General features: G+C 36.3%; 7 protein-coding genes and 2 pseudogenes across 10 annotated transcripts; 5 read left to right on the top strand and 4 right to left on the bottom strand.

Annotated features, from left to right (window-relative positions):
* Positions 1-3287: 3287 nt before the first annotated feature.
* On the bottom strand, positions 3288-7838 carry LOC143630771 (uncharacterized protein At1g32220, chloroplastic-like). Its single transcript, XM_077099690.1, has 10 exons — positions 7608-7838; positions 6723-6843; positions 6257-6345; positions 5862-5917; positions 5506-5561; positions 5187-5280; positions 4608-4687; positions 4390-4432; positions 4174-4265; positions 3288-3931 (listed from the first exon to the last, which is right to left on the bottom strand). The coding sequence occupies exons 1-10, from the start codon at positions 7649-7651 to the stop codon at positions 3758-3760; spliced, it is 849 nt and encodes a 282-aa protein (XP_076955805.1). The 5' UTR covers positions 7652-7838; the 3' UTR covers positions 3288-3757.
* Positions 7839-9501: 1663 nt separating this feature from the next.
* Positions 9502-9987, top strand: LOC143630801 (uncharacterized). Its single transcript, XM_077099714.1, has one exon. The coding sequence runs from the start codon at positions 9502-9504 to the stop codon at positions 9985-9987; it is 486 nt and encodes a 161-aa protein (XP_076955829.1).
* A 1053-nt stretch (positions 9988-11040) lies between these two features.
* On the bottom strand, positions 11041-14690 carry LOC143630770 (putative plastid-lipid-associated protein 8, chloroplastic; annotated as a pseudogene). Its single transcript, XR_013153234.1, has 4 exons — positions 14465-14690; positions 12653-12776; positions 12380-12559; positions 11041-11240 (listed from the first exon to the last, which is right to left on the bottom strand). The product of XR_013153234.1 is annotated as a putative plastid-lipid-associated protein 8, chloroplastic (transcript).
* A 1418-nt stretch (positions 14691-16108) lies between these two features.
* LOC143630785 (protein KAKU4-like) lies at positions 16109-21834 on the bottom strand. Of its 2 annotated transcripts, none has more exons than XM_077099701.1 (8): positions 21423-21834; positions 18852-18916; positions 18139-18215; positions 17965-18047; positions 17764-17873; positions 17548-17695; positions 17324-17391; positions 16109-16608 (listed from the first exon to the last, which is right to left on the bottom strand). In XM_077099701.1, exons 1-8 carry the CDS (start codon positions 21667-21669, stop codon positions 16366-16368), a joined length of 1041 nt encoding a protein of 346 aa, XP_076955816.1. In that variant the 5' UTR covers positions 21670-21834; the 3' UTR covers positions 16109-16365. The 2 variants fall into 2 exon arrangements, with proteins under 2 accessions (XP_076955816.1, XP_076955815.1); XM_077099700.1 differs by having other exon boundaries at positions 18852-18919; positions 21423-21832.
* A 46373-nt stretch (positions 21835-68207) lies between these two features.
* LOC143630784 (gamma-glutamylcyclotransferase 2-1-like) lies at positions 68208-71988 on the top strand. The gene is made up of 9 exons (XM_077099699.1): positions 68208-68331; positions 70233-70361; positions 70457-70533; positions 70634-70690; positions 70833-70889; positions 70971-71011; positions 71085-71156; positions 71249-71328; positions 71630-71988. Exons 2-9 carry the CDS (start codon positions 70253-70255, stop codon positions 71809-71811), a joined length of 675 nt encoding a protein of 224 aa, XP_076955814.1. The 5' UTR covers positions 68208-68331; positions 70233-70252; the 3' UTR covers positions 71812-71988.
* A 3025-nt stretch (positions 71989-75013) lies between these two features.
* LOC143630782 (putative serine/threonine-protein kinase PBL7) lies at positions 75014-78271 on the top strand. The gene is made up of 2 exons (XM_077099697.1): positions 75014-76154; positions 76337-78271. Exons 1-2 carry the CDS (start codon positions 75045-75047, stop codon positions 76430-76432), a joined length of 1206 nt encoding a protein of 401 aa, XP_076955812.1. The 5' UTR covers positions 75014-75044; the 3' UTR covers positions 76433-78271.
* LOC143630783 (F-box protein VBF-like) lies at positions 76731-78271 on the top strand. Its single transcript, XM_077099698.1, has 4 exons — positions 76731-76952; positions 77104-77295; positions 77406-77500; positions 77617-78271. Exons 1-4 carry the CDS (start codon positions 76731-76733, stop codon positions 78068-78070), a joined length of 963 nt encoding a protein of 320 aa, XP_076955813.1. The 3' UTR covers positions 78071-78271.
* Positions 78272-78797: 526 nt separating this feature from the next.
* Positions 78798-79712, bottom strand: LOC143630800 (uncharacterized). The gene has a single exon (XM_077099713.1). The coding sequence runs from the start codon at positions 79710-79712 to the stop codon at positions 78798-78800; it is 915 nt and encodes a 304-aa protein (XP_076955828.1).
* Positions 79713-81678: 1966 nt separating this feature from the next.
* Positions 81679-121577, top strand: LOC143630799 (cytochrome P450 704C1-like; annotated as a pseudogene). Its single transcript, XR_013153242.1, has 6 exons — positions 81679-81781; positions 82345-82529; positions 118362-118577; positions 118971-119261; positions 120071-120398; positions 121214-121577. The product of XR_013153242.1 is annotated as a cytochrome P450 704C1-like (transcript).
* Positions 121578-144179: the final 22602 nt, after the last annotated feature.

Genomic DNA, 144179 nt, shown 5'->3' with positions numbered 1-144179 from the left:
GAAAGTGTGATACTACGTCGGCTACGTCTTTAATTTGGGAAAATGATTCGACGATTGCATCTTTCAAAGATTGCATCTTTCCAAGATCAAACATTCAAATCAAATGGGCCTCATTATATGGTATATCTTCATTCTTTCATTGCTACTATATTTATTTCTTTATTCCTTTTCAATTTTGAGTGTGTTCAATTGTTTTTTTTTTTCAGTAGCTGCTTCATCTCGCTTGTGTTGGTCACAATTTTGCATATTTGGTATCATAACTTGCAAATCAGGTGGCTTAGTGGCTGATCTTTGGCTGTTGAGTGTCAACACATAATTCTGGCATTATTCTAAGTATCGGTTAGTACTCTAATTCAATCTGATTGCTTTAGTTGATTTGTGGATTGAATTATATTTTAGTCTTTAGGTAATAAGTAATTACTTGTATTGTATTCTTTATTTGGTAATTGATAATTGATTTGGCAAATCGAATTCGAAACGTTTTAGTTTATTATTGTTAGTCCCAAGTCTGGGTAAAGGAGAAGGGTTTATATCAAATCATTTTTTTAAAAAGGCCCAAACAGTTTAGTAAGCTTTAGGTCTTCAAAAACATTGAGCCGGCCTTGTCGTAGCCGCCATCACAAGACTAACACTGGCAAAGTCGAAAGCTTGCCGAAGTAGAAGTTCAACTTCTTGGAGAAGATGACAAGTTTATCGTGAAATGTGCTAGAATTATGTGCTACTTTGTAATGTGTTGACTTATAAAAGAGTAAAATGATTGTGGCTTTCCATTGAGAACATACAAGCAATAGTGCATCATATCCTGTCATAACTTCACAGTCAAGTGTGTTTGGACTAAAGCAGTACTAAGATAGGTGACCTCCAGGAAGCCCTCATTTTTTCTTTATATATATATATATATATGGGATGGATCTTGCGAGAAGTGATATTACAGCGAGAAGTCGAGAAGTAAAGGTATAACTCCATTAATGCCTAATTTCACTCCCTTTCATATGATGTTACATACATATATGTAGGTTGATTGTATTTAATTATGTCTTAATTACACATTCAAACATATCTACAAACATATAAATGTACCGAGCCACATTCAAACATATGTACCTAAACACATACATACACATATACAAATATACGTACACATATACAAACATACGTACCTACACACATACATATGCACCTACACATAAGAAATGGAGTGAAATTAGGGATTAATGGAGTTACATCTTCACTTCTCGCACTTCTTACTGTAAAAAAACTTCTGAAATGATCCAATACCTATATATATATATATATATATATATATACACACACATACTATATTAATATACATATAGAAAGCACAATATAGTAATTTCATCAAAAACTCTTAATTTTAAGAGGTACAAGTGGTTAATGTTAATGTACAACGTGATAAAGCATACATTGAGAAACCCAATGAAATTTTGAAATCCTTCCCATATCTGCTTACTTCTTCTTCTTCTTCTTCTTCTTCTTCTTCTTCTTCTTCTGTAAGCTAAGCATTTTCAAAATTCAGATCCAGACAACAATTACCTCTTTTCTCTCAAATGGCGAGAGATGCAAACGGTTGTGCGTCGTCTCTCTTGATGCAGATTGAAGTGGAAACCTAAAACAATCGAACGATTTGTTTCCTCTGGTGAGTAATAGTTCATAGGTAATTGCTATTGAATATGGTGGAACCTTTGAAGAAATTCAGTAAAGAAATTGAGCTTACTTCTGAATGACATTATAATAAAAAGAGTTAATTACACTAAAACCACTAGCAATGTATTATATACTCCCTGTTATCGAGTTGCATACACTGATTGATATAACTCTTGGACAAATTCCACTCTATGCCAGAGCTAGAAAATTTGTGTAATTATCTTCGAGTTTGTTGAAATTGTAGTGCATAAAGGAAATTGTAAATCAAACGAAAAAGATGTGATGGATCACCACCCCGAGGGATGGTTAGCTCCGGTTATGTCATTGTTGGATGACGGTTAAGACCCGACCCTCCTAAAATCACACCAACTCAAGAGATGTAAGAAACATACCCTTATACCTCTTCCTAAGAACACCCATATGACACATACCGAATGTGTGCAAGAAATTAAGTAAAATGTGTGTGTATAAAGTTGTGAATTAGTATATTGGACACCCCTAAATGACATGGTGTACTTGGTAGCTACCAACCGATCCAGGGTAAAAGGAGCACATAAATAATAGTTCATCAAACGCTACAACCTTGTACATAGTAGACCGAGTGACTTTGTGTTGATGCACTCCGAGTTTTGACACCAAATTTTAGGCACGCAGAATGAAAATCATTTCAACCTTAATGTTTACTCCGTATTTCATTTCTACGTCACCCTCGTAATATCTAACGTTTAAGGAAGTAGGATCCGGGCATTGAATAACTCAGAATTCATTCCCCAAGTTTAGAAGATGATGAATATGGATAAATGATACTTGAAAGGTAAAATTCAACAAATAACACTTACAGGTACATGTTTTCTAAATCTCCACTAACAGATCGTTAACGTATATATACTAAACCACATTGCCTCATCACCCATGATGGTCCGCCTACCTTGGACCACTCACGCTCTCTTTTTTGTTATACACATCTTATCATTCGGTTACAGTTTGTGAGGAAGGATTAGAGGGTCACTACCATTGATAGTGACAGTCGTGATGTTTATTATAGCCGATCCCACTTGAGCGAAGCTCTGCTCCGAACGGAGGCTCTATACCGATACAAAGTTCTATATCGGTCGAGACTCTGCCAATTTCGGGAGCGCTTAACATCCCACGCCTTCATCCAACATAGTTATGCCTAAATCAATCCAACTCTCTTAGAAACTAGGAAAGTCGTTCATCTCAAGCCTAACAACAAAATCTGTCCTATCCCGTATTTTGTTATGCCTACAGAGATGTATACTAAACCATAAGAAACGCATCACCTCGGATGAATTATGTGTTTATGAACTCAACTCCAAAGTTAAATGTGTACAGGGCCTACAGGCTGAGGTAATTCAAGGATGGCTGACCTTTGAGAAGTTTTCATCCGGACAATCAAAAGCGAATCTATGAGCTTTTTCTTATGTACAAAGTAAACAATATTGGTTGATATTCGAGACTAAATATTGCTAACCCGCTGCTGATAAGTAGCATTTGAGCCCTGATTCCAACCACATAATTTGTTAACTGATGTTCACGCACTATTATAGCGCATGCCCATCCTAGTTTCATTGAAAATCTAGCAAGTTCACACCTGTTCAATTAGGTTTAGTCTAGCCAGTATTTATCATGACATATGGAAGTTCACGCCAATAACAAATCTTATGATGCTTTTATTGCCCACAATATTATAAACTCCATGTTCCCTTTACCCTCAAATTTCATCATTGAAACTATAATTCATCCATCAACTCTAAACACCAGAAACAACAATAGACTCCTGCTGTGTTATGTTTGGTTTTATTTATAAAATAACCTAATGATAATGTTCTTGAATGCATCTAAGACATCATTCAAAATCCTGCATATGTGCATTATCGTGTTACTCCAAAATGCAACGTAAAAAACACCCGAGAGACCGAATCAGAATTACATGAGCATGATTTTCATCTCTTTTATTGACCCGAAAACCTCTTTCAAGAAACATAAATTAGTGCCACTCTACCAAAGAACGATGCCTAGTGTTTTGAGCCTCGTCTTAATATAAATATATATTTGTATTTCACGGGCGTGTTTATTTCTGCTGGCTGTAACGTTTTAACGCATAAACATCAACAATGCCAGGAGGGAAAACTGGATCAATTGAGCCTCTAACAGCAACTTTAGCTACAGCTTTAACATCCACAGGCGGAGTCAACACTGGTCCAACTATAGGGACCTGAGTCAACGGCTTTGCGTATTGCATAACCTGCATTGTTCATAACAACAATTATTTTCAAAGGTTTCGGTTAAAGATGCCAACTTTGACCTGTTCACTTACAAACGGGTCAATTTGGACTTCTTGTTATCTAAAATGATCGTATAAAAACGTAACAGGAGACAATTCTCATAACAATATTCAATATTAATTAAAAATGGTGAAAAAACTATATGTGGGTCAAACCTAAGTTGACTGGTCCGTTAGAAGTAGAAGTCATATATTAAACGTACCATCTCTAGTGGAGAACCGATTACACCAAGAGGTACTTTCATGCTGCCAACTCGACGAGTTCCATAAATGAAACCAGGCCTCAAAATCACATCTAAAATTAAAAGATACATGTTATTGTGAATTTAGACGACTAGAGATTAAAATTATCAGTGAAAAAACAAAGTTCTGTTTAGAAAATAAGTGCATATTATAGTAAAAGGCGATACAAAACTCACGTCCATGTGGAAACTTTGTCAGCAACTCTGTTTCAGTAGCTCTCTGCATTATACATATTTCTAGGTGATTATAGGAAATTATTAAAAGGATAGCATTCTGTAAATAAAAGTATAAAACTAGAAATTTGGTTTAAACAGACATTCACATTTGGCTACAAATTAACTACTTTTGATTTCGAGAATGAAAGAATCAATGCTTGCATATGGTCAAAAAGTACCTTTCCATCATAATATCCTTGTATCAAGTAATTAATCACGCCGAAGTCAGCCGCAGATATGTAGACAAATCTTTTAATCCCTATAGACGTAATGAAGAATAGATTACAACTAAATTAAGGTTCAAGAACCTTTAAAGTTTAAACATTAGAAGCACAGATCTTTTTAAGAATTTTATTTTGTGTGCCATCAGGGTTTATCATTTACTACTAAGGGTGTAAACAAGCTAAGCCGAGCTACTCGAGATCAGCTCAAAATAAGCCGAGCTTAAACACACACACACACATATACTGATATACATATACATAAACACATACATAATCATTTTTATTTTGTATAATAAATATATAACATATCATTCTATACATAAGTATGATAAAAGTAATTGTTGTATCTGTGTATAAATAAAATAACCAATATTTAATAAATAGTAACCGAGCTTTAGACATAGAGCTCGAGCTCTCTTAGATAACACGAGACGAGCTCGGGAATTCGGGATCGACTCGTTACTAATTGCTAAATGAGTAATAGCATAGAAAACAATAAAACAAAAGGAAAGCACAATTGAATTCAGCTAAAACCTTTTTCAGCTGCAGCTCTAACAGCATTGATGTTTGCAGTTCCATTGATCTTGTCCATGTGCGCATTGGAACCAAAACCACCGACACATGAGATCTGAAAGATTTAAGCAGAAAATCAAGACTATTTTTGTAAAATCTATATTAAATAAATAAACAAATAGCAGTGCCAGCTATCAATTATCTAATAGAAGTTATGTTTTCTTCTATTTTAGTAAAACCAATTATAAGACTATTGATGCTTACTTATATTTTTTAAGCTATAAAATAAGAACTTATATTAAATTAGAAACATTTAGGAGGAAATAGAGACAACACGTACAACAGAAGTGACTCCATCGAGTGCATCCTTCCATGAGTCACCTGACAGCAAGTCCCCTGTCATCACACAAAGCAAAAGATTAGTCATTTTGCATAAATAAAACAAAATTATTTTATGTCATCATAGACCCGATACTGCTTCTAAATTCAAATTGTTGGGCAAACAATATACTTTGCTTTAATTACGCAATGCGCCCACTAAATACAAAAAAAAAAAATCATATTGAGGACTTGTCTTGTTACATTCAATAAATTCTCTTATCTTGATTGTCATGTAATCAGTTGTTAAACTTATCTGCACCTATTTAGGTCTTTCATCATTTAAGCTCATATAAACTTAAAAGTTGTATATAATACCTTTACGCCAATCCACTTTGTTAGCCCATGATTCTTGGATAGATGACTTGCCGGATCTGCCACATAAAGATTAGAAAATTCAGCAGCATATAAAACCAACACATGAAAGATAGCATATTCAAAGCTAAAGATAACATATTCAAAGCTAGTTAAGTAGATCTTTTATTGTTAAATATCTAGGGTTTGGGCTCATATACTACAGCAACAATAAGATCAATTCAATGTAAAATTTTCTACTATTTTTATTAATGCGAACGTGATCAATCCACATAAGTCACAAGTTACAACAAAAGTATAAGTATCATAATTTAAAGCATATCATAGATCATAAGGGTGATACTTTTAACTCAAAGAAAATCATTTAAAGATGATGTAAAAAAATAAAAGATGATTACCTGCTAACGCTCGCAACTGACAAGCCGCGATCCAATGCTTCTTTGCATATGTGTGAGCCAACAAACCCATTTCCACCAAGAATAAGTAACTGATTACAGAAAAAAAAAATAGATAAATATATGCTTATTCATATATACACATGCAAACATGAAAACATCAATACATATGCAATCCAGTGTTTTAACAAAACGATTCACCCATCCCCTAAAAGATCCAACAATTTCAGCTCTAAATTTTTCATACTATCCCAAGAATGCAATATTTCCAGTTTGCCAAACTAGTAGCCATATTTATATTACACTATGTGCTAATCAACATTGATTCTAGAACAATGGAATTAGCATTTGAATATGTAAAACCTTCTTTTTGATTGGGCATTGTGCACTCAAATATCAGTATATAAACATGATCCTCTCACAAAAGAAAAAAATTCAACATGTACATACACACATAACCTGAAAGTACCTTCTCTACTGCAGGAGGTGGAGTCTGTACTGTTTCAGCTTCCTCTACTTTAAGCGGTTGGTCAATCTTATTAGATTCCGTAGACAAAAACCTTCCTCTTCCAGTTGAACCAAATGCATTCCTTCAATTCCACAACAAATTCAAAACAAAATCATCATATTATTATAAGCACTACTACAAAACCTAAAATCACTCCATTCATTAAACAACCAGTTGCTTTCCTCCAATTAACACATATTACAACCACATTTAATTCAATTAGGTTTTTAGGTCAATTTGAGGCTCGATTTTGACAGACTTTTTAACTGTTGACACGACCCGAACCCAACACTATGAAAACCAGGTTTTGGGTCGACTAACACGACCCATTTAGAAAACGGGTCGAGTTCGAGTTGACCCGTTAACCCGTTTAAGTATTTTCCAATCCAATTTCAAAGATTTCTAATAAGGTTGACATCTTTAACACAAATAGCAATAGCAAATAGCAATAGCAATAGCAATAGCAATAGCAATAGCAATAGCAATAGCAATAGCAATAATAATAATAATAATAATAATAATAATAATAATAATAATAATAATAATAATAATAATATGGGTCGGGTTCAAGTTGCACATTTCAACCACCCGCCTACCAGACACGATGAAAACCAGGACACATTTAAAAAACGGGTCGGGTTCGAGTTGACCCATAATCCAATTTCAAGATTCCTAACAGGGTTGAAAGAAATTATTAGCATGAATAATAATATGGGTCGGGTTCGAGTTGACCCGTTTAAGTATTTCCCAATCCGATTTCCAAGAAATCTAACAGGTTGAAATCTTTGACACGAATAATAATATGGGTCGGGTAAAAAATGAAGGAGTTGAGATGGGAAAACTTACAGTAATCGAGAAGGTGATGATCTGGAGTGAATTAAACGAGACATGATCGACTGATTGATTGATTGCTTGCTTTGCTTGAATTGAATCGAAGGGTTGGTTATTCGAAGAGGTGAAATGAAGGCAAGAAGAAGCGCAGGTTAGCAAAGTGTAGAATGGTGGTGACACGTATCATGTACACGTGGATTAATATTGGCCTGTAGCAGACACCCATCCAGAACACGCGAAAGAAAAGTGTATTTTTACAAATACTCAAATATGGTCCCTCAACTATCGTTAGTTCATTTGTAACTGCGTATAGAGGAGTAAAAAAAACATTGGTTTGGCTTATAAGCTTAACCGGGTTGATCAGCAATCAAAACTGGCTTGGGTTATACATAGGTTTAGACCATCCTCATTGTCGAACTCTCATTGGTTTAGAACACTGTTAAAAATTAAAAAAAAAAATCAATTAAAAGTAGACAAACGGCTCGTGATGGCAAACCATTTTGCAAACAAGATCACTTATCACATGTCATTCATTCTATGGTTCTTTTTTTTTCTTTTTTCTTTTAAACTAATTTATTTTAACATCAATATTGTTTTTTTCTAATATTTTATTAATCAAGTTATTTAAAAATTCTAAATCACTCTTGTTCAAATTGGTTACAAATCTATTAAATGGATTCGGTTCAGGTTTACAAATTGGTTCGGGGGAAATGGTTTATTGTCGAATAAGGTCGAGTAAAAAATTGCTTCACTGAATTCTACTATAAGGTCAAGTACATTTATTCGGTCAGTAAAACCTGAGCGTTAAAACCCATACGTTGGTAAAATATCATAAGTAAGCAACGAGGTTGGTAACATCCGAGTAGGGATGAGATCGGGACGGTACCGGTACCGGTCCCGAAAATCACGGATTTTTGGTACCGGTACCGGTATCGAAATATTCGATTCGGTACCGGTACCGGTACGAGACCTGTATTTAAGGTAAAATTTCGGAAAATTTCGAGAAATACCGGTCCCGGTACCGAAACTCAAAACGTTGGTACCGATGGTACCAAATCGGTACCGATACCGGTACCAGTCCCGAATTTGTCCATCCCTACATCCGAGGGTTGTTGGTCTCAAACTTATAAGCGGTGAGTCGACACAAGTAATCGTTTAATTATAGAATTTAAAACAAAAACAAAAGAAACCCAAAAAAACAAATCATTAAGGTGTCACGACCTGGCCCAACAAGGGCTTAGCGATCCCAAAACTCACAATTAATTTGATGATTATGATGATGATTGAAAACGCTCGTGTTTAACGACCTTTTTGTTTCAGTTTCAGTATCGTAACGAGCGTAACCCAACTTGCCACCGCAACGCTCGTAACAAACTTAACAAATATTAACCGAACCCCACATTGGTGCACCGCCGCAACACGATGAGTATGTTCGGGTAAGACAATAGTTTAATTTTAGTATATTAAATTGATTAGATAAGGACATGTATTTGGCAATTTAAAAAAATGAAAAAGTAAAAATGGTTAAGCGTAAATTAGAATTTGAAAACCCTAATTCCAAGGACATAAAATCCCCAAATTGTTGTGCGATTGGTGAACATGGAGCAAAAGCCCAATGACACTCGTGCTTCCGATCAAACACCACCGGCTAATACTCCTCGACCTTCCTCTAATTCCAGTCCAGGTAAACATTTATTCTTTGAATGAAGGAATTTGTTGTTAATATAGTCTGTTCAGTTCATTGCTTGCTACTTTCACTTTACTTTTTCTACTATTGCTTCTTCAATTGTTTAGTGGTGTTAAAGGTTTAGTGGTGTCATGGGACACACACCCTTTAGAGATAAATCTAGGAAATTATTATAGGGGACGGAAACTGATGTGAATGCTCTAACGCTCAAGTGTAAATATAATGCAATATGCAAAGGCAAACTCATCTGGTTCTGTTTTCTTAATGGCCTTCACAGTTGGCACTGCGGATATGCTCGATGACGTTTTTGGCGAGTCGCTAAACTTAGAAGACGCCCACCTGAACGAAGGCTTTCAAGAAGGCTATGAAACTGGGTTAGCCTCGGGACAAGATGATGGACGGCAAGTTGGCTTAAAAACCGGGTTCACAACCGGTGAGGAGTTAGGGTTTTACAGAGGCTGCATTGATGTCTGGAACTCTGTGATTCGAGTTGAGCCAACTTGCTTCTCCGCTAGAGTTCAAAAGAACATCAAAGAGATGGATGAGTTGGTGTCCAAGTATCCAGTTCTGGAGCCAGAAAACGAGTCTGTAACGGATATTATGGGGTCATTAAGGTTAAAGTTTCGGGCTATATGTGCAACATTGAATGTGAAATTGGAGTACAGCGGCTACCCAAAAGCCTCGGACCCGAATGAGATTCAGTTCTGAGGTCGTAACAAGTTGGCTCAGTTTTTATGTTTTAGTATCGTATTAGTGAGTTAAGCGGTTGATAGTTGTTGTTAGCCGGGTTGTATGAATCTCTATTTTTTAGACATGTTCAATACATAACTAGTTTTAATAGAAAATGATAAAACACTTCTGTAGACTTCTATCCGGCTATGTAACCATTTATTCAAGTTATATGCTTAATCGGACCTCATTCTGTCATTCATTGTTCAAGAGAGTGTGATGGAATATGTTAGATTTTAATGGCGAATTGCATTAACGATCCAAATAGTAAACCGGTAAGATGGCTGTATGACTACCAGTCAGGTTATGAAAGCATTACAAAGTATGATTATTTCAAATAGTTATAATCTTGTTTGTCACTTTATGTTTTTATTTGAGGCAATAGTTAGAATTTACTTGAGTATTTCTTAAAACAATGCGTAGAAGTAAGTTGTTATGTGCATAAGTTATTCACATAAAACGAAGAAACGGAAGACATATTTCAAAATATATATATAAAGAAAATGAACTACAAAGTTTGCATAGAAAATAAAATAAAATTTTAGAGATGAAGATAAATATCGAATGTTAAGTGTATTGTGTCTTGTACAAGTGGCAAGAGTCCCTATAAACAACATTTCCTGAATTGTAGTTTGATTTATTGAAGTGCTTCAAAATAACTACATTACCACTAAACATTTTAATACAAACTAATGATTTAAAATAAAATAGGTTCAAACAACTAAACTGAACACGTAAACTGTCAAACCGTTAAAACCAGCTGGCTTGGTTTGTCGTTTTCCAGAAACATAGTCAGCGGTTCAACTCACTTGCTCTTTCATTTCTTTACAAAATTATTCATTTAATTTCTAGATAAAAGATCATCCAAATTGAAAAACTTCAGTAAACAATATCTCTAAACAGATAGATAAAAGGCTTTCATCAACTTTATGTTTAGAAACAGCAAAATATAATCAAACAAGATGAACATTTCATTCTATTATTGTTATATACAATATACCAAACAGCACGCACAAATTACATCGATTCAGTTTATACCGTCAGTTTTCGCCTTTGGAAAACAAACACTGAGCCTCGAGAACCCTTCCCTAACCTTAAGTTATCATCGATATATGTAATCTCGAGCTGCACTTCACTCTCACCACCAAACTGAAACTCTACTGAGCCTAGCTTAAGTTGTGGTGGCTCAAACACCACCTTAATCCATTTCTCGTCTAGAACTATCAATTTTCCTACAAAACAGAAAAAAGAGGAAAACTGGTCAGTGAATATGTTGAATAATCTAATCGTTAACATTGTGAATATAAGGAACTTAAGATATACTGTTTGGTTGCATAACTTGTGATCATATTCCTGAGTAGTTTAAGGCTGACAAAACCCGATGAGTCGGTTAATGGGTTTTGACCAAAGTGGGCTCCGGTTGAAACAGGTCATTTTATAGAAGTGCAGAACTGAAGTCGTTTTTAATAACAAAAGATTTCGTGCTGTTGTGGTGGATCTGATTAAGGATGATGCTTGCATGTGGTTAAAGTCTAGACCGATACTGTTGTAATCATCCCCCCCCCCCCTTTTTTTGTATGTTTTAGCTTGTTTCTGTTGTTCAGTTTTGGGCTTCATTAGGGGTGGTCCTAGTTTGAGCCTTTCCCTCTCGGGCCTTGTTTATAATATATTGCCGTTTCAAAAAAGAAAAGTAAAACGGGTTTGCCTGTTATATTTCATATTTGTTTTTAGTAACTACAGTTTTCGTGCTCTACTTTTATACCAACTCGCATGTTCCGTCCTTAAACTCAGGAACTTATATAAATAATCCTTCATTTCAAAAGTTGCAAACATTATGTCCTTTCCAGTAACTTGTGTTAAAGATCCTGCTAACTTTTTACAAAACGACTATTTTATAACTAAAAGGAAAAATATGTAATTTTATCATTCTCTTCTTTTACTTTCTTTTATGTTCTTTTGTTTATTCATTTTATTTAATTTTAGTCATTTCACACCCTATTGGCAAAAAAACGTTAACGTCAGTTAAGGACGTAATATGTTACAACTTTTCAAAAAGAAGGAATTATGTAAATTCCTTAGTTAATGAGACAACCTGCAAACAAGTATATACCTAAACAACAAAAAGTATAATGTGCTACCGCTCATTTGTTCTTATTGCGACTACTAGGGAAATCGGCAATGGGTGGTGTTGACCCATTTGGGCCTGTTCTAAGTAAACTAGTTTCACACGAGTCATCCATTTAGACCCATTAGAAGAATCCCTTATGGCCCAAACTAACCCAGCTAGCTATAATAACCGCCCAAAATCAGGTGTTTGGGCAGGTTTTGCATTTTATGATAATTTTTTATTTTAAAGACGGAGTAAACATACCTTTCAAGGAAACTTCTCCATCAAGGAAACCAAGTGCAGAAAAAGACACTTTGTTTCTCACAATATCAGGAGCTTCAACAACTTGAATCATTTCATTTGTTTTGAATATAAGGCGTCCGAATCCACTCCTAAAACCGCCTCCAGGTGATGTAGGATTTGAACAATACACCACATCCCATTCTGTATGCAAAGTCATGAGTTGGCCAAGATTTCAGAATAATCATAAAAACAGCTATAACTGAAATTTAAAAACGGATCACATTAACAGTGTACCTCCAAAAATCAGAGGGCATGTTACAGGTGAATCTATACAATATTTACTCAATTCGCTTGTTAATTCAGCTACTTGCAGGTGCTGTTCCTTTGTCAGTGTAACTCCTCGATCTGTTTGCGTGACCTAATTTAAATATACATACAACTACATTCATCATGTCAAAAATTGGAAGATTAACCACATCAATGATCTAGGGTTCCAAATAAGCTTTTAAACGAACCGAACGTTCGATGAACCGTTCATTTATTTTATAAACAAACGAACATGAACAAAAAACTTTGTTCATTGGGTTTAATTTATGCTCGTTCGTTTACGTTCATTCATGTTCGTTAGTTTATGCTTGTTTAAGTTTGTATGTTTACGTTTGTTGATATATTCATTTAAAAATGGTTTGGCCCGTTACAAGTTAGTTTAGGTATAACTGGTTTTAGCTTAGTTATGTTTGTTGGTCTATGTTAAGCTATGTCTATCCGCTTACGTTCATGAACCGTTCGCACATATATTAACGAACGAAGAACATGTTCATTTTCTTAACAAACGAACACGAATAAGAAAACCTTGTTCGTTTAAGTGTTAGGGTTCGATCGTTTGTTTGGTTAAAGTTAAACGAGCGAACACGAACATGCTCCATGGTGTTCGGTCAGTTTACAAGCCTAGTTCCAAAGGCATGATCGTTTTTAAGGAAGAAAACATTTTTGAACTCGTATCATTGCAGAGATGTGAATGTAAGCATATGAAATCTATTGATCTTGGTTGATTGTTTGATCTATGTGTGTTAGGTTTCATTGATTATATTCATGTTTGTGGACATGGAATCAATCTCGTGGTAACCATATCTTCAATAAGTTAGGTTTTGAGCAAATTGAATAATTTCATCGAGTTTGATCATAAGTTTTGGATTCAATTCAGCTCAGATATCACAAAAACCTAATTTATTTAAGCACAAAACCTAAAATCTGTTAAGTAGGCAAACTTAACTACTTGACTCATAGTCTCATACTCGTCCTAATTTGGCTTTTGTTGTTCGAATACTAAATCAATTTACGCAAATCACACGGCTTTGTTAAACACACAGTTTCTCAAGGGTTATTCTTCAATAATACTCCTACAGTAAACTTAGCAGTCTATTGTGATTCTGATTGAGCTTCATGTCACAACAATTACCGATCTGTTAGTGGCTATGGCAGTCCTAAGTCCTATCTCTTGGAAATCAAAGAATCAACAAACGGTTTCTCTTAATTCTGCGGAGGTTGACTAAGTATTAATTGAGTTACTACTGAACTAGCTTGGCTCACACGTTTGCTGAATCAACTTCAGGAATCCGATCCTATCTCCAATTCCTCTCAAGTCAAGCTGTTATTTACATTGTCAAAATGTTTGTCTTTCATGAACGTACACACCGTTTTAAACTCAATTTGTCAATTTGTACACAAAAATTTACAAAAACACCTCACTAATCTGTATCATACTCGTACTACTGAACACCTAGCCGACCCACATCGAAGTTTACTTTTCATTTTGGCTATTTTTGTACACATTAACAACGTTTTGCTTCCATTGCTATATGTCGGTTAGTTTGCTAATATTTAGTTAGTTCGATAAATAGCACAAAGAACGTATGAAAGATGTATACGTGTAAGGGTTGATTTTGTACATGTAGCACATTTTACAAACTTCATATTATGCTTAACGAACTAACTAATAACGTTAACGAATTTAACCAATATTAGAAAAAAAACTAATTGACTCGTGGCAATGGCAGTAAATGTTAACAAACACACGTATGCCTAAGATAATAAAAGCAAGCAAACCTTTGAGAAAATGGAAGCTGCAAGTTGATCGGGCCGGCGCTGTTAAGGCGATACATCCTGTGCCGGAAACGAAATAATATTTCGAGTGGCTCTGCAGTTGCGAGTTGGAATATTATGAATTCCACGAGGTGGTTGTTGTGGTAGTGAATATAGGCGAGTAACAGAGATTTGTTTAGTAGGTGAAAATGAAAGCACTGAGAAAGCAGCAGGAGAAGAAGCCATTGTTGTGTTGATATTATGGTTATGGTATACAACAACAACAACAACAACAACAATGGCAAATGGGTTTAGTTTAGGGTTTGTGTCTGTAGAAGAAGAGAAACATGTGGTGGGTGATGCCATTTGTGCTCAACTTATCAACCAATTAGAGGCTACAATTCTGCCATGTCATATCTAGTCTAGATGGAAAATTCATTTCTTTTCTACTAACAATTTTTTTTTATTTAACGATCAACTGTTTAACACTCTAACCATCTTATCATCCCATCGAAGTGAGAATGACTCATTTTCAATAACATAATCATAACTAAGTTAGAATCATTTACAATTTATATCGAACGATACAAAATTACGAATTCTTTTATGTTTACTCTTCTAAATCAAAAGCCTTCACTGTATTTTCATGACTTTATACATCAAGAACATTAAATATATCATACATTATTTTAAGTCATTAATGATGGGAAAAGTTTTACTCCGATAAAAGTAGATACGTGACCTTGAGTCACATCTACAGCCACAATCTAGCGACATAAGCGTATAAAGTCATACATTATCCACACATTTATTTAAACTCGCACGCTTAAAGTTAACAAACTCAATGATCGTTTTAATGATTTATTTACCAAAAAAAAGATACATAATTTTAAACAAGCAATCTCAAAAATAGCCAAGAATAATGTAGTGTTTAGTATGAAGTAATGAGAGGTAGAATGAAATGACTCATTCCAAATGAATGAAAGAAAACATGTTTGGTTACTATTCATTAATGGAATGAATCATTCCTAAGGAATGCAAACCCTTCCATATATAACATTTTTCATTCCTTAGCAAAATGTGGTTTTTCTTTCATTCCTTCTAGAATGAAATGGAAAATGATCAATAATAATAATAATAATGATAATGATAATGATGATGATGATAATAATAATTAATAATAAAAATAATTATTATTTTTGTTGTTATTATTACTTCTACTATTATTATTGCTATTTATCATCATCATTATTATTTTATTATAGTATAAATTTTATTATATTATAATTGTTATTATACTTTTATTACTATATCGCATTATCTTATAACCGTTTTATTAATTGATAAAAAATATTATGATTGAATAGTTTACTATTTAATTAAAATAAATAATAAAGTGATGATTCATTTCATTCCTATGTGATAACCAAACAAGACAATGGAATAGTAGTGATTCATTTCATTCATTTGTTCATTCCATTCCCTCGTTCATTCCATTACCCCATACCAAACAGATCCTAAGAAAGAAAAAAAAATTAGTAACCTTGCAAGTTCATTACATAAATAAAAGAGGCAATACTTAAATTTTAAAGAAAAAATAAATTTCAGAAATTAATATCTTTCTTATATCAAAGGATTGATTATTTTTCATCAAAACTATTTATTCCCAATCCAAATTCACTAAAGATGAAAGAAAAGAAACTACAATGTATAAGTTACAACATATTACAAATTACAACTCCACTTCACAACAATTAACTAATCTAACACATAATCAGATGAATTAGTTCAAATACAAATACAAATACAAACACAAACACAGAAACCCTAGCCTAAAACCAGCAACTAGAACTACAAACAACACAACAGTGTAAACCCTAAACCTTACAGTCTCACTGATTCTCAGTAAACCCTAAAAGTCATCTTCACTTGCCCCGGGCCCTCCCTCTTCTAGTGTTGTACTTTCTAGTTCTTGTCACGGGTAGTCGTTTAACAGACGGGCTATTGCCCACCTTAGTAGAAGTCGGGTCACTTGTGTTTGAGCTGCCCTGAGAGAGATTAATGACATCAGTCACTTCTGCACGTTCAGTAATTTTATCGGGATTGGCATCAACAAGAGTGACGTCATCACTCGTTTTATCATTTTTAACATCTGTTTCCTCTGCAATCTGTAAAGCAAAACATAGAAGAAAGATTCATGATCAGTAAATCATCCATTAATTATAATTATATAACTTTATTACTGAATTAGTCGATCAAAGGACTTGAAAACTTTTGAATAATACTTTGAGCGACTTTCAACCCACTCGATCTGTTTCATTTCTAGACAACCTAAAGTTTGACCCATTTAGAGATGAAATATAACCAGGCCTCTAAAGGAACCGAACGAACATGAACGGAACATGTTCGTGTTCGTTCGTTTAACTTTAATCGAACAAACGATTGAACATGAACAATTAAACGAACGTGATTTTCTTGTTTGTGTTCATTTGTTAGGAAAAAAATGAGTACGTGTTTGTTCGTTAACAACATAAACAAACGCTTCACGAACGAACATAACTGAGGAGAGATGAATGAACATAACTGAGTTAAAAAAAACCAACTAAAAGTAAATGTGAAACACAAAGTGTTGGGCCTAAAAACTTATTAAATTGGGGTAATTGTAATTAGCCAATAAAATTTAAATGAACATTTTAACAAACTTAAAACAAAAGAACGAGCATAAACGAATTAAATGAACGAATGTTCACGAACAAGACGTGTGTTCATGTTTGTTTGTTTAACCATATGAACACAAAACTTTATTCATGTTCGTTCACTTATTAAATGTTGTTCAACCGTTTTTCACAATAAAAAAACTATAAACTTCTAAACAATGATTACCGGATTTTGCTCCTCGATTGTTGGAAGAGAAAAGGTTTCAGTTGGTGCATCATCTTGAGTGTTCACATCTGAAAACCAAAACAAAATTAAAAAAACACAAAACTAAGAATACAGAAAGCCAACATATTTTTATATTTGACTAACAATCAAAAACTCAATAAACTATTAAACCATGTGATATGCCAAATATCTATCATCTAAAAAAATGAGACAAAATGACCAACCGTTTGAAACCAAGCTAGCAGTTTCGTTCTTGGTTTTTAGTGCTTCTAAAGATATATGCTCGCCTGGTTTCATAAGCTCTGTGACCTTGGAATGCAACCGTTGCATTTTATTTTGAATCTTCCAAGATGCATTTGAATGATTATCCATCTAAACATGTAATAAATAATTTAGCAGAATGTCAAATCAGATAAAGAGAAGTTGAAAGTTATACTAACATTCCCATGAACGCTATTGTCCAAGTTTGATTTTGAGCTTGTTCCGACCATGTTCTCTGAAATTATTTTTCTTGCTTCTGTGATGGTTTTGTCGATGATATCAGGATTCTCTGTTATAATTAACAAAATACAACATTATTTTATATTATATTAAAGAAAGAAAACGATGTTCAAATTAATGATTCCTGCTAAGAATCTTACTTGGTGCAGCATTGATTCCCTCTTTCATGGTACAATCTACAACTCGCGAATTGATAATCTCGATTAGTTTATCACGCTCTTCCCTGTTTTAACATGTTGAAAAAGTTATCTGTAAGTACAACTGAAACTTAATTTAGTATGAACCACAAAGTGTTGTAAAAAAAAGATTGTTACCTTGAAAAGTGTTCAAGCATAATTAGTTGTTCAATTAGATAAAAAATCTCACTCTTACCAGATGAACTGCCTTTATTCTGGTGAAATAAAATTACATATTAGATGAAATAATTGCATTCAAAGATCAAAAGTTTAAACAAAGAATCAGTGCATTAAATAGCCTCATAAATTCACATTGCCTAGAAAGAGTGCGCAAATGTGCAACGATTGCAAAGCTATAATTATATTACAATTGTAGTAATGTATACTAAGAATATCAAGTGTGCTCATCACTCATAATGTATGCGGGGTCCACACAAGTAATCGAGTTACATATTAAGGCGCCCATATATTTAAACTACTTTATAGGCCATCCAAGCATATATCTTGTTTCAATCATAGTACAGATAATTTCATACCAATTTAGCCAAAAACAAGTCACGATAAATGCCCTTGAAAATCCTAACAAGACATTAAAATCTCGACAAGGTGTCAGCATGTTATAGATTAAAAGTGTTGTATTTGTTTTCAAAAATTTTGGAGCATATTCGTCATTCAGCATGTTTTTTATGTCAAAATTGGTATAAATTAAACAAGATGCATAGTTTAAAATACTTAGTGCTTTAATGAAAAAAGTGCCCGAGAAATACAAAAATGGTAAAGATAGCTAATGATCATAAATCATTTTCATTCATTAACCGAGACAAATCGATTAAAAAAAACTATGAAAATACCTTAGTCAGCTCAGCATCACCATCAGGAAGGTTTGCATCAGGTACACATTCGTCTTCTATACCAACTTCTGTAATCAACAAAACCGAATTAACAAGAAGCAACTTTATACAAATAAACACCAATAACTATAACTAACAAAACCAAATAACAAAATCAACACTTTCATAGTCAAGTAACAAACAAGTAAACAGGAAAAAGGGAACCAACACCAACAGACACTAAACATTTGTCTTTTATGTGTACAGTTTCGGGTCAAATAATCGCTTTGACAAAAAGTCAAACGTTTGACTTAAATATGTACAAAGTCAACCCAATCAATTTCAAATCTTTTTTTCTTAATCCAACAATAATTCAACACCAACACAACAAGTAAACAGGAAAAATAGAACCAACACCAACAGACACTAAACATAAAACATTTGTCTTTTATTAGGCTGAGGGGTGTGGGGGGCTCTAATGGGGGCGCGAGTGGGGGCTCTAGCCAATAATATTGTGACGTGTGGCAGAGAGAGAAACTGGATAAGGGGGGTGTTGGAGCCCCCGCTGGAGCCCCTGGCCCTGGTGTGGAGGGGCTTCAGCAGGGGCTCCAGCGGATTTTTTTTTTATTTTTTTATAAATATATTCAAAAAACGTATTATTAAAAAAACTCATAAATTATTAAAAAAAAAAACACATTAATATCTAAAAATAAAATAAAAATTAAAGTACTAAAAAAACATTATTCTTATTCTTCGGCTTGGTCTTCTTCGATCAACCTCTTTCGGATACGTTCCTTTTGCTTTTCCATCAGCATTTGATCGACCGGATTTAGGTTACTGAAGTCTCTTGTAAGGAAGTCCAAATCTCTCATTCGACTTTTTTCCTTTTTGTCATTAAAGACCACCTCCATGGTTTTGTTGAATTTATTGAGGGATTCAACAAGATCGACGATGTTTACGGCTCCCCCCTCAGCCGGTTTTTTCCCCTTGGCGTCCCTTCCCAATGGCCGCCTCCTCGGCGGTGAAGACGTTTCCTCCCTCGCAATGTTTAGGTCGAATCCAACGCGGCAATCCGACCCGGCGGAAGTGCTATACGCTCCAGACGAACTAGTTTTAGTCCGTTTCGGCCCTACTTCCGCATCATGGTCCGGCGCCACAAGCTCAACCCACTTGGAACACCTTTTCAACCTCTCCCACAACTTTAAATCGTCCCACGTCTTCACCGTCCCATACCTCCGCAAACACTCCTGCCTCCACTATTCGACAGTGAAATTGTAAACCGCCAAATCATCACTGCCACTTGGTCTCATACGACCGGCGTTCCTGTTGAAAAGATTAGTAAACAAGCCGACAAATTTTCTGATTTCGGACCACCGACCCGAAATCATATCGGCGTTTCGCTCTGTACTCCCAACGAGCGTATAGAACGTCTCCCTAACCTTTGTCCAAAAAACCTTGCTTTTTTGGTAGTCGGCTGCAAAATGAATAATTAAATTAAATTTCCAGTTAACTTTTTTATTTAACTTTTTTATTAAAAATCATTTTTAAAAACGTTAAAACAATTACCGCAACGCCGATCCTCAGAAATGACTATCCAAGCCCGACACAAGGCTTCCTTCTCATCCGATGACCACGAAGTGGTTTTCCGTTTCGTCCTCGGAGTCGAAGCCGGTCCCGGCCCGTCCGTTGCAAGTTGTTTTTTCCGGTGGACGCGTCTTCTTGCTCCCGTAGCATCACCGTGTGATTCTTGTGTCTCTGGAATAACAAAGTTAGGAGACGGTTGTATGTTGGATGGTTGAAAGCCGGATGTTTCTTGCGGCCCCGAATAAAACATCGGTTGGTCTGGTGACGACCATAAATCGTCGTCAATATAATCTGAATCTAGGTTTGGGTACCAATTTCCAGACATTTTTGGGTATTATATAGGAGTTTGGGATATTATATAAGAGTTTGTAAGGTGAAATTGTGTTTTGATATGGTTGAAATGGGAGTAATTTGGGGTATTATATAGAGGTATTAAGGTTTTTTTTTAAAAAAATTCGGAGCTCAACGGCTCTTTCTCGCGAGCTCAACGGCTCTTTCTCTCTCTTCTCCCGCGACCACACTCACGCCTGCCTGGGGGCTCGCGCTCGCGCCCCGTTCGCGCCCCGGTTCGCGCCCCGGTGGTGTGGGGTTAGCGCCTGGGGGCGCGAGCGGAGGGGCTCTCGCGCCCAGGTTAGCGCCCCACACCCCTCAGCCTTAAGTACAGTTTTGGGTCAAATAATTGCTTTGACAAATAGTTAACCATCTGACTTAAATGAGTACAAACTACAAAGTCAACCCAATCAATTCCAAATCTTTTTTCAACATAATACCAAGAACCCACAAATCTTCACTTCCTCAATTTCACCCCCACAAAACTTTAAAAACCCATTTCAACTTCCATGACATTAACAAACCCTAATCCCAAATTCTCCCTCAAAACACAATAAAACCCAAAACCCACGTCACAAAACACTCAACCCACATGCAATTGCCCATACCAACCCTCAATTCACACTCAAACACTCTCACAAAAAAAAGCCCTAATTTTGAACAGTTTAGAACAAAAACCTGAATCGGAATCAGTTTCTGAAGACACCCCATTTGAGCCCCAAGTTTTGGGGTTCCAAATAGAGGAAATAAGTTTAGTTGCACCGCCAGCGACGAATTTGGCCGGAAAAAGAAGTCCGTTACGCCAATTGGAGGGTTCCGGTCGGTCGTACGGAGTGGTTCTGTGGGAAATTGTTTTTTGTTTTAATATTTTACCGCCGGATCTGGCTCCGGCGGTGTCTGCGGCGGCGGGAAGACCGGAATCCATGGTGGGAATTGGAAGGGAAGAGATGTGAATCGGCGTTTGGTGGTGGTGGTTATTGTGTGGGAGTTGCTGATAATAATAATAAAATGGTTTTATTTTGTCATAAATAGTTTTAGAAAATGCATGACATGTGTTACATTTAATTACACATGAATTGGATTGGGGGTGATATATCCGTATTTGATAACCAAAAATGGATATATCAAGTACTTGTGAATTCTTCTTTTTATGTATTTTTTTTTAGTTTTTGGACGGTAAGAATAGAATTATATTAAAGATGGCGTAAACGCCTCCGGTGAGAAACTGAAAAAAGGTTATAGTTTCTGAAAATAAGAAACAACAATGAAGAATATCAGGTGCAACCCTAAGCTATAATAAGGAAAAAAAACAATCTATATAGAAAAAATAGTCATGTTGACCATGTGTTTTCCGTTTCTAGTCATGGTTTTCATAAATTGTTCAAAATGAACGCTCAAGAACCGTTGAATTGAAGTTTATTAGATAGTTGCCGACATAATAGATATGCTACCTGACGAAGCTCATGGACTAGTAAAATAAAAGCAAAAGTTGTCATATTTTTGTGTGTCCAAGCAATCAAATTACCAGTGTATATGGAGACAAAAACCTAGCTCTAACAAGCTTAATAAATTATATATTTATATAACATATTTATTACACCCCAGAGTTTGAAGGAAAAGAGGACGAACATTATAACAATAATGAAAATCAGTAAACATATAATGAAAACCCTTGATATGTTGATGTTGTGTCGGGTTATCGGACTTGTAGACGACACTAATATTATCATAGTGGACAATGGATACATAAAGTAAAGGACAATGAAGCTTAACTTTAGATTGTTGATCCAACATCTCTTGCCAACGGCGTTAGCAATTCACGATAATCTACTTTAACACTGGAACAAGATACAACAACTTGGCACTTAGAAAACCAAGACAATGCATTATCTCGCAATTCACAAGAAAACGTAATACCCAGAGGTGGATCGATGGGTATCCGGACAACCTCTCTAATCGATGCCTGAATAGGCTATAAGATGTTAAGTGTCGGATACAAACAATTGAAGCCCACGATATAAAGTTCCTTTGATGTAACGAAGAATGTGCTTGAGGCATTAAAGTTTGTATGGATCGACATGTATGGACAAGCCTTTTAAACTACATATGTTACATCTTATCGAGCAAATGTGAAGTATTGTAATGTAACAAACAAACTTCAATATAACAAGGGGTCCTCAACTAATGGACCCATGGGACCAACTTTAGAGTTGTCAACAGGATTATTGACCAACTTATAGCTAGGCATTTTTGGACGATCTATAACGTCTTAAGTGTACCAAGTTTGAGAGAGAAACATTCATTCTTTGTCGCGAGTAACTACAATTAGAGATGGTAATTAGTTGGGTTTTGGTCCAATACGCAGTTGTAAAATCACATCTCTGACCCGATCTTGTATATTTCGAGTATCATCCATACTCAAGAGTATCGGGTATACCCGTTAGTTTGTTAAAAGAAAAAAAATACCCCTTCAGGATTTTCAAGTATATTTTTTCTTTTCCATTTTTTTGTATTTGGATCAAATACACTTCAAAGTATTATAAATATTGACATAAAACAAGAGAAATTGGATTGAAATGAAGGAATTGACAACATATAGTGTTCACAAACCCAAAACCCTAAGGAAAAATGGATTTAACGTCCACGGTCACTAGATTTGGAGGTTTCCTTGAACAAGGCAGACCCAAGTTCTAGTTTCTCAAACCTATTTTTAATATATATTATTTTTCAAAAACAACTCCATTCTTTTTATTCAAAACCACAAATGCTATATTACATATATATTAATATAATTAGTATTGCTACAAAATTCATATTTAGACCCTAAAACAACTAGTAAACATTTATAAAAGTTAGTTTTCATCGAACTCAATAAATTGTTTATCTTCGTTCGTTTAATTATTATAACCTCACTCATAGTAAATTTTGGCCTAAGTCGGATGCTTTTTTTAGCTTACAATAAATTTATAACTTAATTGTTTTTAGTTAAATTGTTTAAATAAAATAGTTTATACAAAACCGTTAAAAAAAACAAGATGACGTTTTATTGATTTAGTAAGTTATAAACATAATTTTTTAAATGATATTTTCATATTAAAACGAACCAACGTTGAATGTAGTTTATTATTATATTATTATTATTATTTTATTTTTAAAATGTTTACAAACTACTAACAATTATGAATGTTATATTATATTTTTCTTTGTTGTCATTGTTTATATTTCTCAAATCATTTTCGTTTAGCTGCCCAAATCCCTAAATATATGAATCTTAGGTCCCTGTTTAATGTAGACTCTTATTTCGTTATTATTGAATTCTAGCATCTATACCTTGCTAGGATAACTTTTGGGATTTATTTAAAAAAGCACGCCTTAACATACTTTATTCAAGCTTATCTTAACAGTATTTGTTATTAATGTGAGTATTCATACCCCTTTTACACTTTCACATTTTGAGGATGTCATGCATTACCTATTATCAAACTCATTTTATTTCAAATATTGTTTTCAAGTTACATATTACAATTCAGTCTCATGTTTATGTGTAAATTACATAATTTATGTTTATGTCTCATTATATCCTTATTTGTGATTATTTGCTCATTTCAATGCATTGGCTCAAGTATATCTCAAACTCAAATTATATGATCATACCTTATTCATATACGGTTGGCTTTGTGCTAACGACAATGAATACACATCGATTTTTCATTTATCCATTTTAAATAATGGATACACATTTTTACTTAGTTCTTTTACGTATTCATAAATGCTCGTAATTGTGCTCAACATGTGAGTTGTGATTTTTCACTAGATATTTTCATGCATGCTACAAGTAGAGGTGCATAAATCGGGTTTTTTAAATACCCGATTTCGGGTATGGAACCTAGTTCGAGTATGATAGGGTATTGGAAATACTCGAGTCGGGTTCGTGTCCGGGTATCGCCTCTAAAAGTCATACCCTATGTATCAGGTTCGGGGTCGGGTATTCTAAAACCGGGTATTTGAATACCCTATTTCCGAGTATTGAAAAAAAAAAACCCTATTTTTGGGTGTTTTTTCCGGGTATAGATTGGATTTTTTTAAGGCGTTGCACTTTTTATGGGTATTTTTCGGGTATAAATCGGGTATTTGAAAACCCAGTTTCGGGTATTGGAAAAACTGGTTCCAGGTATAAAACCGGTTCCGGTTTTTGGGTATTAGCGAGTACAAATTGGATCTGGTTCGGGTACGGGTTTCGGTACCGAAATGCATACCATATTCTTACCCTACGGGTAGAGTCGGGATTAAAAAACCAGTTAAAAAAACCGGTTCAAGGTTTTTTTCGGTTCTGGTTTCGGGTTTTTTGTGCACCTCTAGCTACAGGTACACTTAGATGATCTTGATTCAAGCGAATATCATGTAGTTTATACCGATAGGTTATTTCAAATAACAAGACTTTATATTGTAGTCTTCATTTCATTACTTTATAACAAGTTTGATATACATGTGGTATGAATGGATAAATATAAATAAATATTTGTCACTATAATATTGTTACGAGCTTATGTGCAATCTGTACGTACCACTTTGGTGTATTCCGCTTAAGGTCATGTTACAATCTTCTTCAATAAATTAGTATATCATCCAAATCATCCACTCTGAATATCAAAGCCCAATATGAGTTTTGCCTCATATAGAGTTTCAATACTATTTAGTTCTTCGTATTTATTATCCCTAAAGACACGATACGACAATCTCCCGCTCTTTCTAATAACAATCTAACTATTGAAAACTATAGAATAATGAGTCAAACATAATGTCTTCTATGATAATTAAAAACTCATTTAAATAAATGCTATCACTAGAGTTATTCTAGATTCAGTTTTTCCTAAAACTAAACAAAATGACTCCTAAGATGCATGCATTCCTTCTAAATTCTAACTATAAGGTTAAATGGTATCCCAGAATACATCATAATGTACAATACCATGACCCATAAAGTTAAGGGCTTGCACATGGAAATAAATACCACTTTTTAGTACGTTACAAACTAAATTTTCAACTAATAGAATTTGATCCCATACGAATCAATTACAACTCTTAGAAGTATCAAAGGAAAATGAGTGTGTTGATCAACAATATATGTACAAAACAAGAAATGTCTGGCACTGAAAATGTAAGGCGGTCCCGGTGCCCTATTTTGGCGTTGGATTTACTCATAAACACAGTTCAAAATATCATAGTGAATTAAATCTTTTCGCGGAATATAACAACACCAAACATTCATTACAAAATATTAGAATCTTGTCTTTGAACCTTCAAATTGTCTTAACATAAAACGTCATAGATTTCCTTCATTAGATGTCAATCAGCTCAATCCATGCCATGTGCCTCCCTCAAGCCCAGCTCTTTCATCCTATTTGCATGCGTGCATACTAAAAGTTAGGGCTGAGCTTGGTTCGGTTCGGTTTTTGGGTGAAACTGAAACCGAAAATTCGGTTTTTTCATATATACAAACCGTTCGGTTTTGGTTTTTCGGTTTTTCGGTTTTCGGTATTTCGGTTTCGGTTCGGTTATATTCGGTTTTTTTTGTTTTGTTTTTTCGTTCTATTAATTGTTTTATGCGACTAGTTCCTACGTACAAAAATACATATTAACATTTACTATTCCTTTCACAAACTCTAATTTCTCTTACAAATCTATTGAAACAACAAACTCTAATTTGTTTCGGTCGTTGTCGCATATGGCTTAGTATAAATATATTAACAATCATTTAAATTATTTATTTTAATATTTTAAGTTAATCGGTTCGATTCGGTTTTTTTCAGTATTTTTGAAATGGGTAACCGAACCGAAACCGAAATTTCGGTTTTTCAGAAAAACCAAAAAAAAACCGTCGGTTAATGCTTCGGTTCGGTTTTTTTGGTTCGGTTTTTTCGGTTAATTCGGTTTCGGTTCGGTATTTTCGGTTTTCTGCTCACCCCTACTAAAAGTCAGCTACGTTGAGTGAGTTCTACTTAATCAGGCAACATACATTTCATACACATGCTTACCTATATGCATCCGAAGATACATATCATATACTTAACATGTTTACCTTCCTTTCATACATACATTCATACATCCCTTATTACATGCATACATCCTTTCATACTTTCATACTACATGCATAACTATTTTTACCATCTCAGATATTAGTAGTGTTTGGTTCCTTCTATCTCAGATATAATTAGGGTCTGGTCCCTTCCCTTTCAATCTCATATATTATTAGGGTCTGGTCCCTTCTATCTCGGATATTATTAGGGTCTGGTCCCTTCTATCTCGAATATTATAAGTGTCTGGTCCCTTCTTCCCATTCCATACAACCATAGATTCTTTTCCATACATGCATTAGTTATATATATACATATATTCATAAACATCTACTTATATACTCCTTACATTCTTTCATCATTTCAATATCATTCATATATCTTTCATAAAACATTCACATATCATACACTTACCACTTAAGGTAAGTGTATTAACTAACAATAGGATTATGCACACAGCCTCGAAAAACATAAACGAGAAAAGGGGCTAGAAACTCACCTGGATCCTGCTTCTTTCGAAATTTATGGTAACACCTCTTTTCAATTGAGCACGGCTAATTGTGTAACAAGGCACATAAGTTTAACTACTACTCCCGTGCTCTTACGTATCTATTCTATCCTCGGTCTTTCTTTCTAGGCTTTTATCATTTTCAAAAATTACCTTTAGTTATTACTTAATTACTTATTCTTAGCGTATACACCGTATAAGCCCATACTCGTCGTTTACGTACGTATTCTCCGTATACCTTTCTTTTATCTGGAAATTCACCTAAGCATGTTTATGTTTTTCGGCGTATAAGTTATCCCCAGCGTATAAATAATTTCCACGTATAAGTTAGCGCATAAGTTATTACGCATAAGTCGTATGTATAACTTATACTTTCATACATATGCGCTTCTACATATACGGTCATGCATACATATGCGTTATACATAAATACACGTCATACATACATATACATTATACATACATATACGTGATACATACATATACGACCATACTTATGCGCCGCCAAACATATGCGCCCATATAACATATACGGTGCATATGTTCATATATGATTATCCTTAACGCGTTTTTTGGGTTTTTCTTCGATTCCGGCGCCATTAGCCACCGATAACCACCATGGTTGGCCAGATTTTGATCGTTTATAACCCAGGTAGCTTCGGGGTGTCCAGATCCAAGCTAAGGTAGCCCTTAAGCTCGTTTTTAATTGATTAAACACCCGATTAACGCTAGATCTAGATTCAAACGGCTCATTCGGAATCATGGGATGTGGTGCCGGGTTCTATAATGTTGCGTCAGCCGGGATAAATGATTTCTATTAAGTTTCATGCAAAACCGACTTCGTTTACCCGTTCTTTTCATGAACCGAACACTACGTGTTTTACCCGAAACTAACCAACTACCCCATTTACTCACAAGTTCATTAATTTATCAATAACTGTGGCCCATTCTATCATCCTACCAGTTTTCATGTAAATTCGTACACGAAAAGCAAACCTTTTTAACAAAAACGTACCCTTGATGTTTATGTTCGAACCACTCGAATAGACCAAAACCATATCAAACGAACTCAGATTTGAGTGATTCAAGAGGCCACGGAACCGTCTAGCCCGATATAAAAATCCATTAGCTCGCTGTCATCGGAAAACGCTGCTATAGTTGCCGGAGAAGCTGAACAGTCGCCGAAATCTTCGTTTTTAAGCTGCTACGATTTTGATGATAAAAACTGGACTTCTCGACCTCTGATTGAAGATCTGGTCGGTGGAAATCTTCATTTATATTCCATGAACACTCAGTAAAAATTTGAGACCGATCCGACGGTTATGTTTCTAGTAATCTTCGTGTCTTTGTGGGTTGTTTTCTCATAAACGGGAATTTGGTAGAGAATGAGTTTGGAGGCTAGGATGAGTATGAATGAGATGGTGACTACATTTATAGGAAGAAGGTAGATTTTCATGTTTAACTTTTTATCTAATGATACTTATTCTCCTTATACAGTCTCGATAAAATAATACACTTGGGACCACCAAAATTTATTAATTAAAAGAGTTATTAATTAATCGATAAATTAATAATAATTAATTAATATTTTATTAATTTATAGTAGAATACTTAGTTTACAAACACCTTTCAAGCTTCCACTTAATTTATAGTAGAATACTTAGTTTACAAACACCTTCGTGATGCCGATGTCAGGCCAACACCATTGTATTCATTGTAGGCTAGGGTTTCGTGTAAACTAACTTTGATCAGATTCTATGTTTTGAACGATTATAAACTTGATTGAATGTTTTTTAATCTTGTTTTACATTGCAAATTGATTGTTTAAACAGTTTATGCTTTTAACTATCAAACTATGCATCACTTTTCTGGTTGCGTTCATCAACATTTAGGGTTATCTCTTATGTCATTGAACCAATAATCGTTAGTAATTGCATATAATTTATTTTAATACATTAAATTGTTAATTTCAGTTGTGTCAACAATTCGGTTAGGGTATCGTTTATCATCACAACCCAACTGTTAGGTTTAGTAATTATTGCGAAATGAATCTGTGATTAGTCGGTCATCACACACTACAAAAAAGTTGGCCTTAGGTAACCTTTATTTCACAAAAAAGTTGCATTAGGTGAAGTTGCATTAGATCTAGTGCAGCCTTTTTGTTAGAAAATGCAACTGTTTCTTTCAAATGCAACCCTTTAAAAGTGTTGTATTTGTAAGAAACAGTTGCGTTATCTAACAAAAAGGTTGCACTAGATCTAATGCAACTTCACCTAATGCAACCTTTTTTGTGAAATAAAGGTTGCCTTAGGCCAATTTTTTTGTAGTGACATTACCTGAACCAGAAGTGAATCATTTTCTCATAATTGTTTACAACTCTTAAGTTATAATCGTGTGTTCTTACAAATCAGTTTTTCTAAACCGCTTGATATCGACTGTTCGCATATTTTAATAATTAATTAGTATGAGTTTTACATGCATTTTCCATTGATTCCCTGTGGAGACAACCTTATTTACCCGTACTAGTTATACGTTTTTAAGTTAATAAAACACTTGTTTTTTTATTAGAGCACGAAATCTACATCAAAATGGCACCGCTTCTAGGGAATCAACGCCCAAAGTGCTAGTTTAGTTTAGTTTTTTATTCTTGTTTTTATTCTTGTTAGTTTTGTATGTCTCATGTGTGCATGCAACTCAAGATGACGTGGAGTTGGGTTTTTGACTCGCATGAAGGATATAAGGTCGTAGAGGACGATGAGTCAAACCATTCACATTCATATCATGAACCACCTTCATACAAACCTTAAAGCTATTACGAGTTTAATAACCAAAGGAACTTCAACCATCAGGGTCGCAACATGCAGTACCAAAATTACTCACCGCCTCCACTTGATGATCATGGTTATTATGAGTCAGCTGATGAGTATGATAGTCATGGGCCTGAGATACCAACATTTGTAAGTTATTAAGAAGAGGAGGATTGTTATCACCATGAATCCTCTCAACCATCATATGAGGATCATGAAGAGTATAACCATGATGACGTGAGCACTAAATTGGATGCTTTGATGATGTTGATGAAAGAGGTGACGAAGGAGAAAAAAACTACAAGGAAAGCCAATAAAGGTCACATACTGCCCAAGATAAGCTAATATGTCAATTATTTGAAGATGTGTCCCAAATTAAACAAGACTAGGAGCAATTGGCTAGTTGTATCGTGGTTACTAATGAAGTGATAAACGAAGCTCTTGATATTTTAGAGAATGAAGTTGAGGAGGAGTTTTTTTTAGAATAATACCACACCAACTCTGTCAATTATTGATGAGCCAAATGATGCGATTGTGGTTGTTGATGAGGATGTTGAGGGAGAGGGTCTAGACCTTTTGGAGTATATAGCTGAATGTGTTGACCGAGTTGAAGACAAAGTACATTTCAAGAAAAGGAACGTTGAGGTGAAGGATAGTGGGCAAAGTATTAAGAAATGGGTTCCTATTGGTTATACTGGCGTGTCCACCACAAAAAAGAAGGTATGGATACAACACCTCAACCATCGAGCATACACGAGAAACTCGGTGGGAAAATGCTTGGTTCGGCCCCAATAAATATTTGATGTTTTGAAGATAAGAAAGGGTGTGTGGGCTTGACGTGTTCGCTACCGAGCATATGTTGGAAATTCTAATGGTAAATGTGCATTCACACTGACTCGTAATTGTTTATCAGACATCTTGAACATGAAGGAAGAAGCAGAACCAAGGCGTGTCAACTGCCAATTTTTTAATAAGAAACTCAGCTGGTAAATGTTCCATTCGACCACCATAACTTCCAAATCAGGTAATGGTCTGACAGAAGACCTTAACAAAAACTTAGGGACCGGGAGGCAACCCGGATTTTTATTTTTCTGTTTGTGTTTTGTTTTATTTTTGTAGTTTGTTTAAGCGTTTTATTTCAAGCATACCATTGTAGAAAGTCAAGTGTGTACATGGAAAAGTCGGAGTTTGCAATGTTTCGGTAAAGAGTCATCTTGACATGAGTTGCAGCTACCCAAAGTGTGCTTATGCTTTGCAATGGTTAATCCAGGTACGTGTATATTTTGTTGTAATTACAACTTTGTGGTTGTAGTTTCCTAGAAACTCTCATGAGACCTCACTCGTCCACCCGGGATACCAGGGGGTTTAAAGGGCTTGTTGCATACGCTAAATGCAATCGTGATTCCTCCGAAAGTGAGTTAGGTCTTTTAACATTTTTACTCGATTAAAAAATTTAATTATTAAATTTATTTAACTCGCTTTGGTAATTAAAATTAACATTTTTGCAAACAGTTTAAAAGACTTATTCTAACGGTTGTGAGAAGCATGTTTCTACACGTTTGAGAGTTTGCAGATATTGTTGAGTGAGTTGAGGAGACATGTGCATCTAGGCCAGCACGAGTGCACACGAGTTACCTATTTTAGGTGATTTCATTTTCATATCTTTATTTGTTTTTCTAGTTAATTTGTAAAAAGTGTAATTATATAGTTTGATATGACCATCACATTAATCCCGATATTTAAAATTAATAAGTGCTAAATATTGGCCTCGTCCTCGATAATGTTATTTTAAATGCTAAATTTTAAGTATTGAGGACAATTTAAACCTTAAGTATGGGGAAGGGGGGAAATTGAAATGTTTGCCTTATAGTACCTTGATTGTGCGCATAAGCCGGAATTGTAACTTGTTAATTAATATTATTAATGCCAAGTAGAGGTCTTTGGTCATGGACATTTTTTAAGCTTCTCGAAAATCTTCCTATCAAATGTTTTTCAAAAAGGAAAATTAAAACAGACCATTTAGATTTGGATAACGTGTAGCATCTCGAAAATTTTGATCCCAAGATGTCAAGTATCCAAAATTAAGAACCAAAAATGAAAATTCTGATTTTCTTGACCCATCACGATACATGATGGATCTAAAAACCACCAATCGCGTATCGCAATGGGTATGTCACAAGATCCCAGGTTGGGCGGTGCCGCGATACGCGATCACCCATAACCAACACCTCATCGCTTACCGTAATGACGTGGTCTGAAAAGTTGTGACGAGTGTCACTCCACGTGGCACCACATGGCAAAGCTAGTTGGTGATGAGGCAGAGCTACTAGGGGGCATCGCGATACATAATGGACGTCCAAAACTCCATCGCGTACCGCGATGGAGTAAAATAATAATATATCTGCCACAGATCCATCGCGATACGCGATGGATCCATTGCAAGTCCCATAGCGTACGGCGATGGGTCAGTTAGATAGCCTCTTTAAATAGGGCAGTAAGCCTTCAATCTCTCCTCACACCTTCATGTATCTCTCTAAAATACTCTCTCACTACCTCGTAATATGTGCCCCAACCCGACAATATTGCCTCGTAAATCGTGCCCCCCCAACCGACGTCTTCTCGAAGTTTGTACCAATCAACATTCCACCTCAAAGTACGTGCACGGCCCGGTAGTCACCATACGTCTCCTCGATTGTGTGCTAAAGAAGTTGATCAAGAATACCTTGATATTCGTGTGTGTGCGGAAGTGCTGCCCAAGAATCTAGGTAATTACTAAGACAATGAAGGTAGGGGTTCTTCCTGAATAAAATATTATTATAAAATTAAATTGGCTTAGACCTGAGTTGAGAGTATACTCGGTACCTCGAAAGTATAAAACAAAGAAAGATACAATTTGATAAAGAATATTGCTAATAAAATGTTATTTAAAGTTTCTTAAATTAATAAAGTATACATTTCTTTGAGAAGAAGAAATGTAGTGTCTAAGATAAAAACTCGAACTAAAGGTTCGAACAAAGTTTAACAATGAAAAGATGATTTGAACTAAATGTTCGAGAAGAAAAGAAACTCGAGGTAAAAGAATATGCGAATAAGACTAAAGGTCTTAAGCTATATCGTTGATCTAGTAATAACAAATGGTTATACTCGTACTATAGGTACGAGATAACAAGAAAGAGGAACTCAATCAGTGAAGTGAAGCTGATAAAACAAAAGGTGAATACGCCTCAAAATTTTATAACTAAGTTTAATCGATTTAATTAAATTGATTACATGAGATTACGTATCTCTAAAACATTATGAACAAAATTAATCGTTGGCCCTGAGGCTTTCGTGTACGTTTGTCTAGATCTTTCATATGTGGTTAGACAGTAGGCACTCTGCGCCACACTTGGTTATGCCTCCGCCATGACGGGCCGGACCTAAGTAATGTCTGAGAAACGGTAATCACGTGTATACTGATGGTAGCTAAGTAATTTCGAACACTGCGGTGTTTGCTGAGCAGTTTCGAGTTGAGCTTAAGTTTATAAATTGTGATTTAGTTTTTAACTTGATTATTCCTAAGCCACGATGGGTCGCGACCCAAGTTATGTCTCGAGGGGTATTTAAGTAAATAAAATATTTTTGCGTCAACTTATTCACCAGCATGTGTTTATTTTCAAACTGTTTTTACTGGTAATGAAGAATATGTACTTGGGAACGAAGTAGCCATTAGGCGATCTGATGGCTCAGATAAATCTTTTTGATAAATATATGTAAATGGTGGTTTAACGAACAAGAAATCTTTTGTAAACTTTAAACGGGTATTTTTATAATCTCGTTTTTGAATATGTTGTTGGAAGTATTTCCAACTTAATAGGTCTGTCACGTGTAGGTGACCGGTTGGACCTATTGGGCCTATGAGATTCATTAATATGTAACGAGTTTATGGGGTTACAGTTAGGGTTTATTATATTTGGTAATGTCTTGACTAGCAAGTTAGGTTAGTCTGTCTAACCGGGTTATGGTTAGGCATTATAGAGAGTGAACATGATGTAGTCGAGTTAGGGTTCATCAAGAGTCAAACCGAGTTAGGGATTGAGAGTTGTAATCAGTTTTTTAAGTTAGATTTTCTAATTAATATAAACGAGAGTTAGTCGTTTAATTCGTGTGTGTTTGATTATCGATCCGGGACTTAAATTGATATAAAAGGGGTTACGCTTTTAGAGTTTACCGATCAAAGTTGTGATTGATAAGGGGGGAGACAGAACTTCAAAGCCGTGATTGACCAACGAGATTACGTTTTTGTTGTTGGATCTTGCTGTTGTTGAATTAATCACTAATTTAGTATCATCACTGCCATGGTTTAATTGTTGATGTTGACTTTTGATATCAACAAAATAATAATCACAAATAAGAAGTAACTTTGCAAAAGTTGGTGGCGGTTGCAACAAAATACTACTAGCTCTTCAAGATTAATTATATTGTTCCTAAGGAATTCGAAGAAAGAGGATAAAAGGTCACAAGTTGGGTTATCTTTATTTCTTTTCTTTTTGATTAAACAAGTTGGTTTAGCCACCCTTGTTAGCTAATTTATTTGGGTTGAACAAGGCGGTTCAATTCAAATTTCGTTTTATATGGGTTAAACAAGTTATGTTTTACCAAGGTATTGATTTAAACGATGTGCTCATGTTTTGATTTGGGAACAAAAGAAGATCAAGGAAGATTGTTGTTCGCTTGATTATATGACCGAGATCGCAGCCAAGGAGTGGATATGCGAGTTCATACGCCCGAGTGAATTGTCGGGGACAAGGTCACAGAGGTAGTCGAGTTCGGGAGAGACAAAAAACACATCTATGGATCAAGAAAAGTTTCGGGGAGATCAAGGCCAAAATGGCTGCGAAAACCGAGATGGTCAAGTTCATGGGCCAAATCAAACATGGAAAAGAGACTTGCTTGGATTTGAAGAGCACCCCCCTATTTCGAGTCAAAAATTAGGGGGTCATTGTTGGAAGTAATTTCCAACTTAATAGGCCTGTCACGCGTAGGTGACCGGTTGGACCTATTGGGCCTATGAGATTCATTAATATGTAACGGGTTTATGGGGTTACAATTAGGGTTTATTATATTTGGTAATGTCTTGACTAGCAAGTTATGTTAGTCTATATAAACCGGGTAATGGTTAGGCATTATAGAGAGTGAACATGATGTAGCCGAGTTAGGGTTCATCAAGAATCAAACCGAGTTAGGGTTTGAGAGTTGTAATCAGTTTTTTTAGTTAGATTTTCTAATTAATATAAATGAGAGTTAGTCGTTTAATTTGTGTGTGTTTGATTATCGATTAGGGACTTGATATATATATATATATATATATAAATACATTAATATTATATCCATGATATATTTCCGCTAATAAACCATAACTCTTATATATTTACAAAAAAGGTACAAACCGTGGGTCACACGCCTAGGTCGTAGGTCGGGGTGTGACATAACGAGTCATGGGGACGGATACACATGTTTCATATCGGCAACCTAATTCCTCTTGTGCGTGTGTGAGATTTGCTTTACATATAATACACATATAATATAAATATATATGCACATGTCATATGAGTGTCATTAAAGAGAGTAAGCGATATGTTCACGATATCTAGAACTTGGTTGTCACATGCATATCGAGATCTTAATACTACAACATGTATGGAGAAATAGGACAGTAGAAAACTCACTTTATATTGGCCTTACATAAAAAGATAATAAAAATAAAATAATACTCCTTACCCTACATTATCCCATAGGATCCAAGTTTGTGCATTTTCCTTTTCATTTAATAAGCCCACATTACAAGTCGTGTTTGCCTTGGCCTTTTATTACTTTTAACCTTGCGGATGAAATTTGGTACGTCAGGAGTTGTAGTTAAGTTGTTTGTCGAGCATAGTACACAATGCACGTATGTCTCAAATAAGTATTTGTATATATGAGTTGAATGTTAAAAAAATAATAAAAACTAAAAAATAAATATAAATGAAAAATCAAAGAAAAGTTCCAAAAGTAGTTAATGTTTAAGTCAGTTCAGTTGTAAATAGCAGTCAGTTGTACTTTTGATTGTTTGTATAGTGGAATAAATCGGGTTTTATCCACCATATGTCACTAAATAAATCTGTTTCTGCACCCTAACCTAAGCCACAACAAAACCTTAGTCCTATTCTTTATGCAATCGTTGGGTAATGGGTGGGATATGATTTGCTTCCAAGCTTATTACATTGTGTTGATACTTAGTATAGAGGGAAAAGAGATACTAACACATTTTTGTTGGTCCAGATATTAAATCGAGATGAAAGATATTATATTATGAGGGGTGTGAACATGTGCTCCTTAACCGGAAACAAAGTATACTCGTTTGGGCGGGTCCATAGTTTTAAAATGTATCATTAAATTATTTGGTGGGCTATCAATCTTGTAATGTCAGTTTTTGAGAATTGGGTATGACCTTATACCTTACTAGTATTAATAATGATAATTGATGAACCATTGATCGAGGTGTATGTGTTGCATGATAGTTTTCTTAAGAGAAATAAAATGGTAAGTGTGGGGATGTGATGGTCGGCTATAAATCATGTGTATATATGTGTTATTTCATGTATATTAATTTTTTATATATAGCGAACACGATTACTTTGAGTTCTTTTATAATTGCAAGTGTTCGGAGCTTAAACGAGCTAATTCATAACCACCTAGATGAAGATTAAGAGAGTATCAAGAAGGCGGAAGCATAGGGAAACATATATGGATGGTTAAGAAAGATTTAGGAATGGTTTGGATTAGAAACCCGAAGCTGAAGCGAAAACTAAACAAGACGTGTTACAAGGAAAGTGTCTTTTTAGTAAAACAGAGATATCTCAGCCTACAAAATTAGTTAAGAAACCCATAATATATGAATTTCGGGTTTCTTGATGAGACAAATCTGAATATGATGTTATGTTAGTTCTTGCGATGTAAACTGGGGGAGTAAAACGCTTCGCACGATGCGAAGCGATATCAAAACGGGAAAAAGAACCCTAACTTGATATAATTAGTTTTGAGCCCCTATTTCGACATATCCTTCATTCCAGAAATCAGAGAGAAGCCTTACAACTATTTTGCACCATCCTAAAGCTTCCGTTTCATCAGTTCATCGCATGATTTCATTCTTTCATCTAGTAAGCGAATTATTCGTGATGCCGATGTTAGACCAACACCATTGTATTCACTTTCGGTTAGGGTTCGTGTAAACTAAATTTGATCATATTCTATGTTTTGAATGATTATAAACTTTATTGAATGTTGTTGGAACCCGGTGTATCAATCCAATAACAATAACAGATCTCAGATCTGTGTTAATCTGATTAATACCTTAATATAGATCTAGCTCATAATTTACGTATGATTAAGTGTTATGTGTGTATATGTATTATTAGCTATATAATATTAAGATGAAGATCGAGAGAGTTTGGACAGGGTTTCGTTAATTAATTCTCCCAAAACTTAAATTAAACGTGAACAGTGTTCACTATATATAGAAGATAGGTCTGGTTCGCTAACATTCCCTAGCGAACCAGACACTACTTCGTTACATACATTAATAACTTAATTAGCTTAACGAATCACCCCCTGATTCGTTAACATCCCCTAACGAATCAGGAGGGAATAAACTTAAGTCTTAGTTCGCCACACAACCTTAGCGAACTAGACATTACATTTAGAGAACTAGAGAATAACTTAATTATTTATTACATTAAACATAAAACAAATACGTTAACGATAATTACAAAGACCCAAGACGCAAAACCGTGCACTAACAGACACCCCCTCGTCTTGAGCTCTTTGTCTTTAAGTCACTTGAAACGCTTGGACTGCCAGTCTCTGCAACTATGAATTCCATTTTCATGACAAACACGTACAACGCGTTGGAATTGCATAGCCAGGTCGTAGTCTTCATTGCACTCGATGAGAATCTGTTTCCTGTGTATCACGTCATTGTCTGTTTTAGATAAATTAACCAACCACATCAGGTCGATTATCTTGATAAGCTCAGTCTTCAATCCTTTACCAAGTACAATGACGGCCTCGCCAGTACGATTGTCATAGTACCAGCGGTTGAACGAGAGATGCATCTATTGGGGCGTCGTCTTCACAGGTACTTGCTTCATCGTCTTCGGCGGCTTTACCTTAAGAACAAGTTTCCTCCACCCAGTCCTTGGATCAATCTCGTCAATACGTTTGCATCTCGGGACCTGGGGCTTGAGGAACTTGAAGCCATGATTGACCTCAAACAGTAAGTGTTGATGAAACAACTCAGCTGTCCGGTAACCACCACGATTGATAAATGGACGACGCGCGAGGGTCGAACAACCCACCGCGGTAATGTTAGAACGTCCATTATCGTTTCGTAGTACTGGATCCCCTTCTCCCATTTAATTATACATACCTTAAGCTCGGAATTATATAGCCATGAGACAATATCACCATGTACCTTGGAAACAGTCTTGTAGGAGGTCACTTGGTTTTCTTTGACCCAAGCTGCAGCTACTTCTTTTCATTCCTGATCAACATATCTATATGCCTTGATAATCTTACCCGCCGCTTTGTAGCTGAACCACTTAGCAATATCATCATCGGATATGACTTCAAGTGATTTGAATACTGCATCACCTTCCTGTTTACCCTTGGATGCTCTTACCAACTCATCCTCAGCAACTTTAACCGTTTGTTCTTCAAATACCGGAGCACCTTGATCAACGTTTGTGTGTTGAAACAGGTCCGGATACTCCTCAGCAGTTACATCTTCCATCTCAACATCCTCGTCTTTATAAATAAAATCCGTATTCATTTGAATTGACGGATCATCTAATATACCTTCCTCATTCACCACCTCGAAGTCTGGCTTAGTCTCTAACACGGTCAACTGTTCGTCATTTAACCCAAGCAGTATGGAAATCTGCTCCCGTGTTAGAGACTTATCAACAAATTCACCAACCTCTATCTCATCCCTGTTCACCACGCTTTTAACCACCCCCAATCCATCCACAAATATCACAATGTTGGCTTCAATCATTTCAATTGGCTTAACAGCCGTTGAATCCTTAGACACAACAATCTGTTTATCCAAATCACCGCCACTTGTACCAGCACCGGAAGATGAGTCGTGCGCTTGTTTAGGCTCACCTCCTGCACCAGACTCGTCAAGATCTTGATCATCATTTTTGAGTTTCTTTAGGGCGTCTTCTTTGCAAGTCAACTGCAAGATTAACTTCTCTTGTTCCTTCATTTTCACCCCCTGAGACTCAACAATCGCACACAATGCTTTAGTCTCTTTTTGGCAAAAAGAAATATAACTCATCATCCGTCTTTGATTCTCCATGAGACGTTCCTGATTCTGACAGTCAACAGACATTTGGTTCTCATAAAGATGAAGAAGATTCAGCAGCATATCAGTCAGACGGTTTGGTGGCAAGTTGTACAGGGATGGATGAACAGGTTGAATCGGTCCTTGAGGCCGAGTGATTCTCATGAAAGATACATCACTGGGAGGAGGAGAAGGAGGAGGAGGAGGCCTCATAGACGGTGTTGGAGGGACGATGGACAATGTAGCAGGAGGCCTTGGTATTTCAGATAACACCATTTGTGGAATTAAACCAAGTCTTTCATGAGACACCAACGTCGTCGTCAATGTAAGCATCGGAGTGCTAGTATAGGCGGCACTACCGAGCGTTGAGGCGTTGATTGACGAGGTGGTGGCACACCAATAATTACCCCAGCCCAGCTGACACACGTCTCTTCTTTGATGGCTCTCCAGTTGCCAAAGCTTTCCCTTTTCTCTTCCGTTCTTGTTGAGCTGCAATGGTGGCAGCTAATGCAGCATTGACTGCATCTTGTTGCTCTTGTAGAGCAGCTTCACTAGCTCCACCATCACCATCATTCCCATCATCATTGTTCCCACCTTCTCCCCCTTTACGCTCAGAATCCGAGTCATCGTGGATCCAGCGTTCATTAGAAGGACATACATAATTAGGGTTAATAATATGACCAATCATTCTTTTATCCCGAGGCCTCTCCTTATGGTACACTTTCATTCGACGTACAGTGTCGGCCTTCATGTGTTCCAAAGGAAGCACATCATCCCTCAAAGCTTGATTAATTACCAAGTTTGGAATCAAATCTTGAATTATCAATTGTAGAAATCGGGGATACATTAAAAATTTCTCCGATTGAGTCGTTTGTTGAACTTGCTCTTTCAGATGATCGAAGACTAGCTCAGAATTAAATGGCTTGTTGAGGATAAGTGCAACAAAAGCCGATTGTATACTGCTTCTGCATTGGTCAAAACCCCCACGGCGACCACTCATACAATGAATCAAAATATGGAGAAGATACTTGTATGGTGGGCATAACCCATTCTTGTTCAACATAGAATCATCAATACCACCACCGTAACGTAGACGAGTAAACAATCCCTTGATCAGCTGCTTGTCAAATTCACTTGGATTGTCATCATTGTCATCAAAACGAAGTACACGACGAACCATTCCCACATCAATTGTAATAGCATTTCGATTAATCGTGGCTCGAATGTGGTTCTCTCCCTCAACATACACAGCAGTATTCCAAAACTGCCTGATAATGCTCAGATAAACTTTAGGTCTAGCAGTGATTGCATAATGTATTACTGAGCGTCTTAAGAATTCTAGCATGTCTCCAAACTCAGCAACATCAGCAACATCTTGATCAACGTAAGCACAGATTTTGTGTTTTGTGTTATATGGTAATAGAATAACATCCTCCTGCCGAACTTGAGATGGTTGCTCTTGCGGTGGTTGTTCTTGTTGCCCTTGATCAGCAACCGGTGGATCTTGATTTACTTGATTAGCCATTTTTACTGTAAGTATAAACGAATATAAGGAATGTGAAGATGTAATATACATTTAGCACATATATATCTATTTATTTATAAATGGTGTATTTAATTTCATTTGTTATGTGTAATTAATATATTTACGCGTTTAGACGGTTGGAATAATTTAGTTAATTCAAAATGTAATTAAATTTAAGTAAATAATTAAAAATAAATGTCATTCGTGTGATTATCACTCTGATTCGTTATTATCCAGTAACGAATTAAGTGATTTGCTATCATGTAAATAGGTTAACGAAGTAGACTTAGCAAATTACTATTTAAAAGGACGAACTAGAATCTAGTTCGTTATAATTTGACGAATCCACTTCTGACTCTTTAAATAACTTAATCGCTAATCTAATTCGTTTGAATTTTTAACGAATTGGACACCACAGAGTTCCAATTCGCTAAAGTTCACGAATGGTTAATAATTTAGACTTGATCTTTGACTCACACAGTCAAAGTCAAAATTAAGATGAACACCAAAGGTCAACAACATGAATCGAGCTTCAATTAATCCATAACAATCGTCGGATAACCGAAACATTATGTGTAGTCATCTCGGAAACCTATTACTGAACACATGGTGTTGAGATTGAGGCTCAAGACCAAGAACTAACTTAGATTAACCAGAGTATACAAAAACCCAAAACCATAAACGCTCAATCGACCCGGCAAACAGTAATCAAACTTCGATTAAAGTCTACCAAGGGTCTCGGAATCGCATTCCGATCACAAATGACTATACATCGACTATACAAACACCGTATAATATCCATTGATCAGGGTTTATCAAGCCGTGAAAACCCTTAGGACAAAATCACATAATTAGTCTAACAAACCAGTAGCATTTTTTACGTAATACACATAGATATGATCGTCTATACCTTAGCAACACAAAGATGTTCGTAAAAGATCGAAATTCGAAAGTCGAAAATCAGAGAAAAAATTTGAAAAATGTGACTTTAGGTGTAAGGAAGAAGATGAATAGTGAAAGGACGGTTCGTGTTTCTGTTTTATATAGCCTTACACGCTACCCAATGTACCCTATGTACGAATCAAGCGATTAGTTTGAATTCTGAGATAACGAATCAGGCAATTCGTTAACCCAATTCGTTATATCAGAATAGCGAACAAGACATGGATTGTATCTTGATTCGTTAAATATGTATAACGAAGTAGAAGTGATTCGTTACAGAGTGCGGAAGCGAATTAGGTGAGCAAACTAGAAATTAGTTCGCTAAAGAATCACCTAGTTAGTTATACATACTTAACGAATTAACTTTTAACGAATTAAAAATTTTATTTAATTTTAACTTAAATAAATAAATAAAATAAATAAAGAATAAATTAAATAACATCCAATAAATAAAAATTTTAACTTAAAATCTAGACAAAATAACCGAGGACCCTTTATCCCGATAATTAAATAATTTAAAGACGTTTCACTTTTACGAAACATAACTTAAATAATTATTAAATAATATATAAAGTAAGAAAGATAAAATATTTTTGGTATTTTGTAAAAAATTAAAGAATGTATTTACAAAGAAGTATCCGAACATTAAAAATAGACAATCTTTTTTTTTGTTTTTCTATGTTTTTCAAAAGTAATACATATTTTTGTATTTTTTGTTGAGTTTGAGCAGAGAATCATATTGACCAAAATGCCCTTCCATCACAGTTTTATATTTCAGCGATATTATGACTGGCGTTAAGTTGTTCATTGATATTGTTGTCCACTTAAATTTTATAACAAGCCTTCGAGCATTTTTGTGATATGATTTATGGTTCAATTAGCGCACAGAATATCAGAAACTATCAGCCCCTAATCTCGGTTCAAGCTTAATTTGATTTTTGCCAAATCACCCCAACTTGACTTAAACCATTATAATGTTGATCAAAATTTTTTAATACTAATTGAGAAATATTTGAGCAATGCATCAAGTTTCCTTTACTGTGAGTGAGTATGCACGAGTCCATCTGTAGGCTTACATACATTGTATCCCCTGGGGTTCGTTTCTTATTGGTATTGAGACGCACGCAAGGGAGGAACAATTGTATGACTAACAGCAGATTTTGATCAAGTCAGTAATTTAGATTGTACGGAGTACAGCAGTGATCAAGTTTAATGACTTTGGGTTTGCTCTAAAAGTGAGTGAAATATTCATGCTTATGAATACCCAGATGGTTAAGCCGCATAAAGACTCACAGTGTCCAGAATCTTAACGCTTGTTATTTGCTTTATTATATTTTGGATGATCAACAACGATAAGGCTTGAGTATGACCGGTTATTACATTTCGGCTATCTTCACCGAGACTTTTGCTAGAGACTAACACCTCTTTCAATTTGGCTTTTCTTTAAGTTTATATTACTTACTTTACTCTAGCAGCTTGTTTAAGACATATCAATGCACCAATGATTAAGCACACGGTCTTTTAAGCTTATTTCTTTCTGGATTTGGGGTCAAATAATCATTGTACTATCATTTTCTCTTTTTGCTTCAAAAACTCAAAATTTTGAGGAGCATAAAACAAAATGATTTTAAGTGCCCCAGTTAATTTAAGTTTATAAATTAATGGCTATCCTATCCATCTACAAGTAGAGAATAGGACCAAAACATGCAAGCACGCTTCACAAACTTAAATAACTGACTAAATTTTCAGCTAAAAATAAAGTAGAAAGCTTAATGAACGCCCAAAGTACTTTCCATTTGTCAGGTAAAAGGCTAACCCGAAGATTTACAAGAAATTATCAGGACCAAACATATACAAGTATATGTCCTTCAAAATAGAAGCAAATGACATAATTTTTAGCGAACATAAGCAAAAAACTTTTTGGTTTTTCTCTTTACAAATAGAAAAACACAATCTTTTTGTCTTTTCGGATTTTTCTGTACAAAAAGAGAAAATTCACATTCTTTTTAGCTTTTTCAAAATTTTTTGTACAAACAGAAATCAAAATCTTTTTGGTATTTTCTAATTTTAAAATGTTTTTGGTTTTTCAAATATTAAAATAAAACAAGAAAGCTCACAATATTTTTGATTTTTCAAAGTTTTCTAATGTTTTTGGGTTTTATCTATACAAACAAAAGGCACAATATTTTTGTATTTTCTAAGATTCACCCCCTAAAATCTAAAAACAAAAATTTAATCTAGAACAAACTAAAATAAAGATAATCATACTAATTTTAGGATCTCAGCAAGGGTCTTCAATCCATTTAAACCAAGCAAAAAGTTAAAACGTGTTTTATCAAAGGCTTTGATAAATAGATCGGCTTTTTGAAAATCAGTATGTACTTTCTCAAGGTCAATTAATTTCTTTTCATAACAATCCCGTATAAAATGATATCGAATTTCGATATGTTTTGTTTTAGAATGTTGTACGGGATTCTTGGTGATACTAATAGCAGCAGAATTATCAATCAAAATGGAAGTAGTAAGAAACTTCAAACCGTAGTCGCGAAGATGTTGTTGTATCCACAAAACCTGGGAACAGCAACTCGAGGCTGCAACATACTCAGCTTCGGCGGTTGAAGTGGAGACCGTTGTCTTCTTCTTACACTGCCAGGAAACAAGCCGGCTTCCTAAGAATTGACATCCCGCTGTAGTAGACTTGAAATTGATCTTGCATCCTCCATAGTCTGAGTCTGAATAAGCGGTAAGATCGAAAGTATCATCTTTGGGGTACCATAACCCGATGTCAGGATTTCCCCTTAGATATTGCAGAATACGCTTGACCGCTGCCAGGTGAGTCACTCGGGGACTAGCTTGATACCTAGCACATAAACAAACAGCAAACATTATGTCGGGTCGAGAAGCAGTTAAATACATTAAAGAACCAATCATAGCTCGATAGAGGGTCGGATTAACGGTATCCTCCAATTCATCCGGTGATAAATTGTGACCCACGGGAAGAGGAGTAGAAGGGATTTTTCCGGCAGTAATCTTAAATCGGCTCAAGACGTCGTTCACATATGTTGTCTGATGAATGAAGACTCCCTTCACAGACTGATGAACCTGCAACCCTAAAAAGAAATTCATCTCTCCCATAGAACTCATCTCGAACTTGGTTTGCACTGATTTCTCGAACTCCTTACACAACGTGTCGTTTGTAGACCCAAAGAATATGTCATCAACATAAATCTGAACGAGCAGAAGATCATCACCAATATTTTTATAAAACAAAGTGCAGTCGACAGTTCCACGTTTGAAACCATTATCCGTCAGATGGTCGGCGAGCGTGCCATACCAAGCTCTCGGGGTTTGATGTAGAGCATATAATGCCTTGTTTAATCGGTAAACAGGGTCAGGATAATCAGGATCTTCAAAACCTGGAGGCTGTAAGACAAACACTTCTTCATGAAGTTCACCATTGAGAAAAACACTCTTAACATCCATTTGATACACCTTAATATTCTTATAAGCAGCATATGCCAGAAAGATTCGAATCGACTCTAATTTTGCAACTGAAGCATATACTTCAGTTTAATCAATACCCTCTTGCTGATGAAAACCTTGCACAACTAATCGTGCCTTGTTTCTCACAATTACCCCACGGTCGTCTTTCTTACACTTATATACCCACTTAGTCGGAATTGCTTTCTTGACTCTAGCAGGTTTGTCAATAAGATCCCAAACACCTAAACGTGCAAATTGTTGTAATTCTTCTTGCATGGCTTCTACCCAAGAAGGATCTTGAAGTACCACACGAGGGGTCGTTGGCTCAACTTGAGATAGAAAACAAGTGAATTTAGCAACAGTTGCAATCTCAGATGAGTGTAAGTCAGCATAAGCACATAGAGCATTATTTTCACTTGAAGAAGCAACTTGATGTCGTGTTTGAACTCCCACATCAAGATCTCCAATAATGTTTTCTTGTGGATGGTAATTATGAATCCTGAGAGTAGGATTTTCAGAAACAGCAACATTTTCAAATAAATTAGTGTAATGTTCACCCAATACAGGAGGTGAAACATCACTGTCAAGTTCAATAACTTGATCCACAACAGCATTATCATCAGATGAAGTAGAAGCATTATCATAATGAACAGGAGGCTCAGTATCAGGTTCTTCAGTTGGAGCAACAGTTGGAGCTTCAACATCATTTGAACTTGAGAACCTTGGAGTTTCCAAATGTTCTTCAAAATATGCACGAACTAAATCTTCATCTGGATGATCGTTTGTTGGAGTAATTGAATTGAATAAGCCATCGTAGTCAAACATCCAGTCGGGACCTTTTCCTTGGGAAGGAGTAGTGTACTTTTGACAGTCCACATGGTACCATTCTTCAACACAACCGGACGTAAAGTTAAACACTCTTTTCTTAGGTGACGCATACCCCAAGAAATAACCTTCAATGGCTTTTTCATCAAACTTTCCCACATCCTTTTTCAACATATTACAAGGACACCCAAATGGTTCCAAGTACTTTAAATTAGGTTTACGACTATTCAACAATTCATAACTGGTCTTCTTGAGTCTTTTAACAGTTAGAACTCGATTGAGTGTATAACAAGCAGTATTCACCGCCTCATTCCAAAACTGGACAGGAAGCTTTGAATCAACAAGTATCGTTCTAGCAGCTTCAATCAAAGTTCTATTCTTTCTTTCAGCTACACCATTCTGTTGTGGTACATATGGGGCACTGTATTCTCGATGAATTCCTTTTTGTACACAAAAGAAGTCCAATATAGTATTTTTAAATTCAGTACCATTGTCACTTCGAATTCTCCTCACTTTCAGTTTGTAAAGTAATTCGATCTTAGTGATTAGATTTTGAACAAGACCCGGTGTTTGATCTTTTTAACTCATAAACAAGACCCATGAATATCGTGAATAATCATCTGTAACAACTAGGCAATACCAGTCTCCAGAAATACTCGCACAATTCACTGGACCGAATAAATCCATATGAAGTTGTTCAAGTGGAGTATCAATAGAATTTAATAACTTAGATGGGTGTGATTTCTTCTTCTGTTTGCCCTTCTTGCAAGCAACACAGTGATCGGATAACTAAAAATTCTTTAACGACACACACTCTACCAGATCGTTTGCCATTAAGTAGTTCATCTTTCGAACATGTGTGTGACCCATTCTTCGATGCCAAAGCACTGAGTCTTTCTCGGTCGCTTTCGAGACAAAACACGTTTCGATCGATGTAGATACTTTAGTATTCATATTCAAGACATAAATATCATTTGATCGAGGTGATCGCATGACAACCATGTCCTCGGGAATCACGTAACCCGGTTTCAAAATCAGACACTCTTTATCTGTAAATATTGTCGTGTATTGCTTATCACAGATTTGCGACACACTCAATAAGTTATGATCCACTTTATCACAATAGTTAACTTTCTCAAAAGTAATCTTCCCATTTGACACATCACCTTCTTGTGTAATCATACCCCCAAAATTCCCAGCAAACGCCACATAATCCCCTTGAGATTCCCAGTAATATGACGAGAACATCCGCTATCCATGATCCAGTTTTCACCAGAAATGGTCTTGGATGTACCCTACACACAAAACAAAATGATTAGTTCAAAAAGGCAGCACAGGCCTAGGTATTGGGCACCTTTTGGTTTTCTTGAGAAAAATTAACTTTAGTTGCATTCAACTGTTGTTCAGCAACTTGAGAATAAGTTACAGGTTTCTTAGACTTTCGTCTTAGATACGCAGCTTGAACCACATTTGAATTAACATTTTTGCATAATGGTTCAGTAGGAATAAACTTAGGTTTAACAGAACCATGAGTTTCATTCACATGAACAAATTTTCGAGGATGTACATTTGAAAACATAATATGAGTATCATCAGCATACGACACAGGTCGTTTCAGAATCTCCTTTACTAAAGGAACCGGCTTAGGATGGTCCTTGATAAAAGGATGAAAATTCTGATAGCTCTTCTGACTACATTTCCTCACTACATGACCATGTTGACCGCAAAGAAAACAACTACGCATGTCTACACGATAATGTTGAGTATTATTTGGAACAAAAGACTCAGAAGTTTGATGATGACCCACATTTTTGGTCATGCTCTTAGCAAACTCATCAGATAATTCATATTTCTTTTTCAAGTAGAAATATAAATTAGAACAGTTCGAAAAACTTTCAACGTATCTGTCCCAGTTGACTTCACAAAGTTAATTTTCTTAGCTTGTTTTAAAACCTGCTTTGCTTTAGTCAATGAGTCAGATGAAACTGATGTTTTCGCTTTAGCATATTGACGTTCAAGTTCATGAATCTTGGAAGTTTCATTGTGAAACACACTCTCAATCAGTTCAGGTTTAATGATACTTATTGGAATGTCTTTCTCGGTGAACATCGTGTCCATCCCCTTTAACTTAAAAACACGAACAGATGACGGCTTAGATGCATTAGGATTTATGAAACGCAACAAATCCTCATCAGAAATTCTGGGTTTTTCTGGTTTCTTAGCCTTCACTGATTTAGCTTGAACATCTTGTTTCATCTTAGTTGTGTGCGAACCATACACAGCCTCCTCAAATTCATGAGGTTCACACAGTATGTGATTAGCACTTGGAATATTCTTGTTCTTGTGTATAATTTCATGTTCAAACACATCCTCAATGATAACTTTGTCAACATTTTCAACAAAGACTTTGTTGCTTTGAACATGAGGTTTCTGAGTTGAAGATTGGGTTTTAAGACCTTTAGTAGTAACAAGTTTTGATTTTTCTGAAATCACAGGTTCTTTAAGAATAACTCTTCCTTAGTTGGAGCAAAAGGATTAATTTTATAATCATTGTGAAATGGTGGTGGAATTTCAACAAAACCTATACCTTTCTTTGAATCCTTTTGTTTTCCAGAAACTTCGATAATTTCATTCAACAAAAAAAGAAGAATTTCGAAATTTACCCAATTTGTTCTTTAACTCAAGAACCTCATTCTCAAGCTCGGTTATCTTTGAACGATGTTTCAAAATTTCTTGAAACTTTTGGTCATTAATTGTCATTTTCACAAATAACTCAGCTTTGAGATCATGGTTACTTGTCGACAATGCTTCAATATTTTCACGAGATCTCATTTGAGATTTGAGAGATTGTCGATAAGTATCCTTTAGAGAAGCAATTTCTCTTACTAAATTGTCATTGTGATTCTTTAAAGATTCTAACTTAGGTTTGTTAGATTCACAATCAGCACAATTTACTTTAACAGATGATGTAGCAGAAATAGAATGACTAACCTCATTGATCTTAGCCAGGCACGCAAAGACTGTAGTAGGCTTGTCACAGGAGTCATCAGATTCCAATCCAGAATCATTATCAGAAGATACCTCACTTCCATGGAAATCTTGAGTCAATCCAAACAAAGCAAATTAGCTTGAGTATCGTTACACAGTAATCGTTGTGACCAATCATCTCCATTAGCTAACATTGCTTGTGATCCAGAACTTGATGGTTTCTTCTCAGCATCATTACCTCGTGGTGTTGAAGAGTTTGAACTTTGACCACGAGGACCATTATACTCCTTTTTCGGTTTGTCACATTCTTTTGCAAAATGACCGAATTCTTGACAATTATAACATTTCACCTTCAATTTGTCAAATCCCAATTTCTTGTTCAGGGCAGGAAGATCTTTTCTGGTTCTTTGCATGAATCTTTTCACCTTACGAACAATCATTGCCATGTTCCACTTTAAATACATGATTTCTAAGTCATCTGGATCAATCTGATCATAGTCTTCATCAGTTAGATCACTAGTGGCAATTTTGCTACTAACCAGATTTTCATAAGACGTCATGAAAGCTGATAGAAAGGCAAAGTTTTGTTCAGCTTCTTTCATGTTGACGTTTGGAGGTGATGAGTATTGATTTGTTGAAGACGAACTTTCTGAACCAGCAGAAACATTTGGTGATCCAGAGTTACCAACAATATAAAAACATGCTCTAGGATCACTATAGATAGTTGTTTCATTCTCTCTTGCATTCTGTGTCAGAACAGCAGTGATCGGTGAAATTGTTGAACTTAGAGGCATGCTACCACCATAGAAAGCGGGATCTTGACTTTCCTTGGATGACTTTTGACACTTGAGATTATACTCACGAGCTTCAATCTTTTGTAAAAACTCACTTGCAGTCAAGTCTTCATTGAAATAACTGTTTTCCTTTAATACCATTAGAAAAGTAGAGTACGAACTTGGTAATGCACTCTTAATAGTATCAATCTTGTCAATCTTAGAAATTTCCAACTTCATTTTATCCATTTCAGCAATCAAGTGATTGAATCTCGTTGTCATCTCTTCAACCGTTTCTCCTTTATGTAAATTAAAGTTTCTGAATTGAAACTTAAGCATCACCTTTTTGCTTTCAGCCGTGTTTCCCATACTTCTCATTCGGATATGTTGAAACAAAGAAGCACATATTTTAATACTACCCACTTGGTGAAATATATTTTCAGGTAAAGCCATGGTTAGAGTAGAATATTCTTTAGTCTCTATCTCTAATGCCTTCTTCACTTCTTGTGAGTATTGAGATATAGCTTTAGGTCTGAATCCAATAGTCTCATCTCCAATCATAGGAACAGTATAAACTTCATCTAAACAATATGAGCAGTCAGGATGAACTGTTCCTAGATGAGCACGAAACCTAGGTTCCCATTTGGCAAAGTCACTGAACTTCATCAACCTTGGACATTTCGAATGTGAACCTATCTCGGTATCAAGTTGCAGCATTTGTTGCATCAACATGTTTTGAGACGCTAATGCATACATACCGACCATTTTTGACAAGTGTCAAAAATTCAAGGAGATAACTATTCAAATAGTGAATAAGATTAACGAATGGTGAATGTAACGAACTGTAAACAGTTGTAGCGAACTGTGAACAGTATATTAACGAATCAAATCTTAACGAAGCTAAGATTGATCAGATAGCGAATCAAGATTGAGTTTAACGAATCAAACTAACGAATCAGAAAGTCAACGAATCAGATTTAACAATAAGTAAAACTAACGAATTGACTAATGAACTTTAGCGAATTGATTAAGAAATCTTGACGAATTAGAAAGTATTCAGTAACGAATCACTAAGAAAGACTTAGCGAAATAGATAACGAACCAGCTACAGTTGATTAGCGAATCAACTATAACGAATCAGGTTGTTACAACGGTTTGTAACAAACTCTGATACCTTATGCCACGTGGCAAAGGTTGTTATGACACAAATCCCAAAGTAGACGCGTGTCACACGAATCTGTTAACCCAAATAACGAATTAGATAACACAAATCAACTATTGATGCGAATTGACTAGCGAATCACTTGAAGTTTATAACGAATTAACTAACTGAGATGACGAATCAAAGTGAATAATATAACGAATCATCATAAAAATGATAGCGAATCATGTTCATCTTCAAATCTTCAAATCTTCAAAGAAGATTTCCAGAAATCTGGAAATTATGAACACCAACCCAGAACTTTAGATCTGTAATACCATCTCGATTCTAAACCAAATCACACAAATAACCGATCAAATCACTCGGAAACACCACGCGAATCCAATTCAACAATACTCGTAACCAATCAACTCCGATTACCAGTTCAATTATACCAAAACACAACCCTGTTTCGGCCACAAACTAAAACAAATACCGAATCAACTCAAAACCAATCCAAATCTCAATTCCAACTCACAATACAGTACCAATACCTTCATCAACTCAAATCCAATCCAATTCGTCCATAATTCATTCAATTAACCTTAAATTGATCCAAATTCAACCAAAACATAACACTATCGATATCTAAAACTAATTAAACATTCAATACTCTAAATAAACACCAAATCAAGTGTAATTGAGCACCGAAAGCTCTGATACCACTTGTTGAAACTCGGTGTATCAATCCAATAACAATAACAGATCTCAGATCTGTGTTAATCTGATTAATACCTTAATATAGATCTAGCTCATAATTTACGTATGATTAAGTGTTATGTGTGTATATGTATTATTAGCTATATAATATTAAGATGAAGATCGAGAGAGTTTGGACAGGGTTTCGTTAATTAATTCTCCCAAAACTTAAATTAAACGTGAACAGTTTTCACTATATATAGAAGATAGGTCTGGTTCGCTAACATTCCTTAGCGAACCAGACACTACTTCGTTACATACATTAATAACTTAATTAGCTTAACGAATCACCCCCTGATTCGTTAACATCCCCTAACGAATCAGGAGGGAATAAACTTAAGTCTTAGTTCGCCACACAACCTTAGCGAACTAGACATTACATTTAGAGAACTAGAGAATAACTTAATTATTTATTACATTAAACATAAAACAAATACGTTAACGATAATTACAAAGACCCACGACGCAAAACCGTGCACTAACAAATGTTCTTTAATCTTGTTTTACATTACAAATTGATTGTTTAAACAGTTTATGCTTTTGACTATCAAACTCTGCATTAATATTCTGGTTGCGTTCATCAACATTTGGGGTTAGCTTTTATGTAATTGAACCAATAATCGTTAGTCATTGCTTATAATTTATTTTCATACACTAACTTGGTAATTGGGTAAACCGGGTTCAGTTGTATCAACAATTCGGTTAGGGTATCGTTTGTCATCACCACCCAACTATTAGGTTTAGTAATTACAGCGCAATTAATTTATATGAATCTGTGATTAGTCGGTCATCACATTACCTGAACCTGAACTGAATTATTTTTTCATAATTGTTTAAAACTCTTACGTTTTAATCGTGTGTTCTTACAAATTAGTTTTTCTTAACCGCTTGACATCGACTGTCCGCATATTTTAATAATTAATTAATATGAGTTTTACATGCTGATGTACATAGAAATATACATCTTTTCGGCATCAAATAATCTCTAAAAACTGCAATTCCTATCAAATAACATAGCATAAAAGACTACTTATCATAATAAAACATAATTTCAGGTAAAACCAAGCCCCAAACGAAGAAACAAACAAAAAGACGAAGAAAAACAGAAGAAAACACAAGAAAACAAAGAAACACGCCCCCATGTCTCAAGAAACATGCCCCCATGCTTCCAACACAAGAAAATACAAATCTGGAAGCAAAAGCACGGGGCCGTGCTCATCAAGCACGGGGCCGTGGACAAGAACACATAAAAGACAAAGAAGAATTGAGCACATGTCACTAAAAACCACGGGGCCGTGCCTACCAACCACGGGACCGTTGCCACCTCACAGAAAAGACAAAACAAATCTGGCACATGTCATAAAAATGCACGGGGGCGTGCTCATCAAGCACGGGGCCGTGCCTCACTATCCAGATTGCCTATAAATACTGGCTCATGTTGCGCTCATTTGGTTTGCCTTGAAAAGATTTCTATCCGATTCTCTCTTATAAAAACACACACTAACACTCACATTGAAGATTTAGTGAAGAGTTTGAAGGCTTGGAGATCATTACCATCAACCATCATCATCAACCATTATTAAGAAGGAAGATTCATCTACAATTGGTTAGATTGTTCCAAGTTTAATCATGTATTTGTTATCATCATTCATCTTAATGTTTATCATCATGCTCATTATGAGCTAAACTCCTTTTACCATCTAAAATCTATGATGAAGCTTTGTTTTACTTGATAATTAATCAAGACATGTGATGTAGTCCAGTAAAGTACATGGTTATATTACAATTATCTTTTGATGAGAATGTTTCACCATCTTAAATCACTAATTCAAAGTTGGTGGTTGTCAATTCCATTGGCAATCGTTCATGATCGATTCATGTTCTTGAAAGATAGAAACACTTTGATACAATATAGAAACATGGATCCTTATATTGTACTTAGAAATGATGAGATATAAGTTATGATATATTTTTCTAAACCTTGGTAATCCGAAAATGGCTTTGCTTAGGATATCAAATTAGTTAAAGAAATCATATGTTAACGGAATGTGTAATGATAAACTACATAAATCAACCAAGGGGAGGTTGTGTGATGAACTACAACCACCCGAAGTTGTTAGAATTGGTATTTGAGAAATCGAAGCCAATCCTAATCTTTCTACTTTACGAAACTACCTGCCAACTTAAATTGACATCATTGAGATGGTATGACATTAGGAAAGGGTGGACTTTAAAATGCGCATGCTATCTCCTTAGTGACAACAAAATATAGACGAGCGTTTCAAAAAGCACAGCACTGCGTGACCCGCTCCTGAGGTACATCCACCGTTTGATCAATCACACCGTCACAGCTCGAGGACAAAGTGAAGGGGTTGTCAACCTAAGGGATCTTTGGGCATTATACTGCATGAAAAACGACCTACCATGAAATATCACAATGTTATTATGCAAACTCTTTGTGGCAAATGCAAGTGCCCGAGGAAATACCCCGATCTTTGGTGGTCCTTGGATCTACAACCTTTACAGGGCCTACAATGCAGACACAGAAGGAACTCGAAGCCCAGACCCGATAGCTCTCAACCTTGATTACTGTGAAAGCATGCAGATGATCCAGCAAATCAGTCCGAATGTGTGGAGGTTTTGTGATAAGAACAACCAAGTTTGGGACCTAGAAGACCTGGCAGAGATGATGATACAGGATGTGCATGAGAGACGACAATCACCACCCAGACAGAGCCGCCACCGAACTTACCATTAGAGAGAAGGCCCATCTTCATCAGGGGCCGGCCCCAGTTCGTCACACGACAACCGATACTCTTTTGAGGGTATATATGGACTTATTGATCAATTCTCAGCTAACACTACCGCCTCATTTAACAGGATTCCAGAGCAGATGGCTGCCTCAGATGCACAGCGAGCAGCCGAATATGCAGAGACGAGCCGAGAGATTGATCGTTTGGGCTATCGCATGGACAGTCAGTGGGGACCATTTAACCCGGACACGGGTAACTGATGACTGGCGGCACTGGTAGGTCTGGCACGGGCATGGGTTGGTAGTATTTTATGAACTTATTATGTGTGTTTTAAACAATTTACTTTCTGTCGTACTTGTTTGTTTGTTTTTATGTTGGTTTGGATATTTTTATGGCCGCGGGTGCCAAAGACATTATGTTAGGTACTAATTTAGCCCGATAAGGCAAGGGATGGATGGTTCCATACCCAATTTTCAGCAGTTTATGCTTGGTTGTTTGTGGATATTTGCAGTTTTATATTATACAGGTACAAAAACAGGAAAACTGACGAAAAACAGGGGACGCTCTGTCGAAATTTCGTTAAGCCGTAGGGAAATAACTCTCCATTTTTACCCATAATACTCAATTAGAATTTTTATATTTGCATGAATCTTGTCACATTGAGGACAATGTGAGATTCAAGTGTGGGAGGGGAATTACTTGACCAATTGTTTGTCCAACTAATTATAAAAATTCTTTAAAACAAATATTTTTGAAACAAACAAAGATTATTCAAAACCTAAAAAGAAAACCAAGAAAATTTTTTGCAAATAACCAATCATTAAGTGAAAAAAGTAAAAAGAAGTTTTGTAATATTGAAAATAAATTTATGCAAAATATGGCGTTAATACTCAATTCCTCCGTTACTGTGAGATAAACCTCATGCCATATAAATATTTTTTCGGAAGCTTTGAGTGAGTCATATGTTTCGTGTGATTTAGAACTTGTCGCAATTATTCATTTCAAGACCGCACGAAGCGTTGTATAAGGAAGAAGGTAATATTTACATAATTCCATCAAACTCATTACCAAGTTACAAAACCCAAAAACCTTAAAACCCGATCACTTTAACCATTTTCACCGGTAAAATACAGCACTGGTCTTTTACCGGCAGACCCTAAAAAACTGGAAATACATTCTTTCGATTTCAATTTTCTTTGCTGCATACACTTCACAAAACCTAGGTTGCCTCCAGAACTTAGGGAGAGAATCTTTCTTTTTAGCAATGAGGTGAGGAAAAAGTGGCGCCAAGACGAACAAAGGCCACCATTCTGTGGAATTTCCAAAAACGCAATGAAGAGAAGAGCAAAAAGATATGAACGATGCTTAGGTTGCGGAAACTGGTCCCACGAAGAAAGATGTAGAAAAAGTCAAACTCAGTCTCAGCATGAATATACCGAACTAATGAGGGTGGGGGCTATTAGGCTCAAAGCCGAACGATCCATTAGAGTTGGAAGCTATATTCAGACTCCCGACAATTAGTGGAAGTTGTATTTTCCATTGAAGACATCTTAAGACTCCCGACAATTAGTGGAAGTTGTATTTACCATCCTCATTAACCCTTAAAACACCACAAAATACCAATGCCTACTCACACTAAACCAAAACCCTTTTACCTTCTGATCTATGCAACCCTTCAAAAGGTGGAGATTTGAACTTGTTACAAGCTTATTTATCACAGGTTACATTTTGACTAAGAGTGTTCACATACATACATCACAGGTATGATCAGATATAAAACCGAGTGTGAGTGAACATTGCAAGAACGTGACGTTTTGCATAAACGGAAGCTCATAAAAACAAAAGTTCCCTCTTATTTATCACTAACATAAAGATTGGTTATTTTGTTTCGTCTTCTTGGAGCTCACTTAAGGGATAGCTATAATCTAAGTTTGCTGTTTTTAGAGGATATTTATAAGAAGATTGCTTGAGGACAAGCAATGTTCAAGTGTGGGGATGTTTGATGTACATAGAAATATACATCTTTTCGGCATCAAATAATCTCTAAAAACTGCAATTTCTATCAAATAACATAGCATAAAAGACTACTTATCATAATAAAACATAATTTCAGGTAAAACCAAGCCCCAAACGAAGAAACAAACAAAAAGACGAAGAAAAACAGAAGAAAACACAAGAAAACAAAGAAACACGCCCCCATGTCTCAAGAAACATGCCCCCATGCTTCCAACACAAGAAAAGACAAATCTGGAAGCAAAAGCACGGGGCCGTGCTCATCAAGCACGGGGCCATGGACAAGAACACATAAAAGACAAAGAAGAATTGAGCACATGTCACTAAAAACCACGGGGCCGTGCCTACCAACCACGGGGCCGTTGCCACCTCACAGAAAAGACAAAACAAATCTGGCACATGTCATAAAAATTCACGGGGGCGTGCTCATCAAGCACGGGGCTGTGCCTCACTATCCAGATTGCCTATAAATACTGGCTCATGTTGCACTCATTTGGTGTGCCTTGAAAAGATTTCTATCCGATTCTCTCTTATAAAAACACACACTAAGACTCACATTGAAGATTTAGTGAAGATTTTGAAGGCTTGGAGATCATTACCATCAACCATCATCATCAACCATTATTAAGAAGGAAGATTCATCTACAATTGGTTAGATTGTTCCAAGTTTAATCATGTATTTGTTATCATCATTCATCTTAATGTTTATCATCATGCTCATTATGAGCTAAACTCTTTTTACCATCTAAAATCTATGATGAAGCTTTGTTTTACTTGATAATTAATCAAGATATGTGATGTAGTCTAGTAAAGTGCATGGTTATATTATAATTATCTTTTGATGAGAATGTTTCACCATCTTAAATCACTAATTCAAAGTTGGTGGTTGTCAATTCCATTGGCAATCGTTCATGATCGATTCATGTTTTTGAAAGATAGAAACACTTTGATACAATATCGAAACATGGATCCTTATATTGTACTTAGAAATGATGAGATATAAGTTATGATATATTTTTCTAAACCTTGGTAATCCGAAAATGGCTTTGCTTAGGATATCAAATTAGTTAAAGAAATCATATGTTAACGGAATGTGTAATGATAAACTACATAAATCAACCAAGGGGAGGTTGTGTGATGAACTACAACCACCCGAAGTTGTTAGAATTGGTATTTGAGAAATCGAAGCCAATCCTAATCTTTCTACTTTACGAAACTACCTGCCAACTTAAATTGTCATCATTGAGATGGTATGACATTAGGAAAGGGTGGACTTTAAAATGCGCATGCTATCTCCTTAGTGCCAAAGATGCTCACTTAAGGTTTAAGGAGCTATCTATCATATATTATTATGACAAGTTTATCACATGTCCAAACAATGATTATCAATGTTAAAATGGAGTGGATTCTTGATCTTAGATGGTAACCTTCGCATAATTGAACAACTCGTTTAGAATTTCTTGTCTTGGTCACCTATATATTATATATAAGTATTTACATTTTATTAAAAGTTCAAAATTAACCCCAAAATGATAAAACCTCCGATTAAAGTAAAACAACAATTTATTATTAGAAACCTTTGTGTCCACGGATCGATACTTGGTTCTTACCAATACTATTCTACATATACGATAGGTACACTTGCCTATTTTGTGTGTGTTTAGTTTTTGTTGAAATCACTTTTATAAATTTTGTTGGTGCATTTTGTGACCGTCGCTATGCAATTTAGACCAGCGGAACGCCACAGGCGAAGTTAGCACAACTTCGCCTTAGGCGAAGTTAGAACAACTTTGCCAACGGCGAAGTTGTAACAACTTCTGCCTTAGGCGAAGTTATCACAACTTCGCCTACTGGCCCAAGCCCAAGCCCGAGAAGATGTTTTGTCTATATATATGTGTGTCTTGTTTAGGTTTTGTATCTAGAAAATAAGAGTAATTGTGTTATAGTTCATTTGTCTAGAGAGTAAAAGAGAGGAAGTGTCGTGAGGGACGACCCGAGGTAGAGCTCACCTCGGGTCGGACGTGTTTCTGTTTATGTTACGGTATGTAACGTGTTTGATTATTATATTATAAAGATCTGCAGATGTGTTTTATCCCGTTCGTGTGTTTGTTCTTGTGTTTGTGTACGTGTTTGTGTTCTTCATCTTTACACCAATAAACGAGTCTAGAAGGATTCCGCACTCCTAGACCTCGTGCGGATCTCGTATCGATCGGCGACGCCCCGGGGGGACCTACATGTGGTATCAGAGCCTTAGGCTCTTATGCTATGGTTCGAGATCTGCGTTTTGGTGTTTCTGGCACGTTTCTGTGCGTTTCTGGCCGAACAGCGCAGCAGGCGAAGTTATTGTTCATCAGGCGAAGTTGCCGTCACTGTTCGTAGGGTTTCAGCGAAGATATAAGGTCTGGCGAAGTTATGAACAGGCGAAGTTGACTTTAGGCGAAGTTGACTTCTCGGCGAAGTTATAGCCAGGCGAAGTTATAGCCAGGCGAAGTTATGAACAGGCGAAGTTATAGCCAGGCGAAGTTATAGCCAGGCGAAGTTATGAACAGGCGAAGTTATAGACAGGCGAAGTTAGCAACCAGGCGAAGTTAGCAGCCAGGTGAAGTTATGGCCAGGCAAAGTTAGCAGCCAGGTGAAGTTAGCAGCCAGGTGAAGTTATGGCCAGGTGAAGTTAGCAGCCAGGTGAAGTTAAAAAAAAAAAAAAAAAATTGTTTGGAGTTTTCGTCTGTATGGCCAGGTGTACACGATTATTATGAGACCGAAGATGTTGTTCCGTCAACGAGTGAAACTTGTTATCTCTTGGTCTTACGTGTGAACAAATACGTGTCAACTCTGGATTTGGAGTTGAGGTTGTGAATGGGATATTGATTTAAACTGGATATTGACACATATTTGGGTGTTTGTGGGCAATGAAATTGTTGTTGTTCGAGGTTGACCAACTGAAGAAAGTCAAATTGAACTGAAGGCTTTCGTCATTACTGGATTGCGGTCAGAGCATATTATTTATGTTATTTTCAAGGCGTTCGAGAATTGGATCCTGAAACGTGATGCTTATTTATTAGAGTGAAAATTCTGGAACAAGTTGGATTTAATCGGGAACTAAAGTGTTTATGTTCTTGATCGTTATCCCTGGTGATTGAAGATGCTTCGGATTAATTAATGGTCATGTGTTAGATTCTGTCAAGGTGGTTTTTTGATGAAATTGATCACTTGATGTTGAGTAGTTGAAGATTAAACCTTATCGTATGCCGACGAGTTGGTGAAGTTGTGGAGGACGCCCAACTTCACGTGTTGGTGAAGTCAGATGGACTCACGTGATTGGTTGAGATGATCTATTGGCACGAGGATGCATGCATTTCAAAGGCCTCAATCGTTATAGTCGGAGAAGCTTACACTGAAGGGGAGATCTGATATGGAAGACGCTGGGTGATTGGTAGATTTGTGAAGCTACAGGACAGTTTCAGACACGGCTGGTTGAAGAGCAAACAGAAGATCATCAGTTAAGAGGGAGTCTGTTGGTACATGTTTTGTAACAGATGATCTTTTGTGTTTGTTAGAATTGAGAGCAATGGTCAAAGGAGAGACTGTTGGTGCATTTTGTGACCGTCGCTATGCAATTTAGACCAGCGGAACGCCACAGGCGAAGTTAGCACAACTTCGCCTTAGGCGAAGTTAGAACAACTTCGCCAACGGCGAAGTTGTAACAACTTCTGCCTTAGGCGAAGTTATGACAACTTCGCCATAGGCGAAGTTATGAACAACTTCGCCTACTGGCCCAAGCCCAAGCCCGAGAAGATGTTTTGTCTATATATATGTGTGTCTTGTTTAGGTTTTGTATCTAGAAAATAAGAGTAATTGTGTTATAGTTCATTTGTCTAGAGAGTAAAAGAGAGGAAGTGTCGTGAGGGACGACCCGAGGTAGAGCTCACCTCGGGTCGGACGTGTTTCTGTTTATGTTACGGTATGTAACGTGTTTGATTATTATATTATAAAGATCTGCAGATGTGTTTTATCCCGTTCGTGTGTTTGTTCTTGTGTTTGTGTACGTGTTTGTGTTCTTCATCTTTACACCAATAAACGAGTCTAGAAGGATTCCGCACTCCTAGACCTCGTGCGGATCTCGTATCGATCGGCGACGCCCCGGGGGGACCTACAAATTTAAAACACGATATTGTGCAAAAGTTAAATCATCCCATCCTTTTATATTTTATACCACACGCACGCAGCACATCACACGCACTTTCCACTTATTTTCTGTGGAGACGACCTTACTTACCCGTACTAGTTATAGATATTTAAATTAATAAAATACGTGTTTTTGATTAGAGCACGACATCTACATCAACGACCTCAAACATGGTGCAAAAAATTTTTTATCTTAGCAAAAACTTTATCCAATTCCATAATTTCTCATCGGGCGAAGAAGACATTGTAGCTCATTTTGCATTATCCCTCCCAATTAGGCATTCTGGTTCAAGTTAGGCTTCATCAGTAACATCCACATTGAGACCCACGAAACAACGTGCATATAAGCCACTAGTTATGTTTTTGGGTGTATCAAACGTTTTCCTTTTTGACTCGTTTGTTGAAGCCTTTCAAGCACCACCGCACATTTTGAGTTGTGACTAAGAGCATCCCAAGCAAACATAAGTGTTTATATCCTTGTTTTGATTCTCACGCTATTTTCAAGCAAGGTGTACATGCACAATATTTAAATCGCTTGAACCACTTTTGTGGTTATAGCATTTGTTGTTGTAAATGCCGCAAACTTGACACATTCTCCTTCAAGTTATGGAATTTTGAAGCAATTTGATCAACTGGGAAACGGTTCACGACCCACAAAAGAGTGGAATCTCTCAAAAATTGGGCCCCACATGGTCTGTTGTGTTTGTGCGTTACCAACATGTGAGCCCTTTAAAATGTCAACCCAAACACAAGCCAACATCTCTTCCTCAATGCTTGTTCGATTTTAAGGGTTGAGGGAAACACTTTCTTGAAGCTTTTAGTTATTTTCAACTGTTTTAGTGTGGTATCAAGTTGGGTCTCGGGTAGGAAATCGGGTTGAGTGTAAAGTGTGGTATCAGGTTGGGTCTCGGTTGACTTTGGTATTGACACCGGTAGCATTGTTGGTTCTACCTGCCTAACAATTTGAATTTGTTTTTATTTTTGAAAAAGTGTAAAAATCATTTGTTTTTATTAATGTGTACCATTACACTGACACATTTACATAACTCACTTCCTTGCTGTGTAGCTTAGTTGGTTAAGGGGGCGTAATACTTGGAACAATAACCTAGAGGTCGTGGGTTTGAAATCGATCCTAAGCGAAAATCGCCTTGCCGCTGAGTAAGACTGATTTACCTCTTACGTGATGGCCCTGGGACGGTCTGCGTGGACCGGTTTGCGTGTCCAAAACAACAAATTTTTGGAACAATTTACATAAAATTAGGCTAAACGTACCCCTTCTGTACTTGTCATACCCCCTCCCCTACACTTTCATTTCCTAATACCCTCTAATATTTTTAGTCATTTTAAGTCTTCCTTTAACATAACAAATCAAATAGTATACAGTTTATTTTTTATTTTCTCCCTTTGTATTTATTGTTCTTTATAATAATAATAATAATAATAATAATAATATTATAATAAAATGTATTTAAAAATAATGATATAACGCTTTTATAAAAACGATAAAACGTTTTGTTTATATTTATCCTATCATATGCCTCACACCCGACAAAAATATCATTTAAATATTTTTTGATGTGTATGAAAGCATGAAATTAATGTCACATAAGAAAAGAACCAACTTGTTTATCAAGTCGTATGTTGTTTAATATATGTTATTGATGAAAAAAAGATGTGTTTCTTTTTTAAAGTAAGCCATCTCTAAAAATTATTTAAAAAGAAAAACACATCCTAAAAATATTAAAACACTTGTAAAAAAATGTTTTTATTCTTTTTTAATTTTAAAAAATGTTTTTTACATAAACAATTTTTTTATTATTCACAAAAATAAAAATATGTTTTATAATATAAAAAAAAGATTAAAAAAGGAAAAGAAAAACTCAATAAATAATTAAAAGAAACTTTTTTAATTAATAATGATAATAAAAGATACAAAAAGACAAAGAATAAACATATATGTTTAAAGGGTTAGGCTAAACGTACTCCCCTTGTGTACTTGTCATACCCATCCCTTAGAATTTTCAGTTTCTTCAACAATTTTATTTGACATATTATCGTCCTCTAATATTTTTAGCCATTTGAAATACTATAAAGTTTATTTTTTTATGTTTTTTTTCATTTTCTATCTTTATGTGTTTATTGTTCTTTATCAAAATAATAATATTTATTATCATTATAAAATGTATTTAAAAAATTAATAATATAACGCCTTTATAAAAACGACAAAACGTTTTGTTTATATTTATCTTATCATATGCCTCACATCCGACAAAAAAATTATTTAATTTTTTTTGATAGGTTTGAATGCATGAAATTAATGTCATGTGACAAAAAAAACCAACTTGTTAATTAAGTCTTATATTGTTTAATCTATTTTATTGATGAAAAAAAATGTATTTCTTTTTTAAAGTAAGCTATCTTTATAAATTATTTAAAAAAACCACACCCTAAAATGCTTTTTTCTTTTTAATTTAAAAAAAATTTTTACATAAACAATTTCTGTCATTTAAAAATAAAAAAAAATATTATAACATGCAAAAAAAAAGAAAATATATTTAAATAATGAAAAAAAAATCTTTTAATTAATAATGATAATAAAGATGACAAAATGACAAAGAATGAACATAAATGTTTATATCGTTTAATATAAAACTTGAAGGATGGGGTACACTTAGTAAAAATGAAAGAGAGAAGTCCATATTTAAATTGTATTAAGATAAAACTTGAAGAATGATGCATGTTTAGTAAAAATGAAGAAAATGAAAGATACGTTTAATAGCATCCCTTAATTCACATGGAATCTTAAAAGATATTACTATAAAACAACCTTTAAAATATCCTTTTAAGATATCAACAGGAACTCAAAATGTGCTCAGCCCATTTATAACATATCCATTTATATATCTCATTCGGCGAGAATCGTGGAGGAATTAAAGCTACTACCCTTTCTTATCAAGAAGTGGATAAAAACAAACTATTTCGATGTTCCATTTTGGTGTAATTAATCCTTTTGTTTTCACTGTTTTTTTTTCTCTTTTTTTCAAACGAATAACTAATAAAGCATGGTTACCCGGGATTCGCAGATGGTGCCGGGTCTTTCAAGCCCACCATCTCATGTTTTGGAAATCTGACGCTCAAAGGCACGCTACGGTAAAACATGGTTTGGATTATATTCGAACTTGATACCTTGCAATCTTCATCCAAAATCTTCACTTTTCCTCCAACGTTAGTTTAAGGTTGATTGGTTGTTTTTACAATGCTTGAAAGTTGAATGTTAATGTTTTGTAGGAATGGCAATGGGTCGGGTTTGGAAGAGTCTAGGGCATGGTTTAGGTATTCCCAGACATGCCCTAGACCCGTAGGGAATTTATCGGATAATTACAAACGGGTTTCGATGATACTCACTGGGTATCGAGTTTTCATTTATTTATTAAAAATACCCGTAAGATATACATGACCAAAACCCGTCGGTTTTGACCAACTATAAGTAATCGAGTATATCGAAAACCCTAAACCTGTTAAAATTTTTAAAAATTAATATCAAACCCGTCTCATACCCTAATGGCTAAGGTATACCCATCCCAAATATATCAGGTTTCATATATTTTTGTCGAGTTCGGTTTCATTGGATCCCTAATTTTTTTGTATTATATGTTGTGATCTAGCTTCTTGCGGGTCCATTTAATAAACAAATTTGTATATCATGACGAGGCGCAAAGCTACCCTATTAGATAACATATAAAAATCTAATTACATTAAGTTACTAATAATTAAGTAGTTATTAAGGTGCTACTTTTTCAAGGGAAATTTGGTGTAACCAATAAATGAAGCTGTTTCGCATACGAGTGTCCAGATTCACTGAATCCTCTCATCTATGGATGACATGCATGCACATCATTTCTCGTGGTAACTCAGAAATAACACTAGGATAGTTTTGTAACTCTTCATTTTGTGTATAATAAATTACAAATGAATACCTAGTAAGCCACTTTAACTGATATTTACTTATATCGTTTATTGGATTTGGTATATAAAGTATAATATGCTGTTACTTGTGTACTCTAGGGATGGTAAACCTTATAAGTTATGACTTATTTTGATTAAAAACCAAACTTTATTTGACATATAGAACCTTTTTTTAGTCATATACAGTATGTCAATTATCTATTGAATTAATATACGACTATATATGTATAGACGAACTAACACAACAGGAGTCTTATTTTCATGTATCTACTTCTTTTGATTCATCTTTTGATAGCTTAACATATCTCTTATTTTTGCTAGGTATAGGCAAGATTATAGGAATTTTTACAGAAATTAACAAAACCGATTTTCTAGAATGGCTTTATTAGTTTCTATGGCAATTCATTGACTGGTTATTAGAATAACACATACAAATAGTTAAATAATATTTGGTTTATAACAAGAATACATGCGTGTTGATAATATTATAAAATCATAATAACAAGTTGAGTACCAAAAACATACTAGTTGAGAGTCATGAAAGGACATATATGTGGTAAAGACTAGGGGACAACGACCCAATAATAATGTTTTTAAACAACAGTTGATGATTTCTTCGTAAGTCTTGCCGTATTTTGATGTTTAGATATTTAAGAAATTTTATGGTTCGATGGAGACATCACTTAAAGTTGACAAAATTTAAATAATAACGGCATAGATTTTATGTTGATGATATTCTATCCTTATATAGCCTGTGAATCGTTTATTTTTGAGATATTTTCCAGGTTACGAAGGATCAAGGATCCTCGGTATTATTTGTATACTAACGATTGTGTTTGAGTGGTGTTGTGGTTAATGGTATAACGACTATATGACCAAGTCTATCTAATATCTCGCTACTAGACTCATTCAGCACGTGGTCAAGAGGCATGGACGAAGCTAATGAGAGAGTGGCGGATTAATAGGACTTTTAGTTATAGATTTTTTTTGTTTATAACGAGTTTATGATCAGCTAGGTAAAGTCACTTATCACTTCGCACACTTTAGCAATACTCAGAAACTCTCTCTAGCAATACACACACATAGAAATCATTGTATTACTGATTATAATCTCCACCATTGTAACCCGATTTTTGATTAATAAAAATGGTGATAGATGATTTGTCATCACCCGACGTTTTTGTGCCGGCGATCCGACCAAGATCAAGGGCTTTTTCTAGCAACAAATCATTGTGTTCTTGCTCTCATTCGTTTCATAATTATTATTATTATCATTCAAGCACTAAACCTCACTTTACAAATTTGGTTACATTATCCTTGATTGATTTTTGACCAAAACAACAACAACAACAATAATAATAATGGTAATTTTTTAAAAATTCATAACAAAAAATATAGTTTCCTTTAAAACTTGTAATAGGACGAGATTTTGATTACTAAAAAACGAAAACTAATTATATATATATATATATATACTAGCATGGTGCCCGCACAATGTAGCGGGGCGCACGCGCAACTTAATATTGAACGCATAGTCCGTTTCGGTACATACGTCACCTGATGACAGTGAGCACGTAGCCTAAAATTGGGCGCGTAACTCGTGCAAAGCCAGTTGCGTGTAATCGAAGATTGAACACGCGTAACCGGACGGGAATGCACGTTGCCAACATTAAAACATGCTTAACCAATATACAATAATTTAAAATAAATCATTTTACAAACCAACCCGTTTTGGCCCCAAACCCGTCCCGACTCGACAACGTTCTGACCTGGCCCATTTCTACTCGAACGCGAACCATAACTATTTTTTTTGTATCGACTCATTCCGACCCTATTGTACTTTTACAAATGACCCGAACTCGCCCGACTCTACTTGTGTCCAGGTTCTAAATGGTAAGCGCGTAACATGCTAACTTTTTAAAACTAAAAACTATAGCAATATTATAACCAAATTAAAGAGAATAAAATGCTCGTTTTTATGATGTAATGTTTTTGAAAAAATATTAACATGTGAAAAAGTTATGACCGTTAAAAAGTCGTGGGGTAGTTTGTTTTGAATTAGAGGACATATGTGTAACTATTATTAAACTTTACATAAAAGGTAGTGAAGTTAAGGGACCAAAGATGTAAGTATATTTAAAAGAGTATTTAGATTTGTGAATAAAGACTTAATTATCCATAATTTTTTAAATTTTGAGTTTGAGTTTTAAAAGAGTATTTCGATTTGCTTAATTATATAAAGCAATGAGTTTGATACCTCTTAAATTTAAGTGGTTCATAACTCATGCTTTATATATAGTATAGATATATATATATTTTAAATTAATACTAAATTGTTTCATACCATTTCCACCACATCACGTCATATTAAACGGGCGAAGATAATTTTTTCACATACGTTACACTAAAACTTCTAAACATATCTCACTCTAAAACTTCTAAACATATCTCACTCTATAGCCTTTACTTTTTTAGACGTACCGTTTTTATCTCTGAATACATTTATTCTGTTTTTTATAATATGAAACCAATATTTAGATTTTACATCCCCTTACCGAATTATTATTGTTATTATTATTATAATAATTAATAATTATTAAATGACAAGTTTGGTGACGCTAAATGATGATTGGGCTACTTGGCGGAACCGTATTAGTCATTGTCATTTATTTTTTTCAAAATTCTGGTACTGTAACGAACATAACGGAAACCGGCCGGATTTTTGTAGACTCACAACCTCAACGTCCAGGACTGATAATGCTCGAGTTTACCAACTGACGCTACCTCATTGGTCCTCCTCGATTTTTAAATTTTAACATTTTTTAGCTCCGTTACCATAACAAAAGTAAATGAAACCGATCGAACTCGTGTCGAGTTACCACCTCAATGTCCAGAACCGAAAACACTTGGGTTTTACCAGCGCTTGGTTTTCCAGACCAAATAAACCTCAAATAATTTATTTTTTACATGTTAATCTTGTTATATGTTGCTTTGATGATTTTTTTGGGTTTTAACGCTCTGGTTTTACCAACATCGTCTATACCATAACGAGTGCACCCGATGATAATGTTAAAATTCACGTCGACTCATCGCCTCAATACCTGGCCAACAACGATTAAGTTTATCGCCGTCCGTATTTTACCAACCTGTTCAGACGCAACACGCCGGATAAACTACCTTATACATATACATACATATACTTACACATACACGATGATGATATTAAGTGGCAGGCATATGGTAAGTAAATAAAGAGTTGTGTTTTCTATAAATTAAATAGGCCCATTTGTAACATTAATCATCCTCTTCCATTCCATTTCCATCTGACGCATACTCGAAAGAGAGAGAGAAGGAGAGTTATTATTATTAACCACCAACTCCTCCTCTTTCTTTCAACGTCGCCGGAACCCTAATTTCCTCTGACGATCGGTTTCATCCGTTCAATCACCGCACATTACATACACTCCGCTCTTCGGTTCCTGTAAGCAATTACTCAATCATGTTGGTTGATTTAATCTGCTATTATGTATCTTATGGACTAACGTTAACTTTGATTCTCTGCTATTTCTTTATATATATCTATTGACGATGACAAAACAAACAAAAAGTAGCTGTTTTTTATTGGATTCATTGGAATATATATTGTTTTAGATCTGATTGGTGGTACTTTAGCTGATTTGGATTCTTATTGATCAACTTTATGCACTTTTTTCCTCTGATTTGTTGAATAATGATTCTTATTTATTAAAACCCTAATTTTTTTTATGTCTGTAGTATTTTTGGTATAAAATTGAAATTATTAATAGTAATATTGTTTGACATAAAAAGTCATACTAACTAACTTTTGTGGAAAACTCTCTTCTCCGTTATTTGTATATATATATATACTTTTGGCTGATGACAAAAAAGTAACTGTTATTGGATTCATTAGAATAGACTTGTTAGATCTGATTGGTAGTTTAGCTGTTTTGGATTGTATATAAGTTATTAATGAAGTTTAGGCACTTTTGTGGTCTGAATTTGCTGAACAATGATTGGATAGTTAGTAGCAGAAATGATTCATGATTTAATAAACTCTAGTATTTGGCGCTTTTTTGTTATTCTGTAGCATTTTTGGTATGTAAATGAAATTATTTACGTAGACTTTGTTATTAATAGTAATTTTGTTTGATACTAAAGTCAGATACTAACTTTAGAGGAAAAGTTCAATGGTTTATTGATATTTTATTTGAAGCTAGTTCATTTGAAGCATATTTAGAATCTTTTCTGTTAACATTGATTTTGTGCTATTTGTTTATATATTTGTGGATGATGACAAAAAGTGACTGTTATTGGATTTGATTAGAATATTTTTGTTAGATCTGATTGACGGTTTAGCTGTTTTGGATTGTATATTGTGTTATTGAAGTCAATCATGGAAGTTCAGGTTTGTGGTCTGATTTGCTGAGCAATGATTGGATAGTTAGTAGATTACAAGCAGAAATGGTCCATGATTTAATAAATCCTAACTTTTTGGTACTTTTTTGTTTTATGTTGCATTTTGGGCATGTTTGATGATGATGCTTATAATATAAAATGAAATTATTAAAGGAGGCTATGCTGGTTTAGTGTTATTAATTGTGCATATGCTAACTGAATGTATATCAATCATGTCTCTGGAAAGTGATATTGTTTTGACATAAAAAGTTAAATACTAACTTTTAAGGAATGTTGAATGGTTTATTGATATTTTATTTGAAGCTAGTTCATATGAAGCATAGTTAGAATCTCCTCTGTTTACATATTTATGGATGATGACAAAAAACTGTTATTGGATGTAATATAATAGATTTGTTAGATCTGATTGCTACTTCAGCTATTTTGGATTCTATTTTGAATTAGTGAAGTCAATCGTGGAAGTACAGGCGCTTTTGTGGTCTGTTTGGATAAATATGTTAGAATATTTATTAAATTACAGGCAGCATAATGATTAAAAATGTGTTGTATTTGGATAAACACCAATGAGACTAATACACTGCTATTTCTTTAGAAAAAAATAATTAATATTTGGTAGTTTTTTTGTATTACTGTAGCATTTTTGGCATGTTTGATGATGCTTATGGTATAAAAATGAAATTGTTAAAGCAGGCTTTATTAGTTTAGCGTTATTAATTGTACATATGTTAACAAAATCTATATCAATCGTGTATCTGGAAAGTAATATTGTTTGACATAAAAGGTTAAATGCTTGCTTTTGAGGAAAAGTTCTATGGATTATTGATATTATTAATATTTTATTTGAAACCAACTCATATGAAACATGGTGTTATAAAGTGGTATACATGAACTTTCATAAGTCAAAACAATATTATATGCCTAATATTATATATCAACATCTTGTAGTTTGTGAAGAGTTGCAAATCATGGTTTTCTGGGTGTTTGGTTATGGCTCATTGGTATGGAACCCCGGGTTTGACTATGATGAGAAGATGATCGGGTATATCAAAAATTACCGCCGTGTGTTTGATCTTGGTAAGTAGGTGCTCAAACTGTTATCTTTTTGTTTCCTGCATTATTACGCACCTTTATATCAATCTAATAGTAATAATCATATTATTATGTCACAGCATGTATTGATCACAGAGGTACACCTGAGCACCCTGCAAGAACGTGCACACTTGAATACAGTGAAGGAGCCATCTGTGTAAGTTTTAGAAAGCTTAAGTGTTACCATTTTACGTTATTTTAAACTTAAATACATGTGTGTGTGTTTTTCTCTTATTTTGACCTAATTTTTGTTTTAGTGGGGTGCTGTGTATTGTGTAAGAGGAGGTGAAGAGAGGGAAAGATTGGCAATGGCGGTATGTATTATTTTAACTCGGTTGCTAAATGCGTGTGTAAAATCAAATTTAACCTTAATGAGTTGACTGCAGTTCACCTAATGGTTAATTTACATGTTTTATTTGTACATTAATTAATTGTGTTGTTCCTTTTTTATTTCAGTACTTAGAGAAGAGAGAATGCGAGTATGATGGAAAAACCACTGTAGACTTTTTCAAGGTAAAATAATATCAATTTCCTCATGCAAATAACACGTTTAATCACAAATCCAAGTTCTGATTTGGTTAAATCTTGATTCAGGATGAGGAGATTGAAGAGCCTACTTTATCAGGAGTTATTGTGTAAGCTATTATATCATATTTTACATTGTGATAGAAGGAAATTGTTGTAACTGGAATGTTTTATTTGTTACAGTTTCACATCAACTCCAGACAAGGAATCAAATAAGTACTATCTCGGGCCTGCACCACTGGACGATATGGCAAGGTATAATACTTAACCGTTACTTAATCTTTTCGTTCTCTCATAACTATTTTAAATATTTAATTGGTCCGTTTCGTGTTTGTTTGCTTTTTCAGACAAATAGCTACTGCTTTTGGCCCATGTGGAAACAACCGTGACTATGTTTTCTTGCTGGAGAAGGCAATGTTTGATATTGGTGCGTTAAAATCTTCAATCCTAACCTTCACGCACTTAAAATCTTGTGACCTGAACACGAATTGTTTAACCTGCTTATCTGAACGTGTCAAAGAAGCTGACAAATAGTAATCAAATTATAATACCTGAACATGAATCGTTAACCTCTTTATCTAAACGTGCTAAGTAGGTTGGTGGGGCGTAAACGGGTTGAGGTGTCTATCTGTTTGATTAAACGGGTTAAACACGTTAACCCGAACACGGCTTATTTTATAAATAAGATATGACAACCCAAAACCTAATTATTTTTGTTTGGTGGACAGGTCATGAAGACGACATGGTCATAGAGTTGGCAAATGAAGTCAGAAGAGTACTTGGGCTCACGGGTCTACAATGCCCGAAAGAGATCAGTAACAGATTAACTGGGCCGTCTGTTAAGCCCAAGTCTCCAATGTCGCCTCATAAGCTGCGTCATCTTCCCGAAGCAATTTCCACAGACACCTAAAACTACAACTACAAGAATACAATCGGTGACTTGGTTTGCTTGACTCTACTGAACCAGCTTTACTTATGTTAGTTTTAGTACTTTCTTTAATCATATGCTATAGAGTTGAAAGATCATGTTTTGAGTATAATGTTTTAACGAGTACACTGCAGTTTTATTTGAGTTTAAGTTTGCGTATTTGTTTTTAAAATTTATGAATGTGGTCTTTTATTGGATAAGTGGTTGGTGCGAAAATGTGTTGGGTGGATTATGGACCATCTGGTTGCTACAGAAAGTTGCATAGTTCCAGGTTGTTATATGCTTTAACCTGGAGCATTGAGGACCACCTTATCCATCTTATGCTATGGTGGTCTCATTAGGATCCGATCTGTCTGTGGACCACTTATCTGTAAAGGTACCATAGAATTCAATATGTTCGTGGACCGCCTTGTTATAAACCGACCGACTTCACAACTCAGTGGGCTCAACAATCCAAAACCGGATTGTTACACTTTTTAACCACTTGATAAGAGGTTAGTATAGTCAAGAGGCAAGTTTGAACTCGACTCTACCTAATGTTAAACTTGAAAGCCAATTCAAAAGCTTAGCTTGACTTATTAGGTACATAACCGTTTTGAGACAATAAATTAACGAAATAACGATTTCTCTAATGGTGGTTTGATCAACTGTGAAAGTAAATATGCATTGGGTAAAATAAAAACTTCGTTTCTGTTGTCGTTTTTCTCTTCCTTTTACTCGTATAACTCTCGTCTCTTAGCTCCCTTTATCCGTTGCATCTTCTCTCTTTTCTTGCCACACCCTAGATCAGTTGCCTCCTTCCCCTATCTCATTTAAAAAACGGTATATGCCGCTGACCATCACCTCAATCTTGTGTTTCAGCATCAAGAATGATAACAGAGGTTTGTCCACACGGTACTGATAGTAGAGCACGTACTATGTTCCATAAGGTTCGGATCATTAGGGTCCTCTGATCACAAGTTCCGTCTGTAATGTTACGGACTAGTGGTTTTGTACGTTTATATTTATACGAGTTATTGGTTTTGTTCTGTCAGAACACATGGTGTGAGGTTGGGATGGTGATGTGGCCATTTAGTGGGTATTATTGTATTGTTACTATTTACATTTATACTTATTAGAACTGAAAAAAAAAATAGTTTAGGGATGAAAAAATATATGCATTTTCATGGTTTCAGGATAACATGGATGGGATGGAAAGACACATCACTGGTGTAAGAAGTGAGAGTTGTAGGATGAAAGGACAGACACCATCCATGCTAATTAGACTTTTGTTCCCCCCCTTCTCATGATTTTTAAACGGACATAACTTTTTTATACGGTATTATTTTTTCAATAAAATATTACACCAAAATAAAATACATTTTATTCTTTTAATTTGTTGTATTTTTTTCTAAAATATACAAAAAAGTTATTCTCGTTTAAAATCATAGGAGAGAAGAAAAGTATAGGGCTTCACCTCCCCTCTCTCTAACTTATACAACAAATTAGTAGCTAGTTTATGTGTCCGCTTCTACCATATATTGCTTATCAATAATTTTGCTCTTATTTTCTCAAATTAATTTAGCATGTGCGGAACAGTTTCGGCAGACAAGAATCTAGTTTATGTGAAGTTCCGGTTGTACGATTCACTAAACGTTCGGTTTGCCTACATGTTTAAGCCTTCTGAGTATAATGGGCACATGTTAGTTTGATTTAGAAATTAATAAATGTAATAGCTATTTTTTCCAAAATCAAAAACTCAAATAGCTGTCATTATTTTTTAAATTTTTTTTACAAGTCTATAACAGCTGGAACTTAATATTTTTATATACAATCATGAATCATGTGATGAGGGCACCTAGGCTGGGAAATAAGTGTGTGTTGACTTTGCCATAAACCACCCACAAGGCCATAAATTGTTTAGTCTATAATGATAGCTGGTTGAAAATAAACAATTTTTTAAATGAATTTTTTTTATAGAGTAAATATTGATCCTTTTATATATAACACAAACCGAACTATATCTGGATAATGGGTAAGCGAGCAACAAGCTGCGCCGCTATCCCCTTTTAAATCGCAAAGCCTATTCTACTAAATATAAATCCTTGGTTCCTCGGGCTCTGCGAGTCACTGTGGACCACCTTCTGCACCCGCTCCAAGAAGCGAACCGCCTCGGGAGCTAGGGATCCAAAAGTGTCGAAGGCAAATGGAATGAACACGTGCTGATTCTCCAAACACGATGTCTCATGCTTAACAACCTTCCTAGACTCCGCTCTCAAAACCGCCTGTGCCGGTACGAAGCCACTGTCTCTCAGCCCCACCAACGGGGACACCCCAGTGAGGTCAACACACGCATGCTTACCCCCTGCCCAGCCAAACACAAGAACATCCACAGGACGCAGGGTAGATCTTCCCTCACGCGGATCAGTCAAAAAGTTAACAGGTGCCTCTTTCTTGGCTGAGATCCCGGCACGTCTAAGCACATCCCATAACACATCTCTAACCCAGTCATGACGATACTTGAATCCCGACAATTCCTTACAGTGGAGGGCATGCTCACCGAATCTATCCAAACAAGCTTTTTTACAAATGGGACATAATTCATCTGGAGGGAAAAGGGGAACCATAAGCCGGTATTTAAGGATGGCTCTGTATTCAACTGCCGACATCCGTTGCCCAAGACCTTCAATGGGCACAACAGTCAAAAAATCCTGGGCATGAGCCCCCTTGAGACAAGCTAAAACTGCCTTTTGTCTCGGGGTCATATCGAATCGCTCCTCCAAATCATGTACGTGTTTACCATAAAGAGCACTCGCCAAGGTTTGTTGAGGTTTCTTGGGGGCGGTCTCCTTATCAGTAAAACCGCCTATATCAAGGTTCGGGAGAGTTGTTCCAATATTACCAAGTGCAAAAGAGTAGTCAGGATCTACCCCCGTAACACCAGCGTTTCGCAGGACGTGGTCCTGCAATTTCCACGACTGAGACCTGGAAGCCACAAATGCATATGCGGAGACATCCTCAGCCGAGAAAATTCCTAAGCCTCCGCAACGCATAGGGAAGGAAGCCAACCTCCACTGGAGGTCCCCAAAATGCGGTCCTCCACACACAACAATATCTTCAATTGCCCCCCGCAAGCCCGCATCAAAGATGGACACAGCCTCTTTGACATGTTCAGTTTCTTTTTTAGTCAAGCTAGTTGTGTAATTACATTTGCTTGGAACCCTTGATCCACAAATATGGAGGCATCACTGCAAACAATCTTGCAGCAGTTTGAACATCTTAAAATCCAACTTGATGAGATAACATCAGCCACCAACAACTTCGATGATGAGACTAATTGTATTGGATATGGTGGTTTTGGTAAAGTGTATAAAGGAGAAGTGTCTCTTGCCGAGAGGCGAAGCATGGCAGCTATTAAGCGTCTGGATCGTAGGCATGGACAAGGAGAAGCTGAGTTCTTGAAAGAGATCACTATGCTCTCCCGTTACAAGCATGAAAATCTTATCTCTCTCCTAGGATTTTGTTACCAAGGGGACGAGGCGATCCTGGTGTACGAGCATGCATCTCGTGGAAGCCTTGACCGCCATTTAAACTCCCCTCATCTCACATGGTCACAACGTATCAAGATATGCCTTGGTGCCGCCAAGGGACTAAGACACCTTCATGATCCAAAAGAGACTCACCAGAGGCTTATCCACTGCGATGTAAAAGGCGGCAATATCCTACTTGATGACCATTGGAATGCTAAACTGGCTGACTTCGGGTTCTCAATAATGGGCCCTGCTAATGATCTTCATTCGACTGTTATCAACTTAGCAGCAGGTACCCTGGGCTACATCGATCCACTATATCATTTGACCAACACCCTAACAAAAGAGTCAGACGTATACTCTTTCGGTGTGGTGTTATTTGAAGTTCTATTTGGGAGACTGTGCTATACACATAGCAACGGTCACGTTCAGCAGATATTAGTGCCCACGTGGAAAAAATGCTATGAAGAGAAGAAGTTAAAGGATATCGTCTTTAAAGATCCGACCATTCAACCATTGGAGCAGAGTGCTTTAGAAATATTTTCAGACATTGCATATCTATGTTTGAAGGAATCTCGTGATGCTCGGCCTAAGATGGCTGAGGTTGTGACAGAACTTGAGAGTGCACTTGAAAGTCAGGAGTTACTCAAAAGTCTTGAGTTAGCTGCAAATGAAGAGTTTAAAGGTGAATGGAACAAACACCGTTCTTACTATGAAGAGATAACAATGAGTGCAGAGAATCCTGTAAACTACAGATCCGAAGTTGAATTGATGAGGCTTATGTTCAAAGGGGTTCTCCTTAAGGGCGGAAAAACGGTAATCAGCTACATGCCATTGTTAATTACCGTCACAAGTAACATTATAAGCACATGAGTAGTCCTTGAACTTGTGCACGCTCAAATAAAACATATAATGTCAATATGTTTTATTTGAACATAAAAGATGTCATGATTTTAACTAACAGGAACTTACTTGAATCTGTTTGATGATGTATACAGTGGCTTTCATTAAATAAGAAGGGAGAACAATGTGAGATGATATCTATTGCAGAATGCTTGGATCCAAAATTCAAGTGTGAAAGTACTTCAAGGTAACTTCACCTGCTTCTAGCTTTTGAGAATATATATTTGATAAGTATAAAGCAATGTATCATTCTTTGCTACATACTACTCATGCAGATTTCCTAAAGGCGCCTACTCTGTTGATGGGAAATTCAAAACACGTGTAAAAACTCAATTCTTGTCCCCTGGAATCACATACACGGTCAACCTTGTCTTTGAGTTGTTCCCCACATGGGACGGAAGATGGAAAGATATATCCCTCAAATACAGATTGAAGGGGGAGAAGAAAACTTCAGTATCACACCTTGTGTAAGATAGAAATGACGGATGGATGATTAGTTTGTATCAATCCCTCAAATACAAATTAAAAGGGGAGACCAAATCTTCAGTTTCACACCTTGCGTATAAGAGAGATGATGGGTTGTATATGGCTGAATTGTATCAATTTACTTGTGACCACAACGTTGTTGATCTTCAAATTCTGTTTGACAGAGCCTCCAATTCTCATACTTTCATGATAGTTGTAGGCATCGAATTTCGGCCCATGGAGAAAGTAAGATGACAGATGAAAGTTTCATTGTTCATGTACATATTTATTAATTTAATTAATATGCTTCAGCCACAATTGCATTTGTTATTTTCAATGTAAGAAAACCCATGTTAGTCACCAGATCAAACATAAATTCGTATTGTTATGTTCTCAGGTGGAACATAAAGAGGATGAGAATCAACCCATATCAGATTCAGATGTAAATTGGGAAGTAAAAATACCAACTGATTATGAAGAGATAATGAAACTATCTGTTAATAGGTTGCAATGGACAACCAAGGAGGAGGTGTACTCAATTATGCGCAATGGGTTCTTAATCAATGGTTATTACAAGGAAGGAAGCATTGTAAGTCCATCTGCACATATTTTTTCTTGTCATATGTAGTTGTGGAGCCTATGAACATTGTTGTAAGGAAGGAAATTGCTAAACATGTCTATATAATCATTGTTTGACAGTGGTTTTCTCTTGACAAACATGGAAAGAAATGTCTTATGATATCAGCAAAAGAGGCTTTTAGTTTTTACAAGAAGCTATCTTTACCGGGATCAAGGTTCTTTTATATTTTCATGTCAACTTTATTGTAGAAATTACTATCTATTGCAAATATGTGAATTATAAAATTTATAAAATCTTCTACATGTAAGATGACTTTCTAATATTTTTTAGATTTGGAGAAGCTGCTCAGTTTTATTTTGAGTATAATTCCATCAATACCGAAGTACAATCCCAACTAGTATCTTTTGAAACAAGATATGCAACATACCTTGTCTACAAATTATTACCTGACCAATCCGGTTTTGAGGCTCCTATGAGAGTGGAGGATACTGAATATTCGGGTTCAGGGGGAAACTTTTGGTATATATATTTAGTAAGTCCTCAAACTCTGGTAATTAGATTAAAGGCGGATCAAAACACAAGCAACCCACCTAATAAGTTGAATACAAGAGACCTTCCACAACAGAGGAGCGATGGTTGGATGGAAGTACAACTTTTGGAATTTCAATCTAATAAGACCATAGAAAGGAAATGTATCAACCTTTCGTTGACAAATGTTGGTGGCTTTGATAAGAAGAAGTTTAGTGGCCTAATTATTGAAGGCATTGAGATTAGACCTATATAGACTCTCTTTTTTCTTTTTATTCTTCTTCTTCTTCTTCGTGTTTTTTTCTTTACAACGGACAATAATGTAACCCCAACATTTCTTTTCATTTTTCTATTTGGGAGGAAGTACAATTTGAATCCTGTTTCCTCAAAACTAGTCCTTTTCTACACTCTCATTTTGCTTTGTGTGATTACACCTAAGAGCATTCACAACACGTTTTTTAAAAAACTGTGGGTGTGTACTCTATTTTTTAGAGCGTGGTTGAAAGTGGTTATGAGTGGAAGAGAGAAAATGTTATTGTTTATGAGTAAATTTGGAGAAACATTGTTCATACTATATAATAATTTTCTAATATATGTTGAAAGTGGCTATGAGTTGAGGAAAAAGAAAAGGTACTGATAAATGTATAAATACTATTTAATTGGAAAAGAAAGAGAAACGATTGTTGGTAATCAGCGAACAAATCACACAATTCACAATTGAATAAGAACAAGATGATATACACAAACTGATTCTTGAATAACAAATACTGAACATTCGATTATATTGAATACGTTAATTTGTCTGACATCATTCCCTATTTATAGACTGAATAATTATATATTAAACCTAGTAAATACAATAATTACAAACAGACCCCTATACTTAATATAAATATTAATAAGTTTAGTTTATATACTAATACTCCCCCTTAAACTAAACTTAGTTTAAGTGATGTCTTCGTTTCTTCAAGATCCGGTTGCCATCACAGTAGCGTTGGTTCGTCATCTTCATCCCGGATCAAGTTTGCCTCCTGCCTTCTTTTCCAATTTGGACATTCATGCCTAAAATGCCCACGTTTATTACACTTGAAACATTTTATGTGATCCTTGTCATGTTGGGCTTGATTTCCTTGTTTATTCTTCCAAGTCTTCCCATACTTGCCTCGACCACGTTCTTTGTTTCCTTGCTTTGAACTTTCATGACCGCAATGTTCACACTTTTGTTCCTTTACTTTCTCTTTTCCTTCTTCTTTCGTGAACAGAAGTCTGTCATGCATGTCTACCTCCTTGTTTTTCTTATTGGTGAGTTCCTCAAAAGCCTTTAACCTTCCAACGGCTTCTTGGAATGGCATTGCACCAAGATCCACAAACTGCTCGATCGCAGCAACAATCTGTATGAATTTTTCTGGCACAGAACTGAGTAGCTTTCGGACCAGTTTCTTGTCATTCATAGTATGCCCAAGATTGCTCGCTTGTGATGCAATCTCACTTATTTTCCCGGCATACACATCAAGCGACTCGTCAACACCCATTTTTAGAGACTCAAAATCTGACTCGAGTGTTTCTAAACGCGCTTCTTTAACTATGTCAACTCCAACATGTCGAACCTTTAATGTGTCCCAAATTTCTTTAGCCGAAATAAAATTAGCAATTTGCAATACCATGTTTTCTGGAATCGCTTGGAATAGTAATGCAACTGCAGTATTATCTTTTTTCTCATCAACTTCGCTGCCCTCTTTTGGTTCGATGGCTTCCCAAATTCCATGGACGTTAAAGATCGATCTGATCTTTATAGCCCAAATGGTGTAATTTGTGGAGTTTAACACAGGGCATTGAAAACTCATTGATGTCCCTCCTTCCGTTGAAGTCACAACTTCTTTATCCTTGGGCTCGACCATTTTACGAGTTTTCTTTTTCCCAATCTTGATAAATTTGACTATTACAAATTCAGAAAAATTTGTTGTCAACTTTTATCTAAACAGTTTCGGGTTATAAACAAACCAACTGTTAATCCCAGAAATAGTGAACGGGTTTTTTGAAACCAACTATTTCAAAAATGGTACTCGGGTTTTCGATCACAATGTAAATCAAAACCAAACCGTTTTCTACCAAGAATAGTACACGGGTTCAACAAGGCAAGCCAAAACCAACTGTTTGTCTCAACCAACAACAGTACACAGGTTTATCCTCTGCCTAAGCCGACTATCTAAACACTAAAAACAACCGTTTTCCTTAAAAACCGAGATGAATAGTACACGGGTTTAACAAGGCAAGCCAAAACCAACTGTTTGTCTCAACCAACAACAGTACACGGGTTTATCAGTTGCCTAAGCCGACTATTCAAAACACAAACGGTATACTGGTTTATTGGGTAACAAAGTGAAACAAAACCAACCGTTAAATAATCAAAAGGAACCGAACTCGTTTTTAACCAAAACCACAATACTTTGTGTAGGGCGTGAATTGTCCCAAATAGAGTTGTTTCTAAACAATCCCACAAAATCTCTTGATTCTGTAACCGAATTAAACAACCAATACAATATGATTGTGTACTTGAATTGATATCCAATAAATATAAAACCTTCAAGAATCACAAATTGAGCAAGAACCAGATTGATTATGCAACAAATCAGATTGGTTCCTGATTACAAAAAACGAATTCTGATTCAAACAATCAATTGACTAATTGTCAATCAGATTGCTTATTCTGTGTTTTCTAGGAAATCAATTTCTTTATGATCGACAGTTACAGGGCCTATCAAATCAATTTCTTTTTGAAAAACAATAACCCAGTTGATCAAATTCTTAATCAATTTCAAATAGGCTCTTGTTTGATCGATCAATTTCTAGAACAAACACCAGTTTGATCGCACCCTCCTTTGTTTCCCTTGATCGATTCAATTAATCACACAGATTCCCAATTGATCGATTAAAACCTGGGACGTTCACAAATAGAATACCCAAATCGATTAAAAAACCTTGGCTCTGATGCCACTGTTGGTAATCAGCGAACAAATCACACAATTCACAATTGAATAAGAACAAGATGATATACCCAAACTGATTCTTTAATAACAAATACTGAACATTTGATTATATTGAATACGTTAATTTGTCTGACATCATTCCCTATTTATAGACTAAATAATTACATATTAACCCTAGTAAATACAATAATTACAAACAGACCCCTATACTTAATATAAATATTAATAAGTTTAGTTTATATACTAATAACGATAGTGTAATTATAAAAATGAAGATAGAGAATCTACTATGAATGCTCTAAAAGAATTAAAAGTATGATCACACATAGTTAGAGGGTAATTCTTAGAATTTAGAGGGTTGTAATTTTCATTCTCTTGTCCTATTAGTATAAATAGGTTTAGCTTGTATCAGAGTTAGTTGATTTTTCAGTTAATAACAATTCCATTTTCGTTTGGAACCCTAAAATTTGTTTGTTACAAATTGTTGGTGCTTAATTTCATTTGGTATACAGCGAAGATGTTATTGCTCGTATTGGTCCAAAGGACTGGATCTCGACATTTGATTTCAAAGGAAGTACACTCGGAGATCAATGATTGAAACCAACGTGATGAGAGATAGTCTCACCACAATCCCCCTAAAATGCACTGTTCTTACAACCATGAATGATATGATCTAGACAGTGAAATTGGAGGTGATTTTTAACGTTCATGTCCGATCTAGCCAACAATGCCGACGTTTATGTGAAGAAGAAAAACGCAGCGATTGCATATTTATTTCAGGTGATGCCGGAGGAATTTACTCTTCAGGTTGGAAATACTCTTACAACGGCGAGGGAACTCTGGAATTCAGTTCGAACAAGTTTGTGAATCCCTAAAGATGAAGGATGATGAAAGCATAAATGAGTTCTCTGGTAAACTAAGTGCAGTTTCATCTATGGCAAGCAATTTAGGTGAACCGTTTGAAGAGAAGATACCGCTTCGTAAGTTGTTTAATTATGCACCTGAAATTTCATTATTCATATTGTAGCCTCAATTGAGTAGTTTGTGAATCTTGAAACTATATTGTTTCAATAAGCCATTGGACATTTAAAAACATTTGAAGAAAGAACATATATGAAGAATAATTAATCAATAGTTAAAGATGATCAACTCTTGCTCACTTATTCTCAATGGTAGGCGACACAAAAGTATAATGAACCAAAAATAAAAAAAAGAAATGGGAAAGGTGGTAGTCGAAGTTCTTGGTCTAATCAGAAGGAAAGAGAGTAAGAGACGGGGATTCTGATAAATCAAAAATCCAGAAACAGAATGACCCCAAAAGAAGGATAAGTAAAAAATAAAAATGTTTCAAATGCAATGTTCTAGGACTTTATGCTAGTGAGTGCCCTTGAACAAATGCTAAGAATAAAGAAGATTTTGGCATAGACTAAAGAAAATGATGATCCTGCCTTGTACATGAGCGAATCTGAATCCAGAAAGGTGGTGGTATTTCTGAATGAACTTGATGTAGTTCTCGCAAAGTATAATATTTTTTTTGTTGCAGAACATGTAAGATATCTTGATAATGGGACATCTAACCATATGACATGGGACCAATCTATATTTACCGTTCTTGACAAGAACTTTGGTGGGAAAGTTAGGTTTGGTGATGGTTCTTGTGTGGTGATAGAAGGCAGAGGTGTTGTGATCTTGGAAGGAAAGTATGAAGATCAAAAGTTGCTCTCAGATGTGTGTAACATACCACATTTGAGGAGTAGCATTTTGAACTTTGTACAAGCCACATAAGGAGGGTGTGAAGTCCGAATGATAGATCAATATCTCTGGTTATATAGGGTAAATGGAAGGTTGATAATGAACGTTCCAACATTCGCAAACAGATTATATAACACAAAGTTAAAAGTTGGCTCTTGAATGAGCTTCTAGACTAAAGTTGAAAGTGAACCATGGTTATGGACTGGTTGCTTTGGGCATGCGAACTTGGAGTCTCTAAGGGATTTTACAAGTAAGCAAATGGTAACCAGTGTGCCTTATATAAACCATCCAACACAAATATGCGAGGCCTGCCTAGCTAGGAAACATTCAAGAAATCTTTTCCCATCACAGTCATCATATAGAGCAGAAGAACCCAAGAGATTTGTCCAAGTTGATCTATGTTGACCAATATCTCTTACAACACCTGATGAGAATAGGTAACTTATGCTTATAATAGACGATCGCACTAAATTCGTATGATGTTATATGCATGGGCGTACACAGTATATGTGAATTGGGTGCAGGCGCCCCCTTTAATTATTTTTTTAGTGTTATAGATTCGCAAAACCTTTGAGTGCCCTCCTAAATTTTTTGTAATCGTGTCCCTTAAATTTGGAACCATCCTCATGAACTTTAGAAACTGACCCTAAGAAAAAACAAATTAGAAATTTCTAAATATAAATTTAATATGAACACTAATCGTCAATGTAACTTATATAATTACCCATATTCAAATGTTAAAACTATATTATTATGACTTAGACCCAAATTAGTTAAATCTTAGTAGCCCTTATGACCAAAAGCTTAAGCTCTTTGCTGTTAGGCTTTAGCCCATTATTTTGTAGATCTAAACCTTTTAAAAATAAATAAAAAAATCTAGCCTCATTTATACAAGTTATGAACTTTAGATTTAAAACATTAAGTAGACAACTTTAGATATATTACATTATAAATTTACACTATGCATTTCTAATGGTGTTTGACATAATTTTGTTAATTATATAAAAGTTAGGTTGAATATGTTTTTTAATATGAATTGACCCGACCCGTTTTGACCCAAACTAGACCGAAAAACACTACGTGAATATTGACCTTCGGCCACACGAAAAAAGTGTGGCCGTAGGCCTTTAGCCACACACATTTGGTTCAGGTCATATGTGGCCAAAGGTCGCGACACCGTGGGTATGATATGGCCACAGACAGTTTTTAGTGGCCTTATGTGTTAATAAGTGTGGCTAAATGGTACATGCATTAGTTGCTGGCCATCAAGAAGCCTCTCCAATAAGTGTGGCTAAAGGATAGAAAATGGCCACATGACAATTTACTATGAGTGACCATTGCACGTATATAGCCACATGAATTCATGTTTCAGCCACATGAATTTTATATTAATGTGGCCAATAGGGTTGTGTTAAGCTTGCATTGTGACCTATACCGTGTGGATATAGCAAAGAAATGGCCACTTAAATTTAATAATAGAGTGGCTAATTATATGATATAGACACTGGATATTACATTAAAAGTGGCTAAATATGTTTACTTTCCACTCAAACACTCCTTTGTAGATTATAGTGTGGCTATTGTCTTACCGTTTGTCACACATAATGCTTTTCGTAATTTAAAGTGTGGCTATTATCTAACTTTTCGTCACACATAGTGAGGTACTGTGTGGCTAATCATATCATATAGACACTGGAGGTTATTGTCAATGTGGCTAAAAATGTGAAATTGTTAGTCAAAAACTCTTTTGTAGTTTGTGGTGTGGCCATTGTCTTACCGTTTGTCACACATAATGCTACTCGTAATTTAAAGTGTGGCTATTGTCAAACTTTTCGACACACATAGTGATGTACTGTGTGGCTAATCATATCTTATAGACACCGGAGGTTATTGTCAATGTGGCTAAAAATGTGAACTTGCCAGTCAAACACTCTTTTGTAGTTTGTGGTGTGGCCATTGTCTTACCATGTTTCACACATAATGCTTTTCTTAATTTAAAGTGTGTCTAATATCAAACTTTTCGTCACACATAGTGATGTATTATGTGGCCAATCATATCATATAGACGCTGGAGGTTATTGTCAATGTGGCTAAAAATGTAACTAAACACATTAGCATAAATTCAAAACATGTTTTTTCATAAGTATAACAAACCCAACAACATAAATTCAAAACGGGTTTACATAACCAAACCTTTACTAATAAGTTATAAATTCAAAATATTTGAAACTACTACTAATTACTACCGACCTCAAACCTTCTCATAAGCTCATCAGATTGTTTTTGCCTCCTTTCTTCATTTTCCTTACGTTCTTTTTCCATTTGTTCCATTCGTTGCTTGTTCTTCCAACTCGTTTCTTGACTTCCTTTTATTTTCTAGTTCTTTTTCTATTTCGGCTCTAACTTTTTGAACCTAAAATTGTTAAAAATATTAGCATCATAACTAATAAAGGGTTAATGTAAGGCAAAACCTCAAAGCCAAGTATGGGTGTTCACGGTCCAGTTTTCGCGGTTTTTCGTCAGACAATAAACCAAACCGTTGGTAATGGTTTTTAATTTATGTAAACCAAAACCAAACCGTATAACTTTTAACCGAACCAAACCAAACCAAACCAAACCGTTACTAACGGTTTGGTTCCGGTTTGGTTTCATGGACCTGAACCCGAACCAACCCGTTTATATATTACACCCACAAAATCAGTATGTAATTTTCATTTAAATTTTAAGTTATAAATCGAACCAACCCGTTTATGAGTATATCACATGTATATTAAATTATAGTGTTAGCAGTTTTTATGTTACCACATGTATATGAAATATGAAACGGTCTATTTCATTTTCTCGCCCCTGGTTGATTTGTTATACCTAATTATATAACAAAACGAAAATTGAAAAAGATAACTTACAAATGAATGTTCTGACTTTTCCGTACAAAAATCAAATCCAACAAGGCTATTAGTGTTGAGCTCGCCCACCCAATACTTTTTCTTGCTTTCTTTGCTGAGTGGGTATCTAAGAATACTTCAATTCACATAACTTTTCGACCATGTTCTTTTTCCTAATAAGAAGTAATGTAATAAACGTTAAAGCATAAACAATTATAATTTTTGCCCTAATTTTTTAAGATTGAATTTACAAATAAAACTAGCTTAGCAAGCGGATACGATGCTCATCAAACCCTATTGAACCTCCCGTATGCTGGGATATACTGCCATCATTACCCTCTTTCGTGCGGTTGTCTCTCCCGCTCGCGGACTTCTTTAGCCATTTTTCTATGTTCCAACCCTATAAAGAGAGAAAAATATATGATACATATATAGAGTATAAAATATAAAAATAAAAACTTGAATCGACGCATAGCACAATGACATTCACGCATAATCACATTAGACAATTGTACTAAAAAGTCATAACATGTATTCACACATCGTATCATGGCAAATTAACCAAACATTCATCATACAACTTAACTTATGATCACTTAGTTCACGAGACAGATTATAACATGTACAAACTGATTTTATTCACTATGAATAGATGAAGTATAAATTCTAAAAAATTTACCACAGTAAAATATTTGAATTAGGTTTCTCAAACAATTTTTGTTATATTTTTCTCATGCATACAAAACTCACAATAATTCAAGCATTAAAGATGTGTACCAACAATTCAGCAGATTGCACAACAAACACTTGTTTAATGGTTCTATCAACTCATTAATCCAAATTGTGCAAGACCAATTGGGTTGTCTTCAAAGCTCATAATACTAATTTTCAAAACTAGAACCAGCCTGTTTAGTTTTGTCATTAGAGAGTTATGATGTCGGAAAGACAGACCAAAATATAACTACCCAAATCAGCTTTGACCAGTGTTTTTGTAAAATTATAAAAACTATTCAAAACTCGTCCAAAAATTACAAACTTTACCTTTCTGGAAACTAGACTCATAGTACTATATCCTAGAATCAACAATCGTTCAATAATCATCGTTTAACATCAAGTTACATACCAATAAATAAACACAAACGAATCTGTCGGCAATGAAAGAAGATGCACAAGCTTCAATTACAAGTGAAATACATACCTTTTTAGCGATGAAAGAAGATGTACTAAGCTTCAGTTACAAGAAATAACACTTAAAATTGAAAATCCCCAAACTTGGTTCTTAGGGTTCTTCACACTCAACACGAATCCGGAAAAAATCGAGATAGAATTGATGGAAACCGACACCATACGTGAGTTCCTCTCGCAAAAATAATAAGATTAGAGCCTGGAATCAAAGGATTTGGTTAAAAATTGAGTGAGTTAGAGAATTAAAGATGAAAGATGGTGGGTAGAGAGATGAAGAAGAAGAAGAATAAGAAGTAATGAAGAGAAAGAAAAAAAGGTAGGTTAATTTGAAATTAGATTTAAGAATGAGAGGGTAATTCAAAATTTTTTGAAGAAAAGAGAGGGTGAATTTAATTTGAAATTTTGATGGAAGTAAAAATTAATAGAAAATAAATAGAATTAAATATTTTTATTTTTAATTAAATAAAGAGTTGTTAGTGTGTGTGTGTGTGTGTGTGTATAACAACTAATTAAACCTTAAATAATATAACAAATTGTATTTTAAATATAAAAACATATAAAATAAATACAAGTGATATTTATAGTTGCTCTAAAAGAGTTGTATAAGAGTGCAGTAATCATTGTTAACGCCCAATAATAAACCATACGCTTATTAGTGGGTCATACTAGTTCTTGATCGGTGTTAGTGTCTCATTATAGCATCTATCATGTTACAGTTGCCCTAAAAGAGTTGTATAGGAGTGTCATTAGTCATGGTTAGGTGTTAACGCCCGAAACACACCATACTTTCGTCAATAGGCCTTATTTGGCCATCATTAGTCATAGACTCATAGTTAGATGTTAGTGTCTCTTGGTTACGTCATAGTTGCTTTAAGAAGTTTGTATATGACTATCATTAGTCATACTAAGATGTTAACGCCCAAAACATGTCATACTTTCATCAATGGGCCTTGAATGGTACTAGTGGCCATTATAGCATCTATCATGTCCCCGTTGCTACAAGAGGGTTGTATATTGTCACACCCTCAAAATCCACTAACGGAGTTTTACCGTCAGAGGGTGTGAACTAACAGGATCGGAATCATTAGTTATAATCAAACCATAAAAACGTTTAAATGAAAATAAGTGCGGAAGAGTAAAACCATAGAAACAATGTTACGTCACGCAGGACGATTTAAAACCAATGATAACAGTTAAAAGTAAGTTTGCATAGTTAAAAGTTTATCAAGCAATGCATGTTCCTAAACCGCGCGCCCGCCTCGGCTACCTGAGAATAACATACTAAAAGTGTCAACACAAGGTTGGTGAGTTCACAAGTTTAAATAAAAATAAAGCGTTCAGCGTTTGCGTTCAGCGTTGTGCGTTACAGCGTTACAGCGTTTTGCGTTACAGCGTTTTGCGTTACCAGATAGTGTTATGTCAATTATATATCGATAGGTAGCTAGTCTATACAACAAGTATTACTAAGTGTTCGACACCGAAGCTGACTCGTTTATTAAGTGCCTTGTCACCAGGTCATCCAGACCATGGTACGTGTTAGCCAAAATTACACCCGCTCAATCGCTAGGAAGTGTGCAGACTTAGTCAACCGGTCAACGATCACCCAGATGGTATCGCATCCCGTCGGTGTCTTAGGTAAACCCGTAATAAAATCCATTGAGATGTGTTCCCATTTCCACATTGGGAGTTCCGGTTGTTGCAGTAGGCCAGATGGTTTCTGGTATTCTATCTTGACTCTGGCACAACTCAAGCTCTGCTCACGTAGGTGGCAATGTCGGCTTTCATGCTCGGCCACCAGTAAAGTGCCTTTAAATCATGATACATTTTATCTGAGCTAGGGTGGATAGAATATCGGGACTTGTGAGCTTCGTCCATCACTAGAGTCCTCAACTCTCCGTATCGTGGAACCCAAATCCGGTTCTCAAAATATCGGACCCCGTCCGATCTGGTTTCAAGTTGCTTGTTCATGCCCCGCATGAGTTCCGATGGAAGATTGTCATCTTTCAAAGCTTCAAGTTGCGCATCGTGAATCTGATCGGGCAAGTTGGCATGAATCGTGAGTTGCAATGCTCGCACTCGTCTGGGTTTATCTGTTTCTTTTCTGCTGAGGGCGTCGGCCACTACATTGGCCTTGCCAGGGTGGTACTTGATGGCACAATCGTAATCTTTGAGCAGCTCGACCCAACGACGCTGTCGCATGTTCAGCTCTTTCTGATCGTAGATATGTTGGAGACTCTTGTGGTCGGTGTAAATGGTAAACTTGGTACCGTACAAGTAATGCCTCCATATCTTAAGAGCAAACACCACAGCTCCGAGTTCCAAATCATGGGTCGTGTAGTTCTTCTCGTGAACCCGTAGTTGTCGAGAGGCATAAGCTATAACCTTCTCGAGTTGCATCAGCACACAACCGAGACCTTGTATAGATGCGTCACAGTATACCTCAAAATTTTCCGTTCCCTCGGGGAGGGCTAGAATAGGGGCGCTGCAGAGTTTGGTTTTCAACACTTGAAAAGCGGATTCTTGGGCGTCACCCCAATTGTACTTAGTGCCTTTGTGAGTCAAAGCGGTGAGGGGTTGAGCAATCTTTGAAAATCCCTCGATGAAACGTCGGCAGTAGCCGACCAGTCCCAGGAATTGCTGCACCTCAGTCGGAGTCTTAGGTGCTTCCCAGTTTTTGATGGCCTCTACCTTACCGGGATCGACATGGATACCATTCTCGTTGATCACATGTCCTAAAAAGTGAACCTCGCGAAGCCAAAATTCACATTTCGAGAGTTTAGCATACAGTTGTTCCTTCTTCAGCAATTCCAGAATTACCCTTAAGTGCTCTTCGTGGTCAGCTTCGTTCTTGGAGTAGACGAGAATATCGTCAAAGAACACAATCACAAACTTGTCGAGGTACGCCTTGCATACTCGATTCATGAGATCCATAAATACAGCTGGTGCGTTGGTTAGGCCAAAAGGCATAACCGAAAACTCGTAGTGACCATACCGTGTTCTGAAAGCCGTCTTTGAAATATCTTCCTCGCGCACTCTCAGTTGGTGGTAACCGGATCGCAGATCGATCTTCGAGTAGTAACTCGATCCTTGAAGCTGGTCAAACAAATCATCAATTTGGGGTAAAGGATAACGGTTCTTGACCGTCACCTTGTTCAACTCCCGGTAGTCGATGCACATGCGGAAAGTCCCGTCCTTCTTTCGGACAAACAAGACAGGGGCTCCCCACGGCGATGAGCTAGGTCGGATAAAACCCTTATCCAACAAGTCTTGCAGCTGAGTGGACAACTCCTGAAGTTCCGCCGGTGCGAGCCGATACGGGGCTCGTGCTATGGGTGCTGCACCGGGTGTCAACTCGATTTGGAACTCGACTTGTCGTACAGGAGGGAGTCCGGGAAAATCCTCCGGGAAAACTTCCGGGAAGTCTCGCACAACAGGTATATCTCCAATTCGTTTCTCCTCCGCGGATTTCTCAATGATCTGCGCCAAAACTGCCGGATGACCCTTTCGTAGGTACTTCTGCGCCTTCATAAGGGAAATGACGCTGGTGGTCATGCCGCTTCTCTCACCTCGGACCGAAATGATCTCGCCGGAAGGGGTAGAAATGTGAACTATCTTGTCGTGACATAAAATCTCCGCTCGATTCTCGGATAACCAGTCCATGCCGACAACGACATCGAAACTACTAAGCGTAAAAGGAATAAGGTCGATGTCAAAGACATGACCTGACAGTTTTAACTTGCATCCCGCAAGTACATGAGTCGTTACTATAGTCTTACCGTCAGCTAATTCAACAGGTAACTTAGCATCTAACGGAGTTGGAGTTAAGTCTAAGAGTTGACTAAAGGCTTTCGACACAAAACTCCTATCAGCTCCAGTGTCAAACAATACAGAAGCAAAACAATCGTTTACAGGGAACTTACCAGTCACCACGTGCGGATCATTGCGGGCTTGACCCGACCCAATTACAAACGCTCTTCCCTTGTCATTGCTTCCACCATTACTGCCACTTCCATTACCCCCATTGTTGTCGTTCTGTTTCAGCTTGGGACAATCCTTCCTGAAGTGACCTTCCTGCCCACATTCGTAACATCCATTCGTCGTCATAGGTGGTTTAGGAGCACCCTTTGCCGCAAGGTCTCCTCTACATTCTTTCGCTTGGTGACCCATCTTTCCGCATCTTTGACACTTGACGCGGTCACACTGGCCAACATGATGATAGTTGCACCTATTGCACTTTGGATATCTCCCAGCATATCCGCTCGAAACCTGCCCGCTACCGTTGTTGTTGTTGTTGTTGTGACTCTGAGTGTTAAAGCTCCGAGCGAATTCGGGCTTACGGTAGTGCTGTTGCGGTGGGAGGTTCGAGGATGAAGATCTGGTGTTGTCAAACTTCCTCTTTCCGCTGCTCGGGTTGCTGTTGCTGTTGTTGTCGTTACTCGGGTTGTCACGGGCCTTAGTGGTCGAACCCCTAGGTGGTAACGCACCTTGGGTCACAGCCTGATCCGTCAGTTTGTGAGCTAAACGGATCGCTTGTTGAATCGTGGCTGGTCTGGAAGACGTCACCATGCCCTGAATCTGCGGTGCTAACCCATCCGCGGACACATCACAGCCAACTCGTGCGAACGGGTAGTGTAGGCTTCAATTTCCGAGCCCACCATCTTCAGTGACCAGAACTCTGACTCTAACTTCGAAATCTCTTCTCTCGGACAGTACTCCTCTCGCATCATATTTTTGAACTCCTCCCAGTTCATAGCATTAGCCAGTTCCAGTCCAAGGATCTGCACGTTCGAATTCCACCAAGTGAGGGCAGAATCCTCAAGTGTTCCAGCAGCGAATTTGACCCTACTGGCAGGGGGACAATTGCACATCTCAAATGCCGACTCGGCCTTCTCAGCCCAACGCAGGAAGCCTATAGCTCCCTCAGTGCCCTTAAACGTACTGGGCTTGCAGTCAAGGTAGTTCTTGAAGGTACACGTTCCACTTGGACCTCTAGCTTGATTCTGAACGTGTGCGGCTAAAGCGGCCGCTGCATGGTCGTTCAGCAGAGTTTGGAGTTCAGCTGCAGTCAAGCTGATGTTACCACGTCCACGTACAGCGTTTCTTCCAGCCATTTCCTAGAATCACAGTATAAAGTGTTAAACATGAATTTTTCTTTCATATACAACACACCATACATGTAATAAAAAGATAGGTAAGAAAGGAATAAGAAACAACATCACATCACAACCACATATTAATCTAAATAAAAATTCATGATTAAAACCATTGTATTCGCTACAAAGTATTTCCAAGCAATCCTTAAAATCATAGAAAAATAATAGTTCGGATGGAGACAACCCCTCCATCTAAGTGTCATCATCACTAGATGTCATCGTCTGAGGACACCTCTGAGTGTGCCTCTTCCTCAGCCGGTTCTTCTTCGGGTTCCTCCTCGGGATCTTCCTCGGGATCCTCCTCAGGCTCCTCTTTGGGGTCTTCTTCAGGTTCCACTTCAGGCTCTGCCTCAGGCTCGGCCTCAGGCTCTGCCTCAGGTTCGGCTGCGTTCTGAGCAAGTTGCATTTGTAAGACATCGCAACGCTCTAGAGCTATCTTGGTTCGGGTCCTTGCTTCTTGGAGTTGCTCTTGCAAGTCTATCATCTCAGCTTGCATCTTCATCATAATCTTCATCTGTTGATCACTAGCCTTTTGCATTTCCTTCATTGCCGCTGCCATGCGGGCAATCTCCTCCTTAGTCTCGGTTCCGTCCTTCAACAGTCCGGAAACGTTGGCTCCCGTATAGCGCATGTAACCCACGTCACGCTCCAAGCATGAAACAACAGCTGCGAGAACTCGCTCGACAGGTTCGGTTATGGGTGGTAGGGTGTTGGGATAAGCAGGGTGGTTCGGGTGAGGTAACGGGGGAACTTGTTCGCGATAGACCATACGTCTGATCATGTTAGGGTACCAATCCCAGCTAACGTCGTTTTCGTATATGCCTCCGGATAGGCGGTACCTTTTCGGTGCGGGAGCTTCGAGTTCCGGGACTACACGGGGTGGCGATGCGGTGGGTAACTGTGGTTCCTTCCCATGAGCGTGCGTCAACGAATCGGATGATGATGAGGGTGGCGTCGACATTCCTACAGGTAAGCCGTGTATGCGCGCGCGTATGAGTGAAAGAGGTAAAGAGATAAGATTTCAAGACTACACAACACTATGCAGTGCGTATCATTATAACTAATGGGTCGTCGCGGTTATAGTCTAGTATGCATGCAGCTTCTAGTTCGCTATAACCAATGGCTCTGATACCAATCTGTCACACCTTCAAAATCCACTAACGGAGTTTTACCGTCAGAGGGTGTGAACTAACAGGATCGGAATCATTAGTTATAATCAAACCATAAAAACGTTTAAATGAAAATAAGTGCGGAAGCGTAAAACCATAGAAACAATGTTACGTCACGTAGGACGATTTAAAACCAATGATAACAATTAAAAGTAAGTTTGCATAGTTAAAAGTTTATCAAGCAATGCATGTTCCTAAACCGCGCGCCCGCCTCGGCTACCTGAGAATAACATACTAAAAGTGTCAACACAAGGTTGGTGAGTTCACAAGTTTAAATAAAAATAAAGCGTTCAGCGTTTGCGTTCAGCGTTGTGCGTTACAGTGTTACAGCGTTTTGCGTTACCAGATAGTGTTATGTCAATTATATATCGATAGGTAGCTAGTCTATACAACAAGTATTACTAAGTGTTCGACACCGAAGCTGACTCGTTTATTAAGTGCCTTGTCATCAGGTCATCCAGACCATGGTACGTGTTAGCCAAAATTACACCCGCTCGACCTCCAGTCGAGTTTAGCGTTGGGTGGGGTTTGTCAAACCCAGTAGTACTACTCAACAGTGACTCGCTATTCAAAATATTAACCTGTTCGATGTGTAGGACTTCAAATGTTTCGTTTGCCACTTAGCTTTTACAAGTGATATATAATTTATAACAAAATCTTAAATGCGTTGTGGAGTATGTTATCTCCCCCAAGTGAAAAGCGTTTGAAAACAGTTTAAAGAGGGGAAAGTGAAACTCACTGTTTGCGAAGAAATTTCCAAATTAAATCAACAAGATGCGCGTTACAGAAAAACTCTCTCTAGCGTTCTAAAACAACAAAGAGATTTTTCTAAGTGTCTGAATATTATCGAGTCTCTAGACCCGGCACATAATACCTATGCACATAACATGTTTCGTGTTTCGTTTGTGAATCGTGTGTGACTTTAACAAGTGTTTTTGTGACACATTACATGTGTAAGCAATCATATACGTGTCATGTATTCATAAAGTACATCACTATCAATTATTCCCCGTAAGGGCATTTTGGTCAACAAATAACAATTAATTAGCCATTATTCCCCATGAGGGCAATTTGGTCAAATCATGGCAATCAATTAGCAATTATTCCCCGCAAGGGTATTTTGGTCAAAACAAAACAATTATATAGCAAGTATCATGTTTCATGCATTTTTACACAACTCAGCAGCTAGTTTCACCGAGACAGAAATCCTACTAGAAAGATTGTACTATTTCACCGATCATAGCATCTCAATTAATTTACCAAAAATCATCACAGAAGCACATATGTCTTAGGTTTCCAGAACATATTTAATTATATTTTTATTCCACATAGTTTTCCCACAATCATCAAATCATTACAGCAAACTCATAACAGTCAAATTCATGCGCAACAGAATGTTATTTGCAATTCCCGTTAAACGAAAAATCCAATAAATGCAAGACCACTTGGGTTAAGTTCATAACTCAATAAGTCAACTTCCAGAAGTGGAACCAACCCAATTGGTCTCGTAGTTCATGAGATATAACATTTACAACACAACCTAACAGCAGGTCTAACAGCTCAGCTTTGCACAATGTTTTTGTAAAATCATAAAAGTTAACCTTTACTTGTCCAAAAATTACAAATTTATACTCTATAGAAACGAGACTCAACCTAGTTTACTGTAGTACCAATAACCTCAACCAATTTTCATCTTTACACTTCGTTACAGTCACTTAAACATCAATAACACATTCTGTCCAGAAACTGTTTGTATCCAAACTCAACATATTAACAATCTATGAACTATCATGCATTCATATAACCATCTAAACTCCATAAACACCATCCATGCACATCAATTACACATTACATACAAGATTAGGGTTTTTTTGTTTGAACTCAAATCAAAGACACAACAATCAACATGTTACAATATCAATTCTACTTATCAATTCATTATCCAATCAACAACAAATCATATTAACTATGCATACATGAAATCGGTCAAGCTAGGGTTTTCAATTAACCCATTAAACATCAAAACCAAGTAACAAGGATGTAAAGGATGATCAATTATACCTTCCTAGCACCTAGTTCTTCAATCAAAAGCTTGAATTGAGGGTTGTATGTGTGTGTATAGTGGACGGCAGCCAAGGGAGCAAGGAGGAAGAGGCCGATCGGAGCTTGTGGGGTTATGATAATAAGTTAGGTTTAAGTTATTAAGGCTATATTTATAAACATACAAGTTACACTCAAGTCCCTCTATTTTAAATTGTTGTTTTTCAAACTTAACTAACTAGTTTACATCTTGAGTTAATGTTCATAACCATGTTATCACGTAACACATAAGTCTAACACATAATTATCACATAATTACCGTTTTGACGTTTTTCGTTTATTCATCAATCGTTTGCGTCAACTCGTTTGCGTTTCGGTGCAAATCCCGAAAGACTACACATGTAGTAAGTGTTAAGCGTCATTTAAACCATAGTTTAAATTTAATGAAGTGTGCGTTATAGATTTAGTGATCTTAAGTTTGAATTGACGGAGTTGAGTTAACGGAGTTAACCTGAAATTGACGATTGTCACATCATTCCCATGTTAAAGAATTTTCGTCCCGAAAATTTGAGTCAAGTCCTGATGAGTGTCTGAAAAAGTAAGAAAAATTTTCAGTTTGTCATATCATCCCCTAGTAGAAAGAAATTTCGTCCCGAAATTTAATTCATACCTCCGGTGATGTCTGACGGTTTGCCGGGTTTCGCGGGTTTCTGTGTTTGGTTACAAATCAAAACATACTAATAAGATTTGTAACTTCTTAAAATAGATGTAAGATAAACTTACCTTTGTTCGTAGGAGCTTGATTACACTTTGTCCATTTGACTCGTTGGTTTCCAAGATTCAACATACCTAGCTTGTTAAAGTCAACTTTCAACAAGTTAGAATACATAATGTAGACGCTCGTCATTAGTATTCTTTATATTTTCATACCACTCTCATTCATACCGAATAATTAACAAGCCAAGAATCATCAATGTGTTCATCAAGTTATTAGTTAAACATTTTCAAATCATTTATCCACTTCCCCCGGTTTAACGGTTAACTCAGTACATATACGACTAGGCTCTACTTAGCAACTTCATACATTATGGCATTAATTTACGTTAAAGTAGTTATGTCATAATCTCTTCTAAACAAGTGCGCACACAATTTATTATTATGAAAAAAAACTATTTTCAGTACTGCACCTTTTGTGCAGCACCTATTCACCTCAACTTTTGACCAGTTAAAAGTCAGAACTAACTTAATATGCTCAATCCAGGTCTGACCCAAATTGAGCAAGGGCGTCCACTTCGCGATATTGTGCCAATTCCAGTTTTGAACTACCGCAGACTTGTTTCATAGTTTTCAACTGAGCGGCAGACCCAACACGACTGACAGATAAGCCGACGTTAATAGTAAAATGTAGTAAACTCACAGAGGTTTCCAAGCATATAAAGTTCACCTTTATCGGAGCTACGGTTTATTATATGTGATTATTAGCAAAACAGGTCAGCAACCTATTTTCTGTCAAAACAGTATGATGAATCTGCTGTATTGCTCTAGAAACTAACTGTTTTGAACAATATTTCATCTGAAACAGCTTTTCATGTTCACATATCAAACGTAGTAGACTCAAGGAGCTTTTCAAGAATATAAAATACATCTTTCTCGGATTTTTATACTATTTTATATGATTATTCAAACAACAGGACAACAACATAATTTAACTTCAAACAGCATGCTGTCATCATTTTAATCTACTGCTTTGATCCGTTTTAAGTCTGAATTAGCTTATCGTGTTCAAAGATGAAACCTAGTACATCAAAAGAGGTTTTCAAGCATGTATAATACACATTCACCCGATTTTTCTTTGATTTTATGCGAACTTTATTGATAGCAGTAATATGAAATTCATATCTTAACAACTATTTTAATTCCTTTTTGGTTGAGACATTTTCACAAACACCTTGTGTGCATTCATTTGAAGTCATTACTTTAAATCTCTATGCACGATCTGAAATGCCTATTTGCTCACACATTTTAACAATGACCTCTTATGTTTGATGCATTACAACAATCAACTTATGTGTACAGATTATAATCATATAACCACATCCATAAAAGATCTCTAATTTATCAACTGTGTTCATCAAATATGGTAATACTCTTGAACACAGTTTGACACTACTATGATAGAATCAACAATTATAACTAGTAATAGATCACATAATCAATATTATCACTATCAGTTCATCAATAATCACATAAAACACGTACTAGATCATCATGCATGAAGTGTTGATAACAAAGCCCCAACTTTAGGTCGATCTACTAGACGATGATTATGTATTTTCTACTGCTCGATTTGATAATCAATTTGAGAAGTGAAATCATCTATTCTCCTTCTTGCTCGTTCTCTTCTTCTTGCTTGTTTTCTTCTTCTGTCCACACACACATCCAGAACATCCAAAAATATACATCACCCACCCTTTTGTTTTATTTCCTCTTTGACCCTCTTTGGTTTAAAATCCATATTTATAAAAATCTTGACATTTGGGATGTTACATAATCGTTGTTTAACATCGAGTTACAGACCAATCAATAAACGAGAACGAATCTGTCAACCAACTGATCTCAACAAAACTCAAACCCTAACATTTTTTGACATCTCTAGGGTTCTAATTAATCATGTTGAAAACCCCTGTAGATTTGATCGCAAGATGTTTAATGAAGTTTGGAGAAAGAATCAAAGTGATAAAGAAGAGTAATGAGCTTCAATCGATGTTTATGGATTAGGTTTGTAATTGGGAGGAGGTGAAGGTGATAGTACTTAGGATAAATAAAGCGTTTTGGCCATATAAAACTAAACTACTCTTTGGTCACACAACCTCGTATAAGTGGCCATATATTTTAAGCGTTTTAGCCACATTACTAATAAATACAATGGTTGTACGTCATATTTCGCCACATTATTAAAAATGTGGCTAACATATGTGACATTAGGCCACACAACGTAATATAAGTGGCTATATCTTTTACCTTTTAGACACGTCTCTTATCAATACAGTAGCCGCACGTCACATTTGGCCACACTATTAAAACATGTGGCTAGTTAAATGCCATAGTTTGTGGCTAATGCATGTGTTTTTGGTCACATGTATCAAAGATCAAACAAACTATGACTGTAGGTCACATTTCGCCACACGTTTTTATAATGTGGCTAGCTTTTGTCACAGTTTTTTTCAAAGTGTAGCGAAAAGTACCTGAGTAAGTATAGAATGATCACATGAAGAATAACATGTGTGGCCAAAACATTCTGGAAGGTTTTCAAACATGGTCAAAGACCTTTTACCCACACATTTAAGCCGAAGTGTGGCAAATCGCCCAGACCACATGTGTGGCTAAAAGTCGATATTCACGTAGTGAAAATTATTATATAGCGACAAGAAAATGGCCTTTATAAATTTCCGCCCCCATATAATAATTTTTTGAGTCCGCCACTGGTTATATGCTTCAAAGTAAGAATAAAGCATGTTATGAATAAAGTTAACCCATCTTAACCCAAGTGAATGTTAAAATACTAAGGGTTTCAAAGACCCCTAAAAATTCAAAAAAAAAATAATAAAAATTATAATAACTTGAAATATAAATCAAAAACACAAAATGTAAAAAAACAAAAATGTTTCCCCCAACATCCTCGTTCATTAAAAAAAACGGTTTTGTATTGGTTCAGGTTCGATTTTTCGGTTTTGCTTTTTTTCATTTCCGTCGGTTCCGGTACCTGTTTGGTTTCAATGATCTCTATTTCGATTCGGTTTTGGGGTTTTGTTTAAAATAAAATTGGATGGAGCTTGTTTTAGTCAATTCTAACCCATAAGCAAACCCATTCTAACTCATAACCAAAAGTTACTAGTATTTCCCCAACCCATCTTGATCTTCTTGGAAAATCTTTTTGATCCATTCTAACTCATTCCAATTTTAAAAATTATCAATATTGACCCAAAACAATCCATTTAAGTTTATTTGGCCACCTCTAGTTTTGAATATGATCAGAAGTATGTTGAAGGCTATGAATATGCTTAGGACTTTTGTGGGAAAAGATGTGACACGCTATGTCTATCTCTTTAATTTAGTTGTGCAACCAAATCACAATAAATCGCAGGAGCATACACGGAATTAATTTATAAAAACAAGAACTTGACAATAGAAATTTAACACACACTCGTTAAAAACCCCGAAACAATCGTTAAAATATCATTATTCAACACAGACCTAGGTAGTTCTAACGGTAACTACTCATAATCTTGATAAATGAAACAATTTTAGTAGAAAAACACATGTCTAATAATAATAGAACAAAGAAAAAATTGTAAAAGATTGAAACCAAATAATGAACTAACCCAGGAGTGCTCCAATCTTTTCGTCTCAAATTTGTTTGTGTGACTTCCTTTATAGTCGTCAACTGGCTGCTGTATGCCTCCAAAACGCCAATTACTTGTCGAACAACTCAACCCTCAACTACTCAGAAATTCCAGCTAGCGAAACCTTCAGTTATATTCCAAATATATATGTTTTCTTTCCTTTGTTTGAAATCTATCTACTATACTATTCAAACAATAACACTTTCTATAAATAACATGCATTCTCATAATATTTTGCGGGTGCTGCTAAACGTACCCCCTCCCATCTGTTTTTACTAAACATACCCCCTCCTTCAAGTTTTACATTATTACAATTTAGGCCTTTTTGTTGTTTCTTTTGTTAATTTGTTATCTTTTATTATCGTTATTATTTTTAAAAAAACATTTTTTTTCTATTTTTATTTAACAACTTTTTTTTCTATTTACCATTTTATGTATATTTAAGAGCCTTTAATAAAAGCATATTTTTTCATACTTCGAAAAATATTTTTTTCTTATATGAAAAACGTTGTTTTACTTGTTTTAAAAAAATATTTTTTTTCCTATATTTGTTTTAATCTTTTTGGAGGGCGTTTTTTTAAATTAAGAGATAGATTACTTTTTTTATTAAAAATAATATTATATTTTATAAATAAAAAAGTTAAATAACATACAACTTGAAAAAAAAATTGACTATTTTCTCAGATAATATTAATCTCATGTATCCAAACCAAACAAATAAAATCAAATTGTTTTGAATACATTTTATAAAAAAAATAAAAAACTAGCTAGAAAAAACATACAATACTTTTTAATACATGTAAAAAAATAAACAAACTTTTGATAAGATCTTAAAGAAATAAAATAATAAAATCAATAACAAAAATATATAAAACTATAAAACAAAAATAAAAATTTAATAGTTTTTTACTTGATATTTTAAGAGAATTATAAAATAAAATAAGAGGGACTAACATGTTAATTACAAATGTTAAGGGGAAATGAAAGTTCGGGGGGGGGGGGGGGGGGGGAGGTACGGATAGCAAAGGAGTGGGGTATGTTTAGCCTGACCCTTTTTTGTTAATATAATGTATCAAAATTAAGTTGAATATTCTAATTAACTATACTATTAATACATGTGTGTCTTAAGGAGTTTGAGTTTTTCTTTTCAAAGTTTCATGGTAGTTAATTTATATTTTGGTTTCTGTTCGGTTTTAGTTTTTATAAATTTGTTTTGTTTCAGTTCGATATTTTTTAGTTTTGTTTTAGATAAGTTTAACTTTATTCAGTTTATTGTTTCGGTTTTTACAGCTTTTGTTTTGGTTCGGTTTCAGATTTATTGGTTTTAGTTTTTTAGTTTCATTTCAGTTTTTGTTTTAATTTTATTGGTATTTGTTTTTTTTAGGTTTTCGATTTTGTTTTTTTTTTTTTTCAATTTAGTTTCGTTCCAATTTGTATTTAGTTTGTTTAGTGTTTGGTTTTAGTGTCTATTTAAAATGAAAGAATATGGAGGGTTCACATGAGTTTCAACTTTCAAGTAGGTAGAAGTCATTGAAGCTATATATATATATATATATATATAGGTATTGGATCATTTCAGAAGTTTTTTTATAGTGAGAAGTGCGAGAAGTGAAGGTGTAACTCCATTAATCCCTAATTTCACTCCCTTTCTTATGTGTAGGTGCATATGTAAGTGTGTAGGTACGTATGTTTGTATATGTGTACGTATGTTTGTATATGTGTATGTGTGTAGGTACATAGGTTTGAATGTGGCTCGGTACATTTATATGTTTATAGGTAGGTTTGAATGTGTAATTAAGACATAAATACAACCAACCTACATATATGTATGTAACATCATATGAAATGGAGTGAAATTAGGGATTAATGGAATTATACATTCACTTCTCGTTGTAATATCACTCTCGCACTTCTCGCATGAACCTACATATATGTATGGTTCATGAGAGAAGTGATATTACAGCGAGAAGTAAATCTCAACCATTGAATAAACATATCAATGGTTTCAAATGCATGATGGTATTTTTGTAATTATCTTGAAGATCTCTTACGATATTATAAGCTAAAAAGGACAAAGTGGTCTAAAACTATCATATTGAAATAAGTCTTGCTTGGAAACCCTTGCTTCACTCCCAAACCATTTGCCATTATTTGTAGCGCGAAATCGGTCACTCAATATGGAATTGATACACAAAATCGGTGAGAATAACCACACAGAATGTATTTTCTATTGTGTAAGAACCAATCGACCATCTCTGATACATCATCGTGTTCTTGTGAAGCGTAATTGGGGGTATTTCTTTTGATTTGGTAACCCTATCAAACGCAAGGCTTAAAGGTATGTAGGCTAATCTGTGTTGTTTGTTTGAATCAAAGTATCATATAAGATAAGAAATGGCTATATTGTGAGTTTTTTTTAACTGTATTTCATCATCGAGGTGTGTAATTCACATTTATATTTTTATATGTATATTTTTTTCAATTGAGTTTTGTAGATAAATAATTGAGTGCAGGCATGATTACTTTATGTTGTGTAAGTTGAATGGTTGAATCTACTGTATCGCTAGCATGTCAAGATTTAGTTTATTTTCAATATTTATGCATCTAGTTGTTTTGTGTATCTGGTAATAGCTAATGAGTAAACAAAGTACAAGGTTTATATTGAGTAGTTAATAATCATTGAGGATTAGGCAGGGGTGTAAGTTTGTGAAGCCATATAATAATTAACGATAAAAACATACCTGCGTACATACTACGTACGTACATACATACATACGTGCGTACGCACGTACCTACGTCCTTACACGCCTACGTATCCAAGTGCGTACGTGCCTAGGATCCACATGCGTACATCCCTACGTACGTACGTACATAATGTCATACGTGTTAGGAAAAACGACCACCTAGCCACGAACGGTAAACAAAAGTGCGGAATTAAACTTCGTTTGACTAAACTTTTTCCCGACCCGAATGAACCAATGAGGATGCAAACAAAGATGGTAATTAAAAGTAAATAGGACACAATAATTTTTAGCGTGGAAAACCTCTCAAGGCGAGAGTAAAAAACCACGAGACTAGTACTAGAGCCGCTTCAAATCCACTATCACCAATAATGAGCAATACAAAATTTCTTCTCTAGGTAAAACTAGAGGCATACACAAATCGTCATATACTTGGTACAAACAACCTTCAATTATATGGAATCAAAACTACAAAAGAGTAACGAGTAAGAGGTATCACCAACAAGTGAATGAATCGAACTTTGGCACGTCTCTTATCTTCACAAAATACCAAAACCTTGGAGCAACAAAAATAGCTTTGTCTTCGTCTCAATTTGTTCTTCGACGGCAGAAGAGTAAAATAAATTGTTCACTTGATTTTCCGTTCGTGCCTTGACTTTTATATGGCATCACAAAAAACCCTTTGAATAATGAAGCCCACAAAAATACTCCATTGGTTACATGGGCCCATAGAAAACGTCATCCAAAAAACTAGAAACACCAAATATAAATTTGGTGTATGCATATACGGATGAAAGCATATTTTATTTCCCTTTTTTTTTCTTTTTCTTTAATACTATATAATAATAATAGTAATAAATCCCATGTAATATATAATATTTGTCGGGTTTTCTCATGGGCAAAAATACCCGAACAAATCTCCCCCTTTTTGTCTATGAGAAAGAACTCACCACTCCGGCGAGCGAGCAACATATCTTCAATTTCTCCCTTGTCAAAGCTTTGGTCAACATATCGGAACAATTATCATCGGTATGAACTTTATCAAGTTCAAACAACTTGTCTTCAATAGCATCTCTAATCCAATGATACCTAACATTAATATGTTTGTTCTCTTATGAAACATAGCATTCTTAGCAAGGTGAATAGCACTTTGATTATCACAAAGAACCACGTAGCACTGTTACATAAAGCCAAGCTCTTGGATAAATCTTTTCAACCACAATAATTCTTTGCATGCTTCTGTTGCTACAATATACCCTGCCTCGGTAGTAGACAAAGCAACACACTTTTGTAGTCTTAACTGCTATGACACGGCTCCCCCTGCAAATAACATCAAATATCCAGCCACGAACATTGGAGGAAGAACGTGTTACAATGCCGGGATCCTTGTTGGCCAATCCGGTGATTGAACAACCGAACATCGTTCAAGGGGAATAAACCAACAATTGGACGTTCTGTGTTACCAATGTTTACCGGTTTGTGGTGCGAGCAGTAAGACGATCAATTAACTCACTTTCAGCCCTGTGGACTTGCTATATCCCCAGAGAAGCATTGGGGAGGAAAGTGTGATGAAGCCGGGATCCGTTTATAAGTTTGTTATTATTGGCCTAGTCAGTTTCGCAGCAATCAAATCTCAGGGTGAAACTAGATTTCCTTTTCAAACACACCCTCGAACCATTATGGTAGCGATTACCAGTCTGATCGTACTTGGCTTGGCTTCCAAAGATGACCATACCATTAACCATAATTCTGTTTACTCTTTCTTTGCTCGACCAGTAAGTAATTTGTCTGCTTACATTTTGGTGGGATCTTTGGCCTTTTTGTTCTATCATTAACATTTATGATGTTTAGGTTTACTTTCAACATATTAGATGTATAGCATTTTTTTATAGAGTAATTATAGGTTGTCTTGTGAAGTCGTGTGTTAGAACACATGCGAATACATGTTCAGGGTTGTAGTAGGATGCCAAGATTTGAATTTCAATTGTATGATGATCTATGTTGTGGTTGTCAACACAAATAACCTAATAACGCTAATCACAATGATTGATTGATTTTCAAGTCTGCTCGTATGCCATCATTTTGTCCCTTGTCAAGGATAGGTTTTTTATGGAATTTGAATGTCATATTTGTTGCACAATGTTTGATATCATTTTGGTAATTTGGCATCTTTGTGGTACTCTGATTAAAAGCTCGTAGTCACTAGCGATGGGATGTCTAGTGCCACCATGCCTTTGTTTGAAAATGTAAAACTTGTTGGCTCGGAGTAGTTGTGCTTAATACAAATCTTATAGATCTTTTCTTTAACTGTAACATCATGAAATTATCGGGTTAAAAGTACCAAGTTTCAAAGTAAAAGGACCAAATAGAAAATTATGATTTCATAGCCGATCGCGATACGCGACGGCCTTAGAGCCAATATTATCCCGTATCGCAATGACACTGTCCGACAACGAGACACGTGTCGTCACGTGTCTCTAGGTGGCATTATGTCTCGTCACGTGTCATTACGTGGCACCGCGTCCGCCACGCGACGGGGTTCTTTCAGGCTATCGCGTATCGCGATGGCTTGGCGAACTCAGCCTATAAATAAGGCTAACCAACCCTCATTCCATTCACACCAAGTTCACAGCTCACTTCTCTCTCTAGAAATACCACACTCTCTAAACCTCGTAAAGCGTGTCACAATGTTTTCTCGTTTTCCGTGCCATGAATCCAATATTATACTTTATAAACCATAAACCGACAATGCCTTGAAGAACATGATGTTCAAGGGACGACCCAACGCCGCCTCGAAGTACGTGCAAACGAGATTCAAAGATTTGTGTGCCTCGATTTACGTGCAAAGAAAAGTGTTGATCAAGGGACGTTCAAGAAAACGTAAAGGCGTCGAAGTCCTGCTCGAGTTAAGGATATACTCGATATCTCGAGAATAATAAAGAAAAATATAGCAAAGGAAAACAAAATATAAATAAAGAAATATTAATGTGATATATATATATATATATTATAAATATTATTATTTGAGTTTCTTAAATAATAAATAAATGATTAAAGTATACGTTTCTTCAAGAAGAAGAAACGTAGTGTTAAGAAAGTTAAACTAAAGGTTTTAAAACTTGTAAAAGAAAGAAAAGATTCATAAAGAAAATATAATCGATGTAAAGATAATACAAAAGAGACTAGAGGTCTTAGGCCATATTAAAGATCCGGTATTAACAAAAGGTTATACTCGTACTATAGGTGCGAGATAGCAAGGAAGAACCAATCAGTGTATTGAAGTTGATCTTTTCAAAGAAAGATGAATACGCCCAACTTTATAAACTGTATTAGATGTGTCAAACAAATTGATCACATGAGATTACGTATCTCTAAAACATTATAAACAAAAGTAATCGCTAGCTCTCAGGATGTCGTGTACGTTTGTTTGGATCCTTATATATATGGTAAAAAGTCGGCGGGTACACCGCGCCACACCTGGTCATGAGCCTCCGCCACGATGGGCCGGACCTAAGTTATGTCCGAGTGAGGGTGATCATGTGTATACTGATGGTACCTAAGTAATGTTGAACGTTGCGGTGTGACAATTTTGAATGGAAAAAAACCAGTTTTGTACACCTCAAATCACAATACTTGTAATCCTGAGTAGACAACACACATGAGGATGAGCTTGCCTACTTAGTTTGACAATTTTGACTTGAAATCGGGTTGGCAATTGTTTCAGCTTTTTTTACTGTACTTCATCAAGCTAAACCTTTGATGCACGTGGACGGCACGAAGGTTAGGGTACTGGTCCCGGGGACGGCGTGGTGACGGAAACGCGTTTGAAACGTTTCCTGAATGAACCCGTTTTTTGAGGGCGGTCAACAAACGATTCCAAGATGTAACCTATGAATTCTGGCGCCACATACAGTATTTCGGCGCCGGAAAACGGATGAAGAAGATGATGAAGAAGGGAGGCCGGAATTTTTAAAGTGTTTTAGGTTATAATATAAGTTTAGGTTATAAACAATAAACCCTTTGTTCTTTAAAATGTTTGCATCTAGTCCCTAAACTTTGTTAACATTTACATAAATAATATTAAATTAGGTTATGCATTTTAACATTTAACCCTCACTATCTAGACTAGTTTACATTTGGTCCTCAACTTGTAATTTTATACCTAAAATGTTTAAATGACATTATATATAAATAAAAATTATATATTTGTTTATTTGTTCTTAATAATTTATTACCTATGTAATATATATATATTTATTTTTTATATGTATTTATTGTCGTACCCGTTCCATATCCATTTCTTGATTTTTTGAGTTTTGTCGTTTCCCGTTCCCGTATCCGTGCCCGTTTTCCGTTCCCGTACCACTTCCCGTGCAACATAGAGCTAAACTGATTACATTCACTTCCAAGTTCTACTCAAGATCGAAACTGTTGAAAACTCCGTTAATGAGGAACTCATTTCATATTTGGATTCTTGAGGACAAGAATCTCTTGAAGGGGAAAGTATTGTTACGTGTAAGAAGTTTAAAGTTGGCTTGAATATAATACATAGAACTTAAAGGACTAATCTTGTAACGTTGTAATTGGTTAGATCTCTTGTTGTAATGGTTGTAACGAACTGTTAGTTGGTAGTTGTGTAAATAACAGTTTGAGATCATGACAAAAGTTGAATAATCTTCTCTATATTTTCTCTATTCTATCTTTTCCTTACCAAAAATCTCAAAGTATTTATCCAAAAATAAGATATTTTGACTTTTCATTTGATTTAGACGTACGTATGGCTGCTACACATTCAAGATATCATAATAAATGAGTTGTTGCTCAAACCATATTTAATATGGTGATTGGTGAGGCGATGAGTGATCTAAATAAAGAGAGTTTGACCTAGATAAATTATAAAATAACGTAAAAGAAAGTTGTCATGCTAACTCACATCGCGATAATATAACAAGGTTGCGCGTGCCTCGGGTAATGATCATCATAAGTTATACTTGTTCAAATAGCTTGAAGCTCATTTAAAAATAGCTTATTAGAATACACTTGGTGTAAACAAGCCGGTCAGTTTGTAAACGAACCGAGCGCACGCTGACCTTGGCTTCATGAGTTTTTGTTCCTAGACAAACTTGCATATCCCTACATTAATATGTGTTTATTGACTTATTCAACTTGACTATTGTAGCTGGGTCTTAATTATTATTATTATTATTATATATATATATATATATACATATATATATATATATAAAATAGAAGTTTGGTGCCACTAATCAAGTGGCGGCACCAAACTTGTTCATACCATTTTGAATTTCTTTTTTAGTATTGGCAGCATAGCGAACGTAACGAGAACCGACCTAACGTCAGTTTTTGTTTACGTAACGGAAACAGACTGAATTCGTGTAAACTCACTGCATCAACGCTCGGGACTGACAATGCTAAGGTTTTGATGCCATTTGGTTTTTTGTTTTACTTCCCGTACTACAACGAACGTAACAAAAACCGACCAGAAGCCAATTTTCTTTTTTATTTTTTTGTTTTAGTTCTAGTACTGTAACGAACGAGAAAGACCAAATTCGCGTAAAGTCAGTGCCTTTTATTTTAGTTCCAGTACCACCGTAACGGAACTCAACCAACTGTCATTTTTGTTTTAGTTCTGGTATCGTAAGAAACCGACTGAATTCACGTTGACTTATCATCTCAACCTCGAGACCGACAACGCTTGAGTTTTACCACCACCCATAATTTACCGACCTGCCTGGCGCAACACGCCGGGTAAATTCCTAGTTAAGAGTAAATGCATAAAATAGGACAAAACACTATCCTAGACACTTATTCAATCTCATGGCTCAACTTTCGTCTAAAATATGTAACAACTTTTTTTTGTTTTTGTTTTTAGTTTCAAAATTTTAAGATATTTCGATGATATAAATAGCTTGAACTCTTGGTATCAAGTATGTGGCCTTCGTAACTGTATTGACTTCTTATCGCATTTTGAATCCTGATATATAATGTTCCAATAATCTGAATTCTGAAGTTAATTTTATTTTTGATTTAAATAATTAATAATAATATGTTATTGATGTCCGCATGAATCTTCGTTATTTTGTATACATAATGCTTATATGAAGTTATGAACTGCATTAATCATTCATGACCTATTCTATTGGTTTAGCGGTACCGTATCCTCTTACAAAAATAAGATGGTAGGTTTAAATCCTTGTAAGTACAAGGTTTGGAGGATCTTATATGGAAAAAAATTTGTTGTTAATAACAAAAAAATAACAACATTAACCCGTTATATAAATTCGCTAGTAATCATTATTGTTGATAGTGGCTCGGAGTTTTTTAGCATAAGAAATAATCCTTTATAAATTATGATGGATGATTTGGAAGTTGTGTTCTAGCAAAGTAAATGTTGAATTATGAGAGCTTGCTTCATCCCTATATGGGAAAGCGTACGTAGCTGCTCACAGGTCTAGCTCTGTGAAATACACACCTTATATCTATTGGGGGGGGGGGGGGGGGGTACGATCGGCATTCGTTCTCAGGGCAATAGAGTGACATGTCCATGCAAACAACTAGATTTCCTCCGGATAAAAATAAAAGAGGAGTTGGAATTAACTGTTGTAAAATGCGAAAGGGCCGGTCCTATAACTGTTTAGGTAATTCTGATCAACTCCAAACATCTTTCATGCTTGGTTTTTCTGTGTTGGTTAAAGAGCCAAATTTCGTTGCATTTGTCGCCGGGGGCGGTGTGCCAAGCAAAAATCGCCCCCTCTCGCCTCCACATGCGTATCGTCCACTACAAATACCCTAAGGGCATATGTAGTGGGCGAGAAGGGGGCAAGAAGGGAGGTTTTGGGCTACAACACGTACCGTTATGTAGGGGCGACAAATGGGGCGAGAAGGTTCTTGTCGTCCACTATGCATGTTTGCTACATTATTATTATAATTTGTGTGTGTGATATATATATATATATATATATATATATGGGGCTACAAAAACCCACTATTTGCTGACTTAGCGTCACATGACACAAATCGCTTTATTTTGTAACCCCTTCACTACACATATTCTTATATATATCAAATAATTTTATGATAGTTTATTATCATTTGTTGTTTTCTTTTAGCTGACCTATTTTTCATCCCACGTTACAAAACTATCATAGTCACGTTAATTAATCCCTCTAAAATTTCACGTTGAAACAAGTCGATAGTCTAACGTGACTTTATGAGACTTGTAAATATCCACAAAAATCAGTATAAAAGCAAGCATCAACACCTCTCGTTCATCACCTCACCCTCACTTATTTCAAAACAACATCTATGGCAGCTTCCATGGATTTTCTCTCAAATCCATTAATACTCATATCATCAGTATTTATACCTTTACTTCTTGTCCTTTTCAGTCATATCTCCAACCAATTATTATTATCACAACAACATGGGAAGAAGTATCTGTTGGGTTTCTATGAAATTAACAAACTTAGTTAACCATTTAACTAGTGACAATTAAGGCGGAAGCGTGATATTTACAAACTAAACATATGTATATGTTCATGAATAACCTAGTTTATTCATGTTATAAGATTACCAATAATCTATTTACTAGAAACCCGAAGCAAGGATCAAATGATACGGAAAAGCTAAACTATCAAGCTAGTAAATACTTACATTCTTAACCCTTTAAGAGTTTAGTAGATGGTTGAAGAAGATGATGATGTGAATGCTAGACTTTCAAAGGAAAACCCTCAAACGGAATATACCCCGAGTCTCCAACACACACCGAGCTATGCTAGGAAGCTTGAACACGAAAAAACGAGACCCGAGCCCTTCCTTTTTCTTTTGGCCGTAAACAAGAAAGAAAGAAAGAAAGGAAGAGTTATTTTGTTTTTGGTTACTTGAAAGTATTATATTTTGGTGTGTCTTGATTATTATTCATTCTCATCATTCATCTCCCATGATGTTAGGTATTATGATAAAGTATCCCATACTCAAATGCATGACATGATTTGATCAAGACATGGGGTGTGGGGCCCACCCAAAACCGGCCCCAATATATCCTTTTTTTTTTTTTTTTTTTTTTTTTTTTTTTTTTTATTTATTTTATACTTTATAAAATATATAAACACCCCATCTTTTATAAACCATTTTATAAAAGAATACATAGTTAAATAATCATTCCAATAATAATTATTTGAATAAATAAATTAACCAATTAATTTATCTAACACTTTCAAGTAAATATTCAGAAACCCGTTTTTCTGAATGTGTCGTGTTCTGTATTTGTTTTATAGATCTTATCTTAACAAATATATAATTGGTGTGTGTCTAACTCGTTATTGGGTATGACCCGACTTGGATCAAACACGGCTAGCCACATTAACCTAATTATGTGTCTCGGGCATACGGTATTCCAACAATCTCCCACTTGCACGTGACGCATAAGAAGTTAATGCTAATGGTGAATACCGCCTAACAACAGGTCACCACCCCTAGTGTGTTTGACTAAGTGCCATTCAATAACATCATCCCCTTCAAGTCCATACTTGATATGATATAGGTAAGTTTTATCATTACATCCCTTTGTTGCTAGATGTCCTGTCAAATCGAAGAGACACAGATTGATCATTCTCTCATTGATTTAACTTAACAGGCCTTAGACATCTAAACTCTCAACACATAAGAGGAACAAATCCCATCTTGACTGCATACATCCTTGTTGACATCTCGTATGATATCTGAGCTCTTTCTTTTACGTCATCGTGTTACCGAAAAACAAAGAAGAGAGTCAAGTTATCAGACTTGATGAAAAGACCAGATCCAATATGCATCTCAGGTCAGAGGACACAATGATACTCGCCTTTACTCAAGGATTACTTATGATCAGTTGCACTAACTCTATGCAGTGATCCTTGAGAGCGGATCATGTCCAATATTTGTATCCCACAAATATCTATGAACCTTGGTGGCAAACCTATGCCCTATATTCATCACATGAATATCAACCAATCCGGGTTCATAATAGTCTTAACTTCATACTTGTTCCCACAAGTATGATCGACTACGGACGTTTAGAACAACATAAGTCATTCATGGATTAAACATGCAAATATAGAACATAACTCATTGAATAATTAAAACATAATTAATTTTCATGAGATACCCATTACATTCGTTCTTATACAAACACTAAATACAGATTAAATCCACTCACTAGAATACCGAAGTCCTAATGCACAAACATGACCCTCATGCTTTGGCCTATCGAGGAGCTTCGTGAGTGGGTCCGCAATATTTTGATCGGTATGAACTTTATGAATACATATCTTTCTTTTTTCAACTTCATCCCTTATGTAGTTGAATCTGCGCTCAATGTGCCTCGTTTTCTGATGAGCACGAGGCTCCTTGATCTGTGCAATAGCACCCTCATTGTCACAGAATATCTCTAGGGGCTCCTGAATGGTAGAGATAATCCCTAGATCCATGATGAACTTTTTCATCCATGCAGCTTCTTGGGCTGCCATTGAAGCGGCGATGTACTCAGATTCTGTAGTGGATAACGCGACAACATCCTGCTTCGAACTCTTCCAAGAGACAGCGCCTCCATTTAAGATGAAGACATATCCCGACTGTGACCGAGAATCATCTCGGTCAGTTTGGAAACTCGCATCCACGTAACCCTTTACGACGAGTTCCTCCTCACCAGACCCATATATTAAAAACATATCCTTAGTCCTTCTAAGGTATTTTAATATATTCTTGACAGCCATCCAATGACTGTCACCTGGGTTGTGCTGGTATCTACTCGTTATGCTTAAAGCATACGAGACGTCCGGTCTAGTGCACATCATTGCATACATAATTGATCCTATTGCCGAAGCATAAGGAACATGCTTCATCCTATCTTGCTCTTCCTTAGAGCTAGGACTTTGGGATGAGCTCAACACGGTTCCTCTAGGAATAGGTACCAAACCTTTCTTAGAGTTTTCCATCCTGAACCTTTTCAGGATTTTATCAATGTACGCACTTTGATTGAGTCCGATCAATTTCCTTTGTCTATCCCTATAGACCTTTATTCCCAAGATATATGTCGCTTCTCCAAGATCCTTAATTGAGAAACGACTACTTAACCACGCTTTAACGTTTTCCATACTTGGTATATCATTTCCAAATAAAAGTATATCATCGACATACAAAATAAGGAAAATGATTATACTCCCACTAGCCCATTTATACACACACGCCTCATCACCGTTTTGGACGAAACCAAACGCTTTGATTTCTTCATTAAAACGATGATTCCACATCCGTGATGCTTGTTTCAACCCGTAGATTGATTTCTTTAACTTACAAACTTTATCAGGATTAGATGGATCGACAAAACCTTCAGGCTGAACCATATGGACATCTTCCTCAAGATATCCATTTAGAAAAGCGGTCTTGACATCCATTTGCCATATCTCATAATCAAAATGAGCTGCAATGGCAAATAATATCCTGATCGACTTAAGCATCGCGACCGGCGAGAAGGTTTCATCATAATCAATCCCTTGAGTTTGCGTGAAACCTTTTGCTACAAGTCGTGCTTTGTAAGTATCTAAATTTCCATGCATATCGGTCTTCCTTTTGAAGACCCACTTACATCCAACCAGTTTGGAGTTAAGTGGACGATCAACCAATTCCCAAACTTGGTTATCGTGCATGGATTGCATCTCGGCGCTCATGGCTTCAAGCCACTTGTCACAATCAGATTGTGACATAGCATCTTTGTAGGAGATCGGTTCATCCGAATCGACCAAGTAACAATCATCCACAAGAAATCCATATTTCTTGGGAGGTCGACTAATCCTATTAGATCTGCGAGCAACGTGTGTATGATCAACCATTTGATCATCTTCAACATCCTCGTGTTGAAAGCTAGTATCGACCAATTGTGTATCATCCAGTGATTCTTGAACCTCTTCAAGTTCCACTCTCCTTTCACTAGGTCCTTCCATAAGGAACCTAGTTTCTAAGAAGTATCCTTTGCGTGAAACAAACACTTTTTGTTCACTAGGATCATAGAATATATATCCTATATCATCCTTTGGGTATCCTATGAAGATACACCTGATGGATCGAGCCTCAAGTTTATTTGGGGTGTCACGTTTAACATAAACTATGCATCCCCATACCCTTAAATATGAAAAGGATGGAACCTTTCCATGCCACACTTCATAGGGTATTCGATCCACCTTTTTGGTCGGGGCCATATTCAAAATACGAGCCGCTGTAAGTAGCGCATATCCCCAAAATGATGGCGGTAGTGAGCTTCGTGCCATCATTGATCGAACCATGTCCAACAGTGTTCGATTCCTCCTCTCGGATACTCCGTTATGTTGAGGAGTACCAGGAGGAGTGAGCTGTGAAATAATTCCACAATCTCTAAGATGACTTTGAAAAGCATCACTTAGGTATTCGCCTCCTCTATCGGAGCGGAGTACCTTGATTGTTCGGTCGAGCTGATTTTGTACTTCATTTTGAAATTCCTTGAACATTTCAAAGGCTTCATGTTTGTGTTTCATTAGATACACATACCCATATCGACTAAAATCGTCGGTAAAGGTAATGAAGTACCTTTCACTATTCCTACTAGTTGGCTTGAAAGGTCCGCATACATCCGTATGTATGATACCTAACAAATCCTTAGCCCTTTCATTTGTACCTTTGAAAGGCTCTTTGGTCATCTTGCCTTGAATACAAGATTCACACTCATCAAACGAACCTAACTCGTTTGTTTTCAAAAGACCTTTCTTTTGGAGAGTATTTATACGATTCTTGTTTATGTGTCCAAGGCGACAATGCCAAATGTAGGAATCACTCAAATCCTTTTTGAGTCTTTTAGTGGAAGTTTGATATAATGAGCTATTTAAGGTATTGTCATGAACCAATTCATAAATACCGTTGTTTGGTACAGCTTTAAAATAAAAGATACCATTAGATGATACATGCATTTCTGATTCTACAAATTTAAAGTCAAAGTTACATTGTCTAAGAAGGTGCACAGAAATAATGTTCCTAGTCAAACTAGGAGCATACAAAACATTTTTCAAAACAACTTCCAAACCACTTGGAAGCGATAAAGTGAAGTCTCCTCTAGCGACCACGTGCACCCTTGCACCGTTGCCCATGAAAAGACTCACTTCGCCCTTCTTTAAGTCTTCATTCCTTTTGAACCCCTGCAACCAATTGCAAATATGAGTTCCACATCCGGTATCCAATACCCATGTGTTAGAAGAAATAAGATTTAGCTCAATATTAATCATAAAGACATTACCCGAGGTATGCCCCGCATTCCTCTTGTCTCTTAGCTCCTTTAGGTAGACCGGGCAATTGCGTTTCCAATGTCCGGTCTCCCCACAACCAAAACAAGGATCATCCTTATGACCCCTCGGTTCCATAACCTTTTGTTTCTTTGCCATAACCGGTGATTTGCCCTTACCCTTAAGATGCACAGGAGGACCCTTTCTTTTTGCTACCTTAGCCTTAGGATTGGGTTGAGATCGATTCTTGGATCTACCTTCATTGATCGCAAACACGGGTAAAACCCTTTTACCCATACTCGCCTCGGCTGTTTTAAGCATCGAGTGAAGTTCTCCAATGTTTTTGTCCCACCCGTTCATGTTATAATTTAACACGAAAGTGTCGAACCTTTTCGACAAAGAGTTAAGGATCAAATCCGTTGCTAACTCTTTTGAGATGGGACAATTGAGCTTGGCGAGGCGATCAATGTAACTTTTCATCTTAAGTACATAAGTTGAAACTGGTTGATTATCATCCATTCTACATGCATGCAAGGCTCGAACCGTTTCGAACCTTTCAACTCTTGATTGCTTAAGGAACATTTCCTTAAGTTGAGTAATCATGTCGTACGCATTATGGTTTTCGAAATCCTTTTGGATTTCGGGAACCATAGTCGCCAACATGAGGCATGATACTTGAATGGAATCTTCCGTGAGTTTGACCCAATTCATGTATTCGACCTCAGTTCCCTCTTCCGGTTCTTCGGGGATAGGTGTTTCCAAAACATGATATAATTTTTCTTGTTTTAGAACAATCCTTAAATTTCGGAACCAATCCGAAAAGTTATTGTGGTTAAGACGGTCTTTAGCGAGAATAGATCGGAGAGATACGTTTTGGACGTTAGGGATTATGTTGTCGTCGACGTGTGCGGCCATCTGCAGAATTTTAATTAAGTTCATTTTAGTGTTTTACCTTTTTAATTATTAATACCCCTTTTATATATATACCAAATATAATTAATAATTAAAATCTAGAATCCAACGATAAACCCGACTCCGGTTAGGTGACCTTTTTCCCATTGTCGGTTTTATCAAGGTAGTTATTCATAACAATTGCAAACCCTTTTGCAACTTCTAGAGTTTATGGGACCGGTTCGAAATCATATTTCGTGTCGGCATGTTTATCCCATCAACACCTATTAGACCCCATGCTTGGGTGACCCTCTTCACATGGTTCTAATTTAAGTCGTCCTACTTGTATCAAATTGTAATATTAACATACAAACGGTTAGGTGACCTTTTTCCCATTTATATGCCAATATTACCTTAACATATTAATTTACTCTACGCGGTTAGGTGACCTTTTTCCCACTAAGAGCTTACTAATATGTTAAGCGTTATACAAAAGGATGGTGTTTAACTTATTATCCTTAATTTTAAAAGGGTTTTTTAGTTTTAATAATTCTAGTTGTAAAACTTTAAATCATGTTCTAACATGCATTTAGTAACATGATATTTTGAAATTATTTTCAAAATTCTAATTTATAATAAAGCCATTTTATTATGGGCGTGAGACGGCTAGTTAATAAATCCATTTTATTAAACTATGTGTCACGTAATTACCGATAATTATTAGAACCCGTTTTATGCTTTGTTAATTAATTCTATGTGACGAAGTTGATATCCTAATATCTAACAACCACACAATCAAACAATCAATTAATTAACAAGCATACACAATTATACTAGACACGAGCCACTAATTTTAGACCACACTTGTTAGCCGAAACAAGTGTGTGTCTTAGGTCCAATCCTAAGGGACACATGACACATGGATGTTGTAGCTCCCACTCGATCCCGCATCCAAATGCTTCGAGCATCTTCTTCAACCCCGTTGTGATCCATTTGGCTTGAACTTGGGCCTTAGCTTCCATAAGCTTCCATTTGGGCTCATTGGGTGGGCTTAGGTCCATTTGGGCTTGAATCCCTTTAATGGGCTTGTGAGACCCATTATCACCATACCCGGCCCAATAAGGCCCAAACTTCCAATTTTGCAATCTTCTTTAATTTTACAAAACCAAATGTCCTAATACATTTTTTCTATAAAATAAAGATATTACAAATAATCTATTTATTACATACCCATATGAATAAATAATTACAAAATAGCCCCTAATTAATTATTACAAACCGAAACTTTGAATAATTAACTACAATCACAACATCAACCACAATCAAACATCCATTTTGGTCTACGGCTCGGTCTAGTTTTAACAAACATAACCCGTTATGTCTTAGGAACCCATTCCAAAACCCCTTGACCTTATCGGGCCTAGCCCAACCCATTTGGGCTTGACCCAATAACATGTTTATGGGCTTCGGCCCATATGTCCAAAACACATGGGCTTCGGCCCAATAGAAAGTTTCATGGGCTTCGGCCCATTTAACCAAAAATGGGCTTCGGCCCATTTACTCTTTCCCTTTTTTTTTTCCCGGTTAGCCCATTAACCAAAACAAGTGGGCTTCGGCCCAATTTCACCCGAATTGGGTTTCGGCCCATTAACCCGGTTTTATATTTTTTTTTTTTTTTTTGAACAAAACCAAAATAATAACAAGATTAAATACAAAAAAATTATGCATGTTTATTTTTGTATAAAATCTTTCAAGGGGAAAAAGATAAAACCGAGAACCCGAAGCTTAGTTTCCCGTATCCCGGCTCTTGATGCCATTTGTTGGGTTTCTATGAAATTAACAAACTTAGTTAACCATTTAACTAGTGACAATTAAGGCGGAAGCGTGATATTTACAAACTAAACATATGTATATGTTCATGAATAACCTAGTTTATTCATGTTATAAGATTACCAATAATCTATTTACTAGAAACCCGAAGCAAGGATCAAATGATACGGAAAAGCTAAACTATCAAGCTAGTAAATACTTACATTCTTAACCCTTTAAGAGTTTAGTAGATGGTTGAAGAAGATGATGATGTGAATGCTAGACTTTCAAAGGAAAACCCTCAAACGGAATATACCCCGAGTCTCCAACACACACCGAGCTATGCTAGGAAGCTTGAACACGAAAAAACGAGACCCGAGCCCTTCCTTTTTCTTTTGGCCGTAAACAAGAAAGAAAGAAAGAAAGGAAGAGTTATTTTGTTTTTGGTTACTTGAAAGTATTATATTTTGGTGTGTCTTGATTATTATTCATTCTCATCATTCATCTCCCATGATGTTAGGTATTATGATAAAGTATCCCATACTCAAATGCATGACATGATTTGATCAAGACATGGGGTGTGGGGCCCACCCAAAACCGGCCCCAATATATCCTTTTTTTTTTTTTTATTTATTTTATTTATTTTATACTTTATAAAATATATAAACACCCCATCTTTTATAAACCATTTTATAAAAGAATACATAGTTAAATAATCATTCCAATAATAATTATTTGAATAAATAAATTAACCAATTAATTTATCTAACACTTTCAAGTAAATATTCAGAAACCCGTTTTTCTGAATGTGTCGTGTTCTGTATTTGTTTTATAGATCTTATCTTAACAAATATATAATTGGTGTGTGTCTAACTCGTTATTGGGTATGACCCGACTTGGATCAAACACGGCTAGCCACATTAACCTAATTATGTGTCTCGGGCATACGGTATTCCAACAGTATCATCCTATTGGTGCAACCGTGTTTCATCTTTTCATCAACTTCAACAAGATGCATCATTACATGTCTGATCTCGCTGAAAAATACAAAACTTACAGAATACTTAGCCCCGTTCAGGGTGAGGTTTACACACCGATCCCGTGAATGTGGAGTATATCCTCAAGACCAATTTCAAAAACTATGGCAAGGTACTTAATTAAGCTATTTATTTATCTTGTTAAGTTAATATTTTGAACAACACGTGCACAAATATATATTGTACGTAGGGAAAGCATACCCACAGCATCGCATCCGATCTACTTGGAGACGGAATATTCACTGTAGATGGGGACCAATGGCGCGAACAAAGAAAGGTTTCGAGCCAAGAGTTCTCTACAAAAATCCTGAGAGATTTTAGTAGTGTAATATTCAGAAACAACACAGTAAAACTCGGCAAGATATTGTCACAAGCAGCAGATAGCAACCAAATAATTGATATAAACGTACGCAATGTGGCTAGTGACTTAATTTATCAGTATGATCGTTAATTGGTATTAAATATTACTCACGCTGTCCCATTAAAAGTGTCCATATTTCCTTTTTTATTTGTTCCATTACAAGTGTTCACTTTGAAAATTTATTGGCTAATTTTCAAGTTTACGCTTAAACCCACACAACTAGAATTAATTAACATTATTGATGGACCCAAGTTTCAAGGGCATTATTATTGTTGTAATTTGGTAAACAAAAAGGGTAATCATTTAATTTACATTAAACTTTGTGTTTTTCAAACCATAACACTTCTAATGGGAAGGAGGGAGTAATTAGCATATATTAGCGTGAAATATAACATTCATTATATGTGTATGCATACATACATACATACATACATACAGTACTTGTTCATGAAATCGACGACGGATTCAATATTCAAAGTCGGTTTTGGAATCGATCTTGACAACTTGAATGGTCAAAATGAAGAAGGTGTTAGGTTTAGCCGTGCATTCGATGTTGCAAACAACTTAACATATAAAAGATTTGTTGATGTAACATGGAAGATCAAGAGGTTTTTAAATATTGGATTTGAAGCAGAGTTGAAGAAAAATATGAAAATTATTGATGAGTTTGTTTACAAGGTGATAGGGGTCAAGATTGAGAGATTGAAGAAGTCAACGGATGATTCTCTGGTGAGCTTTTATTATTATATAAAATGGATGTATATATAGTTTGACTCGTTGGTGGGGAAAGACTGAACTGACTTCATAACCGATGATAAGGAATAATTCTTGAAACACATGCATGACATATAATTTGGTTATAGAACAAATTAATTACTAACGACATTCTTGAAGTTGGTGTGGTGGTGGTTCACGCCCAAAATCTATAGTTGGTGTGAAATTTATTACGTCCTTATTATTCTGAATATGAAAAAAAAAATGAGCTTGACCAAATGCTACCTAAGTTTTAATGTTTAAAAGAATGATGTTCGTGTACGTCTACATTTTGGTTATTATTTTATTTATAAAACACGACTATATTTTGGTTTTCTACTTTTTCTAAATATTTAATGACTAAAAATTAAGTATTTAAATATTTTAAAAAGTTAAGTTTTAACAACTGTATATAAGTTTTTAATTTTAGTTATAAAAACGCCCATATTTTGGTTTTCTGCTTTTTCTAAAAATGTAATGACTAAAAATTAAGTATTTAAATATATTAAGAAGTTAAGTTTTAATAATTATTGATAAGTTTTAAAAGCCTTTAAAAAATAGTTTTTAAATATTTTGTTTTCTAGAAGTTTTAGTAATTAAAGATAAAATACTTTTTGATTTTTAGCTTTAAACTTTTTAATATTTTTGGGCAAGACACCATATTATTGCACAGGCGCCGTTCAAAAAAAAATATATTATTGCACAAGCACACCATATTATTAATTAATGGCTGATTAAGTGATTTCTTTTTATTAATTCAATCATTGGTTTATGGAAACTTGCAGCTGCTTAAAAAAGAAGACATCCTATCACCGGTTTATTCAGTTTAACGATAGTGATCCAAAGTACTTGCGCGACATAATACTAAACTTTATGCTTGCGGGTAAAGATCCTATAGCGATCAGCATGTCTTGGTTCATATACTTGCTTTGCAAACATCCTAAAGTTCAAGATAACGTTGCAAAAGAAATCATAGAAGCAACAAACATGAACCAAGAGATCACAGATGTTGCCGATTTTGCTGCCCGAGTGAGTGATAGTGCAATTGACAAGATGCAATATCTTCATGCACCTTTAACCGAAACTATTAGACTATATCCTGCTTTGCCAGTGGTATGCATTCGATTCGTGTTTGAATATATAATACCTGTTTCATATTTCATTTTCTAATTTCTAAGGGAAAATTGGAGACTATAAGAGTTTACAACATTACTCATTCACTTATTTATTAGAGCCGCTAGTGTAACTATAGCAGTTACCAAAGGGCATTTCGACCAACGGTATATTGTGTGTTATAAGGCACTCCCTCCTCCTTTGGAGGTCGAGGGTTTGAGTCCCATAGTGGAAGTTGGTATAGCATTATTAGGAGTAGATTAGATTACCGTTAAAAAAATATAACTATAGCACAGTTAAGGTTTTGTGTGACATTTTTACATTCTTTCATGGTATCTAAGTTGTAATTGCTTGATCCAATAGTGGCTGATAATTCAGCAATATATAATGGCTTTAATTAGCCTTTCACCCAAAGAAATTTAGTTATTTCAATAATATTAACTTGTAATTGTTTCAATAATATCCTAACTACTTTTTGCAGATTCCTTTTGCAGCCAACTGAATTTTCATTCTACTTGGCTTTGCAAGTTGACTGTTCTTCCTAACAAAAACATTAACCCAAATTTTAAACTAACTTCTATCTTTACCTGCTGTAAAAACCGAACTGAACGACATAGAATCAACTAACACAAAGAATATTAATTGGTGTAAATTTAGAAGTAGGTTAGGGTTTGAGTTTGGCTTTCAAAAAAAAAAACAAAGAAAGGCAAAATAGCATTTATTACACTATTAAAGCAACATCTAAATTTGTTTTATAATATCAACAATTAACTCCCTAACAAAGTAACAATATTGAGATCATACTAATGATGTAGGATCCAAAGGTATGCTTTTCCGATGATGTTCTACCAGATGGTTGTAACGTGAATAAAGGGGATGTGGTCGCTTATTTGCCATATGCTATGGGAAGGATGAAGTTTATATGGGGTGATGACGCACTTGAGTTCAAACCAGAAAGATGGCTTGATCAAGATGGTTGCTTCCATCCAGAGAGCCCCTTCAAATTTACAGCTTTTCAGGTTAGTTAATATAATTAACTGAGTTTTCAGAAGGCATGAGTAATTGAGTTTTGACATATAAAAACAAAAATTAACTGTAATTTTGTTGGTCATGGATTCTCAAACTATATGTTTAACTAGTTGTTAGTTATATATTATACTAATCAGTCCTTTTACTGTTCTTGTTCATGCAGGCAGGCAACTGAAGATAATCTCTTCGGTTTTGTTAGGTTACTTTGTGTTCAAGTTGGGTGATGAAAACAAAGTCCTATGTTACAGAACCTCAATTAATATTCACGTTGATGGTCCATTGCAAGTTTATGTGTCCCGTAGATCTTTCCAAAATCCTTAAAGTTGCGCCATGTAACTTTGTGATGTCGAATGTATGTTCAGCAGAACATATGTAGCATATGCTAGTATCGAACGTTTTCATTAATATAATAATATGTAATGGTGTAGCTATAACTTATATGAATAATAATGTTGTTTAATATTACATAACTTTTATGTTCTATGCATGGTTGCCCTGAGTGAAGTTAAGTTTATGCATCATAAATTAGTTTAATGAATATAATATAGATTTAAGTTTAACGGTTGTCACAGATTTATCGAGACATTTGAATAAAAAAATATGAGGATGAAAAACGGATGAGCAGAATGGTTAATTTGGTTATGTAAAAAATTAATGGAAATTGATTAAACTTACATAACGAAAATGTGGAAAATTATTTTTTTTTAATTTAATGCATAACGATCATATTACCCTTGCCAATGAATTTCGTCACCTAGCTCTGACCGTTGCCAATGTTCAAATTTCGTCACCTAGCTCTGACCGTTGCCAATGTTCAAATTTCGTCACCTAGCCCTGAATTCCATAGCCCACATGCCTAGCTCGCATTCACTACTCGCTGTATAGGCAGGGCGGTATGCTAAATACCCGATGAACTCATGTGAGACCCGCCCACCCTCAGTTGCAATTAAAGGGTTTTTTTATTGAGGATGTGACAAGATGCGGTGTTTATTCAGCTTAACTTCACCTTTTGTCATTGACCCAAGATTTTGACAACCAAGTATGAAAATGCTTCTCATTCTCATGGCCCACCTTCTCATTGATCAAGAGCCTGAATCTTGAAACCAAACCGCTTTGTTGGTAAGGATTTGGGTTCTTTGAATTGGTGGTTACCCTGACTTTTCAAAATGTTAGCATTAAATGTTATTTCGTAAATAAAAAATAATAATAGAAATTTATTTGGTATTATTAGTCACCCAGACTTGATGCGAAATCTAGTCTCTTAAACGCAAGTTGAAAGATTTTTTCCGAGATCCGTTTTGGCTAATCCAGAGGTCGCACTAGTTCATGAGAACTACGTTCAGAGACTAATGAGACGGCCAGTGGTTACATATTTCCACTCATAGCAGCAAGACGGGCTGTTGCGTCTCTTAAGCGGGGGCAGACTCCCTATTTCCCGAGAGGAGAAGTAGGCGTAGTGATGCTGGGATCCGTTTTGGCTGATCCCGTGGTTGCACTTAACATTGTTGAGGAACGACCTGTTGAAACCAATAATGAGACGGCCGGAGCATACAAATCTTTACTCATATCAGCTAGACGGGCAATTGCCATGCGCACTACCATTTCTAGCCAGGATCGTCGGGTAAAGGAGTGATGACTTCGTGTTTCGTTTTGGCTAATTAGATGGACCTGAACATCGTGCAAGAGGAACTACCTATAGAATCCAATAATGAGACAGCCAGTGCTTCAAGACGGGAAATTGTGTGTCTTAAATGCATATGGATAAACTATTTCTGGCCAGTGACATTGGGGGAAGAACGTGTAATGATTCCAGGATCCGTGTTAGCCAATCCGTTGATTGAACTGGAAATCATTCATGAGGAAGAAACTAATAATGATACATTCTTCATCACCACTGTTTACCGGTTTGTGGTGCGAGCAGCAAAACGATCAATAAACTCACTTTGGGACTTGTGGACTCGCTATTTCCCAAGAGGAGCCTTGGGAGACGAAGGTGTAATGAAGCCGGGATCCGCTTTTAAGTTTGTTATTATTGGCCTAGTCAGTTTCGCATCAATCAAATCTCAGGGTGAAACTGGATTTCCTTTTCAAACACACCCTCGGACCATTATGGTCGCGATTATCAGTCTGATCGTACTTGGCTTGGCTTCCAAAGCTGAGCATCCCATTAAACATAATTTTGTTTATGCCTTTATTGCTCAGCTGGTTAGGAACCTGTCCGCGTACATTTTGGTGGGATCATTAGCCTCTTGGTTCTATCCTTAGTATTCATGATGTTTTGGTTAAATTTCAACAGATTAGATGCATAGCATTATTTATAGAATAATTATAGGCTGTCTTTGTAAGTTATCAAAATAATTTCCTTGCCATTCACAATTCCAACATGGATACATATACACGTTTATTGTAACCGACTTACTCTAACTAAGGAAAATACAATTATAATAAATACATTAACATACTATATAGTTTACTAAAATACTAGTTGACTCAGACACCCTCTCAGTCTGAGCGGTAGGATCCCGAACGCAAAGGCTGGACTTAAATCTGACAAAGAGTGGACGAGGCAGGCCTTTGGTAAAGATATCCGCGTACTGATAATCTGCGGGAACGTGAAGAACACGGATGTCACGAACTTTGTCTCGAACAAAATGAATATCAAGTTCAAGGTGTTTTGTGCGTTGATGTTGAACCGGATTCTCGGAAAGATAAACAGCCGAGAGGTTATCACAGTAGACGATTGTTTCCTGACGAGTCGGAACATATAACTTAGGAAGCAAATTCCTTAACCTGCTTCGGCAACCGTATTAGCCACACCGTGGTATTCAGCCTCGGCACTAGATCTCGAAATTGTTGCCTGGCGTGAGATACTGAAGTGCACCAGCAAGGCTTCGATAAAGCGTAGGGTCGGAGATTAAAGAACCGGTGTTTGCACTTAATTTGGAGGAGGATGTGTCAACCGGAGTGGCGGCCGGTTTGCACGTTGTCATATTTGCTCGTGCCAATATGTCTTCTGCATATAATTCTTGAGATAGGAATAAACCACATTTCTGATGTTTAACTGGAATACCCAAAAAATGATGAACGTGACCGAGGTCAGACATAGCAAACTCCTTAGAAAGTGAGTTGATGATGCTTGGTAATAGAGATGAATGTGACGCGGTTAAGATAATATTATCAACATAAAGAAGAAGATAGGCTATATTGTCACCCTTTTTGTAAATGAAAAGTGATGAATCTGATTTGGCACCCGCGAATCCACATTTATGAAGATATGATGCGAACCATTGCAACCAAGCGCGAGGTGCTTGCTTTAATCCATACAATGACTTTAGTAACTTGCAAACATGTCCCGTTGGTTAGGGTCCTTAAAACCCGGTGGTTGGAACATATAAACTGTTTCTTTTAAATCCCCGTGTAAAAACGCATTTTTGACATCCAATTGATGAATCGGCCAAGATCTAGATGTGGCGAGACTGAGAACAGTTCGGATAGTTGTTGGTTTCACAACGGGACTAAACGTTTCATCACAATCAATACCGGCCCTTTGAGATTTTCCATTTACCATAAGTCGCGCTTTGTAACGTTGCAATTGTCTCGCGACGTTAAAGTTTGTGTTTATATAACCACATTCAACGGATGACATTGGCATCCGACGGCCTGGGGACTAATTCCCAAGTGTTATTGTGCAAAAAGGCACTATACTCATCGTTCATGGCGGCATTCCAATTCGGATCGAAAAGGGCGGTTAGGTGTGATGTTGGTAAGGGTGAAATGGTAGTTGTGTGTAGGCTGAGAAGTATTTTTGGTTTGGTTATACCAGCTTTAAGGCGGGTTGTCATTGGATGTGTAGAGATGGGTGGTGGAGGGTTTGGTGGTATGTGAGCCATGGAAATGGTACTGGTTGGTGTGGGTTGATAGGTAGAGCCAAGTGAGGGGGGGAATGGTGTTGGAATGTTGGGTAATGTGTTGTAAGAGATAATGTTGATGGGTTTGATGGAAAGCAATGAGGTGGGTGTGAGCTATGGTTAGTGAGTGAGAAGCCAGGAGGTAGATTTGGGTTTGTAGGTGTGGATTGGTAATGAGGTGTAGGTAATGAACTTTGTTGTTGAGGTGCCGATGGGACTTGGGTTGGGCAGACTGAAAAATTATTTGTGAGGGCTCAAAGTATAGAAATGAGTAATTAAGTGGAGTGGTTTGAGTGGCGGATTTGAAGGGGAGTTGAGTCTCATTGAATATAACGTGACGAGATAAAATTATTTTTCCGGTAGAGAGATCAAGGCATTGGTACCCGCGAAAGTTTGCGAGGTAACCGAGAAAGACACATAAGGTTGAACGAGGGCTAAGTCTATGTTGTCGGGTAGCGGAGACATTCGGGTAACACACACACTCAAACACACATAAGCTGTCGTATGTGGGGTGTCGTTGGTAGAGTGCAGCCATAGGAGAATGATAGTTTAATAGTTTGGTGGGTAATATGTTGTGAAGATAGGTCGCAACGTGAAGTGCTTCGACCCAAAAGTTTTGGGGTAAGGAGGCATGGATGAGGAGTGTCAACATGATTTCGTTTAGATGTCGAATCATGCGTTCGGATTTCCCATTTTGTTGGGACGTTTGCGGGCATGAGAAACGAAATTGTAACCCATTAGAGTTGGCAAAAGTTTTAAAGTGGTGGTTGTCAAATTCACCCCCTAAATCACATTGAAAAGATTTATAATGGACTTGAAACTGTGTAAGATTAAATTTATGAAATTTGGTGAATTTATCAAAAGTCTCGGATTTAAAACGTAGGGGATAAATCCAAATGTATTTTGTTTTATCATCAACTAAAACCATGTAGTATTTGTACCCGGATTTGCTTGGTACCGGTGAGGTCCACAAGTCACAATGAATAATATCAGTCACAATGAATAATATCAAATGGCAATAAAGTTTGTGACATAGATAAGGAAAATGACAAACTCTTACTCTTAGCGAGTTGACAAGAATGACAAACAAGTTCACGACCACGTCTATTACAAACAATAAATTTATTTGAAATAAGAGAATTAAAAACAGACAATCCGGGGTGTCCAAGACGATTATGCCAAAAGTCTTGATCATATGAGAAGTGAAATGCTGAAGCAGTAGTGTTGGTGAGAGGGTAAAGGTGGCTATCACTGTCATGTCTCGTTAGGATCTTTCCGTTAGTGAAGTTCTTAACAAAAAAGCCAAAAGGGTCAAATTCAATAGATGTCAATTGTCAATATTGAATTGACGAACACTGATTAAATCTTTAATGATATTAGGGGTATAAAGGACGTTTTTAAGGTGATGTGGTTTGGTGGAAGTAGGAATTGTGCTATTACCCGATCGGAGGATTGGAATACGTTGTCCATTTCCAACAAGAATAGATGATATTGAACTAGATGACAAAGGGGAATTAAGTTTACCTTGGTCACCCATGATATGAGAGGTTGCGCCCGTATCCATGTACCATGGACTGTCCTTGTTGAATGGTTTTGGGGATTTCAGATTTCTTTTCGCCCATTGGAGAGTGATAGACGTTGATGGCAGGTTTAATATCACTGGTAGGAAAACAAATAAACCGAAGTTCGTGGTGATTGGAAGCTGACCGAAGTCCGGCAAAGTGAAGGATCGATGAGGTTAAAGGCGTGATACCATGCAAGTTATCAAAATAATTTCCTTGCCATTCACAATTCCAATATGGATACATATACACGTTTATTGTAACCGACTTACTCTAACTAAGGAAAATACAATTATAATAAATACATTAACATACTATATAGTTTACTAAAATACTAGTTGACAAAGAGTCTTATGAAGTAATGCATTATAACACTAGTGAATTGAATACCAGCTAGTGATCTTTCTTTAACTGCGTTGTATAATTTTCTGTTTATGTAGCCTAATTACATGTTCAGGGTTGTAGATGTTGTGGTTATCAATACAAATAACTAACAATGCTAATCACTACATGATTGATACCATTTTGCTAATTTGGCATCTTAGTGAACTCATGTTCACCCACGATGGCAAGTATATTACTTGTCTGATAACCATAAACTTCTGTAATGTCCAGTTATACATTTCATATGACACTCTGATCATTGAGCATACTCGCAAATGCCTTGATAAGGTGCATGTATGGTGTTTCAGTTGAGATGCTTGCATTCCTTTGTTATTTCTATTTGGCTCATGTGGTTTGCTGCCTGAGAATGCAAAAGTTGCTGACTTAGAGTAGTGAGCTAATTAATATAAAACATGTTGGAAATCTTGTATAAAAGAATCCAAAAATAAGAAAAGTAATAATCAAGAAATGGTGAACCGGGCTTGTGTTTGACAAAATTCCCTTAAACAGATTCGCGGTCTGTTCCCAGGGTACTTCGGTTCGAAACAGAAGCGTAGTACTGCCGGACTTGATCACTTGCCCGAAACGAAAACCGTAACAATGTTGTTGTAACAAAGAGGAAGAAGAAGAAGTGTGTATGTTGGTGTATTTTCGGTTGTGTGTCAACTCAAGTGATGGTCCATTTATATAACCATAGAATCATAATCAATAATGATAATGACCATTAAATATCACATAATGGCCATTAGTGCATTACAAAACCGAAATTAATAACCATTATCATAATGATCATTAATAATAATAATAATAATGGTCATTAGTGTAGAGTTGAAACTGAAAATAATCATTATCATCATAACGATTATTAATAAAATTGACCAACAATTTCAGTTTATGAAATGAATCTCAAACGAATTCGAATCTCAAATGAATTCAAAATTTTCCTCACGCGGGCTCGGGTTTTAATTGAGACTTCATTTACACACTTTACTTAAAACTTCCAACAATCCCCCACATGAATGGAGGTCGAAACAACATTATTTCGATTAGATTTCAGCAGTTGAATCTTGCATACAATAGGTAGGTGTTATCCTTTGAACCTTTGCTTATGAAGCATACTTAGCCCACTGGCTCTGAGTAAATGGTGATGTCTTTGAACTCGTCTGCCATTTGTGTAGGCGACAATACACTTCACACAAGACTCTCCCTGACAAAGTCAAGTCCTCATAGTTATGTTCGTTATGGTCATGAACATGTGCCTGGTTTTGCAAGAGCTATTATGTATTGTGCCCAACAACACCATTCGAAGCGGCCCCACTTCTCTCTCACATAGGTGATTCACCATGTATGACTACCTTGGTCGAATCATTAAAAGCCATATGCTTAGCCTCACACTTGTCACTTTTAGGAATGGACTAAGAAGGTTACCTTGCTACGTGGTAAACTCCCTCTTAAAATTGTAGGGTTATCCCCCCCACAGTGATCGCACTAATTCATACAATTAGGTTTTCCTATTGAACTCAACTCTTGGGATCTCCAGTCTGTTGAGTTAGGTTTCCTTCGCATGAACTTTAATTTTTCAAGGGCTTCAGTCCCATTACCATGGACGACTTCTGAACTAACTCTCTACTTAGGCCTTTTGTTAACGGATCCGCAATATTATCCTTTGACTTCACGTAGTCAACAGTGATAATTCCAGTAGATATTAATTGTCGTACCGTATTATGTCTACGTCTAATATGTCTATTCTTACCATTATACATTGTGCTATGAGCTCTGCCAATTGCCGATTGGCTATCACAATGTATACAGATGGACGATGCCGGCTTAGGCCATCTTGGTATATCCTCAACAAATTGACGTAACCATTCTGCCTCTTCGCCCGCTTTATCTAGGGTGATGAATTCCAATTCCATCGTGGATCTAGCTATAACCGTTTGTTTAGACGATTTCCACGATATAGCACCTCCTCCAAGTGTGAATACATACCCACTTGTTGCTCTGGAATCATTCGTGTCAGATATCCAATTTGCATCACAATGTCCTTCGACAACTGCAGGATATCTGATATAATGTAACCCGTATTCTCTAGTGTATCTTAGGTACCGAAGCAACCGAATCACACAGTTCAAATGACTTGAACTTGGGTTTCTTGTGTATCTACTTAGCTTGCTCACAGCATATGCTAAGTCGGGTCTAGTGCAACTCATAAGATACATCAAGCTGCCAATATGTAACACCACGTCTCAAACCCTATAAGTTTTAGTTTAAAAATACTAACTAAGAAAGTATAGGGACCAAAAATGTAAATTCTGAAAATATGAACTCATCGCGATACGCGACGGAGTGAGTCTTAACCCATCGCGTAGTGCGATGGACTCGCAGAGTCACCGGACACGTGTCCAACCACGTGTCAACACGTGGCACGTTGTGACAGGCCACGTGTCACCACCAGATAAGGCAACGTAAAATTGCGGCGCCGCGGTACGCGACGAGTCCCAAGGAACCCATCGCGTACCGCGATGGGGTCCAAAATCGCCTATAAAAGGGGGGTGACGGTCATGAGCTCTCCTCATCCCATTACACCTTCACTTTCACATAGTTAGCATAGATAGGCGTGCCCCGTTGCCGTAACAAGCCGACATGCCATTTTTCTCGAAGTTCGTGCAAAGAAACGAAGTTATAATCAAGTAGCAATCACATAAGCGAGTAGATCAAGATCCTGCCTTTTTCTTATGATCAATATAAGTATCCACGTTAAGGTAGGAGTTATGTTTAAGTTATTTGAATTATAGCTTAGACTATCAATCAAGGCTATGGCCTTTAACCTTGATCGTATTTTACAAACATTCACAATCAAGTTTTCATAAGCGTTACTTCATGATGAAGTAATGTTAAAAAAAAGATATATTTTGACGGACATGTAGTAACTGGAAGGGGGATATCACTAGTAGTAAGTTTCTTGCCTAAGGAAAAGTAATTCGTACAAATCCCAATCAACCGAGGGACCCGTTTACTTAACTGGAGAAACTTACCAACGTGTTGAACCTATTAGGCTAAAGCATGCTATATCAAACGTCACATAAAACCAAGTGTTTCATTCACAATCAAAGATAAATGATTTCAAGGTTAAGATTACAATCATAGCTTAACATCATTCAAAACATTCATACGAACCTATTTATGTATAGGTTAAGTATCATTCACAATCAATCAATCAGTCAAGGTTTTCAACACCGACGGTACAGGTGAATACGTTAACCTTTTCAATCAGTCAAAACATATTTATACTCAATGAGACGAACGGGTGTTTATCTTAACGAATCAATCAAATGTCTACATGAGATCGTGTAGTCTCTAAAACGTTATAATACAAAGTAGAGAATAAAATCAACACAGACCGAATAAGCATGTGTATGGATCCAAACATAACTGTTAAAGCTCATTCAATCAATCAAAGGAAATGAAGCCGCGAGCTTAAATGGTCATGACCAGTTCTCTGTTCAGGGCCGTGTGGCTTGGAGAATACCGTTGTGTGTGTTGGGCCTAGTTTTGTGGTTTGAGTTTGTTTTAGACTTAATTATAATTGGGTTTTGGGTGTATATGTAAACCGAGAACACACTTATGTTCTCGGTGGGCTTGGTGTAGTTTGGGCCGGCCCTTGGTTGTTTTCCCTATATATAGTGGTGTAATGTATAGGGTTATGGTTGTTCGTTCTAATCATTATTCAAGTATTGTAAGTGCTTAAGCACCCGACGTAGTTAATATACGTGTGTTTTGAAGCATCTTTGTGTTCGTTTACTTGTTATTTCTTGTGTTCTTGAATAACCGAGCATTGGTATTCCGCACCAATACTCGTTTGGTTGATATCATATTGTAGTGATCCAGATTCGGGACTTACAATTGGTATCAGATCCAGGTTTTGACGAATTCAGGCTCGTTATTGTGGTATCAACGATTCAAGAATATCACTTACAAGGCTACTGTGTTCCTTTTTCCGGCGAGTGGGTTATCGGATAAGAAGGGAAATTGATTTTGGTGGAAGATTAACTTTAATTTGGAAACAAATCAAATCTCAGAAATTTCGGGAGTTTGTTACAGTTGAAATCTTGCAAATCTTCTAGTTTTCGGCCAAGATTAAATTCACTGAACAAGAATTCACAATTCTCGGCAAGAATTAGGAGTTGTCGGCCAAAAATCAACTGATTTCGGCCAACTTTATTAGTTCTCGGTCATAGCATTTCTAGAATTACTGGTTTTCGGTCAAATTTGAAGGTTCTTGGCCAACTTAAGGGTTCTCGGCTTAATTTAAGGATTTTCGGTTATAATCTCTGGTTCTCGGTCAACCAGAGATTTCGGTCAAATATCTAGTTAGTTTTGAGTTCTCGGCAAACCTTAGTTCTCGGCCCAAAATCAATGTTCTCTGCCCAATGTGTGTTTGGGCTTCTCCTATTGGACTTACCTTTTAATTGGACTTGAAAACAATAACAGTTTCTGAAATGGCCCAGTTAACAAATGGCAGCAACTCAACTAACTCGTCACTTCACTAAGAACTTGATTCAATCATGGGTACTGCTACACGTGTACCCCGTTTATTATCCCCTGAAGGGTTCAATGAATGGAAGTTTCGTTTTGAACACTATGCCAAGATGAAAGATTCAAAAATTTGGAAAAGCATCGTGAGAGGACCTCAAGTAATCACTTACCAAAGGGATGGATCAACCAAGGTCCTTATAAAGCCAGTTGCTCAATATGATGATGCTGACTTTGAAAAGGTCGAAGAAGATGAGAAAGCTCTTTCAACTCTAACTATGGCACTCACACCCGAGATTGCACTTCAGTTTAGAGAACTCCGATCAGCTAAAGAGTTGTGGGCTGCACTGATAGAGGTTTATGAGGGAAATGAAGATATGAAAAGAAGTCGTCAAGATCTGCTACGTCAGCTTCAAAGGTTCATATCTCTTGCAACTGAAATGAGAGCTGCTGGAATTTTTCTACAAACTTCAGAGATTAGTAACAAGCTGGTGAACTCTTTGCCAAAGAATTGGGACATGCATGTTGCTGTAATTAAAAAGACCAAAGACCTTAACAGAATGAGCATGACTGAGATGATTGCAACTATTAGGGCCTGCGATATGGATGATAAACAGCGGGCAATAAATCATGCTAGCTCTTATAGCGCTGCTGGTTATAAAGTTACTTCTAACAGTGCCCTCATGTCTCAAGATAGTTTCTCACTATTTAAGCCCTCTCAACTACCACCCCCGGGAAACTTTCGGATGTTCTCGTCCACCCTCGGTCAATCATCGTCATCAAATTCACCTAATCCAGCTCCAGTATTTTTTACCAAATCTAGTCAGTCAGTTGGTGACTCTGGCAAAACCACTTCCAACGCAAACCCCAACCCGATTCCTACTATACCAAAAGAAACTCAAGAAAATATTGCATTAATGGCAGGATTTATGAATTGTTACCATGCGTTTCTGGCCGGAGATTTGGTCCAACCCATGGCTGCTACTGAATTTGATCAGATTCATCCTGATGATGTTGAAGAAATGGACATCTCGTGGAAAATTGCCATGGTGGTTTTCCGTGCTAAGAAGTTCACCAAAAGGACAGGTAGAAATAACTAGAACATGCCAAATAATCAAAAAGTAGGTTTTAACAAGGAAACTCTCAGGTGTTACAACTGTCACGAACCGGGTCATTTTGCTCGTGAATGCACCAATCCTGCTAAAGAAGGGAATACAGAAAGGGCTTTGGTTCCAGCTGGAAATGCTCGGGGTGAAGCTGGAGGTAGTTCAAGCAATGGGGAAAGAGGTATGGTTGATCAAACGTTCTCATGGGAAGGACAGATGGCTGTGCTGAATATTGGAAATCAAACTGCCAACTTCGCAATAGTTGAAGAATCTGAAGCGGAAAACACTGGTGAGGAGAAGGTTAAGGAGCTCCAGTTTGCATACATGGCGTTCACTTCTCCGGATTCATCTGAGGTACGTTTTAAACCATGTTCTTTGAATTGTGGTGAAAAAATTGAGATGTATCAACTTCATAATGACAATCTAATTAGAGATATGGAAAGAATAAAATCAGAGAGTTTTAAACTTAAAAAAAATGAAAAAGGTTTTTTAGATAAAATTGAATCTCTCAACAAATATATTAAAAAACTTAAATCTGATTTTAGCATTAAAAGTTGTCACTATCTTGATGCAAAACAAGAAATTGCTGAGTTAACTGCCAAACTGGAAACCGCCAAATCTGAAATTTTAAATTTGACTAGCAAATTTGAAAAGGCTGAACTTGATTTTAGGAAATTTGAGGGGTCCAGTAAAGTCGTTAACTCAATGATTGAGAACCAGTTGTGGTGTAAAGAAAATGAAGGTGAGGGGATAGGATTCAGTCAAATTCCCCCACCATACAACCACAACTATGTTCCTACTCCTGTTACCAAAGAACATGAAGAAAATACAAAGGATTTGGAATACGGTAAACAAGATAAAGGTAAGGAGACTGGTTCTACAAATGCCAGTTCATCTAATTCAAATCTGAATGACCCTAACGTGTCTACTTCATGTGCAAAAAAATTAATTGTGAAGGAGTGGACTGATGAGGATGGCGACCCTTGTTTTGACTTTGACAATAATTTTATTTCTAATGTTTCTTTAGAACTTCCTGTTTTGAATTCTGTTATTCCGACTGTTTGTGTGGGCTCTGTTTTAAAGAGCAAGGATGCTTGTGTGATTGATTTGGTTGAAACTTTAAGTTCTAATAATGTGATTTCTAACAAAACCAAAATTTCAAAAATTTCAAAAACTTCAGAAAAATATGTTGCACCTAAGTTTGTCAAGGAGGGATGCTCCAATGACAACCAAGGTAATAAGTAAAAAAGGGAAAATGCAAATCCTCGCAAATCTAAACAGACTGGTCCACACAACCAGTTCAGACAAGGAGCTGCCCAGAGTGAATTTTTCTTAAAACGCTAGACATGTTTTAACTGTGGCACTCCTGGTCATATTGCCAGAAATTGTCCACATCGTCCATACATTCCATACTACGGATTTTATCAAAGGAATATGCCGTATGTACCTCATGATACACATAGGCAAGGGTTTAGACATTATTCGGCTAGTTCCTTTGACGATGATTGGAATCGAAACAAATCTGGCAAGTTTAGTCCTCATCAGACCAAACCCAACATGATCAAAAGAAGGGTTAGTAAAAGTGTTTCAAGTTCAAAATCACATATAAACACTAACACTAGACCTAAACTGGAGAAGAAAAAGGTTTCACCTAATAATTCTACGTCTAAGACACCGGAGATCATGACAACCATTCGTACTTATAATTCCAAATCTTCCAGACATAAATGGTTGCCTAAATCTCCTACGAAAGCATCTAATCATTCTATTTTTAATTATCAAAAGGATATGACATGGCAGCCTGTGACAAAAGTTGATGAGTCAGGATCACCCAGTTGAAGTATGGACTGGGTACCAAAAACTAATTAATCCCGCGTTTTGTGCAGGGACAGCTATGGAGGAATATCATCAGACCTTGGTATGTTGATAGTGGCTGTTCCAGGCACATGACAGGAGACATCACCCAGCTACACAACATTCAAACATTTAATGGTGGGTATGTGTCCTTTTCGGGAGGAGAGAAAGGAAAAATCACTCAAAAGGGTACTGTAAGTAACGGTGTGTTGAAGTTTGAAAATGTTAATTTTTTTCCAGAATTGAAGCACAGTCTTTTAAGGGTGTCGCAAATTTGTGACAAAGATTTTTCAACTCATTTTACTAAAAAGGAGTGCTTAATTCTGAAACCGGGTATCATCATACCAGATGAATGGATTCTTGTTTGATCACAACGAAAAGATAATGCTTATGTGATCGACATGAACCAAAATGTTCCCGAAGAAATTACATGCTTGTTTTCAAAAGTGTCGGAACATAATGTGATGCTTTGGCATCGTCGGCTCGGTCATACTAATACTAAAAACCTAAATTGTCTTGCTAAAAATAATTTAGTACGTGGTTTACCTATCAAAGATTTTGTGACTATTGAAAAATGTGTGGCTTGTGCTTTGGGAAAACATCATCGAAAATCTCATAAGCCTAAGTTAATTAATACCATCTCGTCAGTCTTTCAGTTACTTCATATGGACCTCTTTGGGCCAGTTCATGTGTTATGCTTGTCTCGCAGCTCTTATTGTCTAGTTATTACTGATGACTACTCACGTTTTACATGGGTGTTTTTCTTGTCAAATAAGAGTGAAACTGCAGATCTGATCAAGAAATTTGTGGTATTAATGGAGAATCAATTGAACCTAAAGGTGAAAGGAATCAGATGTGACAATGGAACGGAATTCAAGAATGTTGTTCTGAATCATTTCTGCTCAGAAAAGGGGGTGCTTCGTCAGTACAGTGCTCCTCGTACGCCTCAACAAAATGGTGTCGCTGAAAGAAGAAACAGAACCCTAATCGAAGCAGCAAGAACGATGTTATGTGAATCTAAATTTCCATTGTTCTTCTGGGCTGAAGCCATTAACACGGACTGTTACGTTCATAACCGGGTGATAATCAACAATTCAAAGATGAAGACTCCGTATGAGATTATTTATGGTCATCAACCCACAGTTGCACATTTCAGAGCTTTCGGATGTCCATGCACATTGCTGAATCTAGAAACCACTCCAAAGTTTGGGGTCGCAGAAGATGAGTGTTATTTTGTTGGATATGCCGGTACTACAGCATACAGGGTTTACAACAAGTCTACTAAACAGATCATAGAGTCTTATGAAGTTTGTTGGTTGGAAGAAAATGAGACTGATGCCCGTGTTGGTCCTGATTGGCTATTTGACTACAATGAATTCTTCAAGCCTTTTAATGTCTTTCCAGTCATCATCACATATACTCAAGGTGGTTCCACAGTGGAGATTACTCAAGATAGTTCTCAATCACTGTCTCATATCTCTCCGTCACTGGATGATGAAGTTATTGAGATGACCAGCACTTCAAACACAAACGATAATCAGCCTATCCAATCTTCAGAGACCAAACATTCACAACCAATTTTGTCTGAGAATACTGCAAACGTTGAGGGGGAGAGTTCCGTTCGTCAGATATTCGGGAGCACATTGTTTCCAGACGCCATTCCAGATGAATATGTTGCTGGCACCTCGTACTCTCATAGTACAGCAATGTCTGGATGGAAAAACCCCCTTACTGACTCCGGGGAGAATGTAACAAATCTTCAACCTAACTGTGATGTTTCGAATCATTCTATTCCTTCAAGAATTCAAAAGAATCATCCGATTGAGAACGTCATAGGTCCCTTTGAAGCAGGTGTGTCCACCAGAAGTCAGACCGGACACATAAACAGTTGCATGTTCTCTTGTTTCATATCTCAAATTGAACCAAAGAATATTGAGATGGCTCTTCAAGAACCTAGTTGGGTTGATGCTATGCATGAAGAACTGAATCAGTTTGAGAAGTTGAGGGTATGGAGATTGGTTAAATTACCGGAAGGAAAGAAAGCTCTTGATACAAGATGGGTTTTTAGGAACAAGCAAGATGACACTGGGGTTATCGTTCGTAATAAGGCACGACTGGTAGTTCGCGGGTTTCGCCAAGTTGAAGGGTTAGACTTCACAGAGGTCTACGCTCCAGTAGCCAGACTTGAGGCAATTAGAATTTTTCTAGCATATGCATCGGACATGGGCTTCATAGTTTATCAAATGGATGTTAAAACAGCGTTTTTGTATGGTGAGGTTAAAGAGGAAATTTATGTCGATCAGCCACCGGGTTTCGTTGATTCTAAGAAGCCAAATCATGTTTACAAGTTAGATAAGGCTCTGTACGGGTTACATCAGGCTCCACGGGCGTGGTATGCTACACTGACCCGCACACCTACTTGACCACGGCTATAAGCGGGGAACGATTGATCAAACTTTGTTTTGAAAAACAGTAGGAAAGGATTTGATTCTGGTCCAGATTTATGTTGATGACATCATCTTCGGTTCCACCAGTGCTGACTTGTGCAAAGAATTTGAAAGCGTTATGAAGAAAAGATTTGAGATGAGTTTGTTGGGTGAAATGACAACATTTCTGGGGTTACAGGTTCGGCAAAGTCCAACGGGTATTCTGTTACATCAAGGAAAGTACGTTAAAGATATGCTGGCTAAGTTTGAGCTTCAAGATTGCAAGAGTGCTAATACTCCAATGGCTGAAAGACCACTCTTATCGTCTGATCCTGAAGGGTGTCCCGTAGATCAGACATACTATCGATCAATGATCGGGTCTCTGATGTATCTCACAGCCAGTTGTCCCGACATAATGTTCGCAGTCTGCCAATGTGCTCGCTTCCAGGCTAATCCTAAACTCTCTCATTTAATTGCTGTTAAACGTATTTTTAGATATCTGAAGGGACAACCGAAGTTAGGTCTTTGGTATCCCAAACAATCAGAATTTGATCTTTATGCTTTTGCTGATAGTAATTATGGTGGAGATGACATAGACAGGAAATCCACATCAGGCGGTTGTCAGTTTCTCGGAGATCGACTCATTTCATGGCAGTGTAAGAAACAACAAGCCGTGTCTACTTCGACAGCCGAAGCAGAATATGTTGCTGCGTCCGCTTGCTGCTCTCAGGTTATCTAGATGCAAAATCAGCTGCTGGATTACGGTTTGGAATTTCTTGACACTCCTATTTTCTGTGATAACGATGCAGCCATTGCTATTGTGAAAAACCCTGTCCAACATTCTAAAACCAAGCACATTGATATTAAAATTCATTTTATTCGTGACTGTTTCGATCGAAAATTGATTCATCTTGAACAGGTCCACATAGATAATAACGTGGTGGACTTATTTACAAAACCGGTCAGAACAGCAAAATTCAATGTGCTTGTGAGTTTTCTTAAAATGCTACGTTTTGAGGATTGAGTCTTTTTGGGGATAAATTTGTACTTTTGTTTAGTTTTTTGCACAAATTTAGGGGAGAAAAATCTAAAAGTAAAAAATAGTGTGTGTGCGTTGAAAAATCAAAATGTTTATAAAAAAAAGGTTGGTTCAACATTCATTCTCGCTTAAAATTATGTCGGTTTCTTAAATTGGAAGGACATATACGTGTATATGGTTGGTCCGGTGTTCTACTTGTAGTTTCACAGGATAGCCATTTACCTAACGACTGAAAGCATCCGGGGCGTTTATGATATGTTTTGTGTTTCGTGCTCTCTCACTTAAAATTATGTCGGTAACTCTGAGTTGGAAGGATATGTGTTTTCATGCATGTTTGGTCCGGTTAACCACTTGTGGTTACAATGGATAGCCATTAACCTGAAAGCTTAAAGTAACCGGGGTGACTGAATGCTTAACACCTTTGTTTTACCTAACTCTCTGGGAAGTGATATTACTATTCAGTTAACGGCTTTTTAGAAGCTTTAAAATATTTTCAAATGAATAATTGATCCAACCTTTGGAAAGTGATAGATAAATTGTTTCTTTGTGCCTAACGGGTGAAGTTATTAGGCTTAAAAGGCTCTAGAACAGTTACTGATGTGTATGGTACTTTCCACGATGCGTAAAAGTTAAAGTGATATAAACTAAATTTGCTAAACTCAATGTGGAGAGTCATTTTGAAGACAGGTGCATGTCTCCAGATACATCTCTCCGAATGATAGGCAGAAAAACAATTACCCAGTCAAACACGAGCCCGTTAGTGTCTTGATCACCAAAAATATTGTATTGTCAAGCTTTTGCTATTATTATTATTATGAAGCAAAAAATAAATAAATAAATAAATAAAAATAAAAAAATAAATTATTATTGGTTTGAAGTAATTTATGTCTATTATAGTTATCTCATTATCAAGGCTTCAAGGGTTCAAACTAGAACTACAGAGATGGGGGCACACAAGTAAGTCTTGTCATGTCTTGAATGAAAGGCCTGTCAGTTTACTGACACTAAGTCCAACGTTCAACCTTAAATCTAAGCCTTCCTTGTATAAAAAATTATTTTGATCAAGCACTAGGGGGTTGGAGTCAAATTGGGGTGATCTGGGGAAAGCCAAATACGCTTTGAGAAGAGATATGAGGTATCACAGGTCCATGAGTGATGTCCATTTAAGCTTTATGCCTAACTGAACCTTAATCATATCACTGATGCAATGAAAGATCATGCTAAGTATGGAATACACGCTATCAATCTGTCTCTTAGATGTCATAATAATGCTGAACATGAATCCTTGTGACAGCCTCTTAAACAAGATGATTCCATGTTCGGATCTTTTCATTAAAAAGGGCAGCAGTTTTACGAAGAACTGAAATTTGATCCCGACGTTAAAATAAAGGGAGTTGGCTTCTGGTGAAATTTTTTTTTTGTTTTGTTTATTTTGTTTGTCATGTCTTATATTGCTTTTCCTCGAAATTACTCTCCTCGAAACGTTTGCATAAACCATTTCTTCAAACTTTTGGAGGTCCTACCGAGATTCCAAATGGGTCATGATTCATGTTTTGGGTTATTTTTTTAAAGTTTTGAAAGAGTTGAAAGTTTTGGGCTGGTATTGTTGGATTTTTGGCTCACCTTGAGCCCTCAAAGAAGTTTTCGGCCTGGCCCGCTGGGTTTGATATATATGTTAGAGTTTCTTTTCCTTTACCCATTCTCATTATCTTTTCATTCTCATAAACCATCTCAGCCGAGATCCATATGCAAATAATATCTCTTGCCGAGATTTATACTCTTTTAACTCATTAAAGCTTCAAGTGTATTTGGTAATTAGCAGGTACTGGTGATGGTTTCATGGCTCTAAGCTATATTATTGTGGCCTTACAAACGGTTCTTATGTATGACTTAAAATCGCTGATCTTCGGTGTTGTGAGAAAAAGGGGGGTTTTGATGGATATAATAGTGATTAATTAGGGGTTTTCGGTTGGATCTTAAACTGTTTGTTGCAGGTTTAATGGTGGTTTTAGGGATCTCGGTGGGATTGAAGGGGACTGCTCGTTTCCCAAGGAGGAATCCAAAAGGGTTTTTCTGTTCACAGCAGTGATGGATTTTTCGGTTGACTTTCGTTGACCGAGAACTCCCTATCATGACAGAAAGTCTTGTTCTCGGCCAAGTCCTGACCGAGAACCCTTGTTCCTGGTTAAAACACTGACCGAGAACCCCCTTCATGGCAGAAAACCTCGTTTTCGGCCTAATCATGACCGAGAACCATTGTTCTCGGTTAAATTGTTGACAGAGAACCTAATGATTGACCGAGATCCCTCTTGCTGGGCCAAATTCCTCCTATTTGAGCCCAAACCTTCACAGTGGTGTGAGCCTGGACCAGTATAACTTTTCCTGTTACCTGATGAGTTTTTATTTAGGCTTTCATTGGCCAAATAACTGTTTGTGAATAAATTGTTAATCCATGATTATAAAATTTAATCACTATCTAACTTGTTAAGTTTGGTGCAGATATGACTGATCAAAATCCGTTAAAGTTTGTAGACACTCATAATATAGCTGGTCACCTGTATGACCAGCCACTGGCTCACAAGGAGTTCAAATCGATGATTGTCGGACTAAAAACTTGCAGGATTTCTCATGCTCTTCGTGAGAATCCTGTCATTTGCAAGAAGATGGTTACTGACTTCTGGAAGAATGCAAAGATCAACTCTCAAGGAGCAGATGGAGTTACTTCAATTGACTCCAAGATACAGATGAAGCCTGTTACTGTAACTGAAGCCATTATCAGAGAGGCACTTATGTTTGGGGATCAACTCGACTACCCAACATAGTACTCTATAGCCGAAGTTACAGAAGTTATTACGAGAATGGGGTATGAAGGCACTTATCCACCGACAATCAAGAAGCTATTTTACCATTATTGGAGATACTTATTGCACACCTTCTTCACATGTATCTCGGGTAGAAAGGGGGTTCAGATGAGATCAGTCACACCCAAATGTCTGCCATTGCTGCTCTGATCATGGGTTGGAACTACAATTATTCCAAATTTGTCTTCAATGAAATGATGAGCAATCTCAGGGCAAAGAAGAAGGAGATGTTTTTGATTTACCCAAGGTTTTTGCAGATGATCTTTGACTTTCATTACACCGATTTGGTTAAAACTGTTGAGACCTTGGATATGAAGACAATGGGACCCAACTCCTTTGGGTTAATGAAACAGTCGAGAAAAGGAGCCAAAGTGGTTTACAGGGGATTGAGAAACCTTGAAAAATTCGGTCATTTTGCTGAGACCGAAACTAAGCCCGTTGTGGCTCAGGTTGCTGATGAACATGTGGCTCCCACTCAACCACGTGCTGCAACGTTTGAGATTTCAGATGACGAAGATGATGAAGAAGAGCTCCGTCAACTTAGTACTCTTACAAATAATGAAAGACTAAAAGCCCTCGAAGCTGCAAAAGTTTTATTTCAGTCAACTGCTCGGAAGCCTCCTCCGACAGTTACTGAAGATGCTGAGGAAGACTTTATTGAAGAGCCAACTGCTGATCTCATTCATCGTAAACGAAAGAGAGATGATTTGATATCAAGCGAGTTGGCAAGTGAAGTTGAAATAACTAAAGATACACCAACAATCACACCTGCACCAGAATCAACCTCCAGTCCTCAACAAGTCACCGATTAACCAGAATCACATGTTCCAGAATCACAGACTGAACTAGTTGCAACTGCTACTAAGCCAACATTTATGGAGTTGCAGTCCAGTGATTTTGGAGATGATTTTGATTTTGAAGCTGTCATTCAACACTGTTGGTGCATGTTTTGTAACAGATGATCTTTTGTGTTTGTTAGAATTGAGAGCAACGGTCAAAGGGGAGTCTGTTGGTGCATTTTGTGACCGTCACTATGCAATTCTGACCAGCGGAGACGCCATAGGCGAAGTTAGAACAACTTCTCCATAGGCGAAGTTAGAACAACTTCGCCATAGGCGAAGTTAGAACAACTTCGCCAGAGGCGAAGTTATAACAACTTCGCCTACTGGCCCAAGCCCAAGCCCGCGAAGTTGTTTTGTCTATATATATATGTGTCTTGTTTAGGTTTTAGCATCAAGAAAGTTAGAGTATTTGGTATTCAGTTTAATTGTCTAGAGAGAAACCGAGAGGGAGAGTAGTGTGGGACGACCCGAGGTAGAGCTCACCTCGGGTCGGTCGTGTCTTTGTTTGTGTTCGGTTTGTAACGTGGTTAGGTTTTATATAAAAGATCTGCAGATTTTTTTATCTCGTTCGTGTGTTTGTTCGTGTGTTTGTTTGTGTGTAATCGTGTTCTTCGTCTTCTACACCATTAAACGAGTCTAGGAGGATTCCGCACTCCTAGACCTCGTGCGGATCTCGTATCGATCAGTGACGCCCCGGGGGGAATTACAAGTGGTATCAGAGCCTTAGGCTCTTATGCTATGGTTCGAGATCTGCGTTTTAGTGTTTCTGGCACGTTTCTGATGCGTTTTTGGCCGAACAGCCGCCGTAGGCGAAGTTATTGGGGTTCAAGCGAAGAGTTGTTCTAACAAGGTGAGCCGAAAAGTTGTTCTAACTTCGCCTATGGCGAAGTTGTTCTAACTTCGCCTATGGCGTCTCCGCTGGTCAGAATTGCATAGCGACGGTCACAAAATGCACCAACAAACACACTTACGCTGTAGATATTCCCTTTGGATCATCTAGCCATTTTGTTCAAGGTCAGTCAAGTTCAGGTGTTTCTGATAAGGTTGCCCAAATTCTTGCCATGCAGGAAGCTTATCTTCAGAACAAAGGAAAAGGAGTAGTTCTTGAGAATGATCCTGTGGACGTTCAGGCTCTACAGAGACGAGTCTTTGAACTCGAACAGGATTCGGTAATCAAGGATGTTCGTATTCAGGAGCTTGAGGCCAGCAATTCAGACAAAGACTCTAAGATAAAGAATTGCAGTCCAGATTGGGAGGTCTAACAGCCATGTATCTTGATCTTCAACAAAGGCTTTTTCAAAATTTTGGAGATGAGTTCAAAAGCAATGAAGATATGGTACATCGAGCTCCAACTACTAATCAAGACAAGGATTCTAACATTGGTGTTAGTCGACAAGAAGAATAAGATTCTCTAAATCGTTACTTGGATGCACCACCTGTTACAAAAGAGAAATCTGACAGAATCAAGAAGAAATTGCTTGATAAGGGAAAGAAGATGCTGCTAGTAATGAAGAACTCGGATCAAAATGTTATGTCTTCAGATCACCCAGAGAGATATGTTGTTACACTTCAGAAGGGGTTCTCTGACAAATATGGTGATCGATCGGGAGTTCTTTCATGGGGATTTGATGCAGATAAGAGCATGTGGTGGGTCAAGAGAAAGTCAGGAACAATGGAGTACTATAAAAAGATGAAGGACTTTGGTTCTTGGACTAAAGTTGATTTGAGTGACCTGATAAATGCTCCATTTTCAAATCCATCACACGACAAACGGGGCACGGATTTCTGGAACTTTCTCAGGCGTCAAGTTGATAAAGGCTTTCCAAATATGCCGTCTGCTGAATCTTTTCTGAAGAAAGCCAATTAATCATCTTTTCTGAAGAAAGCCAATTAATCATCAATTTGAAATTGTTGATGAACCTAATTGATCAATTAACCTTGAAATTGATCCAATTAATCATCAATTTGAAGCTTTCGTCGATCAATTTTGAGTTTTGAGTTCTGGGTTTTGACATTGAACGTATTAACATTAAGTTTATACGATCTGTTTATACATTCTGTTTAAACATATTATACGTTCTGTTTAAGCGTTCAGAACATAAATCAATTAAACTTTAAAAGTTCAGTACAAAAAGTTTATACGTTCTGTTTATTCGTCTTTAAATAATGTTGTTTATAAGTTCAGTTCAACATAATGTTGTTTTTAAATAATGTTGTTTAAAACGGAATATCTTTAA

Source organism: Bidens hawaiensis, unplaced genomic scaffold (genome assembly GCF_021521415.1).
Source record: "Bidens hawaiensis isolate Kalapana, Puna unplaced genomic scaffold, B.hawaiensis_p1.1 tig00005823_1, whole genome shotgun sequence".
Lineage (NCBI taxonomy): Eukaryota > Viridiplantae > Streptophyta > Magnoliopsida > Asterales > Asteraceae > Bidens > Bidens hawaiensis.
The sequence above is the reverse complement of the archived record's forward strand: the minus strand, read 5'-3'. Positions and strand labels throughout refer to the sequence as shown.

Coding starts and splice junctions, on each gene's coding strand:
- LOC143630771 (XM_077099690.1), bottom strand. CDS start 7,651: ATGTCTCGTTTAATTCACTCCAGATCATCACCTTCTCGATTACT. Junction 4,688..5,186: donor TAGAGCTGCAGCTGAAAAAG/GTTTTAGCTGAA, acceptor TTACGTCTATAG/GGATTAAAAGATTTGTCTAC. Junction 4,433..4,607: donor AAGGATATTATGATGGAAAG/GTACTTTTTGAC, acceptor TGTATAATGCAG/AGAGCTACTGAAACAGAGTT.
- LOC143630801 (XM_077099714.1), top strand. CDS start 9,502: ATGCAATATGCAAAGGCAAACTCATCTGGTTCTGTTTTCTTAATGGCC.
- LOC143630785 (XM_077099700.1), bottom strand. CDS start 21,669: ATGGATTCCGGTCTTCCCGCCGCCGCAGACACCGCCGGAGCCAGATCC. Junction 17,696..17,763: donor ACAATAGCGTTCATGGGAAT/GTTAGTATAACT, acceptor TTACATGTTTAG/ATGGATAATCATTCAAATGC. Junction 17,392..17,547: donor TGCTAGCTTGGTTTCAAACG/GTTGGTCATTTT, acceptor TTTGGTTTTCAG/ATGTGAACACTCAAGATGAT.
- LOC143630784 (XM_077099699.1), top strand. CDS start 70,253: ATGGTTTTCTGGGTGTTTGGTTATGGCTCATTGGTATGGAACCCCGGG. Junction 70,362..70,456: donor CCGCCGTGTGTTTGATCTTG/GTAAGTAGGTGC, acceptor ATTATGTCACAG/CATGTATTGATCACAGAGGT. Junction 71,157..71,248: donor CCACTGGACGATATGGCAAG/GTATAATACTTA, acceptor TTGCTTTTTCAG/ACAAATAGCTACTGCTTTTG.
- LOC143630782 (XM_077099697.1), top strand. CDS start 75,045: ATGGAGGCATCACTGCAAACAATCTTGCAGCAGTTTGAACATCTTAAA. Junction 76,155..76,336: donor TCCTTAAGGGCGGAAAAACG/GTAATCAGCTAC, acceptor TGATGTATACAG/TGGCTTTCATTAAATAAGAA.
- LOC143630783 (XM_077099698.1), top strand. CDS start 76,731: ATGATTAGTTTGTATCAATCCCTCAAATACAAATTAAAAGGGGAGACC. Junction 77,296..77,405: donor ATTACAAGGAAGGAAGCATT/GTAAGTCCATCT, acceptor ATTGTTTGACAG/TGGTTTTCTCTTGACAAACA. Junction 77,501..77,616: donor CTATCTTTACCGGGATCAAG/GTTCTTTTATAT, acceptor AATATTTTTTAG/ATTTGGAGAAGCTGCTCAGT.
- LOC143630800 (XM_077099713.1), bottom strand. CDS start 79,712: ATGGTCGAGCCCAAGGATAAAGAAGTTGTGACTTCAACGGAAGGAGGG.